The sequence below is a fragment of the Varanus komodoensis genome, unplaced genomic scaffold, assembly GCF_004798865.1.
Source record: "Varanus komodoensis strain SLA01 unplaced genomic scaffold, ASM479886v1 scaffold40, whole genome shotgun sequence".
In the NCBI taxonomy this organism is placed as follows: Eukaryota; Metazoa; Chordata; class Lepidosauria; order Squamata; family Varanidae; genus Varanus; species Varanus komodoensis.
Window position 1 is genome coordinate 7,951,913 of NW_025335942.1, and position 132,413 is coordinate 8,084,325.

Consider the following 132,413-nt stretch of genomic DNA (forward strand, 5'->3'; position numbering starts at 1 on the left):
GCGCCCCGCGCCGCCGCCCCTGGAGCCGTCGAGGGGCGCAGGGCCGTCCCTGCGCGGCCGGCGAGCGGGCCGGGAGCGCCCTCGGTGCGCGCGCGCGCGCGCGTGCCTGCGCGCCGGGTCGCCGCGTTGTTTTCCCAGCCCCGCGCCTCGTCTGAGCAGCTCGATCGATTCCCATTGATTGTCCCTGACGAGCTGCTCCACTTTCCAGCCAATGTCAGCCTGTCTGCGTTCGGGAAGGAGAAATTAAGCAAGATCTCGCTGCCGCCCTGGCGGTGTCATTTCCACACACTTGGGCTGGCAGCCTGCCAGGCGCGGGCGGCGCGCAAGAGCCGGCCTGGACTCCCGGGCCCGGATCGGAGTCGCCAGCGGAGCCGCCGGGGCGGCTGGGGACGAGCAGGCAGCGCCGCCGCCGACGCGCGCTCGCTTCTCAGGGGCAGGGTGTTGCCGCCCCCTTGCAGAGCCCCCCAGGACCTGCGTGATCGGAGGGCGGCCGGTTGCGCGACACAGAACGGGAGTGCGTGGGATGCTCCCCGTTCTTTGAAAAGTGAGGCGCGATCCACCTCGGGGCGATCCCCACTCACCTGCCCCCTCCCAGGGGAGCAGCCCTGCGCGATCCTGCGGGTCCCGCGGCTCCCTCAGGCCTCCCGGGGATGCTCCCGGGCCCGCCACCCCATTGCCAGCACCCTCGGGAGCAGGCGAGATAGCTCTACGTGGAGGCTGGGCCGCGGTCTCGCCAAGCCAAGCCAACTTCCCGCAGTTCTCCACGATCTCCAGCAGCGGTGGGTGGCGGTGGTGTTATTTTAGGCACGAGGGAAGGCGAGGGAGCACTCTTGTGCCTTTCTAATTATGCAGAGCAAGTGTGATGATTTGAATTAACACCGCGCAGTGAAAAACCAAGCTCCGGCCCGGAGCGCCACTGGGAAGGGCCCCAGATCTGTGCAGGAACGGCGCCTGCCGCGGTCCTACGGCGTCTGCGCTTGCAGGACCCCTTCGCCTCGCGCCCGGGAGAGCCGCGGAGGTGCCGCAGGCGAGGGCCGGACGGGCTTGTGCGGGGGGCGCAGCAGCCGAGCGGGCTTCAGACAAAGAGCAGCCGGCGGGCGGGCGGGCGGGCGGGCGAGGGAAGCAGGTTACCCTAATTGGATTGCAAGCCGTCTGGCCCTGCGGGAAGATCAGGTTACGCTTCCCCCAGCGTGGCGTGGCCGTCGGCATCCGAGCAGAAAAAGTAAAGGGGAGGTGCAGCAAAAGTAGAAACGCAAAATGCAAGCGCGTCGCCTGCACAGAGAACGGCCCGCTTACTCGGAGAAGTGCCCTTGAACGCCGGGGGACTTCGGGCTAAAGCTGTCCAAGAGGGCCTTTTTCTTTACGAGCGAGGTTTTATTTCTGCACTCAGGATGACTCGAAAACCAGGACTGGCGCCTCGGGGTTGGAGAGCTGATCGCCGGCGCCAACCCCTCGCAGCCAGCGTGGAGAGCGCTAGCGAGTCGGCGGCTCTGAGGCTGGAACATCAACCTCGGAGAGGGGGAAGGGGGTGTCCTGGTGGGAAAGGAGCCTGGAGGGGCCAGGAGAGGCCTTACGTCCAGGTTCTCTTCCGACTTCTCCTAGCGACTCCTGGAAAATAGACTGGAAGACGTCTTTCTGTTGGTCTGGTTTCTCCCCAACTCGGCACAGCAGCTGTGGAAGCCTCCGAATCCGGCGCTTCTGGGCACGGAGGTCAGAGCCCCTTTGGCCTGGACTGTGGAAGCCTTTGCTGTGGGAAGCCGGTTTGGCCCCTTCCTTATCTCCCACCGACACATTTTAATTCTGGCGTGGACTTGATGAGTTGGGCTGCAGAACTGGGGGGAGGGCACCTTGATTCGAAGCACCCGCCTGCTGTAACTCACTCATTCTTGTGTTTGCCTGCCAGGGCATTGTGCTTTCTAATGGTTTGTTTTATGGCCTTTACCTTCCTTGTTAGCCCTCCTGAGCACTGTTCCTTCGGATACTGCACACTTCACAACATGGATCAATTCTTGGACGGGTGTGGAGGCTGCCCACTTTGGCCTCTTCTTAATTATCATGGTAATTTAAAAAATGGCAACAAGTTCGCTTTTTCAGAGTCCAGCGGTACTTGTAGGCAAAGCATCCTCTAGGAAGGGCTTTGCCTGCCAAATGTCAGAAATAATACGTGCAGGAATCTTTGTGCAGAACTGAGTCTGAAAACTACTTTATTTCTTGACAGAACTGGATAAAAATTGCTGGGGTAGTTGCTCCTTATGACAGGATAAAACCTGCCAAATTTCAGAATAATAGCTGCAGACTTGTCTTTGTTTCTTTTTGCACAAGACTAGGCGGACATTTTGAACATATCCAAAACAAGATCAAAATGATGGAGGAAAACCAACAAAAACGTTCTTTTAAAATTCAACAGGGGCTAAACAATGAAAACGTGAAGAACTTAATGCCCCATGAAAAAGCAAAAATGAGGTTTATTACATGCCTAAAAAGCTTCAGGACAACAGCGCCTCAATCAGGGGCCTCTGCCTCAGTGGCCCCAAGGAAGGCACCTGCATGTTTATTATTTGTCCTTTAACTATAAGAACTTGAGTTCATGTGTATCTATAGCAATGACTGTAGACAAAATGCATATAGCTTGCAATTATGCAGGTGCATCAACAAAAGTGGACCAAATATCCACAAAAACTAAATCCATTTGGAGGTGAAGCTAGTAGAAAGGAAGAACCCATGTGGCTAAAAGCAGCTGAAAGTGTCTTGTGAAAGAGCGGAAAGAAGGCTTTATCAAACTCTGCTGTGACGGAGAAGGCAGCGCTTCAGTACCGCCACTGCTTCTGTGCAGTGCTCTCCAGCAGAACTTTTCCGATTTGGTTGGCTCGTTTCAATCTTGCCGCTTTGGAGAATTCCACGGAGGTTGGCTGTGATGCATTTGCCGGGCATTTCAAGAATGAAAATCGCCTGCGTTCCCCTTTCAACCTCTGCTCCATTGCTACGGTTATGGCCACATTCAAACCACCAGCCTAGCTCGGTTTTGTCGGACCTGTTGCAGTGGGAACGTAGCTGTGGTACGGTGCAGTATTCACATACACAAAACAAGACAAAACAGGCTAGGTGACCTGTACCTTCCCACCTGTATTCTTGACCTTTGACTCGTAAGATGGGGCAGGAAAGAATAATGACCTGGATTCAAGCGAGAGGACGTGTATACTGGAGGAAAGGCTTGGCTTGGGCCCTGCTTTGGGCCTGGGAAATACGCTGCTTTCAGCCTGTCATGGTGCTCACAAGGGTGGCACTGTGCAGCTCCTGGCATTCCTGGATGAGGCCACACTGATCGTGATAGACACACTATAAATCATGCTCTCTGATGGATGGTTGTTGGTCCAGTGATGGAGTTTATAAGCCGTGCTATGAAATAATTGCAGACATTCCCTCCAAAATTAAATCTGAATGTATAAATAAGAACTTCCAGTCTTTGCGGTCAAATGCCTTTTCAGCTCGAAAAAGTCAGAGTTTGTTCTCAAGGAGATTGATTATCTCCAGCACCTTCTGGTTTTAGCTGCCAGCAGCCCTCTGGCAGGGCTGAGAAACCGGACTAACTGGAGAAATGGAAACTTGACTAGATCTGAATCAACTAAGTATTTAGCTTCATGCCTTAACTTTGAAAAGAGTCATACCAAAATAATATTCTGTTGGAAATTGCCCCCTATAAACAGGACAGAGCTATGAAATGGTCGGTGTTGGTGCTGGCATTGTAAGAAGCCGAGCGTTGAGATTATGGGCATTTGGGGAAACCATCCCACGGTGATGACATTTTGGAAGAAAAGGGTACGCTGCTGCTTTTGTGACACACTCCATCCCCCCTCCCCGACAGAGGAAGCCAGCGAGTGTAGAAGAGCAGGTGTGTGGCAGGTGAACTGCCACATCCAACACGCTACTGGGTGAGCGCTCACGGGGCTCTGTAGTTCTTCTCTGGTTCGGTGACAGTTTGAGACCAGGAGCAGTTTGGATCTGCAGAGGGTGGTGAGGTAGATGAACTAGGTCCGTGCCAGGCCTCTCCCAACTCTCCTGGCAGCAGAGGCCTGAAGCTGGGGAGGGGAGGCTGAAGCTGGGGAGCGCTCCTCAACCCAGGTGTGTCCCTGTTGTCTCAGGTAGCAGCAGTGGTGAGGAGCACTTTCCTCCAGGTTTGAGCCCTCAACGGCGCCCTTACCTGGATAGCAGTGGCTTGCAACAGTGGCCCATGCCCTGGTAACTACCCGACTGGATTATTGTGATGCACTCTGTGTGGGGCTGCCCTTGAAGATGGTCTGGATACTGCAGTTGGTTCAGAACAGAGCTGCCAGGATCCTAATGGGGACTGGCAGGAATTCGCATATAACACTGGTCCTCGAGAGCTTACCCTGGCTGTCAATTGAACTCCGGGCCCAATTCAAGGTGCTGGTGAGGACCTATAAAGCCCTAAACGGCTTGGGTCCAGGATACCTGAAGGAGCGCCTTCTCCCCTATGTGCGCTCCCACCCCTTGAGATCTGGGGCGGAGACCCTCCTCTGGGAACCATCCTTGAAAGAGATTAGGAGGGTGGCTACCCAGAGGAGGGCCTTCTCTGCAGTGGCGCCCTGACTGTGGATCACGCTCCCCAGAGAGGTTCGCCTGGCACTGACACTTTATTCCTTTCAGGATCAGGTGAAAACCTTATTTCTCCATTATTTTCATCTTTAGTTGCTTTTAACCTGGGCTTTTATCTCGACGTGCTGGATGCTGTGTCTGTTTTGCTTATTATTTGTTCCTAATTGCGAGCCACTCAGATACGTCAGCGGTGGAGGCAACAGAGAAGTTTTAAACAAAGAAGGAAAGGAATCTCCTTGTGGGTTGGGAGGAAGCACGGAAGGTCAGAGGTCTCCACAGAGGGCAGATCCTGCTGCCTGGCGGGGGGGGGGCTTCAGGTGTGAGCCCCTCCCTGCAGGAGCCCCGGAGCCTGTCCCGGAGTGGGGCCGCTGAACCCCCAGGCTCTGGAGAGGGCTGCTGCCCGAAGGGAGGGAGGAAGGGCCTTCTCGCGAGCAGGACAGGACGCTTCTTCTCAGCACGGGGGCCTTTACCGCGCGGGTGCCAAGCGCTCACAGCTGGGGATGGCATAGAAATGGCCGGCCAGGCAAGGCCGAGTGTGAGCCTTCCCGGGCGAGGCCGGCCTGGCTGCAGCGGCGCTTTGGGGCTGATTGCGCCTGGCCCTTGGGGCCGCGCTGGGGTGGCCTGGCGGGCAGCTCCTGCCTTTCCCCGGTTGCTGCTCGTGCCGAACTCCTGGATCCTTGGATCCGCAGCGGCTTGGCTCAGACTTGGGTAAGGTCACCTGGGCATTGTAGCCTGAATGCCATAAACCCTGGCTGGCCATGTGAATGGTTTAGCAATGAAAAAAAGCTAGACTTGCATCTGGCGCCTGGTAAATGCATCAGAGCTGGAGGACCTACGCCTGATTCCTTAGACTTGGTACTAAAGTAAGAATTGCAGGCAGTCCATTCCAAAGAAAGAGAGCTTTGCTTTGGGGAGGGTTCATCGTGTCCCCGAATTTTACTTCCCCAGATCAGGTGGCTCCTTCAGAGCCATCGGTCCGCTTCTCAAAGTAGCAGCCATCCTGATGGGTTTCTCGGAACTCTTGCCCCCCCCCCCCCCCCGCCTGGGGAGCCTGTTTAACTAGCTCTGATTGTCCCCAGCCATCAGGCCTAATAGCTGCAGGCAGGTTTCTTATCTTCCTTGACTGTGCCTGATCCCCTGTAAAGACTCTGGAGGTTATCAGTGGGTCTGGTGGCATTAAGTCCCATATGCTCAGCATCGAAGTCCGTCCTTTTTGTCCACCCCTAAAGCCTTGCCAATCCGGTTCCAGCAACGGGGCAGAAAAAAAGAATCTTCCGCCAGTTGCTGCACAAGAAAACATCTGACTTGGTCCCTTTTAAAAATGGCTAAGCAAAAATAAATGCGTCTTAGTCTTTCCTGCTCGTGAAGGCACTCGGACCTGTAACTATTTCTGAACCTGCTCCGGGTGGAGCAGGAGGTTGGGCTGCTGCTCCTTCCTGAAGCAGGACCAGCAAAATTGTGCACAAGCCTCCAAAGGCAGGCATGCTCTACCAGTGTGCGGTGCTTGCCTCTTTTCTGCAGGCGCCCAGTGCACTGATTGCTCCACTGAGCGCTCCATCCACCCCGTCCCGGTCCTTGGCTGGTCCTCAGGAATTCAGCTTCCACCAGCTGGCTCTTTCCCCACTTTGTATCACGTCACACGTGGTTCCATCGAGCAGCAGCAGCAGCAGCAGCAGCTCTGTTCCATTGAACATCCTTTGCCATTCTGTGTCCTGCGCATCCGATTTGGAGGGTCCTGTTGACGCTTTTGCAGTTTGCTTGCGTTTTCTCGGGCATTTCCTTTCAGCAGCTCCTCCTCTGCACATTCCGTTTCTCGATGCCGTGCCACGTGCCACAAATGCACGCGCTTGGCCAGCTCGCGAGCTCAGGGGCAGATCAGACACATGGGCCTGGTGGGGCCGCTCTGGGCCGCACCGAGGGGCACGCGTCTGGCAGCTTGCACGCTTGGCCTTTGCAGGATTGGAGCAGGTGTGAAGTCGGAACGGTGGTTCGAGTTCTCCTTTGGGGATGTTTAATGGGCTCACGCCACCACGCTGCAGTCCCGTTGCCCCCAGGCGGGAGGTGGATTTATGACGCTCTCCTCCGTTGCTGCGAGTGGAGGTGATGGAGCCGTTTCTGTGTCGCCACCCTCCTTGCCGTGGCCTCCCACACAAGGTGGCCTGGCAGCGTCTTCCTGGGGGGAGCAGGCCAGGCTGCTGGTCTCCCCGCTGGTGCTTTCGCCCCTCGTTCCTCCCCTTGGCTGGACTGGAGGACCCTCGACCCAGCCCAGTGTCGCTCTTCTGAGTTTCCCTCGCGTGAGCCCGGCTGATCAGCAGAGTCCGTGCTCAGCCGCACAGACCATGTTTTGGGTCGAGTGCCAGCGAAGACGGTCCTCGTTTGTGCATCTCTGTGACCCGCCGCTTGCCCGGTCTTGCCCTGCCCTGCCCTGCCCTGCGTAGACCAGCCCCTTGCCCTGGACTGGGGCAGCACGAGCCTGGAGGAGGTGTGGAGCCAGGAAGCAGGCGCCGCAGGAGTGGCGCTGCGCTGTGGGGCCCCCTCGCCAGGCAGGAGAGCCTGCTGCTGCGAGAGCCGCCCCTGGACCTGCCCCGCGCAATCAGCTTAGCCCGGCTTAGTTCCCCCGATGGTTACATAAGGCAGACACTGGACATCTGCTCCGTGCCTCCTTTGGTGCCGGTCTGATGTTCGCCTCTGATCGCGCTCCGGCAGCCTGGATGCCCTTTTGGCCGCCATCCAGTCCTCGGAGGGCTGTGCCATGCCGGCTGGGCTTCGCGCGGCTACCCCGGGCCAGGCCCTCTTGTGGGCCGGGGGCCGGGTGTGCTCCGGTTTAACCCAGGAGGGAAGGAGGCTGACAGCCACTCCTGCGTCCGTCTCACCCCCGTGCACAGAGATGCTGCTGGATCTTGGGAAGGCCACCTTCCCTTCCGCTCCTGCAAGGAAACAACTGGTGGAGCGAGCAAACAAGCCTGGAGTTCTTGGCCTGCGAGGCGCCTCCCTGCAGCGGGATCGCCGGCCCCTTCCGTCTGGCCCCTTCCGTCTGACTCGTGCTGTCACGCCTGTGGGGTTTGTTTTCCTGCCCTTGGTGTGAGCGCGCTCACATCCTCTGCCAGAGTTGTGCTTGGCTGATATAAAGCACGGAAGCAGCATACTGGGGAGAGCCGATTCCTGTTCTTGTGGATTTGCCCTCCCTGGGGGAAAAAATCAACACTAGCCGGTTTCTTTCTGGTGCTTTGGCTTCCAGCTGACTAGGAGGAGAGCTGTTGGAAGCTCAGGTTGGGGGAAAGTGGACTGGGCCCCCGGGGTTTGCTCTCAGCTGTCCCCTCTCCACACGAAAGAGCACCCTGCCCCCACCCTGCTTTATGGGGTCCCCATGGCCTGACCTGCAATCTGATGCCACTGCCGCTTGGAGGTGCATAGAAATCCTCTGTCCCGGGTCTTCTGTGCCACAAAATCCACGTTAGTTAAGAAGGCGCATTTATGTTATTCACCGGATGGCACATTCCCATCACGGCACAGGCATAAAAGCACGACATGCGAAATGCACGATCCAAATCTTTATAAATGTATATCAAAATTACAGATAGAATATTTTTATTTGCAGCAGGTATGCGTGGCCTGTACTGTTGCTCCAGGTTTCGCTTGCCTCTTGACTTCAGTTCCTTTCTCTGGGAGCAGCTTCTCCTTGCCGCCCAGCTCCATCCCCTTCCTCAATTTCCACTTCGTTCGCGAGTGCGCCAGCGAACGCGCCTTCCTTCTGTCTTGTGTGAGCACTCTTCTGCTCTTCTGAACTGCTCTGACGGTGACGACTTAGCCATCATTTCAAAATGGGACACGTTTGAAATCTCCTGGCTCGGTATCATCTTCAGTTCTGGAAGAGGGGCCTGCGAACCTCATGGCCTCTCTATTGCGGGTGATAACTGATGTGTGCATGAGCACACATTTGCACAGAGAAGAGATCTTGCCGGGCAGACCTTGGTGTCGACACCGTAGGGCACATCCCTTCCTCCTGAGCCGCACCTATGGAGTCTTTTTGCACCTTGACTTGGGGAGTGGAGCCCAGCAAAGCTCAGCCCAAGCTCCCGTAGAGTCTGTTTTTGCACAGCTAGATGAGAAGCTTTGCACTTGTGCTTATGCATGGAAGTCGTCAGCCCTTGGCACTTATGTTTTATTCCTCTGCTTCTGATTTCCTTTTTCGGGGGAAGACATAACAGAGTAGCTTTGGTGCTATTTGAAGATCACAAAACTCGCTAGAACATTCCAATCCACTTCAGGTTGCAGAAATAGCATTGACTTGGGTGATGGATGGACCTTGGATAATGGGGGGCAGACAGTTTTCTGTGCTGGAAAGATTAGATCTATCAGCCCTTCCAATAACATTGATCACAAGCACCGCTGATTCAGCTGCTTGTGATTTGGACGTGTGTGTGAGTCGGCCTCGGCCGGGCTCAGTGTGTTTTGGAGGAAGCTGGCTGCATGTCACTGAGCCTGAAACGGGGGAAGCTGATGGATGCAGACCTGTGGGAGTTGGTAGGAGCAAACTCTCTCTTCGTTTCTTGCCCCTTGAAGATCTAAAGGTAGGCAAACGCCACCTCTCCAAATTCCATCAGAAGCGAGCCGGCCACTTTAGCATTTAATTCATTAATGGGTTAATTATTCCACCCAAAAGCCAAGGATCTCTGGGCAGTTAAGAAAAGTTAAGCATGTTAACACACATTAATTTAAAAGAGCAAAACCATTGCAATTACTATTATTAATTTAAAACAATGTATCAATTTAAAAGAACAACATCATTGCAGTTGCTATTATTCAGCACAAAAGCATGGCAGTGGTACAGAATAAAATGGAATTAATGTTAAAAAGAATAAAATGGAAGTTGGAAAGTTAGGCTGTTAAAATGTTGGGGAAAATAAAAAGGTCTATACCTGAAAATAATGCAAAGTAGGTGCCAGGTGCTCCTCTTTGGTGAGCTTATTCCACAATTGGAGTGCCACTACCAAAAAGGCCCGTCTCCAGGTAGGCACCCACCTCAGTTCCTTTGGAAGGGGCTCTTGGGGAAGGGCCCATGCAGATGACCTTAGGGTCTGGGTAGGTACATTCAAATGCTGGGAACAATAGATGGCAAAAGAAGAAGAGACGGCAGAGGATGAGGTGGCTGGATGGAGTCACGGAAGCAGTCGGTGTGAGCTTGGGTGGACTCCGGGGGAAGGTGGAGGACAGGAAGGCCTGGAGGAGTGTTGTCCATGGGGTCGCGATGGGTCGGATGCGACTTCGCAACTAGCATAGCATAGCATAGCATAGGTACATACAGGATGAGGCAATCCTTCAGATAAGCTGGTCCCAAGCTGTTAGGGCTTTGAATGTTAGTGCTAGTGCTGGCACGACACAGAAATTGAAGCAGGGACTTGGCTCCACAGATAGAAGCCACTTTTGCTCCCACTGGCTGGCTTACTGGGGTCAAGAAGAATCTTCAGCTCCCCATCCCAAAGGCATCCACCTAAGTGTTTCTGTACTGTCCTCCCATGTAAGTGAGGGACCGCCAAATCCCACCATCACGTTTTGAGCTGACCCATGGAATCGAAAATGACAGAAGCCATCCAGCAATTCTGGAGGGCTTGTATCGCTCCTTCTACTGACGATTGTCCACCAGGAAGTGTTACTTGAGTTGCCTCCATCCTAAAACCAGGCCAGGATGCAGTGGGGTCAAGAAATCCACCTCCTTAGGGAGCGTTGCTCTGAAATCAATTGGAACAAATGAAGCACCCGGAATACGTAGGATACCAACAGGACTATTCCAAGCTGCAGCGACAGTAGCACCTAACAAGAATGTGCTGAGAAATATGGAAAACAAAGCGGTGACCCTCAGACTTGTTGTTGTTGTTAGTCGCAAAGTCATGTCTGACCCATTGTGACCACATAGACAACATTCCTCCAGGTCCTCCTGTCCTCCGCCATCCCCCAGAGTCCACCCAAGCCCACACCCACTGCCCCAGTGATTCCATTCAGCCACCTCATCCTCTGTCGTCCCCTCCTTCTTTTGCCATCTATTGTTCCCAGCATTAGGCTCTTCTCCAGGGAGTCCTTCCTTCTCATTAGGTGGCCAAAGTATTTGAATTTCATCTTCAGTGTCTGGCCTTCTAAAGAGCAGTCGGGGTTGATCTCCTCTAGGACAGACCGGTTTGATCACCTTGCGGTCCAAGGGACTCGCAGGAGTCTCGTCCAGCACCACAATTCAAAGGCCTCAGTCCTTTGGCGCTCAGCCTTCCTTATGGTCCAGCTTTCACAGCCATGCATTGCAACTGGGAAAACCATAGCCTTGACTATACGCGCTTTTGTTGGCAGGGTGATGTCTCTGCTTTTTAGTATGCTGTCTAGATTTGCCATAGCTTTCCTCCCCAGGAGCAAGCGTCTTTTAATTTCTTGGCTGCAGTTCCCGTCTGTGGTGATCTTGGAGCCCAGGAAAATAAAATCTGTCACTACCTCCATTTCTTCCCCATCTATTTGCCAGGAAGTGATAGGACCAGATGCCATGATCTTAGTTTTCTTAATGTTGAGTTTCAAGCCAACTTTTGCGCTCTCCTCCTTCACCCGCATCAAGAGGCTCTTTAGTTCCTCTTGACTTTCTGCCAGGAGAGAGGTATCATCTGCATATCTGAGGTTGTTGATATTTCTCCCAGCAATCTTAATTCCAACTTGTGGTTCATCTAGCCCCGCCTTTCTCATGATGTGCTCTGCATATAAGTTAAATAGGCAGGGCGACAGCATACAGCCTTGCCGAACTTCTTTCTCAATTTTGAACCAATCCGTGGTTCCGGGTCCAGTTCTCACTGTTGCTTCTTGACCCGCATACAGGTTTCTCAAGAGACAAATAAGATGGTCTGGGACTCCCATTTCTTTAAGAACTTGCCACAATTTGTTGTGATCCGCACAATCAAAGGCTTTAGCATAGTCAGTAAGACCCTCAGACTAGAAATGCTGAATATACATTTGCAAGGAGATGCAAAAGAGCGTAGCAACCACCGCTGAACTAATTTCCCATGCAAGCCAAGTGGTGCTCAAAATGTCGCAGTGAAGAATTTTGTCTTGTATGGAGGAAGAAATATCTGATGCTCAAGCTGGAATCTGAAAAGGAAGAGGCAGCAGAGAGCATGTTGCAAATGGACATAGAATTTCAGAAGAAGGTCAGTCTACACTTTGCAGACTACAGCAAAGCCTTTGATTGTGTGGATGGCTCTGAAAGTAGTGGGGCTGCCTCCACACTTGACTGTCTCCGATGTGTAACCTGTATCGTGGAGAAGATGCTACTATTAGGAAAAAATACGAACAAACCAAGTGGTTTCCCATAGGCAAGAGCATCAGACAAAGGTGTATTTTATCTCCCTGGTCTATTTTGGCCACATGCAAGAAAGCAAAACTTCCTGGAGAAGACAAACATGCTAGCGAAAGTAGAAGGCAGGAGAAGAAAAGGACGAAGCGTGAGATGGATGAACACCATGAAGGGGGTTTAGGAGCGCTGCCATACCTAGGGTTACATAGGGTTGGGGATAAATACTCGAACAAGCATTCAGTCACCAGTTCACCCCAAGTGGTTGGTGTCATCTCTCTGGATGCAGCTACTGCAAGACGTTGAGTCAGTGCTGCCACAGCTCTGGGACCATCACCAACCTGGTGTGGGGGCTGTGGAAGGGACCTTGCGCACCTTGAGTTCGTTCACTTCTTCACAGTATTGGTACGCTGTCCATATCTGGGCAGGTTCGGGAGCGAAATCTTTCCTGTTGTGATAACATCCTTTGGTTGCTTGGCAAGTTTCGTGATCCGCTTGTAGCCAACATCAACCTTTTGAGATTTGGTCCTTTGAGGCGCCAACAGCTTTGCAAGTTTTCTACCCGCACAGCTTGCTTTGTACCAGCAGAGCTGATATTTTGTACCCCGAAAACTCCTTTGGAAAAGGTTCGGTTTCGTGTTTTTATTTATTTGTACTATTCTATATTGCTAAATATTAAGAAAAATCCCTAAGCAGGTTGTGCAATTTTGGTCTGATAAGAACTCTTTCTGTGCAAAACTCCCAGAATATATATTGATGTTTTGGTGCTTTGGGGATTGTTCAGTATTTAAATCATTTTGCCGTTTGTTCTTTTCTTTTTTCATTTGCTTATTTGGTGAAAGTCTAACCGTCTTCATAAATCCATGACTGCTTAGTTCAAGGTGCAGGATAAAATGGGGCCATATCGAACGTTAAGGGGATGCAAAATACGGATTAATAAGGCAGCAAAGTATCATTGTTGTGCCAAGACCTGGCAAGTTAATGATGCCCGGGACCGCTCAGTCTGATTCCATTTTCCTTCTGCGGAAGGAGGAGACTGTGTCTGACTCAGGGCCCACCTGAGCTTGGCCTCCCGCTGAGCAGGTAGGAAGTGGGGAGCCGAGCCAGCAGCCCAGGGCCTGCTCCCCCTTCCTTCAGTGGGGACCCGGAGCAGGATGCCTCTGGAGAACTGGAGCCTCTCTCCTGAAGCGATGGATCAAAAGGGAGCAAAAAGTCACACACACACACACACACACACTTAACAACACGCCATACTTGTCTTGCACCGTCAGTGCTTTTGTTAGCAACAGAAGAACGGCTGTAGGCACCTGTCCAGTGTTGATGATGGAAAATTCAGCCCATCGTGTCTTCGGCATACAAATACGTTCAGCGGAACGATGAATTTATGGGAGAGCCGTGTCCTAGCCTCGTTCCTCCTCCCTCCCATGATTTACAGGAAAGGAGGGTTGTTTGCAGGGAAGCCGTCCGTCGCTTGACCTTTGTGTGTAGGCAGCCAGCCTTGCCCAAGCATGCTGCAGCTGCAGTTTCTGCTCACCCACGGAGACAGACAGCTAGGGTTAAAAATTAACACTGTGTTATGCACAGCTCTCACAGGGTGGAAAAATATCAAGCTGTGTATGTAGAGCTAATTTAATCTGGACCAGATTCAGACGTCAACGATGTACCGTGTGGAGACTCGGTTTCAGAATTAGGCCGTCCATGTTACTGGTGTTGCTTTCAGATATATACACGTGGGGTATGTGCCCCCCCCCCCACACACAGTGAAATCATTCCCATGTGCAAACGGAGCAATGGCGTCGTTTAGACCAGCTTCCGCATGGGCCTGATCCTGCTTCATCCTGGAAGCGAAGCAGAGTTGGGCCTGGTTGGAATCTGGATGGGGGACTTAAATTGCCCAGAGAGCTTTGGCTGTGGGTGGTACGGAAATGTAATGTAGTAATATTAATAATTATTAATATCTGCTACATTGGGTGAATCTAGAGTAAGTCCAGACTCTTGTACTCCAATTCGGCTGTGTCACGAGGGTTCCTCTGGGTCACATCCATCTTGGCTGGGAAATGCTTGGCTGGGAAAACAAGGTGTTTTTCTGCCTGAACCCTGCTCAGGACTGTGCTCCAAGCAAGGTCCCCTCTTTCCGTGAGCCTCATCCCCCACTTCTCTCCTGTTCAGACAGGGCTTCCTACAGCGTGTGCATTCATACACTCTGTTCCTCAGCGCGTAACCGTCGCAAGGTGTTGCCACACAGCCTTTTGGCCTTAATGCTCAAGAATTAACGGTTGAAAAGTTATGTCCTGTAAGAGCAGGAGCCGTCCTTCTTCAAACATGACCAGAACGGTCATCTTGTTCCCCCTTCCACCACACAGTAGCTATCCCTGCACAAACAGCTAAAGTGACGTCGAAAATGCAGATTACGTACATCGGCGTAAAATGAGCACCGACAAGACAGGAGCAGGAGGAGTCCGAAGTGGGTGCCCAGTGCCTTCTCCCCCTAAAGATTCCTCCGTCCAAATCCCCTCGCCAGCTGTGCTGCTCTCCTTCCAAATTCCACACACCCGTTTGGTGACACGTGCATTTATTGAAGGCATTTTGACCGCTTATGAACGGTCAGTAAGCACAAACCGTGCCTCCGGAAGACTGCGGCGAAAGCAGTGTCTGGGCAGTCTGGAGCGGAGAAGCGGGGTGTGAGCCGGCTGGCTGTGCTCCTGGAATGCCCTCCAAGGACAGCTTTTCCTTAGGAGAAACCACTGCCAGTTGTTGCGGCTGTTTGCGATACTCCTTGCCTGTTATCCATCCTTCGACGGCTACTTCCAGTGTTTTGCTAACTTAACCTGGATCAACAGGTTCATTTCAAATTATTCACCTTCTTATCTTTTTTTTAAACCTTGTAGATCTTTTCCTAAAATGTATACTCTTCTTATACTTTTCAAAAACATATTTTCTATAGGTGGAACTAGAGTTAATTTGATTCAGGATCCATTTTCATGTGATTTGTTCAATTCAGAAGTCACCTCAACATACCTAATAAAAGCAAAACAAGAAAACTAATTAAGAAAGCACATTGAAAACATTGTTTTTAAAACCCACACAAATCCCACTTTTGAAAGATAAGTATCCGAGCAGCTAAAACATAGAGAAGGTTAGTTTATAATGCAGCACTAAACACAATCAAATAAATCACAAATGATTAGATTCGGATTGATTGGATTCATGATTTAACATGGAAAAGAGAGGCCAAGTCAGCCCCTTGATTTCAGTCAGCCTTCCTATTTTGAAATTCATATATTTCCTGAAGAAGCAGGAATGCTAACAGGGCACGACAACAATTAAAACATAATGACTTTAAGTGTTTTGAGTGGGGGTTGGGGCCCCAGAAGTCTGAGTTTTGCTCTTACTTGGCCACAAAGCTCACTCTTTTTTATTATTTATTTATTTAAAACATTTCTATGCCGCCCCCATCGCAACAAAGCCTCGGGGAGGCTCACAAAGAATACATAAAAACACACATAAATAACAACCATATAACAATAAAAAAAACACACATTTTTTGTGGCTAACTTGGTGAGGATAGCCTTGCTAGCTACGTACCTCGGGGTTTTTGCTGCAGGAAAAAGGCAGCATAAAAGAGTTATGTTGCTGTGGCTGTTACGTGCAAATAGACAGAGCCTTCATGCAGCCAAGCAGCACAATGCAAAATATCTGCCCTTGCAGCCCACTTGCCTTTTCTACTGTGCAGCTCAAACTTGCTTAGTGATAAGGCACAGAAGAGTTTTGGCTGCCTCTGGACTTCTTGCAGGAGGCTTGGGAAGAGCCTCTTTCTGCTGGTTAAGGCTGCAATATCACGCGAACCGCCCAGCGGAGAAGCAGAACGTCTGAGTCCTCATGCATCGCACCGGCCTCTGGTGTGTGTCCAGACGTTCCCAGAAGCAGGAGAAAAAACATGCACCCCCATGTGGTGGGAAGTAAATATCTGTGCTGCTTTATTGGGAAAGGAAGAAATATTCACTGTTTAGAACTGGGCCGATGGCGGGGGCCAGCTAGTTGGACAGGATAGCAAGGGGGTGCCCAGCTGCCCTAATCTCAGTTGCCGCCAAGCTGATCTTGGCTTCAGCATCGCTCCTTCAGTCAAATTAGGAGCCCAACGTGGCCACCTGAAATTTAAAAAACACCGCTGAAAATCCTGATCTTGGGTCTCTGCTCCAAATCATGTTTTTCTTTCTTTTAACTATCTGACCAACTTTCTCTTGTCAGTGGCTCTATTCAGAATGAGTCGCACTTTCTTAAAAATGCTTGCCTATTGGCTGTGAAAGCTGGACCATAAGGAAGGCTGAGCGCTGAAGGATTGTGGTGCTGGAGGAGACTCCTGCGAGTCCCTAGGACCGCAAGGCGATCAAACCGGTCAGTCCTAGAGGAGATCAACCCTGGCTGCTCTTTACAAGGCCAGATACTGAAGATGAAGCTCAAATACCTAATGAGAAGGAAGGACGCCCTGGAGAAGAGCCTAATGCTGGGAACAATAGATGGCAAAAGAAGAAGGGGATGGCAGAGGATGAGGTGGCTGGATGGAGTGTTGGAAGCCGTCGGGCGTGAGCTTGAGTGGACTCCAGGGATGGTGGAGGACAGGAGGGTCTGGAGGAGTGTTGTCCATGGGGTCGCAGTGGGTTGGATGTGATTTCATGCCTAACAACAACAACAATGGCCTGTACAATATATGTTAGAAAATGGAGCGTAAGGAAAGCCTGGCTGGGTCAGACCAAAGATCCACCTAGTCCAGCGCTCGGTACGCACGGTGGCAGCCCAGCTGCCCGCAGGATCCCTCCAGCAGGACGGGGGCCAGGCCTCCTGCTGCCCAGCTCCTCAGCAACGGGTGCACGCAGGCAGGCCGCCCCTGGCGAAGGAGGCAGCCCACGGCCAGCAGGGCTGGGCGCCTCCGACAGCCTCCTCCACCACGGATCTCTCCAACTGCCCTTTAAAGCCATCCAGATTGACGGCCTTCTCCACCTCCCAGGGCAGCAAATTCCCTAGATTAACTGGATTCCTTCTTAACAGTTGGCATCACTTTGGCCATTCTCCAGTCCTCTGGTGCAAGACCTGATTTTGGGGACATATAAATATTTTGGTGAGAAGGTCAGTGCTTTCATGCTTGAGTTCTTTGAGAACTCTAGGATGGACTGGGGGCCTTGCTGACATTCAGTTGGTCAATAAGGCTGAAATTCCATCTTTTTATCACCACTCGGACTCGCTTCCAGAATATGCCAGTTCAGGGCCAGGTGCCTGCACTGCTGAGAAGACGGTCAAATTTTTCATTCAGCTTCTGTGCAGTCTCTTCATCCTCCCCGCAGTGCTCCTTTCATTCTGTTATCGTCCAGTGGTCCAACTGCTTTTTAGCTGCTTTCTTCTGATATATTTAAAAGATAAATTATTGTTATCCTTGATGTTGCTGGCAATATGCTCCTCAAACTATTTCCTCACCTCCGAGATTTCCTGCTCGCATCTCCCTTGTGCAAGCTGGTGGCCCCTTTGGTTTTCTTGTTTCCACTGGGACAAGCTTTCCATTTTTGAAGGACGCTTCCTTCTCCCCAATAGCTTCCTTGATGAAAGTGCTTTCCTGGGCTTTGTGCTACCTTTCCTCACCTGTGGCATACTTATTACCTGTGCCTCTAGTATTAGTTTTCTGAGAAATCTCCAAGTGCTTTCACATGGTTTAGATTTGTGATTCCCCTCTTCAGCATCTTGTTCACCAGTTCCCCCATTTTGAGAAGGCTCCTCTTTTGAAGTCAGAAACAGCTGTGTTAGACCTCTTTGCAAGTCTTCCACTTAACTGTGCATTACATTTGATACTGGCCTGGTCACTCAGCCACTTTCTCGGCCACTAATGGCTCAGCACTTGCATTCCGTACTATTCCGTGGCAAACACACCTAGAGCTGGGTCCAGGAGTACCTACCCTCTGGTTGGCTCCACAAGCAACCGCTCAAGGGGCACCGTCTTTTAGCACTTAACGTTCTTCTTCCCTTGGAAGCAAAAATGATGGAAGAGCAGCTGTTGTACTTCAGGTACCTCCTGAGCAGGTAAGACATTTTAATTTTTCTGCTACCCTTTCTCGGCAACGTCAGCAGTTAAAAGAACGATCGGCTGGCCGTTGACTTCACTCCCCTTTGGACAGGGGCAGTGTGGCCGCTTTGGAAATTCTGTCTGGTGTTGAGAGGCCACTCCAGAGGGCTCCAGGGAGACCCCCTGGCCTTGAAGAATGCCGCCAAAGGGAGCCAGGGTCCCTCGCAACACGGGGCTTCTGCGCAGGCCACGGCTCCATGGCGCTCCCTCCGCAAGGGGGAGGCCTGCTGAAGGCGGCCAGTGCACGGCCGTCGGTAGCCCTCGGGAAATAGGTGTTCTGCTTTTGCCAAAACAACGCAAGAAGGCTAGAAGGTCTAAATATCTGCAGCTAGTGAATTTACAAGGCAGGATGAAAGGAGCACGGAGGAGCGGTACCAGGGCTGGTTTGTCGGGGAATGAAAGGAATGCCAGGGGGCAGTTAAAAAAAAAAAAAAAAAGGAGTCTGGAAGGACGACCGAGTGAAGACTTCTGAAAACCTGAAAGAGGAATCTCACTCCGTGGGGACTGGGAGCGAGTGAAGGCAATGAGAAGAGCAGGGAGAGGATCAAAGGATGTGTCGCGAAGAGACAGCCAATGGAGTATTATTTGCACAGAGAATGAAATGGGTTTTGGATAGTTCCAAACTGGAGAAATGTAGGCATTGGCCTCGGCCAGCTATCAGTAGTTCTGGGCCGTAAAGCCATCAGGTTCCGTGTTGCTTGCCCCTTAGAAATATCCAGTAAGAAACAGTCATCCAACGAGTTTCTCAAGGCCAGAAGATTAGGAACCAAATCCGGAAGAAGCAGGTCCATGAAACTCGAATCATTCCAAGATGGAAGGATCCCACCACCTGGCACGTCATCCGTCCTCCATGATTTCCTGGGGATAATAGACGGTGGTTCTGGGAATTCTTCTGCCAATTCTTTTATTAATCTAAGACGCAGCTCATCAGGCCCTGGAGAACTGGACTCATTCAAAGAAATTAGTTTTTCATTGAACATTTGTTTATTCATTTCAAGCTTCAGTCCTGGCACTTCGTTTGTACCTCGTTTCCGCCAGGCGGCTCAGCTCGGCATCTCTGCTTCAGCCTGCCGTTGGTCCTCCGTCTCTGGTTCTCCTTGCTGTTCTTGCAATTCCACCGTTCTGCCCAAGAGCTCTTCCCCGTCTCGGGGGGTGGACACCCACCGCTCGGGAACCCTCACTCGCTCTTCTGATGGCTCGACCAGCTTGCACTTATTGCCGGTACTCACCCTGTGCGTCTCATGGAGGGAAGCGAATCTTGCACACCTCTTGCAGGCCACCACGACCAGGGAATCTTTTTGATCCATTGTGTGCTACGCCAGAGGGGGAAGACAACGTGGAGCCGGCCAGGCAGAGGCCGACTTGCAGCGATCTCCCCTCACCTCCTGGAATCCTTCAGGCATAGGTGGATTCTGCCCACCGCCTCAGCTCCCTCACGTGAGAAGCATATTCCTCTTTGAAGTGAAATGGGATTGCACGGGCTTCCCATTTCCCACGTGCACCCGCATTAACGTTGCCAGCACCTGGCCGGCCGCTATTCCCAGCCGGTTTGGCCACGCTTGCGTCTCTCGCAGTGCCGCTTGGGGCCAGACGCACGTCCGCTTCCCAGCTGGTTCGCTGGCTCCGCGACGTGTGCTGTGGCACAGGGGTGTGGAACACGGGGGAATTGCACGTCCTTGTCCTGCCTGCAAGATGCGTTTCCCAGTCAGGTGGGAGAATGGAAACCACCCCGAGGATCTTCAGGAGAACTGAAACACCTCCTTCACGTGCCTCCCTGGTTCCATCTTTATTTATTATTTGTATTCTATTTACTGGATGTTTCTCCTGCTACGTTCACCAATAGGCTCCCTGAGTGGATCCCAAGATAACTCCGACTATTCTGTAGTGCACGCCCTTTCTCACGGGCAGAGTGACCTGTCTCGCACGGCGCTGCCCTGCCCTTCCCCCAGGAGTGGCTTTTCCTGCTTCGCCAGGTTTGCACGAGGCCTACAGGTAGGCCCTGCTTCGGAAGTAGGTGCCCCAGTGCTCCCGTCTTGGCTCAGAGGCTTTCGGAACCGGCACAGAAGCACCAGCCCGGACGTCTCCAGCAAGTGGACGTTCTGCAGTGCTCCTCAGCTTCACTGTGTGCTCATGGCCTGTTCCCTCCCTGTTCCCCTGTGGGCGACTGGGAACACTCTGTCTTTATCCTCCAGGGACGGTCACCGTGCAGCAGGGGCTTCCCGGCTCCAGTCGGGGTTTCCACAGGGTTTAGGTTCCAAGGGGCTCTGCCACCGTTTCTCTTGCGTGCCAGCAGTCTGGTTCCATTCTGGTTCTGGTGGAGCCAGTTCCTCCTGGGCCGGTCCAGCTCCCCAGTGCTTCACAGATCCGAACTCCCCCTCCCCACGCACAATTTCATGAACAGACGGAGACCCATCGGCTTTGCTTCTCCATCTGGCCCTGAGCACAGGACAGGTAGTGTCTCGGAGGAAGCCACCTTGATGCACCTGGATCTCATCTTTCGGCCTCGTACCTAAATTTATTTTTCAGTACCTCTCAGCGACATATCTGCACGTTCTTGGCACCAACATGAACCATGGCTGTGGACTCACCAGCACTGCCTCTGGGACTCTATCCCAGTTACACATTTCTCATTGGGCAGGCAGTTTCTCAGATCTTCTCCCCACCCTTCACAAGCACAGGCACCCAGACGCCAAACGGCCAAACCTGCCCTGACCAGGCAGGAGTCCCCATCCCACAGAGGAGCTCTCTTGGAGTGAGAGGACTTGTCCCTCCTGAGGAACGAGTCTCCTCCAAGGGAACATTTTCCTCTTACGTAGAATGACGTCCTCCTTCCCTGAGCCCTGAAGAGTCGGCGTCCCAGTCGCTGGGACACCAGAATGAGTTCCCCATATGCCTCCTCCAGCTTTTCCTCTGCCTGTCACAGAAGCACCAGGTCATCCGCCTTGGCTTCAAGGGAGCAAACTTGTTCCCGGAAGGCTGGGAACACCTTTAGACGAAGCAGAGGACCTTGTCTGCCCTCCACCTGGTCTCTCTCGTCATGCTTCGTTCAGTACCCTGGATAACTCTCACATCCCTGCTGGCCATCTTCATAACTGCTTTCAAATTGTTATTAGGCTTATATTCCTGGCAGACTAAGTTGTTATTAGAAGGCAGGAAATACATTCATAGTTAATTACTGGAAGAAAGTGAGGAAGTGTTGATCGCTTGCTCTTTCTTGCCCTGTTGCTCAGCTCACCTGGGTGCTTAACTCACTCGCGTGCCTACGTTTTTGCTTTTACCTTAGCGCTTGATGAACTGGGTTTCCTTGCAAGCCTGTATCTTTATAAGCTTGAGTACCTTGTCCTGACCATTGTTGTTGCCAATGAGATTAGAGGGCATTGTTCAAAAGGCAAGGAAGGAGTTGACTCAAGCGCAGGAGTGTCTCGTAAGTGGAATTCTGGAGCAGTTGAGTCCTCTGGGAATGGAGATTTTGTGTGCAGGATAAAGGTCTGTTGCAGCGCATGCGTCACCGGAGGGGACGATAGATAATAGGTGGGTGATTAATGGCAGGATGTTGTTTGGACTCCTCTTGAAACGCTCCTCACGGTGCCGCGTTCACTGTATATTTTTATTTTGGCTGTTTAGCTTTTCTGTTTAAACTAGATGAAATGCTGAACTCTCCGTTTGGAATGCCTGTTTCTGAACTTTATGACCTCTGTGCAAGACCCAAGCCCTGAGTATACATTGAGTCTGAACTGAAAATGCATACTTTAAAAAAAAAAAAAAGCAGACCAGTGGCCCTTGTTAATATAAAGTGTGCATTACCTTTCCCAGCCTTGGGTTCCTTTAAGTATGTGGTTGGGACTCTCGTTTGCCACTCAGGATTCTCTGTTAGAAAAGGACTTCAGGAATAAGTCACTGCTTGATTTCTCTGCTGTGACTTTGCTCTTAACCACAAGTGTGCCAAGTGCTACACTTCGAGGATTCAGCTCCCTTTCCCGTGCCTTCATCCTGACATCAGCGGAGGGTTTTATGCCTTTAAATTGTGCTCAGGTGCTTATTTGAGAGAAAGCAGCGAATGAGGAAGTGCACAGCCTTCTCCTGCCGTGGCTCGTATGCCCAGGGAGCTCTTTACATGGACGCCTGTTGCCTTGGCGAAGGTGCTTCCTCATTCCGTTCGCTGGTCACTTGACTCTGGCCCAGCCGGACGCTGCAGGCGTGCTCGCCTGCCAGACGTGGCGGAGGCTGCGTGCCGTGGGGGTTCCTTAGGCGGGTTTCAGGCTTTGGATCGCTCTAACACGGCAAGCAGATTGCCCAAGCCTTTGTGGTGGGGATGCACGTCCGAGCTGGCCAGACAGTCCTTGCTATGTGTCCCATTCCTTCTTTCTTATCAATCAGTTCTCATGTTTTACCTGTTCTCACCCCTCCTTGACACAGAGCATGGGTCCTCAAACTATGGCCCGGGGGCCGGGGCCGGCCCGCCAGGCCCATTTATCCGGCCCGCCAGGCCCATTTGGACCCGCTGGGCGCACGCCCGTGCACGCAGCTGCTGCCACCCACCTCGCCCGGCGCCTGGGAGGCAGCGGTTGGCTCGCTCGGGGAAAACGATCTCCAAGCAAGCAAGCCACGGCCTCGTGCGCCCGCCTCGTGCCGCGTGCGCGCCCCGCCTCCCCTTGCTGCATGCGCCCGCCCCCGCCTGAGTGCGCGCACGCGCTGCCCCCCTCGTTGGCCCGCACCCGGCACCGGCATCTTGCAACTGGCCCCCTGGTGGAAAAGTTGAGGACCCCGACCTAGAGGGCCAGACATATCCCTTAAAGGGAAGCATCGCTCATTCATGGGTTCCCCCCAAGATGGCCACCGCAGGCCCATGAAGCATCAGTGCCGCTTCCGCGCTCTCGTCCCTTTCTATGGCCTTGTCGTCCTAATGGGCACAGGGCCCCGCTTCCCAAAGTCTGGCCAACTCGCACCAACACTTCCTTAGATCTTACGCCTTTTATGCAGCCGGGGCCCACGCATGTCTTTGCGCAGCCTGGGCCCAAATGGAGGGAGACCCCCAGTGGCTGCGCTGGTGTTTGCCTTTGCTCGGGCGGCTCTTTCGCTCCTCCTCCATGGAGTCCTTTCCGTGCTGGCACAGCAGAGCTTCCTGGAGAGCTTGTGTCTCTTCCGTGCTGGCCCTGAGGAAGGTGCAGGTTTACCAGTAGGACATCTGTGCAAGGCTCTTGCAGAACAAAAAGCCTCGCACCTACCAGGACATGACTCCGGTGTTACGGCGGGCGAATCAGGTGAGGTGTCCGAAGCACAGCCCAGTTCGGTTTTCTTGGATGAGTTGCGGCTGGTTCAACTCTGGGGTGTAGACAAGGTGCTTGAACGGATCCAGGGACCACTTCCACACTGGATCGTCATTCCTCTTGCAGATGAAGAGCTGGCTGGGCGATAGGGAGGGATTGAGAGCTTTGTTTATTTGGCTTATATACTGCCCGATGGCCAGCGCGTAGACCCTTGTGAGATGGGGCACCCCATCTTTTGCATCATGGTGACTCCACTCTGTTGCAGGAGGCTGAAGCTTGGCAGTCTTGCTTGACTTCTGGGTTATTCGGTACCGGTTGATCTGCGGAGGTTGGCTTAGTCTTCCATGCTATTCAACATCTACATGAAACCATTGAGTGGGCTCGTCAGCTGCTCTGGAGTGCATCTATTTCATTCATTCATTCATTTTATTGAAAATATTTATATGCCGTCCTAATCGCAAGAAAGCCTCAGGACGGCTTACAATGTAGTAACATAAATAAAATTCCCAGTCACCAGTATGCCGACGACGTGCAGACCTGTCCCTCGTCTCTCCTTTTCTAACTTCACTGGGTGAGCTGAGCCAGTGCTGGTAAACCAAAGCTCCATCCAGACAAGACTGAGATGCTGCGAGTGATGCTTCAGCTGGTCCAGAACAGAGCTGCCCGGGTGTTAAAAAGGGCCGGCAGGTATGAACACAATACCAGTCCTTCTCCACCCGCACTGGCTTCCAGTTGGAGTCTGGGCCCAATTTAAGGTGCTGGTGATGACCTATAGCGGTTTAAAGCACCTATAAAGCCCTAAATGGCTCAGGGCCTGGTTACTTGAAGGAGCATCTCCCTCCCTACGTGCCTGCCCGCCACTTAAGATCTGGGGCAGAGGCCCTTCTCCGGGAGCCCTCCCTGAAGATTAGGAGGGTGACTACCTAGAGAAGGGCCTTCTCTGTGGTGGCTCCCCAATCATGGAATTCGCTCCCCAAAGAGGTTTGCTTGGTGCCACCACTTCATTCTTTTCGGCGCCAGGCCAAAACCATTTTATTTTCTCAATGCTTTAAGACCTGACTGTTTTAATTGGGGTTTTATTGTTGGTTGGAAATGTTATTAGGATGCTGTGTTTTGTTGTTTGGTTTTGTTTTATATTGTCTTATTTTCAAACCATCCCAAGACCACAGTAAGGGACAGTCTAGAAAAGTTTTACATAAGTAATAAATAAATAGTGAGCAAGTCATCCCATCCTCTTCAGGATTGCACCCCTTCTGAAGGCGCAGGTGTAGCTTGGGAGTTCTCCGGAAGTTGTGCGGCCCACAAGAGGCTCAGGCGGCCTGTCGAAGGTGTTCCAGCAGCTGCTGGTGGCCCAGCCATCCAGACGGGGATAATCTGCCCAGCAACTTTGCGGGTGAGGTTACCCAGTGTGCTGCATGTGGGGCACTTCTGAAGGCAGCTTGGAGACTGCAGTGTTTGGAAAACCTGGGGGCAGGATGATGGGGGGGCTGCTTCTGGCTCTCCTGCACTGCAGAGGGCCTCTCCTCCGCCCGGAGCGTCAATCCTCATCCAAGGCTCTCTTCAGAAGGAGCTTCTCCGGAGGCCACCGGGGAGGAGACCTTCTCGGAGGCTGCCCCAGCTGTGGAAAGCAGCAAGGCCTCCAGCAGGGCCTCCTCCCACGGCCACGATTTTCCCCGACTCCGTGGCATCGATCAGCACAGGCCAGACTTTTTTTCACACATGCCAGGATTTTCCTTGTGGATTAAAAATCCGATTCATATTTTTGCAAAGCTTAATCATAGAAGAGCAGAGTGGGAAGGGGCCAGGGAGGCCATCGGGTCTGCCCCCCATACAGTATGATGCTGTAGGCCATTCTCTGTTTTGCACGGCTTAATAGCATAGTGAGATTCCAGGGCTTCGTACTGTATTTCATCCCCCGGGAGGCCTCGGCTGTTGGGCATTATAGCAATGCAATGAAGGAATGGTTTAAACAATTTGAAAATCCCTTCCAGAACGTGTGCCCCCCCCCTCCATTTGAGCAAGGCACCCACCCCGGCAGGTTGCGCTGCTCCAAGAGGACTGTCCAGAGGCTGGACCCGGAGCGAGGTGCGTTCTTGCACGGCGCTCGTGGCAGGGCCTGCTGCGCACGGTCTCACGACCAGCCGGAAGCGCCTCTCCTTGTCCACGGCGAAAGACACTGTGCTCACCCCGTAAGAGGCAGCAGTGCGGTCGAGGGAGGCTCGTATGACCCTGAAAAAGAATTTCACCCATTTGCTTTTTTAGCCAGTCAATAACTTCTGGCACCAGTAATTATTGACCGGCTGCACGTTTGCTTGGAGGAGGTCACATGACCTTTTGACCCTAAAAGACAGAAGCGGGAGGCTAAAATGCAGCACTTCAAACAACATTAAAGGATGGCAGGACTAGGTAAAACCTTCATACCAGGAGAACTCAGGATCATCCGATGAATTTAGCTGGCATCGGGTTTAGAGCAGACCAAAGAAAGAACTACATGCATAATGCATAGAATTCACTGCCCTCGGATCTGAGGACGGATGGTTCTTTTCCAGGGTTTTTAAAAAGAGTGGCCTGTCAGCAGCTGTTAATCATGACAGCTAAGTAGAGCTTCAGTGTGCAGGAACAGTGTACCTCTGAATGCCACATGCCCTTACTGCCCTTGGCTGGTGACTACGGAATATCTGAAAGGCCAAGCTGCCCACATGAGCCAGTCTCCACGCCGAGAACCCGGGACGGCCGTTCTTGTGCCTCGCCGCTGTTCCGAACGGTTCGATGGCAGGACCTTTTCAGTAAAGGCACCCAGGTTTTGGAATCATAGAATAGTAGAGTCGAACGGGGCCGTAAAGCCACTGAGCTCCACCCACTGCTGTGCTGACAAGACACAGATGTTCGCGGGACATTTTAGACCTGTGGAGTAGCCAGGTAATTAATCATCTCGGTCCATTGCTGTCTATTGCTATTTTTTTCATTCTTACTGATTGTCCTGCTTTATGTTGGTCTTGCTGGGGTGTTAGTAAGTGCTTCTTGCTTAGTGTGACATCACCCCCCCCCCCCCATCGTGTTGTTTGGAAGCTTCCTGGTGGGATTCCAAAAGACAGGATAAAAGTATTTGACTATTAAAACTAAAGACTTCTTAGAGACTCACATTTGGTCGTACGTACAGGAGATGCACTGAAATTAATGGCAACTGAGCCAGGCGTGACCAATGTAGGTCTGATTCCAGTGGAACTAGTTGAAGCCTGGATTTAATCTATTGGTTATGAGCAGTAACTTTTTTTAAAAGTTTAAAAGTGCAATTTCCAAAGGGTTGCAGGAAAAGCAGCAGAGATTTTCCACAAGGAAACACTTCCTGTAAGGGGCATATGCCAGCCCAAGGGCCCCAGAGTTGCACGTGGCATCATTCAACCAGATGGAGTGGGCAACCGGTAGCCCAAAACCCGGGGCAGTGTTGATTGTGCCGGCCGGGGCCGGGCGTGGGGAGGGCCGCATCCTGCTCTAAGTTTATTTGGTGCTGCTTGCCTTTTGCACAGCGGCTTCCCCTTACTAACCCTAAGAAAACACAGGAAGCACTTCCTGACAGTCAGGACCCCGAGGGTGTGGAATGGGCTTCCCGGGAGGGCGCTGAGGCCCCATCGGGGAGGGTGTTCAAAGATAGGCTGGACGTCCACATGGCGGGCATGTTGTGAGCGAAGCTGGGGTCAGACTAGATGGCCCGGGAAATCCCTTCTGACTCGCTTTGTTTCTCTGTTTCTACTCTCTCGGTGGCCAGACAGGAGACAGAGAATCAAGAGGATCTCAACCTTATTCTCTTTTCCTGCCACACTTAGTGACATTAAAAAAAACAACAAAATCAGTGCTCATGCAATACAAACTCTGTAATGTTCTGATAATATATACAAACTTCAAAAATGAATACAATAGCATTAAATGTCCCGCTTTGGCAGCCAGAGCTGTTTCCTGGCATCGCCCGCACGCGGCCACAGGATCGCGGCGCCGTCGGAAGCCCCCTCTGGGGAAAGTTTGCTCGCCGCCCCAAGCGCCCCTCCCGCGCCCGGGGCCGAGGCCGACTCTGGCGAGGGGGCGCCGGGCCCTGGGGCCCCCCGCGCTCCCTCCGCCTGCCTCGCCTGCCTCGGCGGAGCGGCCCGCGCGTGAGAACCCGGCGCGCTCGGGCGCTGGGAGGCGCGCCGCGGAGTGCCTCCCGCAGCCCGCGGCGCTCCAAAGTTTTGCATCACTTCGGGTTGTTTGTGTGTGTGTGTGCGTGTGCGCGCGCGTGTGCGTGTGCTTAAAGGGGCCGGATTGCGGCAGGCCACGCTGCCGCCGGGGAGCCGCAGGTCCGTGCCGCGGAGCGCGCGGGCGGCGCGCGGAGCGCCACAAAGGGAGGGCAGCAGCGCCGAGCCGGTAAGGGGGCGCAGGGCCCGGGGCGCGCCCGCCGGCGAGCCGGCGCAGGCGGGGGCGGCGCGCCCTCGGGGACCCGCCGGCGCCTCCAGCAGCCCCCGCTTGTGGGGGCCCGGGGCGAGCCGCGATGGGCGCGCCGGGGGAGGACGGCGCGAGCGCGAGGGAGGAGGGGGAGGGGAGGGGAGGGGGGAGGAGCGGGGGGCGCGGGCGGCCGGGAGGGTGCCCGCGCCTGCAGTCCGGTCCGGGATTTGCCTGCAGCCCCGGCATCAGCCACAGCGGCGGCGGCGGCGGCGGCCAGAGCGAGCGAGCGAGCGGCAGGCGATGCGCTGCGCTCCGCCCGTCTCCGTCCTCGCGGAACGGCCGTGCAGAGGTGGGTCCGCCGAGAAGCAGCCGCCGGGCAGGGGTCGCGCCCGCCGCCCTCGCCGGCCAACTTGCCTGCCGGCCCGGTCGCCCTCGCTGGCTCGCTCGCTCACGCGCCGCGGCCGCCCGATGCGCTCGGCGGGGAGCCCGGGGCCCCTTTCCGGGCGGGGACGCCCCCGGGGCAGGTGCTAGGCGCGGGCAGTCCGGCGGGCGCTGCAGCGGAGGGAGCGGGCGGCATTCCGGGCACGCTCCGGATTTGGATCTGTAATCCGGCTGGCTACAGCGCGCGCGCGGCACGGCACGGCACGGCTCGGCTCGGCGCACACGGACTGCCCGGAGCGGCGTAGGCGGCGCGGCTCGCTGCTCTTCGCCCCGGATCGCTCTGCCCGCGGTAGGTGCGCGCGTCCGCAAGGGCCCGCGGCGGCCGAGGGCGCGGAGGCGGGGAGGGAGCGGGGGGGGAGGGAAGTCTCGCGGAAAAGTTTGCGGCGGGGACGCGGCTTCCTCTCCCCGCGGGGCTGCGGGGGCTGGCGCGGCTCCTCCGGCGCCCCTCCGCCTTCCGCGGCGCTCGCGCGGCCCTCCCTGCCTTCCTTCCGGGGAGGTGTTGCCGCCGCCGCCGCCGCAGCCACGCCGGTCTCAGATCAGTGGCTCCAGACAAAAAGCGAGGGGGGACTCGGGCCGCGCCGCGTGCCGTTCTCGCCGGCGAGGGCGCAGCCCCGGCAGGCCCCGGAGCAGGCGGGCGCTCCCCGCGCCGCGAGGACGACCGGCCCGGCCGGGGCAGAGACCTGGCCGCCGCCGGCCAGCGCGAGAAGAGCGGCGGAGGCGGGCGCTCGGGAAGGCTCGCCGAGCCCGGGGAACCGGGTAGGGCTTCGGGGCGACCGCGCGGGCGGGGGCTCGCGGCGCCCGGCAAAGTTTTCTTTGGCGGCCCCCGCGCGCCGAGGCTCCGTCTCCGGGGCGCGGGCCCCTCCGTCCGCCCCCCTCGCCGGCCGCGGCGGCGGGGAGGGAGCGCCCCCGCCCGCGCGCCCCCCGGGCCGCCTCCGCGGTGTTCCGTTTCCCAGGTTACAGCCGCGGTGTCTGCGGGCAGGCGTGGGAGGCTGCCGGGCTGGCTGACCCGCCGACGTGCCTCTGGCTGGCGCGGATTAGCGCGGCGCCCGGCCGCGAGCGGAGCCGCCGCGGCGGACGTCAGCTGCCGCGCTCGGCCCTTCCCGCGAGGGGCCGCCGGCAGTGGGCGAGCCCGGCTGGCTGGCTGGCGGGCGGGCTGGCGCGCCCGGAGGGGGTGGGGAGCGGCAGGACGGCCGCCCCGCCGCGCTGACCTTCCGGAGCCGCGGCGGCCGGCGGCGCGGGCGTGGGCTGCGGGCGCCGGCCTCGCCCCGCGCCGCCAGCCAAAAGTTCTCCGCCGCGACCACCGGCGCGACTCGCACTTTCCGAGCGCCTCGCCCGCGGCGGGTGCCGGAGCTCGCCTCCCTGCCTCCGCCGGCCCGCCCGGACGCCCATGTGGCGGCGCAGCGGCTCCGCGTGCGCCGCTCCGCCGGTGCGCAGCGCGCCTCCGGGCTCCCCGGGGCTCGCGGGGGCTCCCCGGGCCGGGGACGGCGGAGTTGCTGCGCCCCTGCGCGCTCTACCGGCCTCGCTCGCCTCCCGCCCCAGGGCCGGCAGGGTCCACTCCGGCCGCGGCTAGCCAGGTCTTTCTCCAAGATGGCAGTGGGCACGCCGGTGCGGCGCGGAGCCGCGTCCTGCTCGCCCGCCCGCCCTCGCGAGGAGCCGAGCTCGGCCGCCTGGGTGCGCGGCCCCTCGGGTGGCGGGCCCTCGCCCGGAAGCCCGCGCGGGGGGCGCCCGTCCCTTCCCGGGACGGCCGGGAAGCCGAGCGACGCCCCGCAGCCTGCGCCGTGCCAGGGAGCCGCCCCCGCTGCGCCCCGCCGCAGTGGCAAGCCGCGGAGGACGGCCCGGAGCGCCACCATGTTTCCTGGTCCCGGAGGGCTGCTCGGGAGGGCGGGGGCTGGGCACCGCGTGTCGCAGGCGGCGCAAGCCCCCCCCCCCCCCGCTCCCTGCCTCCCAGCACCTTCCTTCCCCCGGTGGAGAGCAGCAGAGCCCAGATCTGCTCCTGGGGATTCTGGCAGAGCGGAATCGGGGGCCGCGCGTTCCGGCGTGGCTCCTTCCCAAGCTGTGCGGGGGGGGGGGGGGGGGGGGGGGGCTGCCAGATAGTCCCTAATGACATCACGGCCCCCCAGCGGCAGGCTCAGCCCTGGGAAAGAGTCTACGCTCCCCCCCGCGCCCCCCTCGAGCAATGCTGCTTGGAAAAAAGTTTTAGCAGACTGTGCCAGGCGTGGGCCCGCGGGGCCGTGGGAGTGGGCTTTGCCTGGGTCTGGGGGTTGGACCCGTTTGGTCTAGACTCCCGCGATAGGTAGACCGGTGCACGCCCCCATCTCCAGCCTTAGGCCGGTCTGGCCAGAGTTTGAAAGGCCTGAGCTGGCCCACGATGATGTTTTTCCTTTGCGCAGATGATCCATTCTTTAAAACGGGGTTCTCTGCTCTGAACATAAGTGTGAACAGAGGTGTGTGCATAGGTGTTTTCCAAGCGCAGCCTCCTTGGATTGCGCCTGAAGTGGTTTTTTCATGGCAGGGGATCTTAGTCCGTGAAAATCCACCCTAGTTAGGAGAGCAAAGCATGGTAAGATCCAGGTGGTTGAGTCCCTGCAGATTTGGGACACTATTAGGGGAAATCTGTTAAATCCTGCAAGTGTCTAGTCCTCAGTAATGGCAGATCTGCACCAAAGTGAGTCTACCTACCTGTTGCTAAGAAATGGATTGTATGCTCAGATTTCTTGGAGGTTTTGCTAGTTACTCTCTGTAGTATCTGGGGCGAGTTTGGAAGGACCTGCTGAAGCTTGGCCTGTAAGATTTCTGTGGGATGCCTTTTCTGGATCCCTCCATCTTCGAGGTGACACAGTAGCTGGAAACATACTTGTTGCAATATTGGCTGTCACACTGGGGTCATCGCCATCCGCCATCTCAAAATGGGGAACTTTGGCTCTGCATTGGCTTAGTGCCTTCAGAGTGAGGGCTGATACTTCTTCACTGCTTTAGCAGCCTGATCATGTAGCTTCTTTATTGTCTGCAAAGCTTTCAGGGGTTTTTTGGGGGGAGTAATGAGAAGGAGGTACAGGTCAGTGGGGAATCTTGGTTCCCCTGCTTTGCATTCTCAGAGTCCCAGGTAGCCACGCGTGATACTTAGCATCTAGTTTCTCCGGCCATTGTAAGTGCGCACCAACAAGGACAGCCACTGGGGAAAGCAGAAGCTGGCTGGGGATGATGGATGCTGCAGCCCAACACAGCTGGAGGGCATCTGGTTGGGGAGGGCTTAGATAAGGGAGCACAAAATGTATTCCAGTGACCATGATGTGGAGGGTCAGAAAGAGCATCCTTGGCTGATGACTGGGCCTTGCACAGTGCGATGGTCGGCCCCTCTTTGGCAGAGCAGGTGCCTCATATTCCAGAGGAAATGCTGGCCTTGGGCTGCAGTGCTGGACTGGGAACACTGGGCAGGGAATGCTGCTGTCTGGGTGGATCCTTGGAGCCTTGCAGGTGCTGAGGTCAGAGGAGCTTCCCACCTGTCACACCTGTAAGACGCACCTGCAGGTTTGAGTGCATTTTCATGACTGTTCAGTTCTCCAGAGTACAAAGCGCAATGCACAAAATGCTTCTGCACAGCATTGGATGCTCATGTGACTAAATTACAACCGTCCCCTCCAAGTTATGACTATGAGAATGTTTTTGTATTCAAGGCAGTTCTTTTCCTACTCAACGGATGCTACCTTCGGTTAACTGCAAAAACACAAGGATAACATTTAGCGGTTTCTTCTGATTGCTTCTGTTTGAATATTTTTTGGATCCCAAGCTGGAAACCTGGCTTTTAGGTAGCAAAAGGTAACTAGGAATAGCATTTTAAGGCCTGACTTAAAGCTTCCCAAGCCAAGAAATCAGAATCTGGAGTCTGTTTCTTGCTGTTCTTTTCCTGTGCACTTGAATAAGTCTTCAAGCACTAGTAGACACTCTGGGTTCAAATTTGAGTTTTGAAACATTAAGAGCTGCTAAACAGGGAAGAGAATCAGAAGAGGGACAACTTCCCTGCCACTGAGTGTTGAACTGTGTTTAAGACGACCGCAGGAAACAGCCTTGCTTTTGCCTTAATAAGCTGAGATATGAGTGAACCTCAGAACTGCTTCCATTCTGCCCCCATGTGAAGAGGGAGTCAAGCTAGGAAGGCACCATGAATAATTACTGCCCAGTAGGGAAACCATGGTTAAGGCTTCCAAACAAGCCAGGATATTAAGCCCAACTTCATGACTTCCTGTCCTGGTTTGTTTGGAACCTGTTGTTATGCCACTTGGATGTAGTGAAATTGGACCATTCAGACATGGCCAGTGAGTGAACATATCTCAGAGGAAGCAATTTTCTGTAAAAACAAAATATTTCAGCATTAGAGGACCTCTTGTCTTCCACTCCTACTTTTTTCAGGGGGATTTCTGGAACTAAAATAATAAATATGAAAGTAAAAAAGATTGCGGGTGCTCTCTCAAAATGGAAAATGTGAACGAAACCTGATTGCGTGGGGCATCTCAGCAGGACCAAATCAGACCTCAAGCTCTCGCTATCCTCTCTGGTTCCAGAGGCCAAGGGTACAATTTTGGACGGTTTGGGCCATAGTGAAGAAGGGTGAACAGTATGTCCTTTCCTCCCCAGTATTTTCAGTCAAAATATGAATTAATATGTGTTTCCTTGCAAGGTGTGAAAGAAGTCGAAGCAGCTAGCATCCTTGCTATAGAATACTGGTTGTTTGCTGTCGAATCCAAGAAGATAATCTCCCGGGCCTTTAGGAGGATGGATAGGTTTAACTCCACAATCTGCAAACATTTTGCAGGAAACCCCCTCTGAAGATCCTTTGTCAGGAAAAACTAGAGCGGAGCCCCTCTCTCTCTGCATTTCAGTTTCTAAGCAATATGCATCTTCTGGCACAGTACATTATGAGGAAATGACAGTTCAGAGCACTGGATGAATGGAATCAATGTAGTAAATGGAAGGAATGATTTAAACGTAGCTACTGGTTATGTGAATGAAAGCAGTTCTTTGAATGAATGAGCCCACGGAGTGTTGTTGACGTACAGCAAATGCAAAGTGCGATATGGCGAGATTCAAACATTTAAATTGGTCAGATGGCAAAGTTTTGTCTGCATTGAGGTAAATGGCACATTTTATGGTCGCGGACAATGCTTGTGAATGGGATGCTTTTCGCTAGATAGAATGTCTCATCGATGAATGTTCTCTCTGGCTAAAGATGTTTCTGAAAGAACGCTCGTTGCGGAGTTTGCTCCTGCTTCGCTGGGCCTGAACGGCAGCGAATCCTGGGCGCCTGCGCCGTCCCTTTCTTCTCTGGGGCAGGAGAGTGGAGGCTTCCCCTTCCGTGTTTGACAAACCACAGTTCAGTTGGTGTTTTGGGCAAACCCTGAAAAACGTTACTTACTCTCGTTTGTCCGTTCTGCATCGTCTGTCAGGTTTGGGTGAAGCTAGTTGTGCTCAGTAGAAGCGGAAGGCTAAAACATCAAGGACCAGCAGCAGTAAGAACAAGGCCCTCTGAACGCCTTGCGGATGTGACCGAGGAGGACTGGGGAGTCTGCCAGCCGAAACGTCGCATTGGTTGCTGCTGCCTCGTAGACATCTCTATCGTGTGCTTCTTACACATTTTGGAAGTGGCCCGGTCCCACCGGCCTGGTATTGTCCAGTCAGTTGCCATTGGCTTTCCGAAGTCATCAGGGGTCTCCTGGACGTGATGGTCCATGCGCTGCAGATGTGGGGTGTGGAGCATAAGCTCTTGGCACGGCATATGCCTTGCTGTGGGACAGTGTGGCGCATTGCTTTCCGGCTGGCCTGTTCCACTACGTGGGGAAGCATCTTACTCCGCACCTTTAGTCCTGCTGCCCTGGATGATGGACTTTTCCTTCCCACCTTCTGTGGTGCTATCTGGGCAAGCACTGAGGGATTTTTCTGGTGTTGTGACTTTTCTCTTCTATCGATATTTCACAATTTTGAAAGCAGGGCATCTGATGGCATGCCGATTTCCAGAGGATGAAATGCGATTCTTTGCTGCCCCCTCCCCCGGCACCAGCTGCATTTCTGACCCCAGGCTTCCCCCTCCCCCCCCCGGTGGTTTTGCACACTCCAGCAGTGATTGGCGTGTGTGTGCACACGTGCACATCCAGACGGGTGCACAGCTGTCTGTGGGCATATCCCACATTGTCATCTTTTAAAGAGATCATCTTGCAATCCAGAGATTAGAGGCAGGAGATATGTGAAGCTCCGCAGAGGAAAACGGGGCAAACCCAGTCGGAGCGACCTGGGAAGGCTGGTGGGGAGGAGGAGTGAGGCAGGCCGTGGTGCGGAGCGTGGCCAGAAGGTGCCAGCGGAGCCCCGGCGCTGGCCTGGCGTCCTGCAGGATCAACCTTCAGGCGGCCTGTGGAAGGTCACACGGCCAGCAAGGCGCTGCAGCCGCCTGGGAAAGGCCGAGGCCTCGCCTGCAGCGGCTTAGCAGCCAAACCTGTGAGATTCAGTGACGGGGGGGCAGGGGGCGGCGGGAGGGGATGGCTTCCAAAATTTTGCTGGCGCAGTCTTGGCAAGAGGACACGGCTGCCATGGGTATGGCGGAGGGGCAGCGGCAGGAAGGACGAAAGCCATCTGGGCTGTTTTTTTCCTTGTTTTGGTCCCCAGTCCTGAATCCAAGTCCGTTCGTCTGTGCTTGCTTTGGAAGAGCAGGAAGCCTCCCTGTTCTGGAAGACCTGCCCTTTTGCAAAATAGAAATGTTGGTAGTGGCCGAGAGCTGGTGAATCCGGCTAATCTGCAGCAGATCAGAAAGGATTGCTAATGCCCTCGAGCGGCCAAGCACTCCTGCCCACAAAAACCCTAATTTATATTGCTGAAGGGGGGGAATACGGGGGCAACCAGGAATGTGTTTCGTGTCTGGAAGGAGCATCAGCTCTGATCAGTTCTGATCCCCAGAACACATCTGGGGCACGGGGCTTTTCGAATGCGAAACATGTTCTCCTTCCAGTGCATCCTGGGACAAACCAAAATGCTTATTTCAGGAAGTGGGTTTCCATTGGCCTGCCCTGCTCCCAAAATGCGTTTTTCCCAGAAGCGCTAAATTGCTGCTTTGCAAGCATTTTGCAAGGATTGAGCGAGGTGCTGGTAATATTTAGATCCTACAAGCCTGACCTTGATCTGCTCCCAACAGGTAGCACGGAATTTCAGCTGCTTGGTTTGGTTTGTTTGTTTATTAACTACTATTTAAAAAAAGATTTGATTTGAGCGCAGATTCTGGAGGGCCAAATAAATGCGTTTCCCCAAAATTTTAGCACTGATCAATTATACCTGAGACTTTGGGGTTCTGTTTAGCCCCAAATATTACAGAACATCCAATAAACCACTGAAACAGCCCACTGTTGTTCTGCCGTATTTAAAAAAAAATGCCTCGGATGCTGTTCAGTGGGAAAAGCTCCCCCCTTCTTGAAACAGTTTTGTAATGCAACTTTACCCCAGATGTTAGGTAGAGTTAACATCTGGGGCTAGCTTGCAGGTTAGTTCTTCCAAACCATAGTATGGATTTCCTATTTGTTGTGTGGTTTAAATAACAGAAAACATTTTCACTTTGATAGGCTTTGCAGAATATGCCAGTTTGGATGGAGGAATATCTAGGGTGTGGAGGCCTTCTGAAATACCTGCTGTATTAAAAAGGTTGGGCCTGTAAGTCATAATATCTTAAGGAGTGAAGTTTAGAGTGTTAGTTTATTTACTTAGGCTAAACAAAGCAAAAAAGCAGTTTGAAAACACCATAGAAACTATGTAGCTTTGACACACAGAGAACGCTCTTTTAGCCATTTAGTTGTAGGATAGCTGGGAAAACTGAAGTAGACTGTTCTAAACTACAGATATCGTCTTTTGGGATGTTTATAGGAGTCTCCCTTTAGGTATCACAACACTCGGTTATAGCAAAAATTAAGACTTGCACTTTTGTAGTTTGGGGACAGTCGGTGACAGAAAATTGTCCTGTGAGCGTCATAATCTTGCTATGCTTCTTAAAAGTATATGCCATGAAACGGGCTTTCAAATGAAAGCATTTTTTGGATTGGTTCCTTTAATTTTTGGAGTTCAGCCGAAGCAGAGGGTGGCGCGTGTCTTTCTGTGCGGAGGCTCCGTGTTCGTGAACTGTGCTTTGGTCGGGTCTCTAGGACTGGTGATGCGGCATGTTAAAAAAAGCCTCATGTCGCAGGGTCATTTTTGGGCCTCTTTTATTCCCAGTCCGTCCTGCGTCCCTAGCCTAGGAGCCTACGGAGCAGGGAAAAGCAAAGTTTAGCCTTGTGGCATGTACAGTGGCACCTCGGCTCACGAACTTCATCCGTTCCAGGACTCTGGTGGTGGCCCAAATTGGTCGTGAGCCGAGTTAAATTCCCCCACAAGGTTCAAGGTAAATAAGGTTAATCCGTTCTGTAACCATTTTTTTTAAATCAGAAAAATGTGAAGAAGCAAAGTGGCAAAGAACAACAAAGACCGTGGCCATCCCCCCCCCCACCCCACCCCAAGCACGAGCCCGGCCTTCTCCCTGCCCACCCCCAGCACAACCGTCATCCCTGCAGGTGCCCGTCATCCCGGTGCACCTGGGCGGGAGGTGGGGGGAGACAGGCGCCAGTGCAGGCTCGCTCGGTGCGGGGAGATGGCCGAGATCGCGGTTGCGCTCCTGCAGGAACGACGGGTGCAATCACGGGCGCACTCCTGCAGGAAAGATGGGCACGCTCTTTACCATCTCCCCCCCCCCCCCAGCACTATCATGGCCACCTCCCCACTTGGGGGGTGGGGGGGGAGATGGCGGCCATCGCGGTTGCTACCCAATGCAAAGTTCGCGACCTGATTCTAATTTTTATGAAATTTCTGATTGCGACCCGATTTGGTTGTGAACTGAGGCGGTCGTGAGCCGAGGTGCCACTGTACTTTGCTTGTCTTTCTAGGACTGTGAGCTGTACTGCCTTTTTACAAAATGCTGAAAATCAGAATGAAAGATCCCTGAGCTCAGAATTTTGCTTGGTGTCCCTGAACTGGGAGGGTCTCGGGGTCCTTCGTGCAGACCCTTCACTGCTCCCAACTTTTCTTCATTTTGGGTGCGTAACGCAGGGTGAAGCTCCGACCTGTGCACAAGGCATGGCAAGCCATGAGCTGGTTGCCCAGTGGGCGTGAGTTGGGACCTTATGGGGGGAGTTGGGACCACAAGGGAGTGAATGAGCTGTCTGCTCACCGTCCAAGGCTTCTGCTTGCTGGCTTGCTTGGGGTCGGACCTCCAGGTTGGTTCTTCCTCAGGTTCAGACGTCTCAAGAATCCCAGGTTGTTTACAAATCATCTACATACATCTATTCGATGTTGTAAGCCGCCCCGAGGCCTTGGCAAGGGGCGGCATAGAAATGTTTTAATAAATAAATAAAAATAAAATACAGTTCTATCAGTAGATTCCAGTTTACCTTCTGTGCAGGCTGGAGAAAGCTGCTGTGAACCATTTTGACTAGGCTGATGAAACTAAAATCGAAATAGCCAGAGCATTTCAAGAATTTCAAGGGGAACATCGGGTTTGTTTTATCCTTTTACGTGAGCCATGCTTTTAGTACAGCAGTAGAAAATTAGGGGGCAGATAAATATGTTGTATACATGACACAAAGAGTCATTTCAGCGTATCTCTCAAAATCTCTTCTGTATGCAGTATTTTCAGATACGGAAGCATCTTGTGAGGTGTTTTGGGAGGAAAAGAGTCTGGGCCATGCATAGCTTTTTGTCTGAGGCAAGAATGCCGAGCAATTTCCAAAGCTACCATGTTAAAGAGAGCACTTTAGAATTAATGCTATTTACAGAAGAGTGTGCAGGAAAAAGAGCCAGACCTTTCTGCTCATTTATCGTGAGCCACATTTCTTGTACTAACAGATGTCCTTGACTTTGGGGTGTTGGCAGGGAAGTTCATCAGTATCCAGATAGACTTGGATTCTCAGCGGGTGTTCCAGAAGATGGACGGACTGTGGACACGTGGAAACTTTCTGCTTAGTTACTGATACTAAACCTGAGCTGAGGTCCAGGAATCTCAGTGTTTGTGCTCCCGTTGACTGTCATGGGAAATAAGAAAGCCTGTAACCTTTTCTCTTAGCAGCTTTGGGCAATATTTGTTTGCATGGTAGGAGTGGATCATGTGTCCAATGACAGAAAAATAGGTGCGGGTATTTTGTAGCATGTGCTTTCACCGTCTGAGCTTTGGCCCAGTCGGGACAGCGGTGCTCATGGAAGCACCGCCTTGTCATCTCGCGGGTCTCCAGAGAAGGCATGTCTGACCTCTGAGCTGCCCTGCGGACCCTTATTCTGAAAAGAGCAGGCCACCGAGAGGGGTCCCTCAGTCAGATGCTGCACAGGTTGGGGCGGAGAGGTGCAGCTGTTCAGGTGGGAAAGGAGTCCTCAGACTTGGCTTCCGTTTCACTTTCCCCCTCCTGTTCTTGACAATTTGTAGGGGAGTCACATGCACCGTACAGGCTGGCAAAGCGGTAAAGGCGGGTGTGGCGGCTTGGAGGCGAAGGTTCCCCCAAAACCCTGGACTGGGGCCTGTCTCACAGCGAAGCCGGGTGGTGCTGGGAGAGTGGCCCAGTCCCCTCCTTGCCTTCTCCCACCTGAGCTCCGGGGAAAATCGGCTTTCCGTGGCTTGGTCCCCCCTCCAGCCCTTCTGCTGCTCGCCAGGCACTGTGCGAGCACGACTCCTGTGTTTCCCCGTCCGCAGGGCAGCACCATTTCTGCAATTTTTCTGCTGGGTTGCTGGCTACTGAGGGACGCTGTCCGTGAAATGGAATTTTCTGAGCTCTTGCGAACGTGATGATGTGCCCACAAGTTTAATTTTGGGGGCTTTGGACTCTGAGGCACGATCGCCTGCCCTCCATTTAGGCCAGGGCATCTTGCCCGTGCGCCGGTCAGATGCCGCCTTCTGCCTCTTGGCTTGCAAGCAAGCACTGTCCTTCCGTCCATCCGTCCTTCCATCTCTCCTTTCCTCTTCTGTCCGTCCGTCCTTCCATCTGTCCTTTCCTCTTCCATCTGTCCTTCCGTCCTTCCATCCGTCCGTCCTTCCGGTTGCTTTACATACGTAGTGTCACGAGCCAGGTGTTCCCTGCCCAGCAAAACCGTCGCTCTGGCATTTCTTGCAAGCATCTTTATCCTACATGGAAGTCGCTAAGCATACCCAGGTCTCTGAGCACAAGGAGAGCTGTCCGCCCCTCTCTGGCCACTTCCACCCGAGGCCTTGCTCATGAGCCCTTCAGGGTGTGGGAGTCCAAAATATGTCCAGATTTCATGGCAGGGCCGTAACATGGAGGGAAAACGATGCCCGTTTCGTTGCCATGTATTCAAATGAGTTTATTGCTGTTGGCAGTAGGTAGATGGATGGGAACAAACTTGGTTGGTTTTGTATTTTTTTTAAAATAAGTTTTATTTGAAATTATAATCCTAAAAAAACAAAAACAAAAAAGAAACCTAAAAAACAACATCCATCATCAAAAACATCGGGCCCGCTGGGTCAGCCCCCACACCCTTCTTTTTCCATTTATGATAACTTAAAAACATATTTAAATCTATGCAAAGTCCCATTTCTCTAGCCAATAATAAAAAGAGTCCCAAGTTTGATAGAAGTTGGTTGGTTTTGTATTGCTGACTTCTATATTCTGTGAATTGTTTGGCTGTTTTATCCCTGTAGTTTGTCCCGCGTTCTTTTAAAAATAGGCAATAACGATAAAATAATAGGCAAGCAGTAGTGTTTTAAAAGCAGGAGACAAAACATTGCTTGCCCGTTGTGGATATTTTCAGTGATTTCTAGATACTGAAGTGGCTTTTGTGTTAAAAACAAAACCACTCTATAACTTTCTCATGCTGCGGAGTCAGAGGGATGAAACCTGGTGAATGTTTATGTTCGTGTAAGAATGTGCACCGTCCCAGTGAACTTTGGAAATGTGATTGTTGCCGTTCTCCTGTGTGTTTAAAAAATGCAGAAAACTCCATCTCTGAGCACAATTAATCTGGAATCATGTGCAAACAGATGCAAACATAAACATTCAGCAAATGTCAGGCACCCATTGTAAAATTATAACAGTTTGAGGTGTCCTTCCTAGATACTGGAAACATTAAAAAGAAAATGTGTCCATGCAATGGGCTGTAGGAATTGTAAAAGACGGAAGGGGTGTGTGGCGGGAATTCATGAAAAAAAGAGGACACGGCTTAGAATTAGACATTTGATATGCTAGAAAGTCCCATTTAATCAGCACGTATGGCTTTGTTCGACAATTGGGCACATGCTAATGGTGGCTCAGGTCAGAAACTACGGAGCGTTCAGAGGGGGTCTGTGATAGTGCAGGGCTTGGCGTTGCTTTTAGGTCCGCTGTCGGGTTTCACAGGATGCTGGGCAAACCAGGAGCAACGTGAGAGTCCAGACTTGGGTGCTGATTCCAGCAAAGCTGTGAGCTGGAAGTGCTCCCCGGATTCTTTGGGGGCCCCATGGAAGGTTCTGGGGTGCCGTCTTGGCCTTTGCTCATTTCCAGCTTGTGTTGGCCAGTGACTCAGCTGGGTTCAAGCGAGAGGTCAGCACAGGGCGGGAGCTGGGACCGCCACTTGGTTTGCGGTGTCCCTGGGCCTGGGCAGGATGCGTGAGGCCACAGCACACCGCCATCCGTGCTGCGGGCAGTGCTGGGGCGTCTTGCGTTCCTGAGATGCTGGCCTGGTCGCATCTGCCCGGGGAGAGGCCTCCCTTTCCTTCAAAATCTGCATGCGGTCTGGCACTTGGCGTGGCGTTTGCGCTTCCCACCACAACCTTTCCACGGTCACACTTCCCGGGAAGCAGCTTTGGCGGTGTGACGAGCACCGTTGGAGAGGAGATGGGCGGGCCCTGGGGTCCTGGGCAGCAGCGGTGCTGGGAGTCTCTCAGCCTGCCGCCTGCCATTCCCAGCTTCACATGCATTTCTGATACTGACGGGTGTCGAAGGATGACTGTGCTAACCCAGGGGAGGTTTGGTTTTGCTTCCCAAGAGCACGTGCTGCAGCAAGAAGGTTTAGTGGTCAGCGCAAGGCTGGCACCCCAGACTGCAAAAAGTGTGTGATGGTTTTGTGTAAGAGAACGGGCAGCGGAAGGGAGCTACCTGTCTCCCCGCCCCCTCCCGGTTTCCTTTGCAGCTTGTTTGCTGGGGCTGCGTTTCCCCCTTGCTCTAGCTGGGCGCTGTGGGGAGATTTCCCAGCTAATCCTGGAAAGGCAGTTGGAAAGCTGGGAGGGATGGAGATACCTTGGAGAAAGGATGAAGTGCCCACCTTTTTCCTGGTGTCTTGAAGATGCTCTCTCCCTGCCAGACATGTGGGAGCTTTGCGGGGGGAAGGCCCCAAAAATATTCAAGAGAAAAACAGGCTTCCGAGCAAAGGTTAAAAGACTCCTCGGAAGAGGCTGCTTTGTGCTCGCGTTGCCCCCACTTTCACTGTTCCCACTTAAATCTTGCGTGTGCTTCCCATGACAAGCTCTTCTTTTAGAGGACGCCTTTCTGGCCTGCATCTACAGAGCGGTGCTTCACAGACGCCAGCTTTCTTGGCTCAGCTGCTCCTTCTGTACCTTGCTGAACTCCCAGCAGCGAAGAGTCCCAACTGCTTTGTAAGCTTAGGACCATCTGAGTTCACAGGTCAGTGCTAGGAGTCCACGTTTTTTCCTGCATTCTCTCTTGCTTGCTGACTCCTTTGCCATCATTTATATTTGAAACAAAACAAAGCAAACAAAAATAAAAACAGCGCCCATCCCTTTGGATCCTCTTGCCCCCCTCGTATATTTCTACCAGTTTTCCTAGTTTTTGTGTGAGGGGGACTGGAGGGGAGCCAAAACCACCTTCAGCTCAGCAGACCTGAGCTGCAAAATGCAGATTTGTAGGACTTCTGCCCACGTCCTCGCTGTGCCTTGGGGGGCTCCTTTTCTTCGCCAACTTTGCAGCCAGGGAAAAACCCCGCCCTGGCAAGAACCCCGAAGGGGAAGGGACGTCTGGAACATGCAGTCGCTCTGCAACCCGAAACTGGTGTGGGGGAGGAGGGGCCTGGCGCTCCCCCTTGACAGCCGCGTGGTCGACCGAGCAGACCTGCTTGCCCTTCTAAGCCTCTGGCTTTCTCGGGGCTTGCTATTCAAATGCTTTCTGTGCCGAGAAGAATCCGAATTTCCTGTCAGTTCGGCAGCAGGTTTCCATGCTTTGTCTGGCTGCCACTTCGTCACACGCTGCAGTTGGCACATCCAGACCTGCCGTGGGTAAGCCGAGACCGGCCGGCGGCTCCCTCCCAGTCCTGCACCTCTGCCAGCCTCGGCTCCCCCAGGTCAGTTGACCTCCTTTGTTCCCCAGCAGATGCTCCAAGCTGCCCGGCCTCTCCTTTGGAGCCTGCCTGCCTGCCTGCCTTTCCCCCCAGCTTGGAGGGAGAAGCAGCTCCAGGCTGTGTGGGCCACTCCCCTGCTCAGCTGGCCCCATTCCTCCCCAGGGGAAACTGGTTTGGGGGCTGGCAGGCGAAGTTTGCCTTGGGGCGTGTGGATCCGGATGCCGCAGCTACGTCTGTAGTCCCGGAGTATTTTTAAGCAACTGAAGGGGCTTGGAAAGGACCAGCAAGGAACAAACCGTTTCAGTGCATAAATGTGTGCAAGCAACTGGCATCCCACCTGGAAGGGAAGAACCACATTGGAATGGTTGCTATTTCTGTCTGCCATAAATACAGCGAAGGTGGGAATAAGCCACGCTTACCTGATGGGAGGAAAAACCGTGCAAATGCTCTTTTGGTGGACGCTCGTGCACACCCAGAGCCCATTAATAGTTAAACTTTCAGCTCATAGCTTAAACTCACCAGACCACGAAAAGCTTCTATTAGTTACTCATGCTCCGCTGCTCAACTAGAATATAGCGCTGAAGGTTTCCTCCCGCCGCCCACCTCTGCTCCAACTTCAGAGGTATTTGTGGGGACTTAACTCCCGAGCAGGCATGGCCCATCCTGCTGCGGAAGCCCCTTCCTTCCTGCAAAGGACGGCCCTGCCTCCCATGTGCAGGAATTCGACTCCTCCCCGGCTGAGGAGGTGTTAAATGCTGTTATGATCCCAGCGCTGAAAACTTCTACCCTGACCTCAGGGAGATTATACAAAATAGATGTTTCCATGCCATTGGCAGCCAGGAATATGGAGTATGTGTGATGGGAAATCTGGCAAAATCCAGGAGACGCTGCAGAGAGAGAGAAGGCTTTGTGCTGTTTCATTAGCAGCCGTGTGTTTATCGACTTATCAAGTCTGGCCCTGTGGCGCGGGCAGTTTTCACATGGGCTGGCTTGGGAGATCTCGGGATATTCTGAGACACAGCCCGGGTGTATCTGGCTTGCAAACTGCGATTTGTCAAGAATCGGCTCCCGTTTTCTCCCCCGCCCCAAAACGAAACTGGCGTGCAACTGGGGAGAGGTGATGTGATCTTTTCTTTTAGTCACCTGATGGGACCAAAATAAATTACTTAGGGAGAAGTCTTCTGATTGGTCTTCTGACAGGTCTTCTGATTGGAAAGGGGGGAAGGACAAAGCAGAGAAAATAAAAGCACTTTAATTGAAAAAGCCAGGCAAGGAGCCTCCGGCACAATGTGTTTTTACAACACCTGTACCTGAGGGCAATATCAAGAAGGGCACAAGCAGAGCAACAAGGTGGAGCTGTTCCGGGACACCGCCTTTGTCATGGAACACACGTGTGTGTGTGTGTGTGTGTGTGTGTGTGTGTGTGCACGCATGTGTGCGTGCGCCTGTTTTAGGTTCTGCCCATGTGAGCAGTGTTGTTTTTCTGGTTGGGCCAGAAGCTGGGCCCCGTCGTTTGAATGGCACTTACTGTCTTCTCGTACCTTCCGGCTCCCAGGTGAGTCCCCTGGGCCGGGGTTTGTGGATGCCAGATTGAAGCCTAAAGTTTAATTGATTCACTCCAAATCAAGCCCCTCCAACTTTCTTGCTCTGTAATCCACAAGGCTTTAAGCTACCCAGTTGGTGAAGGGGCACGTGTGAATGGGACGAAAGATGCACGCCGAATTCGAAGTGATTCATCAGGGATGAATGCCAAGCTGTACACCTAAGAATGGGGTTGCAAGGTGGGCTTCCTTGGCTCAGCAGTACTGCCAACAAGAACGATCTGGGAAGTGCTGTGGATCACAAGCTGAACATGAGTCAACAGGTGTCTTCCAGGGTATCGCCTATCCCGTTTGTGTCTTCTCCAAATCCGATCCGCATTCCCTGCGCCTCTTCATCCAAGCCATTAATGAAAATGCTGAAGAGCGCTGGGCCCAGGACTGAGCCGTGCGGTGCCCATCTTCCCTCCCCCAGTCTGGGGAGGCGCCGTTGATGAGCACTCTTTGGGTCTGATTCTGTAGCCAACTGTGGATCCACCCGATTGTTGTTCCATCCAGCCTGCTTCCAGCTAGTTTGGGGATCAGAATGTCACGGGACACTTAGTCAAAATCTTTGCTGAAATCAGGCTATATTATGTCCACATCATTTCCACAGCCCACCAGGGAGGTGACCGAATCAGAAAAATGAGAGCAGGGTGGTCTGGAAAGACTCGATCCTGAGACATCCATGCTGCCTTCTAGGAATCACTGAATTGTCTTCAAGGTCCTTCCAGACTGATTCATGATTTACTCCAGAATTTGCCCAGGGATGGACCTCGGAGGATCCAAGATGGGGACAGCGTTAGCCCTGCTTTAGTCACCTGGCAGTCTCCCCCTCCCTCCGGGGATTTCTTGAAGATCACAGACGGTTCTGGGAAATTCTTCTGCCAGTTCCTTTATTAGGCCAGAATGCAGCTCATCGGGCCCTGGAGAACTGGATTTGTTCAAGGGAATTAGGTGCTCCTTGCGCATTTGTTTATTAATTTCGTGCTCCAGTCCTGGCCCTCCAGTTTGTGCCTCCACTCTGCCGCAGGACTCCCAGATCTGCTTTTGCGGAAAGACGGTGCCAAGAAGGAACTGAGCACCTTCGGCCTTCCCTTTGTCCTCCATTATCAGTTCGCTCTCCTCACCATTTCTTTTCTCTGCCTCTAATGTGAACGTACCTGGGAAAAAAGCCTTTTTGTTGCTTTTAACAGCCCTTGTGAACCCCAGCTCGTTCGGCTTGTTTCCCACACTCGGTGTCGGCGGAGGGACACTGAAACTCTCGTGCTTTACGCTCCAGCTTCTTTCCTGCATTATTGAGAAGCCTATTTTGGGGCACTGGTACAACTTTCTTTTCTCTGCCTCCTCCGTTGGCTCCAGCCTGCGTCCCTTCCCGGCAGGCTCGGTTTAAGGCCCTCCATCTCGGCACCGTGTCTCCGGCGCTCTGCAGTGTTTGTTCAGTGCCCCGTTCTGTCCAAGAGCCCTTTGCTTTCTCTCAGCCCCCGGAGGGGGACACCCACCACTTCAGCCCCGCAAAGTTTGCAGCATATACTTCTTGCAGACTGACAACATGTTGTGCTCAGGGGGGCACACAGACTTTGCACGCCTTTGCTGGGCGCTCCCTGGGGGAGCTGCTCGCACATTGTGTAGCGCACAATAAGGAGGAGGCAGTCTGGTTTGGTTGACTTTGCACATGGTCCGTTGAGGCCTTTCCTTTGTCCTGCTTGCGTGTGGCTGCCTCTCACTTCCCGGAATTCCCCAGGCATCTGCCTCGGCTTGGCGTCGCCCATGGGACCTCTGTCCCATTTTGAAGCCTATCAGGTGGTTCAGGCTGAGAGAAGGTGGCCGGATGGAGGTCTGAACCCCGTTTCCCTCGCAGTCCTTCAAATGCAGCTTGGCCTGCATGGGGCTGGGAAGAGGCATTTTGGGGGCAATTTGGAACAGTAACCCAAGCAAAAACTTTCCGTGCAGCTTCCCCCCCACCCTGCTTTCAGCCCCAGACTTGACAACACAGGGTAACTGAGCAGCCTGCAGATTTTTTTGGGGGGGTGTGTTCCCTCCCCCAGTTATTCCTTGAGGATCCCCCACTGGCTCCTTCTAATAGGGGCTCTTTAGTTTTCCTGTTCATATCAATTAGGCATTGAAATTGAGTTGCTGACAGACAAGAAGGGGGTTTTACGCTTTTCTGGAATGCCATTGTCATGCAGAAAAAGATTCATTAGTAAATTAAAAGAGAAAGGAGGACTCTCGGAGATGCTTGATGAGGTCTCCAGGTGCTCCTGGTCTTCCAGGAAGTATGGAAAGGAGGTGGCAGGTGAGTGGCAGGAGGCCAAAGGGGGCAGGTTTGAGCTCGCGGTACTCTGGGGGCAGGAATTAAGGGAGGGGAGGCTTCCTTCCTAAGGGAGACCTTTCCTGACACAGCCTCCCTCCTGGCCAGGGGGCTGCGAGCTTGTGGCCCCGTGTGGGGGGGGGGGCTTCTCAAGGTGTCCCCGCAGGTGGAGACAGGCAGGAGGCCACGTGAGAAAGGAGTCCCCCCCCCCCGGCCCGCTGCTGCCATGCAGCGAACTCTTGCAGGATTTAAAATGTGGACACCTTGGCCTTAAACATCTTATTTTCTGGCATGTTTAGCTTGTAATTACCTGTGGCTTGGTACAGTTTTTAGCTTATTTCTGTTTTAGAGTGACTTGCTGAATCCTGTTTATAGAATTATACATTTGTATTTTTTTAACCTTTGAAGTTGCATTTATTATGTTCCGTTCATTGCCCAGAGATCGCCTTCGCTGGTCGTTGCCCGCCGCTTTTGCAGTCATTCGTTCCACCTCCTGTGATTCCTTCTGGGCTCCAAACTTCTTAAAATGTAGAGCGATATTATTCATGTGGGGGCCACTGGTGTGCTTTTGAGGAGGGAAAAAGTGGATTTGGATCAGCTGGTGGATCCCCGTAGGAGTCACTGTAAGTTGACAAGGTTTTTGGACTCAGACATTTCCCCATCAGAGGAACAAAATTATTACTCTCTGCAAATTATTTTGCCCAAATGCTTGTGGTTCACAGCAATATGGAATGAGGTTTTGATGTGAAAGGCGTGTGCGCTCCACGCACTCGGAGCAAATTATTTTCTGCTTGAAGGAGCAATCCTACGACCTTTGGACAGCATCTAGGAGGCCGAAGGGGGTTTGGGATTCCCAGATCCAAGGTCAGGACTGGGCAGCCCCTGGCTCCACTCACCGCTGCGCCCGGCTTTCACTCTGCCTTTTGCACCGAGCTCCTGGTGGAGCACCAGGTTCTGGCCAAAACCAGATTGCATCCTGCAAGTCTGAAGCCAGCCTGCTCCTGGTGTATGTGCCGCGGTGCAGGATTTTGCAGGAACAGCTTCCACCGGCCTTGTTCGCACGGACCTTTCAGTGCGACTTAGATGAAGCCACAGAGGGCAGGAACCATGGCCAGAGAAACGGGGCAACGCCCGCTCACGCTTGTCCGGGCTGACCTGGAAAATGATTTTTCCTTTTCTGGCCTCGTTCCAGCCCCTGGAAGCATTAATGGGGGCAGTGCAGGATGAATGCCTGTTTAAACCTAGAAGGGACGGCCAGCGGCTGTATTGCAAAGCTGGGTTTTGTGGGTGGATTTGAGGGCAGAGGTGCTCCAAGCATCCCAGTGTGGCCAGCGAAGAGCTTGTTTGAGTAAAGAATATCTGGTTTATTTTATCTGTGACATTCTCCTTTTTCAAGTGGAGTTTGGATACTTCAGTTTCTGATGCATTATTTACATTTTAACAGCTAGTTGCTCCCCTGCCTCTCCCCCTCTCACCCTGGTGTAACAAGGTTTTTAAAACACCTCTTTTTTGAAGGTGGAATTGCAGAAAGCCCGCAGTTGCCTTTTGCAAATGAGAAGAATTATGGCCTCTCCGGTGGGGGGGGCTTTTTCTGTCATGCGCATGGACAGTTGTTATGCAGATGGCAGGTTTTCCGGCCAGAAGTGAGTTGAAGCGAGTTTGGCGTCGCTTGTCTGAAAAGAACTAGCTGATGGTCCAGTAATTTTAAGAGAAATCTAACAGAATTGACTCTGGTCCATGGGGTGGAACTGACCTCTTTCTGGTTACTTTTTGAGGAACAACTTCTGAAAGTCTGGTGAACATTTCAGTGTGCGGTTGGCTGCAGAGATGGGCATTCAGGGTCAGCCGATCACTCAAGCAAAGGGCTAGTATAAAAGCACCTATTTGCCACCCATGTTGGTGGTAAATAAACCACTGGGGAATGTGGGAATGTGGACTGCAGACTCCTGTTGAACAGGTGGGGATAAAATCTCAGTTTGAAATGATGCTGTGTAAGCATTACCTTTATCTGACCAGCACATTGCTGTTACCAAACAACCAGAAACTAGTTTAATCAACAGAGTTGATAAATAATGCCAAGTACAAAAACAGATTTCCTAACTTAACTGTAAAAAAAAAAAAAAGAATTTGACTGACAAAATGAGATGAGCATAACTTTTCTAGGAATGTGAATGTTTCAATGGACTTTCTTTGGCTTTTCTTGCCAAGCACCCGGATCGGTCTACAATTAGAAAACGGGAAAAGGAAAGCAAAATAAGAGCGCTCCTGCAGGCAGCTTGACTCTGCACAGCTTCCGTGTCAACACAGAGGGGTTGTCCTGTTTTTTGCAACTGTGCAAGCAATTATCTTGGCCCTTAGTGGCTCCTGGTGGACTATTTGGAGGTGCCTGCGACTAAAGCCAGTACATTTTTATGCAACTATTTGACGCACAGAAGTCCAGGTCAAGGGGGACCAGAAATCTTCTGCTCTTGCTAACAAATGGCACAGAATGAGTAAGATAAGATGAGCCGTACACCTACATCGTGGCTTCATGTGGCTGCAGTCAAAGAGCTGACAATACTTGAGTAGATAATTGACGGGGCTGCCAGCCCTGGCCAGGTACGCGGTTCCTCTGGCAAAGAGCATCCGCCGGCCATTCCGAACTGGGGCCGGGCCGGGCCGGGCCGGGCCGGGCCAGGCGAACGGCAGGTCTAGCCAGTCGGGCCGGTTTCGCACTGCCGCCAGCAACGGTCCTACCATTCCCACCCCGGCCAGCAATTTAGTCCCCGAACAGTGCCGTTCCTCATGATTTCTGACCAGTCTCCGGTTTCCATTCTTCGACGAGCTGCTGAGAGACGTAGTGTTGCAGTTCCAGGGTTTCTGTACGAGCTCAGTTATCCCGCTCGTTCCATCCTGGCTCCCGTCTGGTTGTGGAACGCCCTGCCCGGCTTGCTGGCAGATAGGTTGCACGTGCCCCTGTTGGTTCTTCTGGTTGATGGCTCTCGGAACCGTCAGCCACGGGGTTTTTCCAGGCTGGTTGGCTGGGAGGAACCTTGGCAGCTATTTGGATCTCGCCTCGTCCAAATGTGGAATGATCTCTGGGGCAGTGGGAGCAAATGGCACTAGGAAAGGGAGCAGAGAAGCAACTGTGTCCCCTTTAGAAATGAGCCTTTGGATTAGCGGCCAGGCTTGTTGTGGGAACCACTGGTTTTACTGGGCTGGTGGTCCATTTGGCCAGCGCAACGGAGATGCCTGCCAATTCATGGTGGACCTGATGCGGTGGGCTTTGACCTGGGTGGGCCTCAAATGGCCGTCCGATTCTTCCAACACCTGCCCGTCAAGACAGATCGGAAGCTGCTGGGTGAGGTGACTGCATGTTCGGTTCAACGCCACCGTCCTGCTGGGGACACCCAGCTCTGCGGTCCCTTTCCATCGAAGCCTAAAAAAACTGCCCAAGGCAGAAGTGGAGGGGCCAGCTGAGAGCCGGCCCGGGGACCGGGAGAGGAGGACTCTAGTCGCTGGAAGCTCCCGGGCCGGAGCAGCGGGTTGCTGGCAGGCACACTAGTCATCTCGGCGGTCCCTGCCCAGAGAAGCCTGAGAAGAGGTGGAGGGGAGTCACTTTGAGTCCTTCAGAGCAAAACGGCAGGATGGCAACCTAAAAAATGCACAGTGCCCCCCCAAAGACTTGGTCTTGCAGCCTCGTTGCACACCTGCCCAAGCTGCATCTCCCTCGGACTACCTGGACCGCCTGCTCCTTAGGTGTGGCTTTGAAACTGCTAGGGTTTTTTAAAGATACAGAATGCTTTACTGACTGACTGAGTAGATGGATAACGTTCTTCCAGAATGCTACACACGGACATCTTGGCGGCCAGCTTTTCCTGCCCTGGAGGCACCGCTCCATCTTTGATCATGGAAGCCTGGAGCTCGAAGGGGCTTTGGAGATCACACGTCCCAACCCTCTGCCGGGGTCTCTTCTCCGGGCTGAACATATTTATTCCTCTATCAGCTCTTTCGACTGCTCCTCACAGGACTGGCTTCTGCTTGCAGTGTGCCGCCCAGCACAGGCCGTGTGGGTCTGGATGCAGGCCTGGCCGGTGGAGAGTGGTTGTGATTGTGATTTCGTGTCACTGTAGGTGAAGACGCTGCTCCCCCCACGCACCCAAGAGCGGGCCTGCCAGTTGCTGGTCTGCTGTGGCCGCGATGGGCGCCATTTAGGTCTCTCTCGAGCTGATCTGCTCCGCGGTCTTGATTGGAGAACCGTGCATTACTTTGCTGCTCATCACCTCAAGCATCTGTCACGGCCAAAGTGTGGGATCTAAATTTGATAAATGGATGTTTCAAAAATACCCAGTGCATCAGGCACAAGCTAAATGGAGTTAATTGCTTTTAATTTCCATTGATTTCAGTTAGAGAAAAATAAACGTGCTCTTTATTTTCACACTGAAATCAAATGGCCTTGAAAGAGGTTTGTGCCCATCATGTATCAAGAGGCCGCAAGCTGCCTGCAACCTGATGCTTTCCGGATGTGTTGAATTACAACTCCCACCATCCCCAGCCACCATCCTGTGCTGGCTGCGGGGATGGAAAGTGTAGCCCAACATCTTTGGCACGCACCAGTTTGTGGAAAGTTGGCACATACAGTAATGCTAGTTGGTACAATGTTAAAAGAACATGATTTCATAAACTTTTCACACAATAATTACACAGATATCTGGTAGTGGAGATGAACTGAAAGCTGTCGCATCTTGAGGAGCTTGACCATATTTTTCAGTTAGCAAATAGGAAGAAACACATAAAAGTTGCAGAAGCCGTCAGCAGCAATAACATGCGACATTGCTTGCACGAGCAGAAAAAACTGTTTCTGGAGGAAAGAGCGCCTCTCAGAGATAGGTTATCTGCATTAAAATAGCATATTAAATAGAAAAGAAAATATTTGCATTTCATTTTAAATTAAAGGTAAAGGTTTCCCCTTGACATTAAATCCAGTCATGCCTGACTCTAGGGGGCGGTGCGCATCTCCGTTTTAAATTGCGTTCTCCTAAAGTGATTCCTTTTTCATTTTGGGGCTCAGAGGAAAAAGTGGAAGAAACTGTTTTCCCCCGGTAAAATCTGGGTTCATTCCCTGCCCTCTTGCCTTTCATGCCTCTTTATGTAGGCAGGATTAAGATTGAGATGATTTTGCAACTGACACATTTCATATCTCAGCTGAATTTGGCTGAATTTGTGGTGGTTCTGCAACAGGACCCTCCCATGCCCACGTGGTGAAATGCCAGCAGCCTGAATGTGGCCCTTGCTCAAAAGCTCCTGAAAGGTTTGCCTGTGGCTGGCAGAGTTTTTGCACAACTGTTGTAAATCCAGGCGTGCTGGAAGCAAGGCGGTGATATTTTAACATCAGGCAAGAGAAACTTTTTCTTAAAAAGAGGAGTATATTAGAGCGTGGCCAGCCAGCTAAGGAATGAGAATTTACTCACCTCTGTATAAATTATGACGTATAGATGGGGAGAAAAAAGCGTACTTCAAGCACTGCCTTATTCGGGGTTCTGCAGTGCCCAGAAATCTAGGCAACAATGCCAGAAGTCCAGGAATTGCGTGTGGGGCTTGTGCAAAAGCATAATTTATCCTGGGTTCTAAGGAGACTCCTGGATCTGACTCGGCAGGATGGGGGGCGCGCGCTCCCCCTGGAAGCCCTGCCCTTTGGCTGCACCAGCTGAAGCTGTGGGACTTGGCTCCCCACCTTCCCCAGTCCTGAACTGGAGGCCTGGGTTGGCCAGGGATTTGCGCGTACCTCCAACGCGGTTTTAATGTTTATGTCTTAATATTTATATGTCGCTGCTCATTTGAGTCCAGTTGTAAAGGCTTTTCCTGGCAGTTGCCCAGGTGCTGCTCCCTCCCTTTGGATGATAGAAGGACACACCGATTGCTTTAGCACAAAGGCTTTGTTCCAAGCCACCCTCTCCATCCGGCAGGCCTTCGGAAATGCGGGGTTCAGGAATATTTGGCTGTGATTAAGTCGGGGCAGCTGCAAGCTTTCATCTGCAGTGCGCCCGTTTTGTGGTGGTGCCCAGGGCAGCTTGTCAGCTTCCTGCCTCCCCCCCATGGGAGAAGTCCCTTCTCTTTTGTGTTAGCAGGATGCTCACCTCTGGAATTCCGTGCCCCAATGGTCAAACTCGGACCATTCCCTCCAAGCTCTCACTTTGCTTAGTTTTTTGTGGGGAAACATTGCGCAGCTCCGGTGCTCCCACACAGCCCCCCTTTCTTGTGTTGTGCAACTTCTGCAGAGAACCTGGATAGACACATGGTAACATAGAAGCAGAGCGAGTCAGAAGGGGCCTCCCGGGCCATCTAGTCTGACCCCCGGCTCCAGCCGGCTCCACTCATGGCACGCCCACCATGTGCATGTCCAGCCTTTCCTTGAACACCCGCACCAATGGGGCCTCAACGACCTCCCGGGGAAGCCCATTCCACACCCTCGGGGTCCCGACTCTCAGGAAGTGCTTCCTGGCATCCAAACTGAACCTTGGCTCCCTGAGCTTGGCTCCGTTGGAGCGCGTCCTGCCTTCCTCTGCAGGGGAGAACAGGTCTCTACCCACCTCCGTGTGACATCCCCTCATATACCTGCATGTCACCAACAGATCCCCTCTGAGTCTCCCCTTCTCCAGGCTGAAGAGACCCCGTTCCCTCAGTCTCTCCTCATATGGCTTCCCCTGCAAACTGGCCACCATCCTAGTGGCCCTTCGCTGCACTGACTCCAACCTGGCTAGATCCTTCCTGTAATGAGGGGCCCAAAACTGAGCACAATACTCCAGTTGCGGGCGCACCAGAGTCACATAGAGTGGCAGTAACACCTCTCTTGATCTAGAAGCCACGCTTCTGGCTATGCAACCAAGGGTGGCGTTCGCCCTCTTGCCCACCGCATCACACTGCTGGCTCATGTTCAGCCTGCAGTCAACCAGCACCCCAAGGTCCCTTTCCGAAGTGCTGCTCTCCAGCCCTGTGTCCCCTATCCTGTGCTCATGACACCCATCCCTGTGCCCCAAGTGCAAGACTTTGCACTCGTCCGCATCGAACTGATAGCTTGCACCCTTCAACTTACAGCGGGGAGGACGCAGCAGAGCAACCTTTGCTGACGGCTGTGACAATGATGGACATGCAGAAAAAATTACTGAGAAAAGCAGGAAAGGATAATCTGTGATAGAAAGAAGAAACGCTGGATCTCCTTCCTACTCAGATCTGGCCAAAAAGTTATATATCTGCTAATTCGCTGATACCAAGTCACGTTCCCTCCTGCTTGCAGAGCTGGTGCCAAAAAGCACACTGCTCATGGACGAGAAGGAGGAAGACTCACTCAGGAAAAAGCTGAGGTTTGCAGAGGTGCAGAACTCCTGCAAGAAGGAATCCGGCAAGGTCGCGCTCTCCCGCAGTGATATGGAATATCGGCCGGCTGAATGGGGGGAGGCCAGATAAGTTGGTGGGAGGAGAGACTGGCGTGTGTGTGGGGACACCCAGAATTGCAAAGAGCCGTGTCGTTCTTAATAGGTCCGTTCTTGGTTTACCTTTGCTTGTAAACGTCCCAAGTGATGGATGAGGAATCGGCCTGTGGAAAGTCAAGCATTCAGCATACCTTGGATCAGAAATAGGCATGTCCCGGCTGCCTCCCCTTGCAGTAGCAGCAAAGGGAGGCCCTCTGTCTCTCCGTTCTTGCTGCATGGCCTCATCTGCATGATCGCTGAGGACTAGAGGCTTATTGAAGCCATGATGAGTTGCAGCATGTGCTAGTGGCCATTTTGAATATTTAAGCTGTGGCAGTGTGGTTGGTATGGTTTATTACAGTTTGTCCTGTCCAGGGTGGTTTGTCACTGTGATTAAGAAACTATCCACAGAACTTTCCACAGAGTGGAGGGTGCCCCTGTGTGAAAGTTAGGAAAATAATTTTTTTAAAGAAAGGTACTGCCTGGGCCCACACCAACAATAAACTGCTAAATGTTGTCGCAAGGCCAGGCTTAGTTCTTCTGCCCTTGGATGCCCAAGTATGTATGCGTTGAGATAATCTAAACCAAAGGGGGTTGTTTCTACATACTTGGTGTAGAAACCTTTGTGTACGTAAGCTAGGAGAGAGGCAGTTTGTAAAACTACGAGCCAGCAAGAGCTCTCAACTCTTCAGAATGTTAAGCGTCAAAATCTGTATCATCATATTCCAAGTTTGCAAAAAATGTGCAAACATTCAAGATTTCCAGTTCACTTCATCAGGCAAGATGTTACAAAAAGCAAGCTTGGGCAAGAGGTATAGGGATGGAATAAAAAATGTCGCTTCCCTGCATGATGCTGGGATGTTTCTTGAAAAAAGGAAAGGTGAGGGGGCATTTTCCCCCAATCCACCCTGCAGGGTTTACCCATCCAGTCCATGGAAGCTGGGATTCTCTCCAAAGGTGTGTTCTCTTCCATTTTCTGAATCCTGCCCTCAGAAGGCTACTGGGGTTCATGGAGAAGACCAGGAGAAGAATTCCCTCTGTTACCTCTGGTCTGTGATGGGGGAACAGCCGGGATTCCCTGCACTCTGGATGTCCTCCTAATTGGGAGAATTAAACAAGCTAAAACACTGGAGTGCCTTGGTTGGTTTCATAAATACATTAATGCAGTAATTTCTGTCTTGGTAACATTCCATGTTGCCTTGACAAGCTGCCAGGTTGTCTCTGATTTATGGTGGCCCTCCAAAGTGCCCTTGACAGTCCTGCTCCGCTCAGTCGATTCAAGGCTTCCTTGATGGAGTCCACCCATCCCTCTCTCGGTCTCCTCCTCATCTTCCGCCTTCAGCTTTCCAGAACACGATTGTCTTCTCCAGGGAGCCTCGCCTTCTCATGATGGGTCCAAAATGTGACAGCTTCAGGTTTGCCATTTTTCCTTCCAGGACAAGTTCTGCCCTGAATTGATCCAGGACCTCCTTGCTTGTGTTTCTGTTGGTCCAAGGTATTATTTGCAAGCTCTCCTCTAGCACCGTGTTTCTAGACTCGTCCATTTTCTTCTCCTCTGCTTTCTTGGACACCCATACCTAGTGATGGGGAGCCCGCAAGTGTGGATGCTTTTGGCTTTGCTCTCCAGGGAAGTGTCCAGGGATGCGCCACAGTGAGAAGGCTTGGGAGCGCTGGAGAAGCCAAGAGCTATATTGCCAGGAGGCCAATCTTGGCCACTAGTCCCATCTTCTAGCGGGATCATCCAAGGAGACTCGTGGCTCAAACGCACCCGCCCTGTTTAGGAGCCAAGCAGAAAGGAGTGGCGATCTTAAACGGTGATGAGTGAGGAGAAACTCCTGAGGGCAGCACTGGTGGAAGGTCTTTCCGAGACTTGGCAGTGATGCTCAAGCTAGCTGGCTGCTGTTATGCAGAAGGCAGCAATGGTAAACTTATTCTGGATCTTGCTTAACCTGAAAATCTTAGAATGGTACATACCATCCTAGGCAATATTATGCTTTATAAGTGCCTCAACAGGGCAACCCTTGATGCTGTTTTATGGGCTGACGTCTAATGGGAGAATAGCAAGCTCTTTCCCACTGGAGGTGAGAAGAATCTTGACCGTTTGAGTCTGGGGCCCAAATCTATCTAGAGAGAAAGGTCTCGGTGGCTTGGTAGCATCATAAAAGCAAAATTCTCCTGGGCTGAGTAACTGGAGGAGGACCGTGCATGGGAGATGCACACAAGATCATGAATGGCTGGCGCTGTTGGGTGTTGCATCATGGGGTTCTGCAGCATACTTGGCCATCTGGCAGTGCCGGGGGGGGGGGGTTTAAACAGCCCACACACCAGTGGCTTGAGATGCTTATGGTCGCGTGCGCAACGGGGTTCTCTTCATGTCCGCTGGTGAGTGCGCAGGTGCCTCGTCCATCCACCCCTCCGGCCAACAGTCCACACAAGCCGGTCGCATTCCCATCGTTGCGCGCGGTCCGTGTGCGAAGCAGTGCCGCAGGCTGGCTCCGGGGAGGTTGACTCCCTCGGGTGAAGGGAGCCGGCGAAGCAGGGGAGCCCGCGGCCAGTCGGGTGCTGCTCCTCGGAGGGGGGGGAGCCCCCGACGCAGTTCTGTGGAGCGGCTGCGTCTGCTTTGGCTGGGAAGTGCAGCAGGGAGACGAGGGCTTCCTTTGGCTTGCTCTTCCTCTCTCACCGGTCATTTGATTCTGACCGGTCGCATTTTCATTTCCGCTTCCTCCTCCTGCATGCCCTCCGTGGTCTCCATTCCGATTGTCTTCTCCAGCAACCTCCTCCTAAAGTAGGTGCCAGGCGAGGTCCGCGTTGTTCCTCCAGTCGGCCCCACAGTATTGATGGGGGCGCCTGCGCAACTCCGTCCGTCCTGTTGCAGCCGCAAGGTACGGCTGTGTGGGAAGAAATGGGGTCCGGAGTGGGCCGGACTTGTCGCCGCTGCCGCCGGCCTGCGCCTTTTGGAAACCTTTGGCCTACTTAGCGCAGCATTTGTGAATGACTGCAGCGGCTGGCTGGCTCCCGGCATCGGCTCTGCCCTCCGGTTTCCCTTCTGCAGCTATAATCTGATGAAGAGAAGTATGCGGAGCATTTCGACTGCAGGCGTACAAGCCGACTCCTCCGGAAAGGTTTCCTTCGGTGTTGCTGTTTATATCCCCCCCCCCCCATCATGCTGGGCCTGTTGCAAAGGCAGGCAGAAGGAAGTGGTGTCGTCTCTGGCGCTTGTCTCCAATGTGCGCATTCAGCAACTTTGACTGGGTGCGCAGTTCAGGCAGATCATTTGCCCCAAAGCATCTTTCTTGCCAGCCAAGCCATCTTTCTGTCTCGCTCTCTCTCTCTCGCTAGTTTTAGAGTGACCTGGAAAAACAAGGACTGGAAAAAAGAGGACTGTCACGCTGGTCACTTCTGCACGTAAGGATCCCCTACATGTGGTTAGGCAGAAGCCCTCTGTCAAGTTAGTTCCTAGACCCGCCTAAGCGACAAATTACTTAGACGGGTCGGTCTGGGCAGATGAGCTAATGCAGGGTGTTATGGGCTATTGAGTTTGGTTAAATCTGTTTAGCTCTGCATCTTTTGGCACATCACAAGGCAGTTGCGGAGGGGAGCAACTACACAGGACTGCATGTGGCATCCTGCAGATGTGGAGCAGAACGAGGTGAGCAACACACACACACACACACAGGAACGCCTTGAAATGGCAGAGTCCTCCTGCACCAAGAAACTCCCTTGGCTTTTCCTGGCGTTGGGGGTGGGGAAGTTTCCCTCCTCGTCTCTTCCCGTTCTGTGGGATCGCTCTGGGTCGCTCGCCCCACTTCCCACAGGAAGCCTGAGGAGCACACAAGTTGGCTGCCGCTTTCCTTTGCCTCGCGTGCCGCTGCTTTTGCAATTGCGTCTTTTCCCGAGCGCAGAGTCAGCCGGCCTCCTGACTTGCTTCTTGTGCTGAGCTGCTTGGAAATGGCACCAACCCATCTGTGTGGTCAACAAACAACACACTTGCCTGACCACGCTTTCTGTTATAGTATCACACTCAGAGAGACGCTACCGGGACCTCTCTGGTATCCGGTCTTCCACTCCCTCCTTCTGAAATCTTGAGCACCGCAAGGGATGGGCGGCTTAGATTTCGGGTTTGCGCTCTGACAACACAAGGGCGCGTGCAGCGTGGAAGTTGGTCTCCTTGCGTTCCTCTTGCCTTACTCCTCGCTTACCTTTTATATTGTAAGGTAAGTGTAAGAGGCAGTGTGGTGTAGTGGTTAAGAGCCTGGGACTGGGACTCAGACGACCTGGGTTCGAGTCCCCGCTCGGCCATGGAACCAGCTGGGTGACTTTGGGCCAGTCACAGACTCTCAGCCCAACCTACCTCACAGGGTTGTTGTTGTGGGGATAAGATGGAGGAGGAGATGGAAGCTGCCTTGAGCCCTTTGTAGGAAAAAGGCAGGATATAAATCCATAAATAAATAAATAAATAAAAATTGTTAATTTGTTTTATATTTTTAATGTATTATATTTTAATTTATGTTGTGAGCCGCCCCGAGGCTTCGGCGAATGGGGCGGCATAGAAATGTTTTAAATAAATAACAAATAAATAAATACCTCTAGGCGAGTACGTGTGACATCGCAGGCTTTTACACTGTTCTTCCAGTGCAGGGCTGAGGTTAAGCACTTCCCCCGTGCCGTCTGCGTCGGACGTGTTGTGCTGGTGCTTTCTGCCTTTCTGAGTAGCCTTTTTCCAAGTCACCTAATTCAAGTATTACTTTTGCCTAGATTCTTGACTGTGCTGATCAGTGAGGGAGAATATACCGAGAGTCTTTGAGTACTTTTGTTAAAATGGGGGTGGTATGGCCGATATTTAGAATGCAGCTCATTGCTTTTTTGTTTTTTTAAAGTTTGGGGGAACAGAATCATAGCAGAGTTGAAGAGCCACCATTTGCTTAGACTTGCTTGTTCTTTTCGATCAATATTTATTTATTTATTTGGGTATTTTTATCCCATGCAATTATGTTGTGCGTCTCAGGACAATTTATATTTATTAACAGTATCCATACATTGTTTTTCTACTTTGCAATGTAGAACAATATAAGAAAAATGAAACAATATATTACTAGAATGAAACAATGTAGAATAATATGTTATTCTTTCTTGTAGCATAGACTAATACAAGAAAGACAAAATAATGAAGGAACTATTGAGGTTCATCAAAGGATTCACAAAACGGCATAATTCCAAATGACAGCTACAAAATGGGCTTTGCTGGTTGTCTAAAACTCGGTAGGGATCGAGCCAACCTGACCTTCCCTGGCAGATGTTGCCTGTGAAAGGGTCCTTCTCCGGTACCCACCAAGTTAACAGCTCTTGGCCACACTTTTATTTAATTGTTAATTGCATTTCTACCCCACCCGTCAGCCCCAAAGATCTCAAATTACAGTTAGACTCATTTGCACTCAAGTCCTCATGTCTCCTGAAGCTGTTCAGGGCTTTTTCGGCCAAAAATCAGGACTTGGGAACAAAATGGCAGGCACTTGAGCTGGCTTCAGGTGGCTGATCCATGGCCTCCGACGTGCAAGCCGACACATTTAGCATTGTGGTCCTTCCCACATGCTTTGCGAGGGAGCTGTGCATAACAGTGTGTTGCAGAGGTCCAGATACAAGATAAACAAGGCATAGATCACGGTGCTCAGATGTGCCCTTCTCCAGAACTCGGACCTGCCGAAGCAGAACTTGAGGAAGAATTCTGAGTCCACGGCACCGTGACGCTGCCGGCCTTCAGGGTGCTGTTCAGAACAGGCGGTACCCAGCTTGCATTTTGGATGAAGAAGACCTCCGGTTTATTTGGACTGAGCCTGAAGTCGTCCACTCGTATCCAGTCCTGCACCGCTTCCCCAAAACATCTCCGGATTTTTTGCTCTGGGACTCGGAACCCTTTCCGAAGCGCTTTTCTGGCGAAGAAATCCCTGGCTCTTGAGGATTTCCCAGCGGTTTTTGTTGCAGGGGAAGCTGAGGGCCAACTCCCATGGTCAGCCTACCAAGTTCACACAACTCGCTGGCCAGCTCTCTCTCCCTTCTCTCCCATAGACCAATGGCTGCTTTATGAGCTGCTGTCCCTCCCAGGCGATCCTTGAAGGAACCTGTTTATGATCACTCGGGTATCCCAAAGCGCCGACTGCGATGCAGCGGCCCCCTCTAACAACTATGCTGGCTTTCTGTTGCCTGTCGCTTTGGCAGATGCCAAGTACATCCTTCTAAGCCATTGATGTGTTCACAGCGGTCCCACGAGCCACGAGAAATGCTCTGGGATGGTTCCCACGCCGGAAAGAGAATTGCTCTTCCCTTCCCATTTTTCCATATGGGCAACAAAGCTCCTGTCTAAGTGGAAAAAGGAGATGTCATACCCTTGGAGAAAGATAAATAAGCTGATCATATTTGTGGCCACAACCGACTCTGTGAAAATTCGCTCAGGGACTGTTTCGTTTATAGCGTTTCGGTTGTAGCTTATTGCAACGGAAACGGCAATCCCACATATAACACTTTGCAGTAATCCAACCAAGTGTGACATGAACTGTTTCAAACGACAAATAAATATTTCAATATTACTTATATTGAGGATAATCCTTCACTGGATATTAAAGAGAAGGGCAAATAATTTACATTTTCTGTCCGATGCCATCTTTCCGTGGCGAAACTGTTTGCATAGGTGGGAAGGCAGTTGTGAGCGCTTGGTGGCTGGGGTGTATGAAGCTGCTCACTTTGGACTAGCCACCCAGATGGCTTGGGAGCGGGTGCAGGGCGCAGAGCCCACCTCAAGACCGCTTGCAACTTGGGGCCCTTCTGGGAAACCGTGGGGCATGGTGGACCCCTGGCAACATCGCGGGCACGTGGCCGCAGGCTTCCCCCTCCCGGCCCGCGGCGTGCAGGGCCCTCTTCCCCTGCGCCGGCCGCCCTGGCCGGGAATCTTCCCTGCGGCAGCCATGGAAAGGCCGCGGGCTCCCCAGAACGGGGCTGGCGGCAGCTGGGCTGCCAGGGGGTGGCAGGGGGGCTCTGCAGTTGCCCCTTTCTGTGGAACACGCTGCTTCTGCCTCTTGGGGGCCAACGAATGGTTTGCCAGGACACTTTGCAAAACTGCAGGCTGGGGAGAGGCGCCGGTTGCAGCCGTCGCCGCCTGAGACGCTTGCCGGGGACGTGTCTTCGTGTCCCTGGTTGCGGGAGTGGAGGGGAGCTTTTTGCCTGGCGGGGATGTCTGGGGTTGCTGAGCTGTGGGCCCTGGGAAGCTTCGGAGATGCCAAGGAATGCCGGATTCCGCCACCCCCTCCTTGTGCACGCGCCCTTTCACACATGCCTCCCGGACTTGCCCTCGGCATCTGAGGTCTCAGTCCTGAGCTCCCTTTGCTTTTCTGGGCTGGGGTCCGGGCTCTGCCGGCCGTGTGCTGTGCTGTGATTTCCGGGAGAGCTTTTCTGAATCGTATGTGTCGCTATCTCTGGGTAGAAAAAAGGGGGCAGGTTTTTTTGTGGCCCCCGAGGACGCTGGATTTGCACGGCTCTTGCTGGCACCCTGCAATGCTATTGCCAGGGGCCAAAATAGTGGTACCCCTAAATTATCTTATTACTTATTTCTCCAGGGTGTATCCCACCTTTAAAGAGCTCAGAGTGACTTACATCATTCTCCTCCTGCTACCAATCTCATCCCCACAACAACACCCCTGCGAGGTAGGCTGGGCTGAGAGTCTATGGCTGGCCCAAAGTCACCCAGCTGCCTCCATGGCTGAGCGGGGACTCGAACCCAGGTCGCCTGAGTCCCATATCTGCACTCTTCACCACTGCACCAAGTTCTGTACGTGCTAACAGAGTCACTGGCACAATTCCAGTGGTATATTGGCATAGATTCCCGATAGCAGCATATTTTCAAGCGCTGGTAGCACAAAAGATTTAATTAGTATCTTATATCCCTCCCTGCTGATGTATATGGACTATGGGATTGTGCTATAAATACTTGTATTGATTAAATGTTTGTGAAACTACATTTCCATTCATTTAGGTTTTCATTTTGGTCTTTGCACCCTGATCCTGGGAGCTTCTTACCTGGCTGCTTGGTTGATCTTGGGTTGCAGCTTGATTCTCGGGAGATTTTCCGCCCGCGGCTGCCATCCAAGGCTAGGGAGGGGGGCTTAGAAAGGAGCCTGGCTTTGGCAAGTGGACGCAACTCTGTTCCATAAACCAGTGCTGAGGACCCTGTCCTTGTGGCGCGGTTGCAGCCTGGCTATTTACCGTGCAGCCGTCCGACTCTTCTGCTTGGCAGCAATGAAGAATGGCTTTGAAAAACAACAACCAGTTCTAGATATTTAACCTTCTTTGGGAGAGATGGCCGGTCCGTTTACGTTCTTCCGCCAGCACCCGGTGGCACTGGGCGTTTCTCAGTCACAACATGGGGCTCTCCAGATGCTTTGGATTAGATTTCCCAGCCCAGTGCCCTATTGGCCATGCTGTGGCTGAGGTTGATGGGAAGTGTAGTCCAAAACACTTGGAGGGTGCCATGTCGGGAAGCACCATGGAAGAGATGGTTACTGCCATCACGGAGCAACATATCCCATGGCTCCTCCATCCTGGAATTGTTAAAAAATGAACTTGGGTTGCCATGCAATTGAGTGTCGCACGAGGAATCCCTTCCAAGACAGAAAATACGTGGCGCAGGTTAAGCCACTCCAAGTGTGGTAAAAGAACACACGTCGTCCTGACGTTCTGCAAATGTTCCTGTTTTGTTTGCGTTGCTTTCAGGTATTTCGGGAGGTTCTGGATATTTGCTTTCCTGATCGCTGCAGGTCCTGTCTTCTACAATGCAGGATGTCTCTACGCCCTCAAGGCTTTTGTGCATGATGGGCATTCAGATTTTGTTGAGGGTTGACTGCATCTTGTTTGTCAAGTCTTGAGGGGGGAGGGGGCTATCCTGGAACGTACAGCAAAAGCTGAGTTAATATAACCTCTGGTTAAGATTAAAGCTAATCAGCTCCGTTTTCTTTCTTTACTCCGAGGCATGGGGAAGGCTGGAGAGGAGGGGATGAGTTTGCACAACTGGCAAATAAAGTTGTTTTGCAGCGTTGGGAAGGTGACGTGAGTGCAAGATAGGAGGAGAAGGACCCTGCAGGAAAAGAGGCTCAGGAGCTAAAGAAATAAGCGGGGGCCACACGGAATTCATGGGCGGCCGAGGGGGAGGCGACGCAGGGTGCAGAAAAGGAGGAGGTTTTCCTCGCCAGCATCGCTGTACATCCATATGCCACTCAACTGTCTTTCTCTCTGCCCTGTGGATTCCCTCTGGCAGGAAGTGCCCACATGCTTCCAATCTTGCACGTTCATGGGCATCTCCTGGTTGGTCCTGCCCTTCTCCATCTTCCTCTCCATCCTTCCCGTGATCTTTGCCTCTTCCCTCCCCTTCTTGGATGGGGCTGGTCGTCGCTGCCTTCCCTGCACTGCCCCCTCTCAGGACCACCCATCATTTCCTTGGAGTCCCCCCACTCCGCCTCTCCACTCTGCCTAACCTCTTCCCTCCATGATGCCTCCTGAGATGCCACCTGGAGGACTGAGAGGGAAGGAGATGGGGGGAGGAGAAGAGTTGCCACCACACGCCTGACCATCTGACTGGTACATCAAAGAAAAGCAGTGCAAACTGTGGCCATCACACACGGTGTGAACGCATCCATCTTCCCCCGATGTTTGTCCTCTTCTGCAGGACTTACCCTTGGGACGCTTGATGGCTTCCTCATTCTTTGCTGGTTAAGCAGACACCTGCTGTAGACCATCGAGATGGGGGAAAGCGTGTTTCTCATGAAGTTGAAAGGAAACTGAGTGTGGTACTGAGTGTTTGTGGGCAGCAATGCTGCTTCTGAAGACTGGTCTTCTGTGGTGGTGTTGAGGAAGCGGATTCGTCCAGCCGGGCCTCAGCTGCCCTGCGACGGCGACCAAAAGGAACAACGGGGGCATTCAGCTTTGTGTAGCCCTAAATTGTAACAGGGAGCTTGAGCAGTGGAAATGGCAGAAATATGCACAGTCATGTGAGGAGTGAAGAAGAGCCCAGTGGAGGAGGTAAAGGTGGAACGGCTCTCCAGAGGTGCCCTGTCAGCGAAGCTGCAGGGGCGTTTAGCACCTGGGAAGAGCCCTGCTCTTTATCACGTCCCGCAAGAGCGTCTTCCATAAATTAATCATGTGTTTTGTGCCCTGTTTTGGCAGTCTCTCTTCCTGGCTGACCTGAGCTCTAGAAGACGTCTCGCTGCTCCTTTCTTCCTCCTCCTCCCCTCCCCCAGGCACAATTTTATAAGCCGCTTCCTTATTTCCTAGCAGTCTTTTCTGAGTTAAATGCCCCCAGTGGAAGTTGTCGCTCCTTATAACGGTGCCTCCCCTGCTGATAATTTTGCCTTCCATTTTTGGTATTTTCACCAGGGCTGTCATTGGCTGTTGAATAAATTTGCAACGATCGACATCTTTTTACAACTGCATTTTGAAAAAAGTACTCGGTATCGATACAAGCTGGATATATTGGCTGAAATTGGTAGGAACGGGCAGGATGATTAATCCTGCGATGCCTGGAATGTGTGATGGCCGCTTGCGCTCTCATCCTTCTCCCAAATTGGAGGTTTTATAGGTCTCGATCTGGATGCGATGTGCAGCAGGGCCCTTTCAGAGTTTCTGCCCATTAATCTCCTTAACCTCGCCATCTGTTGCCATCGGTGTGGGATGATAATAGGACTGATGGAGCGCTTACACAGTTGCCATTGCTCTGCACCGGCCTGGCAAAACGTGCAGCCCTCACACCACAGTTGGAGCTGGCAGGCCGTCGGGTGCTTTGGCCTGCAGTTCCCATGGTCCTTCATCATTGGCCGCGTGGGCCAGGGCTGATGGAACTGGTGGGCCACAGAGTTGGGAGCTCCACGGGTTCCCACTGCATGCTGCACTTCCAGTGCCATAAAACAAGACGGGTCCAACCTGCTGCGAGTCGGGACTCGCGTTCACCCACAAACAATAGCGTTTGAAGGAAAGCAATGGTAGATCTTGGAGGAACACGCTCAAGCCCGGCAGTAGGGGTTGGACTTGCAGGCTGGCTTCTGGCTTGTGTGGGGTGGAAGGCTAGCGATGAGGTTCTGTGGGAGCAAAGGCCATTTCTGGCCACTCGTGGGGCTGACCAACTGCATCGCTTCAGTCAAGGCCGTTTCCTGCGTCGAGGAGTGACCTCAAGATGGTTTTCCATGTCCGCATCACATGGACTAACCCTGTAAGCCCCATGGTCACCTTTCTTACTTGACTGTTTTATAACCTGGGGATGGGCTCCTAGCCTCATTTTATTCCCCGTCTGCTCCTAGACCTCATGAACGCAGGGCACACCTGTCCCAGTCCAGTTTATCCATACTGTGGATTTAAGACCTGTTTTGAGTGTCACTTTGTATTCTCCTTTCTGGTTTTTTTTTAGATGATTTTAATGGCTTATTTGTTAGGCTATTAAAAATACTGTCCATTTCGTTTGGGGAGCTTTTCTCTGAAAGGTCAGGGAATAAATGTAACAGGTGAACCATATGCTATTTTTGGGATACGATTTGTGGAAAATTATTGTCGCTTTGGGAGCTCTTCCGGAATGGGTTGCACAGGGTGTACCTGCAAGACTCAAATGGAGCCTCTTTTGGCTGTGAGACATTCCCTCGCCTCAGCAGAGCGGGGAGCAAGTTTATCGGGAATGAACGAAGTGGGCTGATGTTCTTTCCTGTGGAGAGCACCCTTGGATGTCCGCAGCCTCAAGGAAGGTGCCACATTAATGGGAGATGTGTACACAAGTGTAATGCTTGTGATACTTATAAACTGTCAGTAGGGGGCGATGTTGTGCTGTTTACCTAACTACATTGTGGTCTTGCATCCATGGGGAAATAAACCTGCATGGAAAACGGACATGTCTTCTTTCATTCACTGTGATAAAGAGGAAGAAAATGTTTCATTTCTTGGGCACCAGAGTCTTAGCACAGAATTTCCCACAGGAATTGAAATGTATATTTAATCATGAGTTTAAATGTGGTTTAAGTTCCCCTCCCAGCCCTGCCAGCCATGGGTACTTTGGACTCAAGCGTCTTGGAAGGAGCAGCTCATCAAAGTGATACCTGCTGCCTATCACCTTGATTTTTAAAGCACCTTTCAAGCCACCATTTTAGCATTCTAAATAGTTTACATTCTGAAATTTCTGTATTTCAAATATTTGTGTTATTTTCTTTCAGCTCTGCCTTGCACAAACAAGCAAGTACAGGGGAAAGGCCGAACAGACGTCTGCATAAGAAGACCGTCATTTCAGAAATACTTTTACGAAGTGTGGTAGGCATTTTTTAAGTCATGTTGGCTGTTGGGATGCAGACGATGCAAGTTGCAAATCAGGGGAGTGGCCCTTCCAGGCGGCGTGATGGCAGACGCTTACCCTCGCTCTCGACACCTTGCTCGAAGCCCGGGAATGCTTGCTGAGATGCTAAATTTCGTTAGCCTACCTAAGGGACAATTGGTCAGGAAATCTGATTGCCATCTGTCAACCTAGAGCTGGAGCATTTTCACTCCGCCTGATTATTGGTTTAGAAACCACGAAGTGGCTGCCTTCCATTCTCAGTTGCCCCACATTGGGAGCTGGCCCTGGGGGTTGCCTGGAGGGGGGTCAAAAGGGTCCAGAGTTTGCCCCCCAGACTTCCAATTTGTCAGCTCTGCTGCATTTCTGTCATTCAGAGACAAAGCTGACGTTCTCCTTCCCCAAATTCCGTGATGTTTTCTGTTTGCATCCATTCCATGTTTTCCGAGTATCTTCCATCTTTCGCTTTGGTTAATGGGGAAGAGCGGGATTAGTTGCACGCTGCCTTTTGAGGAGCAGCACTAGGAGCCCTTCTGTCTGGAAGCACCATCGATTCTCATGGCTCTTTATTTTTGTTCCTCCCAAAATCTGAGGACACGGGCAAAACATGCTGCGCTCTACTTTCAACCCTCAGGATTTCCCAACGAGTTTTCCTGTGTCTCAGATGCTGTTTTGCTCAGCATTAATGGCTTGCTTGTGACAGGAACAGCAACACTCCTGCATTTGTAAACAGCTCGTGCCCTGGGCTGCTTTTGGCACTGGATGAGCCGCCCTGTCTCTTTAGATGAGGGACAAACCTGGCATTTTCATGCTTTGTAACTTTTCAAACTTTCAACTTTGTCACCTGTTCCGGGAGCATTACTCAAATATTGGCAGGACAAAAAGCCAACAAACAAACGAACACAACAACAAACCATGGCTTCATATTTTAGGTTGTCTGTTTCTTCAATAACTTCAAGTTCTGGGTTCGCATTTCACATAAACAAGCCAGGGCCTGAGTCTCATCTCGTTCTGCAGCAGATGCAAAGCAGAGGCCTGGAGAGCATTGAAGGCCAGGCGCTCCATCGCTCGCTGCCGCAAAGTCTTAACTAGCCATGGGTTAATTCGCCAGAGGTGGTCCTTATGTGTGAGCCAGGCCAAAGCCTGGTAAAAGGACAGGTTTCTCTCCTCCCTGCGGGACTGAGAATGTGCCTTCTTTATATTCGGCCACTCACAGAATAAATTGTCTCCACGCTTATGGAGCCTCTGTGTCTACGCTTTCAAATAAGAGGGACTCAGCTGAGAAGCCAAGGGGGTTGGCGCTAATATGCACAGATGTTCGAGTCCATGGAGAACCTTGGAGAGCAGAGTGGTGTCCAGGGGAGCGTTTGGCGAGCAAAACAAACAGAGCCATTGCTCTCGGAGGCCGCGTCCTGTCCTAGCAGAGGGGCTTTCTGTCTCCCCTCTGTAATATATGGGCATTTCTATTCCGAACTCCTGTGATCCCTCTGGTATACGTTTCTGTGCAGTGGTGCAGCTGAGGAATTTTAAGAATTAGCGGGGTGCCTGGAGCTGCTGCTGAATATTCATAGGATAAGGCCTTTTCTAACTCCTTTTCCAGCCCCTGCAGGAGCTGAATTGCACCTCTTTCTTCAGCTGAGTGAGAGTCACGGCAGCAGGCTAGGAAACGGGCCAAGTCGGCATCCCTCGGCAGCACCGGGGGCGTCCAGAGCCTTGGATGCATAAGTCTGGCCCTGGGAACTTTGTCCTGGCCCTGCTTGGTATTGGAGAAGTGTAAACGCAGAGTAATCTGCTGGGGAAAGCCAAGGTGGTGTCAGGCGAGGAGTAAGGGGGAAGTAGCGAGAGAGGCAGCGCGTGTTTTGCAGCATGCCAGGAAGCAGAAGCGGTGGCAGATGCCACGGGTGGTGCGGCTGAGTCGTGTGCGCGCATCGCGTCTGCCAGCAGACGTGGTTTTCCAAAACCCTCCAGCGTGCCACCAGATCGGACGTGTTTGTTCCAGCCAGCCCTGCCTGGTCCCCTTGTGGGGCGCATGGAGAATTTCGGCGTGAAGATGGAGGCGGCGAGATGTGCCGAAGCAGAGAAGCGTGCGGGGGCCGTCTGCCGTCTTCGTGGGTCGGGAGGGGATGAGAGGCGAGCCGGAGCTCGGAGGCCTGAGCTGCCGCAGACGAGATCGGTGCGGCACGCGTGACGGTTCAGAGGAGGGCGCCTACTCCTAGGAATTGGTTCGTGACTGCTGCTTGTGCTTTCAGAAGAGGCCGGAGGAAGGCAAGGTGTCTGATTCTCTGGAAGTCCGTCTAGCACATCTCATTTTTTGTAAGCCATCCCGAGATGCTCGCAGTGGATGGGTTAGAAGAGCTTTCGATAATTAGAGACGATAAATAAAATTCCTTCCCAGCCATTTCTGTGGGTGCATCCCGTGACTCCCCCTCACTTGGTGACTCACTGCGTGGCCAGAAGACAGAACAAAATGGCAGGAACGGTAATTAATCAGCTGACCCCACTGCAGAACGGAACACCCAGACTGTCGGTGCAGACATCAGCCCGTGGCCCTCTGGAAGCAGGTTTTCTGAAAAGAGGCTGCCTGGGCCAGCCAAAGCCGTGGCCTGCGGGCTCTTGGTGCCTGATGCCGGGGCCTCTTCCTTTCTGATTTTTTTAATTAATTGGCATCACAGGGACCCCGTACTTTTATTGCCAGGCAGGGTCATTTAGGAGAAAGGAGGTGGGCGCGGTGGCAGGGTTGCATCCCGTTTCCACATGGGTCCTTGCAAAGGGAAGAGAGAAATATGTCTCTTGCGCGGTCACATGGACTCGGGCAGAACCTCCCCGTCAGTCTGATAGTTTATATCGATCTGAATGAGTGTCTCCAGTGCAAACGTTCAGTTTTAGGGTTCTGCGATTACTCTAGCTTCAGTTGTGGGTTGCGTGTCACTCGTGCCAAGAGCATTTGCTGTGCGAGTCGGCAGCAAAATGGAAGAACAGTGGTGTGTCCTACCTGGTGTTGGTGGGCAATGGCCATGCGTGGCATGTAGGTATATTAGACGCAGTTGCGCCGGTTGGATGCACTCGCTTCGTTCGTCGGCTTGTTTTTACTTGGAAGGAACGCTCAGCTTTTTTCTAGAGGGGAAAAACAGCAGCTGTGCCATTTCTGTTCTTCGTCTTGGCCAAATCAATTTAAATTCTTTAAAAATCTTTCCCTATTTTCATCCGTAATACCTTTCTGAAAACGGTGGTTATGCCGATCCTCCTAGTTAGCAGAAGGGCTCTCTGATCATCTATCGTAGCTGCTGCTCTGGGACTCGGGCACTGAAAATAATCTTATTTATTTCGGCTTGGAAAGTGGAGGGGCTGTTTCAGGTAGCCTTGAAAGAGCATTATGGGGTTGTGTGTGTTGCGGTAGGATGGAACCCAGGAGAGCGTGGCTTGGCTTGAGTCCCTGCTCAGCCGTGGGACTCCCTGGAGCCGGATCCCGCCTGTCAGGCTCCCTCGCAAGGCTCTTTTGTTGGGAGCACAAGATTGCCAGGAGAAGCAGAATTGTGCATTCAGTTATCCCTGAAAGGGAAAAGGGGGATATCAGTATAATAACTTGGTCTATAAAATGCAATGAAATAGATGTGTGTAACCCAGGGGGTCCTCTCCAGTCACACCAGATGCTCGTACTGACGAGAAAGCAGCGTGTCTCCATGAGAGACACCCCTGGGCCACCCCACTTCTCTTGGCTTCTCCCCCAGAATCCCTCCTTGGTTCTTCCCCATCTTTCTTTCCTTTATCGTGTCCCGGCTTTGGAGCCGGCCTCGAGTCAGCCGTCCTCTAGGGGCTGAGTCGGTCTGCAGTGCCAGGCCTTCTTTCTATGCAGCAAAGCCCCCAACGGGGCGGGGAAAGCGCCGGACTTGGGGAGGAAGACCTGGCTGAGGCTCAGGATGGTGGGGAAGCAGAGGAGGAGGTGGACAAAGGTGGCCTCCGCCGGGTTTTTGTGGCTGTGGGTCAAGGCATGTTGGGGGACGGAGTTACTTGCCTCTTCCTCCCAGCGATGGGTTGAGCGGCCACACCGGGCGTCCTGCAGGTGCCACGGAGTCGCCAGAAAAGGAACGGGAGGGAAGGCGCTCACGAGCTGGTGCTTCTGGAAATGTATGGCAGTGTCACCAGCACAGGGGAGTAAGGACCATCATCCCCAGCACAACACTTCTGTAAAACGGGCATCGGAGGACCAAGAGTTCCTTTCTTGGCTTTCTTGTGCTGCCTCCGCCTGCTCGCATGGGCGGCAAAGACCAAGGAAATGCTCGTGGATAAGTGCCACTTGTCCCTAATGAAGCTGCAGTGGCTAATTCACCCAAGCAGCAAAAGCACTCATATTTTGGCAGTTGTTGAAATAAGGGTAATGTCGCATAATTGGTTTCCTCCTCTGTTCAGCATAATTCAGCATCCCTGCAAGGTGGGGGGTGGACATCCAGGGGTCAGGAAGCCAGGAAAGGGCCTCTGATGCCGGCACTTGGGGGGCCGCAGCCCACCTCTGCACAGTGGGTCAAGCGAGTGCCTGCTGGAATCCAGGGCTCGGGTTACGGAGCACCCCGACGTGTGGAAGCTGTTCCTCGCCTTCCACCCGTGGCCCCGGTCCCGCTTCTCGGAGCTCCTCTCGTAGCAGCCCACCGACTCCCAAACGAGACGGGGTGTGGGTGGCCCGGTGGCAGGCAGAGTCTGCGGGGCGACTCCTCTCCCTCTCCGGCACGAACGGGAGCATTTGAGGAAGGAAGGGGAGCGTGTCCACCCCTCCTCCCTCCCTCATCTGTTGCTTCCAGAAGGTTCCGTTGATCATGCTTGGAACGGGACCAGGATGGAAGCCCTGGAGCAGAGTGAGGTGAGAGGTGGGAGGGGCTGGGGCTGTGCTTTGCACCCCCCCCCCTGCTTTACATGGAAATGGGCCGGACCTGTGGATAACACACATGTCGCTGCCCTGTCTTGTACGCAGCAAGTCGCAGACTGAATACTGACAGCCGGGGAGAAGAAAGTCGGGGGCGTGTGAACGAGGCAGGGGTCGCTGATCTGGGCGGGGAGAGCGATGGAGATCTTGGTGTGCTTGCGCTTGCGGCCCTGCCCGGGGGTCTGTGGTTGCGGCAGCACGGCAGCTTGGTCCACACCCCGGGGAGCTCTCGTCCGCCGCCTCTGCCTCCTACGAAACTTTGCACTCTGCGGCACCCCGCTTGCGATTCGGGGCAGCCGCATCTGCCTCGCCACACCTGGGGGCAGCAACATGCGCGCAGAGTGCCTCGAGGCCGTGGCCTTCCCCTGGGAACGCCCCCCCCCCCCGGTGGAGTGAGGAGCACTGCTGGGTAAACACCCTCAGCAGGGCCCTGTGCGGTTGCCGCCCTGGGGCCTGCTAGATGCATTCCCAAAATAGGCAGGGGAAACGGTCGCATCGGCTTTTGGGGTGCATTGTTCCTCATCATTCCCCCGCTGCACTTGGGGGAATTCGCAAGAATCCCAGGCGACGGTGAAGATTTTACGTTGGGAAGGAGAGGGAAATCTCTGGAAGCTACGAGTGTTTGCAGCAGCGTGCCCGGCTGGTCCTGCATTCGGGCTGCCTCGCCTTGGTTCCGCACGGGCTTCTTTCGCAAAGTGCTCGGTGGCGACCTCGCGCTGCAGGCGGTCCCGGTGGGGCTTCTTCCCATGTGCATTTCCCATCGGGGAGTCTTGGCTACACTCTACCTGACAAGATAGTCCTACGTATTATGAAAAAAGGGGAACCGGCGCTTCTTTGGCAGCGGTTCAGGCACCCTGCTCCAGCCCGTCGCTCTTCCCCATCCTCCCCAGCAGCTGCTTCCACTCCGTCTTCCTTCTGCGCTCCGCTCTCTGTCCCATCCCAGCCACCTTTGCCACCTCCCGGCTCCGTTCCCCAGTCTCCCCCTCCTCTGGCTCCTTGCACACACACACACTGCTGCAGGTGGTGACAACTTGAGAAGTAGGCAAAATTCCCGGGGGCAGGGAGGCGACTGCCGGTTTTAGTTTGACTCACATCTTTGCCCGTTTCCTAGAATCATGGAATCCTAGAATAGTGGAGTCGGAAGGGGCCATGAAGGCCATCGAGTCCACCCCCTGCTGCTGCAGGGCACCAGGTTACACCACCCCACTCAGATGGCTGTCCAGTTTCTTCTTGAATGTCTTTGACGTGGGAGAGCCCCCACCTCTCCAGGCAGCTGGTCCCGCTGTCGCATTGCTCTGACAGTGAGGAAGCTCTTCCTGGTGTCCAGCCTGAATCTGGGTTGCTGCAGCTTGAAATGATTATTCTGTGTCCCACACTCTGGCAAGAAGGGATCTCGACCTTCCTCTTTGTTTGTTGAGGTTCCTTTGCCTCCCACTAGCAATACTGTTCATGCTGCAAATCTACATTTTCATGCCTCACCCAGCTTGCTTGCTTGCTTGCTTGCTTGCTTGCGGCCACTGTGTGTTCTCTAACCTGGCACTCATAGTAGATTTTTCCTGAATTTGGGATTCTGATACTCCTTTGAAAGAAAAGCGTGTGGAACAGAACAACAGTGCAAACCATTGTCTTTATAGTTCTGAAATTTCATGGCAAGGGAGGGATGAGGTTCCCCGTTGGCTGGGGCGAGAACCCAACTGGATCTGTAAGCGAGGTGCTGGCCTGCAGACATCGGCAGGTGAAGCTTTGGGAAGGGCTGGCTTGGGTGTCAGGTTGCTGTCGGAAGCCAGCTCTGGCGGTCCTTGAATGGGAGGCCTTAGCAAATCTTGCAAGCTGGGACTCAGCCAATTGCGTATCACAGGGGAGTTGCGACCATTGTTGCCCTAATGACCCTTTCCTCCTGTCTTCCCACCTCCAGGGAAGGAACCGGGGATTTGTGGATGGCCTTCCACATGTATTTCCGTCTAGCCTGCGGTGGCCAGTAGAAGGACAGTTGGCCTGCGTTTCTGCTGCTTTTCTGCTCGAGCTTGAATCCCAAGGTAGATCATCTCTATAACCCATTACTTGGTGGACTGATTAACTCTACGGATTTTAGCCGTGCCTTTGCCTTGCTCCCGAGCATGGGGGTTCCCTTGTGGGGTGTCCACAGGGCTTGGCTTATACGGGCTTAAACCTTGAGCCCAAGATTCAGAAGTTCGGAAGAACCAATAACTTGGGAAATCCAGTTCTTTTACTTTCATCCTGAGATCAGAGGCAGACAATTGTGCTCCTCCAGATCCTTCGGCTGGCAACTCCCATTATCCCCAACCACAAGCTGTGCTAGCTGTGGCTGATGGGAGTTGCGGGCCTGCTGGAGAGCCGCAGTGCTGACTCCTGGACTGAGTAATACCACACGTGTGGTCTCCTTGGTCCTCGCTGCCTGGCTCGGTGCTCAGCCTCACGAGGAATGCAGTGTCCCGCAGAAGGTCCCCGTCACCAGGGGAATGTGGCCACACAGCTCTGGGGTTTCCCATCCATGTAGGCGCTCGTCTTTGAGTCGGTACCAGGACGTCTCAGTTATTTGCACTGGGGCAGCTTATCTTCAAGGACATGCCCATTGTGCGGTTCGCAACAAAATCTTCTAGCTCGTACCTGTGGACTCGAAAGTTCAGTTTTCCTGTTGCCCACATCAGCGCCCTCTCTGCAAAACATCCGTAGCATCCTTGAAGCAAGAAGAAGCCAGCAAAACTGGAGGCGGAAGTCCTCTAAGAAAGTTTGTAAGGATGTTGACAGACGTTCCCATTCCTGCTTGTGGGGTGGCGTTCAGGGAAATTGGATCAAAAGGAAAAAGCGGCTGCGATTTTATTTATTGGGGGGAAACTCATTTTAAGGAATGGTAAGCAATTAAATTTAGTTTGAGATTCTTCAACAGTTCCAACCTATCATTGGAAGGGCTACCCTGTCTTTTCTTTTGTAAGTAATTTCTCTTAATGAACATTTTGTTTTCTGTTTAGGAGAAAAGGCCATTTCTTGTGGTGGTGTCAGCTCCATGCCTTTGCATTAAGAACCAGGCTGATGAGAATCTTTTTGGTAGAAAGGGCTTTTTCTAGTGACAGTAGCTTAAAATTTTCACAGCCGAGACAGCATTTCCCAGTGGTGAGCTCTAAGTGAGAACTTAATTAAAAACCATGAATAAGCTTGGTAAATATAAGCCTCAAACTTTAAAAAAAGCATAGGTAGGACAACCTATATATTGTTCCATCGTCTTTGAGATGACTAGGGTTTTTCCCTGTGTGGGTTTTAGATTAGAACTGCATCAGTTGACTAATCAAAACAAGCCTCTACTTCTGCTTGGACCACAAAAACCAATGCTCATTTTCTTCCATATTACCATGTGATGACTCAACACACACTTTGGGAAAATAAGCGTGACTTGGAGCATCGGTAAATGTCTGTCAATAAACGGTACATTAGATCAATGATTTTTAGTAAGGAATAGAAGAAATAATCATACAGGGATTTCTCCAGAGAGGATTTTAAAAAATCCATGCATGACTTCATTATTTCCAGGCATTTATATTCCTAGCCTTTCCATGAAAATGTTCTTATTCCATAGTCTTTAGAAAACATTTTGGCAGGAGGAAAGGCTGGGAAAGAAATTATAAACCTCTCTTAACTTCTGAAAGAAAATAATTCATAATTCCAAGCCGTCCAGAGCTTCTAGTTCCTCAGCAAAAAACAAAACATTCTTGGAAAAGGGTTTCCCCCAAATTTTCCAGCTTGTTTCCGCTTTGACTACCACAACTCTAAGATGAGGAGGAGACCAGGTATTCTGAAGACACTTCAGCTGTGTCAACCTGATAGGATTGTACCCAAAAGCAGGAAAACAAGTTCCTGACTCAATAAAGTAAAACGTGCAAATATTCCAGCGTTTCCCCAAAAAGTTTGGCCTGTCCCCAGACCATCTTTTTCCTCTGGCTTCAAAGTGTTTTTGCACCTCTTACGCAGGAGACGTTTGGTGGGACGACAGAGCCCAGCAAAGCTGCCGTCAGGGTTGGCAGCCGAAGAGCCGAAGTTCAGTTTTAGCTGGGGTCAGTGAAGGCGGGGGGAGCACAAGATCCCTTTGGCCATGGAAGGCAAGCGAGACAGTTAGACCTCTCCACCCATTGATGCAAATAGAGACGGTTTACAGGGGGATTTCTAGAAGGTTCCTTTGTGCCAAGATTCTGCAGTGTATCGGTCGTTTTGTGATGCTTGCTGCTGCAGAAATCTTGCAGAAAGCATCACAGGCCCATGTTTTTGTCTTTGTGGCGGAAACTGTATGTCGATTTGGATAACATTTTTGGTGACTCAACTGAAGTTTAGCAAGTTAGTACCAGGGAAATCCCTTCCCGCGGCCAGTTTATGGTGCTAAACTGTGCTCAGCTGGCGGGACAGAGGGGATTCTTGGAAATTATCTTTCAGCATTGAAAGACCTGCGTTTTGGGTTTGGAGAAGCAATGGAAGACTTGTCTTGCCGCTCTCTTTCGGTCACCGGGGCTTCCCCGGCTCATGGTGGGTGTCGTCTGGTAAGCTGGTGCGAATGGCCCAAGCCGAGCACTGCTTCCGTCTTCTCTGACGGGTCGCATGTTTCTCTCGGCAGGTGGCGTGTGGCCAGTTTAAAGTTCGGTCCCGTCTGATGTGCAGAGGGACACAGCGAAGGCCTTCTCAGGGCTCCTTCATCGGGGCAGGAAGAAAGGCCGTTGTGGTCTTTGCTTCCCTTTCTGCCACCTGACTCAAGCGAAGCAGCTCGGGTGGATCCACTGGGAAAGGCTCTGGGTGCTCTTTGGCCTCCACAGCTCGAGGTCACCACGCTGCTCCCACAACGCTTGGTGGAGTTGGCCCAATTTCAGGTGCTGGTGATGACCTATAAGGCCCTAAAAAGTGTGGGTCCTGAAGGAGCACCTCCTTCCCCATGTGCCTGCCTGCCCCTTGAGCGCAGAGGCAGAGGCCCTGCTCTGGGAGCCCTCCCTGAAGGAGATGAGGAGGGTGGCTACCCGGAGGGGGGCCTTTTCGGTGGTGGTGCCCCGACTTTGGAACACACTCCCCAGGAAGGTTCACCTGGCGCTGTCACTTTATTCTTCTGGGCGTCAGGCAAGACCCTTTTTCTTTTCCCAACATTTTACTATTTAATGGATTTTATCTTTTCGTTTTATCATTAATGGTTGTATGCAGTGTGTGGTTTGTTGGTATGTTGTTGTTTTCTGTTTTTTCTTCGTAAGCCATCCAGAGACTCTGGTATTGGACGGCCTATAAAAACTTTAAACAAGCCAACCTCAGAGGGGTGGCTTTGCGGTGCTCATCTCCTCTGTCTGTCGGGGCGTGGAGCGAAGCCGAGGTTTGTTGTCGAACCTTTGCAAGAAGGAAGGATTCTTCTAGCTTTCTGGCTGCTGCGCTACAAAATAACGCCGGTCACAAAAACGGTAGTGTTGTGCAGTCCCACCCAAGGGAGACGTTTGGTGTATAATGAGAGGTTGTGAAAAGGTGGGCATACAGCGAAATGGAGCATCTTTTCCTTCTCATGCCCCAGTGCCATAAATTATGGTAGGATCCCGCCGGTGATTCTGTGCCTGCGTTTGGTGGGTTCCCGGCAACGGCGAGGAAGCCTCTTCCTCTGCCCAGCCCATCATGCAAGCCGGAGGAGAGTCTCTGATCTCCTCTTGGGATTTGGAGCTGGCAGGAGAGAGTCTGTTGCGTTTCTGGCTCTGGGGTTCGGCTGCCTGTCAGCAGCACCCTGGCTGGAAGTGTGCGGGGCGCCTTGGTCTCGGCGCATGGGATTTGGAGTGGGTCGGAACGCTTCCTCCGTTCTCCTTCGCAGAGCGGATGTGTTTGTGGGCACCTGGGCCCCGCTTCCCCCACTGGTCTAAGCCCGCGGCATCTCCCCGTGCGCCTGCAGCCCTTCCCTTCCCAAGGGGTCATGCTCTGCATGAACGGGGAGGAGCACCATCCCGGGGAACGGCGGAGCGCAGTGCTGTGGGAATGTGCTGCTCCGCCGTGGCTCTGGCTCGCTCCCCAGGCCTGCGCGGCACATCCTGAGCAAGGCGCCAGGAGGCGGCAGCACGAGCAGCGGGCGGAGCGAGCCGTGTGGCGAGAGCACCTGCGCCAGCCTGCGCCCCCACTGCCCACCACCTGTCTCATCGCAGAAGCCCCGGAGGTGCCAGCCCGCCTTGGCGCTTGGCTTCCCCTGCGCCCTCCCCTTCACGCCATCTTCTCTGCTCTCCCGGGGCTTGCGTGGGCAGGAGGCGCGGTGGGGGGAGGCCCCCGCATGCATCTGCAAGGCACGGGGCAGATCCGGAACTGGCGTTTCACGCGGCAGGATCTGGCTAGCCCCTCGGGCTTGGTCGCCGGCTTTCCCAGTGGCCAGAGGGATGACTGAACTGGAGCAGAGCGTCTGTGTAGCACGGCCCTTCTTGCCTCCATGAGGTGCTCGCTTCGCATGATGCGATCAGGCCAGATCGGCACCCCGTGGGGTCAGTCCTCGCTTTGGCGTGGCAGCCCGGCTGGACCAGAAGTGCCACCCGAGGTGGTCGCCCTGTGCCCTCTCTCCCAGACCCGGTCCTCAGAGGGCGCTGCTCTCCGTCGGCTGAGTGGCACACTTGGTTCCCCATGCAAAGCCCCGTCGAAGCGGAGCAGAGTTGCCCCTGTGCCTCATTTTATGTCTCAGCTCCCACCCTCCCTGCTGGAGTAACTCAGTTGCTTTTGTTCTGAGATGGAAGAGTCTCCGATATTGGTGCTCTTCCTGTCTGGAGCCGGAAGGGTCCAGCTGGTTGGAAGGAGCTCGGCTTGCACACTCCTGCTCGAGGACAGTTTCAGTGCCACCAGGCCATGCTCTCGCTGGCCACGCGTCCTTGCTTCCGCCCGCTCCGCCTCTTGAAGCGGAATAGGCCTTCTTGCGCCGCAGCTCTGCAGGAACACGGGGTGCCGCTGGCTCAGACCACCTGCTGGCAGCAGCGCTGAACGCTTGTGGACGGATGTCTCCTCCAGTCCTGCGCTTCTGAGCTTCGCCGCCGAGCTTGTCCTGGGATAGAAGCCCTTCGTGACCTTAGTTAATCAAACAGGAATGAGGAGCACAGCCAGGGCTGTGCGATTCTCAGTTTTATCCAAGGGCAGCCCTCCCTCCGGTTGGAACGGAGCGTCTTCGTGACGTACAGAGAGGGATGCTGGAGGCGGAAGGCATGGCGCCTGAGCTGGCTACCTCTTTGGTGCGCCGGGCGTCGCTTCAGGATCAGACCGGCCCCGGTTGAGCTCCATGGGGTTCCGTTGCTTGGGGCTGGGGTGCAGGGGAGACCCTGATGCAGCAAGTGCCTTGTTTCTTCCCCATATAGATCTAGTATTTATTTATCTAATATTTCATATGCCGTTCAATACTAAAGTCTCTGGACAGCTTAAAAGCAAAAAACAAAGCAGCCGTATACAACCGACAACATACCACACACTGCATCCGATAAATAATACAATCAAAGATCAAACCAATGAACTGTTAAAATATTGGAAAAATAAAAAGGTCTTCACCCGAAACCAAAATGAATAAAGCACTGGTGCCAGGTGAACCTCTCTGGGAAGCATGTTCCACAGTCAGGGTGCCACCACCGAAAAGGCCCTTCCCCGGATAGCCTCCCTCCCCATTTCCTTCAAAGAGGGCTCCCAGGGAAGGGCCTCTGCCCCAGGTCTTGAGGGGCAGGAGGGCACCCAGGGAAGAAGGCTCGCAGTAGCGCTTGAGGTCAACCGTCTCTTGGTTGATGCAAGAGAAGGACGCCGCATTCAGACCTCTCTCTCCTCACAGTAGAGGCTTGAGAGGGAGGGCTGGGGACGATCCAGCGAGAACTGAGGCGCAGGCTGTTTGCTTTCACGGGTGTTGACTCTTGGCTAATTCTCCCCTCCTTTTCTTTCCCGCTGTCTCCTTTTGGGCTTCCAGAGCTGAGCGCGATCGCCAAAACCTGCTGGACGTGCTGCGATGACCCCGACGGTGCAGTGAAGAGCGGCGGCGCCCCTTCTGTCCTTCACTGCGGCACTGCCTTGGTCCTGTGGCTCTTGCCACGGTGAGCGGACGGCGGCCTCCTCTGCTCTCTCCCTGGCTAAGGAACAATGTCCGATCCCGGCGCTCGTCAAGACGCTGGTCTCAAGCCAGGCCTCCTGGAGAAGGGCGCCAGCCCGGACGACTCGCCGCCTTTGGTCAGTTCGGAAAGGAGGAACAAGAGCGGGATCATCAGCGAGCCCTTGAACAAAAGTCTTAAGAAGTCTCGGCCCCTCTCTCACTACTCGACCTTTGGGGGCAGCAGCTCGCTCAGCGAACCTTCGGAGAAGCTGGCTGCCCTGGCCAACGGCCACGAAGCCGCGCTGGAGAAAGGCAACGCTACCTCAAAGCACAAAGGCATCTCCGGCCTGCTGAGCAAATCGGACATTTCTCCCGAAGGACAAAGCATCTTGCAGCAGTTCGCCCAGTCCACGGAGCTGCTCAAGAGGGTCGTCCAGGAGCACATTCCTCTGCCCAGTGACCACGGGACGGGCCTCTCCGACATGGAGGCTGTCTCGGCGGCCGAGGCGATGAACGGCCCCTCCGACTTCCCTTACCTGGGGGCTTTCCCCATCAACCCAGGGCTGTTCATCATGACGCCCGCCGGGGTCTTTCTGGCCGAGAGCGCGCTCCACATGGCTGGCCTGGCAGAGTACCCCACGCAGAACGAGCTGGCCTCGGCCATCAGCTCAGGGAAAAAGAAGCGGAAACGCTGCGGCATGTGCCCTCCGTGCAGAAGACGGATAAACTGCGAGCAGTGCAGCAGTTGTAGGAACCGTAAAACTGGGCACCAGATTTGCAAATTCCGGAAATGTGAGGAACTTAAAAAGAAGCCTACGGCTGCACTGGAGGTAATGGGGTTTGGTCAGGCAGCCTCGTAGCTCTCCCGCCGCCGCCGCCGCCGCCGCCCTGTGTGGAGCCGTGGTCCCGCTCGGTGAGGCCCGGATGCGGGAGCGGCGGGGCTCGGCCCCTCCCAGCGGTCCTCCCTTTGATGTCCCCCTGGCTCAGGCTTCTCACACACGCCCGTTCCCGTGCCGTTCTCTGGAATCGGCAGAGAAACCGCTCCAAAGGGGCTGCTCCCCCCTAGTGTTAGGAGTCATTTTCTTGGTCCTCTGCCGTCTTTTCGCAAACAGCTCATAAAACGGACACGCTCTGTCTGGACCGACCTGCCTCAAACTGCATCCAGGGGCACGTTCCGGAATGCTTTTTCCACAGGGAAAACGTTCCTTGCCCACGCCAAATGGCGGGTCAGGGAGAAAGGCCTGCCCTGCTATGCCCGGTATTCCAAGACCGTGCGTGGCGTTTGGCTCTTCTGGGCTGCTTCTCAAGTTGCCTTTCTTGAGTCCCTGGAGCAGTGCTGGTACCCCCTCCGTATTGCAAACGCAGCTTGGCTGAGCCAGCCGGGAGGCGTTAGTGCCCGAGAACACTTTTTTGGACTGGAGAGGAGAGCACCTGGAACCTGGAAGTTCCCGGTTGGAGGTTCTCAGACTGAGGTCTTCCTCCCACTTTCTGGAGGTCCATCCTGCTCAGTAGGTCTGGGACTGGGCTATCCAGCACTGGTGAAGCTTGTCTTCAAGTCCAGCACCGGAGACAGGGCAGTCCAGACAGAAAATTACTGCCCGACATGCTGTTTGTGAGAAGCGAGCTTTTTTGAACACAGGAGTGGAGCACGACCTTCTTAACAGACGATCCGCCACCAGTTCCTATCATTTCCCCCCAGCCAGTGCGGTCTGCTTCTCTTCCAGTGCAATGCCAAGCCCCTCTGTGCAGTGACAGGCAGTGTGGTGTGGAGGCGGACCACAGGCCCCTCCAAAGGCCAGGCCCTGTGGCTGAACCGGGGGGTCTTGCTAGGGAAAGGCCCAGGGTCGTTTGTGCATGTCAGCATTTCAGGCGTCGTGTGTAAAACCGCGTGGGCTGAAGCAGCCTGAGGCTCCGGAGTGCTGGTAGCAGCCTGGCCCAACTCTCCAGGATCCTTTTAGCTCAGCGGCACCAGAAGTTGAGCCAGGGGTCGTCCACTTGTCTCCTCCGTGTCTTGGCCATGGGGTTGGTGTGACAGAAAGCGCATCCGTTGGTCATTCTGCCATTCAAGACTCAAGATGCTCTGGAGTCCTTCTTAAGTATCTTCTTGCTGGGGTGTGAGCTTGTGGAAGATCAGTGCCGTTGTTCAGGGAATCCCCATGATAATTGGCTTTTAGGAATGGGGCCTGTATTGTATGGTGCAAGACCTTTTATGGCCTGGAAGCTTCCTCGGGACGGCGATGTGCTTTTCCTCATGGATGTTGACCTGTCTTGACTCTGCTGAGCAGCTCATGGGCCATAGTCTGCATTGTGGCAAACTTTCCAATGGGATTTGATTTGTAAATGCCACCTAAGTCTGCCTAAACCTTGAGCAGCCCCGAGTCTTCCTTGTCATGCACAGCTTGTTGCTAAATGCAATGAAGGAATACGGGGAAGACCTCAAACGAAAGCGCAAACAGGGGTAGATGCTTTCAAAAGCCCAGCGAGCCAAGGTAAGGATGTGCAGTCAGCAAATCCAGGGATGTTTGGTGCCTTTAAGATGCCGCTCAGGCCGTGTCCCAGATGAGGGGAGGTTTGGGGCTATGGATGTGGCCTCCGGAGGGGTTTATGTGGCGGATGGCCATTCTGGCAGCAGTTCCCCCCTTTCCACCGCTGGATCCGAACAGCCCATTGAAAGCCTCCTTCCAGAGGCAATGGGGAGGGCTCTAATATGGACATCCTCTCCGAAATGCCTGCAAAGAGGCACACGACATAGGCGTATTCATGCATAATTGTGCTGTGTGTGCCCACTGGACTTGCGACGGCAGCTGGTTCTGTGAGAAAAGCAGCTGCTATTTGAAGGTTGGAGATTCAGAAGGAAGGAGCAGGAGAGGGTGTGGGAGGGGACCCCACGTGGGGGCATCTCGGCACATCCCAGCTCCGAATGCCCCCTCCGTGCTGCTTTCCCACAGAAGACGCAGCTGCGTGCATCCACCTGCCCCGGGTTCTTTTCGTTACCTTTCAGCCTTCGTTTGGGAGTGCTGAACAGATAATGACAGATGAGCTGAACTCGCAAGGGGTGCTGTGCGGTTTCTGGAGAGGCAGGGTGGCCCGGTTGCGGCCGAAGGACAGCCTTGCTGCTCTTGCAGGGAGGTGTCCTCTAATTCACACCCCACCCCAGGGGTGACCAAGAGGAAAAGGGGCCTCCCAAGGAGGTGGAGAGCTTGGCTGCCTTGAGCCCCGAACACGGGCCTGTGGTGCGGACATCTGGACCCAGAGGGGGTGCTTGCGCCGGATGAAGGCAGGGCTCCCTGGCCAGTCGGCCTCCCCCGGATTGGGACCCCCAGAGCCGCTCTGAGGCTGGTCTCTGTCCAGCACAGACCCTTCTCCACCTCAGGTGTGCTTTCTCTGCACGTCGGGCAAAGGGCTGATTTTTCCAGGGGCCGCCATCCTGCTTCGTGGGCCAGTAGGAGCTCTGCCGCATCTGTGGAGCCTCCTTGGTAAGGCTTGCATTGCATCAGCAGCAGCGGGAGCCTGGAGGAGCGAAGGGCTGGCCTTGGAGGCTGCCTCCGTGGAGGGTGCCCGTGGAGGGCGCTTTCCCGGGGACCCTTACGGATGCCATGCGGCAGGAGCGGAAAGCCAAAAGCCTGGAGGGCGAGCGTCCCCGTTCCAGCATCCCTGCCCAGGAGGGAACGCTCAACGCCGGCTGACAAGGAGGACCACTGTCTGGATGCAGTGGGGAGGCGCTGCTATCCTTGGCCCCAGAATGACCAATTACTGTGCAGCCATGGCCAGACGTCTCCGTGGGAGAAGTTCAGCCCCCTCCCGAGGGAGCAAAGGGGACCTGGATGCTCGGATGAGCACACGAAGAACAGCCGCTGCAGGTAAGCCAGCCGACACGGCGAGCGCATGCCACTCCCTGACTCCTGGACAAGTAGGTCAAAGGAAGCGGCTCCAGCCGGCCCGGGGACGTGGCTGCAGGCAGCAAAGGCCCAGAGCAAGCAGAGCAAGCCGCACCTCCAGGAGACTGGCGGCAGAGTGCAGGGGGAAGTCCATGACTTGCTTCTGTTTTCCTCTTCGTTCTCTCCCTCCCCTTTGTTTTCTTCTGTGTAACAGACTCTCACTTACTGGTAGGACCCTCTTGCACGCTTTCAGGGAAGACAGGAGAAAGTTACAACGGGACCAGCAAGGGAAAACCAAAAAGGCAGATGAATGCATGGCCCAAGGAGGGGCTCCAGTGGGTGCAAGCCATGTTGGTTTCTTCTCTTGCTTGAGGTCTGCATGACCTACATGAGCAACCCCGTTGGAAGAAAAGGCGAGAGAACGTCTTCCAGGAACACAGGCAGAAAGCTGGATGACAGAGCTCGTGGTCTTCACTGCCTATATACTACTGCCCAGAGGGACAAACGGCAAATCCTGCACCTAAGAAAAAGAAACCAAATGCATCGTTCCAAGATGGGAATCCTTGGCTCAACCATACTGCCAGTGAGAAGGGTCTTGGAACTGTGGTGGATCCCAGGCTGAAGATGTGATGTGGCTGCAAAGAGGCCAAACGCTCTTTTCGGCAGCATTAACAGAAGTAGCACTTCCAAAACAGCATGAAGCACTGCCTCGGCCTCATTTGGAGTCCTGCGTCCTCTTCCGGACACCACACTTCAAGAAAGACACAAGCAAGCTGGAAGGGGTTCGGAGGAGGGCAACAGCGATGATCCAGGGAGTGGAGAAAAAGCCCAGGAGGAGAGATGGGAAGGACTGGGCATGTTTAGCTCTGATAAGAGACGATTGAAGGTTCACACTGAGGAAGACCGGGATCTTTTCTCGGTCGTCCCGGAGCGCAGGACACGGAATGACAGGCTGATGTTACAGGAAGCCAGGGTCCAGCAGGGCATCGGGAAAACCTCCTGCCTTCCAGGGTTGTGTGGCAGTTGACTCGGTGCCCACACTGAAGGTGCCTGTAAGGTCGTTGGGTCCTGCGCTGAGCAAGGAGTTGGACCCAGTGGCCTGACAGGCACCTGCCAGCTCTGCTCTCCCCCGATCATGTACTCCGATGGGTTGTCTATAAAGAACAATGTCTGATAATTATGGCGATGCCTTTCCAGGGTGTCTCAGGCCCATTGAATTGAATGAGTGCAAGCTGTTGCGGAGAGCAAATTGCCAAAGTGCGACCTGCCTTTCTCACTGCCGATCAGGATTTGCGTTCGCGGGCTAGTGCGAGCCTTGTAGACAAGCGGCCTGTGTGCCAACGGCGGTGGAAACAACTGCTTCAGTGGGGTGCCAGACCCACAGTTCTGTCTGCATTGATTCTGCTCTGAGAAATTCTGGGTTCAGGGAAATTCTGTGCCGGGGAAATGCTGAATCCAAAACCTGTATAAATTGCACCAGTAATCAAAGATCCTTTCATTGGACTGCTTTGCATAATTTATTCCTCAGGTTGAAAGGTGAAGTAGGACACTGGAACTAGAGTTTTGTTGCAATTCCTGGAATTGTGTGGAACGAAAGGCTGGCCACGTATTTTAGTGCCTGACAATGACACCATTTTTATGGGCTTAAGCAGAGTTGTCAGATAAACTGCCATGCACAACTCGTTGTAGCTCAGAGGACTGGGTTCCGTCTCAAATTTTGGCATCTGCAGAACAGTTTTTAAGAGAAATCCTGGCGACTTTTTAAAAGGGCTTTTTTGCCAGCACGGTTTGGTGTAAAGCACAAAAGCGGCCCAAGAAGCAGGCGGCGTCAAGCCCTGGCGTTTTTCAGTGACCTTTTAGCAGCCAGCAATGCCAAGAAAGTCGTCAGTGCTCATACCCTGATGAGGCACGTAAAGCCCATGAAGGTGCTTTCGGGCTTCTCTGTAATTTCAACTGCAAATTCTAGGAAATGCAGGGAGACGACATACTTTTTCTGACAAACAGATCCAGGAGGCCCACGAATCCTTAAAAGCAACCAGTTGCTTTATGGTAGAAATGCTTCCCATTCTGTCCAGTATCCAGACCCCACTCTGTTGGAAACAGGTCTGAAAATGGATTAGAAACTGGCAAATGCAATGAGACAAAGAGCCACAAAATTCTCCGAACCTCCAAAGTAAAAGAAATCCAAGGAAGTCAAAATGTGGAGTGTATGAATTCTAGGCCTCCCTTGACACTTTCCGTACAGAAAACCTGCGTTTGGCTGATGGATCAGAGATTATTAACAAAATGGGTGTGACAAGCCTCTTCCTCTCAGCCCAGGACCGTGTCTGTGAAGCAAGGGAAGTGCTGCGTGCGGTTGTTGGAGGGGATTCATGGAACGGGGAGGCGACGTTGCAAAGGAAGTCCGCTGCATATTATTTAAAGCCTGCTGAGGGATGTGTTCTGTGTTACGTACTTCATGAAGCCTGCTGACCAGGGTGTTCCGGAGTTGTCATTCCACACATCTGGAGAATACCAGTTCGGGGAAGGAGCTGATCAGGCTTCACAAGCTTCCCCGTCCTCACAGATTACAGAGTTGTCCATGTCCCCCCCGGCGGAGTAATTTGCTCTGGAATAATCCAAAATGATGTCAGCAGAAGCTACTCTGGATTTTGATGGTGACAGTTCCACTGTTGCATTTCTGGAGGATGAAAAGGGGCATCGATGCTTTGCTTCAAAGATACTGTGGGAAAAAATGGGAAGAACAGATCTGAATCGCAGCATCTGAGACGGATAGTGTTCAAGGATGAGGGTTAAGACACTGGCGTTCCTTATTATGTGATCTCTCCCTTTCTCCCTTGCTGGCTCAGGCCAAGTTCTACCTAATCTCGCCTGGTTTTAACAAGAGCCATCCAGGTGCTTCTGGAATATCACAGGCTGGACATGAAAGGATGCTCAGGGCAGCTGTTACTCAGAAGAATCCCGCCTCTCAACATGAAGCTGATTCTGCAGCTCTCTCCATGCCTGTTTGATAGCGTAAATGTTTCCCAAGTAAACATCCTTTTTTAAAGCCATCGTTGAGGGGCAGTGGCTGTTCTTTGCCGTCGTCTGTGACTCCCACTGAGCGGTTTTATGTGCTTGGGCAGAACCCAGTTCTGCATGCTAAGCAGAGCTTGTTGGCAGGGAGCTCCCCCTCCTCCGCAGGCTTCGGAGGCCTGGTGTCTCGGGCCTTGCATTCCCATCGCAGGGACAGCAGCGGCCTCAAGTGCTCGGCCTCAAGGCAGGGTTAATGCTCCTCTCCTTCCTCCTCACTTCCACTGCGGCACTTCGCACGGCTCCTTGTTTTCCGCTCTGTTTCTCTTTGGCTCCTTGGCTTCTCCTCTCAGGGCACGTGGCCCCCAAAGCCATCTTCACAAAGCCTGCAGGAAAATTCCCTCGGTAGACGGACGTTTCTGGCATCCTTTGGAGAAGCTCGCAGGGCAGACTCCCGTGCCCCTTCCACAGTGAAGGCCAAGCCTCAGCTGGAGGACGCCACAAGTGAGCGCCCTCACCCTGCATCCCGCAGCTCACACGTTGCCCAACACCTTCTGGGACGTGCGTGCCCAGCTGCCAGCCTGGTGGCCTGCCTTCGCGCTGAGGGTCTTCCAGTTCTTCAGCCCAGCCGAGTTCTGGAGAAGCTCCCCTTCGACTGCCTGCCTTCTAGCACTGCGAGGCTTTCTCTCAGCTGTGGACCTCTTCGCCTCCTGTGAGGTTCTTTCTTCTGCACCCCCAACACACACTAACCCTCATGGCCACAACAGACTGTGCGCTCCAGTGGGCCGGGGAGCACACTGCCCATTCCTCCCGGCCTCTGGTCCCACCAAGAACACCAGCTGCGCTCAGCCCTCTGGGCCTCCAGACCCGTCAGCGCTGGGCAGGCGTGGGACGGCTTGCCAGGGGCAGCAGCATCGTGGTCTTTGGCGAAACGAGCAACGGGGCTTAAGGTCCCTTTCCTCCTCGGTCTCTCTGCGCCGCTGAGACTGCTGCCCTCGCTGCTCATCACACGGGTGTCTTCCGCCATCCCGTGCGCCCCGGAGCAGGTCGGGAGCGCCTGGTAGGAGCCCCACGAGGGAGTGGCCTAAGCAAGAGCCGCAGCATGGGGGCCGCAGGGAGGGGCCGCTCGGCTGTGCTGCGGGTGCCAGAGCGCCAGCTCCTTCACAAGCAGGTCCGGTGAAAACTCCGCGTCACTCGTCTGTTCCCGCTCCTCACAGGGCTGGCAAACATTCGCAGCAGGTTTGGTGCGCTGTATTCTGATCACCGTATTCAACATTTGCAGGGCATCCTGCTTTTGAAGGACCGCCTGGACCCAGAAGGGGGCCCTCTGTGCCCGTATGTGTGAGTCACGGAGACCACGAGGAAGGGCAGACGGCTCCCGGCAAGCGTTGCTGTTGGAGCGGTCACCTCTGATCCAAAACAGCCCACCCTCCTTCCCTCTTCGGTGTCCTGCATCTCTTCACCCCTCTGGCAGGTTGCCTGGAGCAGTGGGTGGCTCTCCCATCGGAAGGCTTTGCTGAGCTCTAGAAGGTTCCAAAATCTCTTCTGTGCAGGTGCACGGAACAACACTTGCGTAGGTGAGAGGGGACACGATCTCCCTCTAGAGTTGCCTCCAAGGCTGCCACAAAGAGGAAGGTCAAGGTCTCTTCTGGCTGATGCCAGAGGGCAGGAGACGGAATACTCAATTCAAGCTGTGACAGCCCAGATTCAGGCTGGACATCAGGAAGAGCTTCCTCACGGTCACAGCAATATGAGAGTGGAACCAGCTGCCCAGAGAGGTGGTGGGCTCTCCCACACTGGAGACATTCAGGAAGAAACTGGACAGCCCTCTGAGTGGGGTGGTGTGAATTAGTGACCTGCAACAGCAGGGGTTGGACTCAATGGCCTGAGTCTGTGATTCTAGGTAGGCATCTTGTCCTTGCTTGAGAGACAGCAGAATTCGCTTTCCCTAAGCTGGGTTCTTCCAAACGGTGTGTTTCCCCCATCATTCCTGACCATCGTCCTTGCTGACTGAGGCTGATGCAGTCAAAAATGTCTGGCGCAACCAAGGTTGAAGATGACCGAACTACACATTAGTTGATGTATCAAACACAACACGATCCAATTTAAAACACTGGATTCATACATGATTCATGGCAAAGGAGCCTAGTGGATTTCTAGGAAACGCTGCTATTTCTTTCCATCTTGACAGTGTTCTGATTTCCACAGCATGCTAGCATGGGGTTTTCAATCTGTTAAAATGCTGGGTTGGTTTGGCGCTGGCTTACATGCAATGGGGAGCTTGTGGGATGCTCGTCAAAAGAAATCGGCTGCCACGAGGAAGCCTGCATGGCCATTTCTGTACTTGGCTCAGTGGTTGTCAGGCAGTGGATCCTTCCCCAGGTACTGCTTGAAAAGGCAGGGATGGAGCTGTGTTTGTGTCAGGGAGAGGGTAAAGAACAAATGCCACGTAACCTCCGACATCCCATTTTAAACATCCTTCTAGGGATGGGCCTTCTCAAAGGCCCGCTTTGCCTTTTCTCCCCATGAACTCGCCAACTCTCAGGGTGAGCCCTTGAAAGTCATCAAGTCATTCTTTTTAGTACCAAAAAGACAAAGCCTTGACAAGCCACGCTGGCTCCAGGAGGGAGAAGGAAACCAGAAGGTCCTGTCTCATGGTCCACAGGTGCTATTGTTCTTTCTCCAGTCTAAGCCAAGAGGTTCTCAAGCAGACATCTTCCAAAGAGCGACTACCACCAGCTCTTCTCAGTGGAAAGAAAGTCATTTTCTTCTCCTCGGGTTGATTAGCAGGTGGCTAACAGTGCGAAAATTCTAATAGCAACGTTTAGGTCCTAAGGACCTTTTTTTAGGAATAAACCCCACTGAATCCACTGGAAGTGACTTCCAGGTTCCGTGCATCAGATCGGGCCTCGCCTTCACCAGGCCAGCGGTGGTGGCTGGGAACCTCTGCATTTCCGCTCCTGGCGCTTTGCGCATTTGCTTTTCAGACAGCCAAGGTTCAAGCCCCGGTTGGCACTTCTAACATGCTAGCCTCTCTTGTCTCCTGTTTTCACCCTTGTTTTTTGAAATGGCCCACAAAAAAGCACCCACTGCCCCTTGCGTGGCAACCCCTGAACACACCATGGCATGCAATATCTCATACCGTTTCAGGAACATCAATTAAACACATATTCAAAAAGTGTTATAAACACTTGCTGTTTCCCATGGAAACAAGTGAACATGCAAAATTTGACCGTACTAGCCTCTGTCTTAACAATAGTTCAACTGGAGTGACCAAGCTCCCTTTCGAATCATACTTTAAAAATGTTACATACTAATTTAAGGGTGTTCTTTGAGGTGGCATTTTATTCATTCTTTTGCTTTAATTATTTCAAAAGATACGGATGCTTTTACAGAAGGAAGTGGAAAAGCGAGGAAAAGAGTTTGGGATATACTTGGGCATGGAATATGCATAATTTCGTGAGCAATTTTGTACAACCTATTATCTTGTTCCAAGCTGCTAAAAGTTAAGTCATATTCTGAGCTATGTTGACTTTGATCGTGGAAGGAAATTCTAAACTTCACGAGGCCACTGCTTGTGGGAACTTGGTTGGCAGGCAGATTGTTTTGGAACAACAGGGATGTGAGACCATCGTGTTTGAACATTTCCCCCTTTGAGAAACAAAACGAGGCCCTTCAGAATTCAGACATGGACCCCCGGCTTCCAGAGGTGCTCAGCCTTCAAGCCCACCCACTTTGCATGGTTGGCTGTACACGTTGCTGGCAATTTTGTAGGCAGTGTTGTATCTGAACAGTTAAGAGTTGAAATATGCCGAAGGTCATCTTGCCATTGTGCATTTCTCTCCTGATGCTGAACCTCAGACTTCAGGCCGTAAGTCCAGCTCTTGCCTCCGCACATGCGGCTCAAAGTCCAGCTGAAATCTGTCTCACTGAAAGGAAGCCTTAGCATGGTACCGCTCCGACTTGGTCTTGGGACTTGGAATGAAAAAGCTTTTCATTTTCCTTTAACTGTATTTCTAGTGCTTGGATGGTTTCTCTGGCTGCTTGGACCTTGTTTGGTTTATGTAGATGGGAAAATTGCCCATGACCGCATGTGAAAATGAGTTCTGGAAGCTAAGAACTCTTATCCTGCATCACCCCCCCTCCCCGCTCCGATCGTAGCGCTGCAACATGTTGCTCTCTCACACCGCTCAAACCCTTGGAAGAGCTCGCTGGCCCCCGCCAAAGCTCGCCTTCCTTGTCTGGCAGGGGTTCACGGACCCGTCTTGTCCAATCTGAAGCCCCTCCTGAGCTTGTCCCTGCTGCCCTTGCAGCATGAGGCATCGCGCTGATTTTGCGTCCCTCTTCAAATGTGGTCTTGCGCCTGGGCGACTCTGGTCTGGCCAAGCAGCCCTCCTTTGAACAGGGAGCCATCCCACGAAGAGCGGCCCGCGCTTTCTAGGTGGAAGACAGGCTCGCCCATGGAGTCCTGTCTTCTACGGTACTCAGAAGTACCTTGAAGGAGGAGTTCTTGCATTCCTAAAGCAGGAACTCGGGCCTCTCCCCCTCAGTGCCTGCTTAACGCACAGGAAACGGGGGTGGAGGAACACTAGCCGGATGGCCGGGGAGTGGTTGCGAGGGGCAGGTTGCCAGGAGAGAGGACGTGCATGTGGTGAGGCGCTGTGTAAAGGCCTGAGCTGGGGCATGACCAGTAGGCACGGGCGCCAACCCAGTCCTGCAGGGGGCTGCGCAGCGGAAGACGGCCGCCCGCCTGCCCGCTGGAACACGTTCCTCTGGCCGTTCCTCGGAGGAAGTAAGTGGCTGGGCTCTTCCCGGGCTTGTTGCTCCTGCTCATCACCTGTCCGTGTTCTTGTTCTCTCCTGTCTCTGCAGAAAGTGATGCTTCCTTCAGGCGCGGCATTCCGGTGGTTTCAGTAGGAACGAGAATCCCAAAGCTCCGTCAGCCAGTGCATTGCCACTGCTTGCTTGTGTTGTTTCAGGCAAGGATTTTTTTGGCGGAAATGAATGGATGCGCCCGTGTCTCCTTTAGAACCAAAAATATTTTCTCGCAGATTTCATTCCTGGTTTTTATATATATAAATATATATATATAATTTTTGGCATATGTTTAACATCTTCAAGTGCTAGTAAAGCAAACATTAACTGCTTCTCAAATGTTTTTTTAAAAGGATCCATAAAGTATCAAGAGGTCATAGAGTACGGACAATCAATCAATTTATTTTCCTGTGTTTTGGTGTTGATGTTGTTTATTTGTGGAAAATGGCAGTTCTTGTGTAGAGAATGTAAATTGACAGTAACCTTTTAAATCTAGTTACTAATAAGCACTACTGTAATTAGCACAGCTGTTTACTCATTCATTTTTTGTTTGATTCTTTTCCATCATTAAAGAAAAAATAGTGGCTAGTTTCTAGAATGCCTCAACTCCATGTTTATAAATGAGAATATGTTTAATATGAAGTAGTTCCCTTTTCCTTAACCATACACATAAGATAAGGTTTAATCAGCAAGATGTTTGGTATTAAAAAGTGAATCTGTACTGAAAAACCGGCAGGTCTTTAAAGCAAAAACACAGTAATAAATAAGTGTAGAGCAAGATAAACTGCACATAGAATAAATCCAGAACTAACTGAAATGATTCTCCTTTAGAAACCATTTGAAAATGTTACTGGGATTCAGATATAAGTGACTACAGAACTTTGTGCTGAAAACATAGATGAGTCTTTTTCTTCTGTTCAAAGCCCTCGTCTCCTGCTTTCTCACACTACCACTAACGGAAAGGCTGTTTGTAATGTTCTAGCAATTCGGGCTGTTTTGTGAATAAAAATCAAAGCATGGTTTGCGTCATGGTTTGTATCTTCATTCTGGCCATCTTGGTTGTGTGCAGGCGCTTTCTGGTTGGTTTATTTCGGGCGGGGCACCAGATAATCCCGTCTCCTCCTGCCATTTCACAACATCTCCCAATGGTTGTCTTTCTTTGTTCAAGGAGGTTTAAACTGAGGGTGTTCAGCAACAGCAGGTTTTCTGAGTTTTTTTTAAAATAAGAGAAGCGCGCAAGCTGAATCAGACATTCTTCTGCCATGCATGTGCCACTGGCTAGCCAACATGTTCGGCTCGGATGCAGTGAGCCAAATCTGCAGCATTTTTGTCCAGTCGAAGTAAAGGCAGACACTCAACATTTGGCCACCAGGGCATTTGCCCCAATGGGGAGGGTTAGCACTCTTAGCAGGGGAAACCAACGCATGCAGCGTGAGCCGCGGCTCTGGCCGGACGAGGTGCCCCTGGCGGTGGAGCACACGGGCACCGGCGTGGCAGGACCCTTCCCGACAGCGACAGACGCACAGTCCAAGAGTACAGACCTCGCGTGGCGTTCCCACCCGAGCTGCTGAGACTCCTGACTCTTCTCCATCCCGCTTTGTCCTTCCCAGCAAGTTCTTGTAATAGTTACTCCAGTTTTGGCACGTGAAACCAGGTGTGCTCAGCTGATCCTGCTGCTGTAGGGAAGGGGCAGCTTTGTTGAAAACTTCAGTTTAAAACACCGAGTGGCAGTGATCACTGTAGCCGTTACCTCTGCTTTTTGCATATGGCGCGGCAGTCCCCTTAGTCTGCAACAAATAATCCTATTTAAACTTGTATTGCCAATAAAACATTAGGTGAATGCTCAGAGATAGAAAATATATCTATTTAAAGTGGACACATCAAGGCTGCAAAGAAGCAAGAATGGCACATTTGCATTGAGATTGTCGTTGAGTTATTACAAAACCATGAACTCGGCATTCAGAATCCGGTTGGATCCGCCAACTAAGGATGGAGGAAAGCTAATACTTCCCAGGGCATCCGAGGATCAGTTCCGGTGTTACTCCAGGTTTTCTCTTGACCTGTGGTCCTCGTGCCGGGGGTGGATATCTGTGCCCCGCAGCACTTCTTGCCCCTGCCTAGTAAAGGCAGGCTCGATTCTGGAGCAGAGCAGGGTGCAGAACTCACATTTCCTTGACGCGTGATTTGGGGTACCTGGGGCAGGATTCCACATTCACATTGTTGAACGAGGTGCTTGCAGCTCTTGGTGAGCGCTGAGCTGCCTCCTAGCATCCCTGATCCTGAAGGATTATTCCCGGTTAGAGCTCCTGCGTCTTCAGGGACTCTGCCACGGCTTGGGTCGCCGCTCCCTTTTCCAGGGCGTGTCTCCCAGGGCAGGTCACAGGCATCCTGGGAGGAGGAGGTCTTCAGTGGGGCACAGGGCTGGGGGGAGAGGGGAGCTGCGTGTGGAAGCCCCACCAGCCCCATCGTCACCTCCCCCTCTTCCCCCACCCCACTTGCCCAGTGGGGCTGGAGAGGAATTCAGTGCTGCTTCCCCCCTCCCTTCCCCTCCATGGTGCAGATCAGTGACATGCTTGCACAGGAGTAAACCGCATCGACTCAAGAGCACCACAGCCTCCCCCTCTTCCTTCCCCACCCCGTGACTTTTGCCAGGGGCAGGAGGAACATCCAGCCCCCCCCCCCCCCCCACTTTAAAGAAAGAGGAATCTCTGCCCAGCGGTTCCTTTGCGCTTGTGCGTAACAAACAGGAAAAAATCCTCCCCTTACTTGTCCTTTAAAGGGGGGATTCTGCACACATACACACACACACACACACACAACCCCACTTTCCAGCCCCCCCCCCCACAGTTGCATTTGTGTGTAGTGCAAGATCGCTGTTCCAACAGGGTGGGAACCTTGCTGGCTTTGCCCACATGTCCCCGGGAGCGACTCATGTGCTTTGCGCAAAGCCCGGCCTGATGCTCCCGGAAGGCAGAAGGGGCTCCAGGCCACATCTCCCCAGTGGACTTTCCCCAGCGCTCCCTTTCATCATGAGCTGCTCTCCAGGAGGACGGCCAGGTGTCTTTCCAGCACAGAGGCTGCCTGGATTCCTGCGAGGTAAGTCCCCAGCGCTTCCTCTGCTGCATTTCCGCTTGCAGATCCAAGCGGAAGGGAAGTTCGGGAGCTTCGAGGGTGCAGCGCCGACTGGAACGCGATGAGGACAGCAAAAGCACTGAAGAGGCTCCGGGTGCCCTTCTGGCAGGCACTGTGATTATGGGCCACTTCACCGGAGGCGCCAACTATTATTCTGGACTGGTTTTGGGGAGGGCGACAGGAGGGGAAGACGGAGGGAGAGGAAATGCCGAAGGCACAGAGTGTGACTGGTGCGTTATTCATAGTGGCCATTCACCAAATGGCTGTTGCTGATAACCACACTTTCTGCCATTAGAGAGCGATTTAGCATGTGTTGCTCTGCGAATGAATGGCAAGAGCCGCAGCATCCAAATTCAGATGGAAAGAGCTGCATTTGGACCTCTGGATGGCTCCTCTGGCCCTCCCTCCCTCCCTCCACTGTCCCTTTGCCCGAGAGCGGCCCTGTGAAGGTCACTCAAAAAGCAGTGAGGTTCGGCCACCCACTGGAGCTCAGGGGAGACCCCCATCCCCAGAAAGCGCCTTCGATGAGCTAGTGAAAAGCGGCCAAATCTTGCACAAGCTTTAGTTCCCCCGAAGTCCCACTCGGGGCAGAGTGTGAAGGGGAAGGGAGGGAAACCGCTGTGGCATCTGCACTGAGTTACCGTCTGGAGGTGGAAGGTGGGAGACAAGGCCGTGACTAGACAAGCCAGGGCGTGCTGTGGACGCTGGGCATCGGTGCGCTGCGGGTCCCGAGGCAGGGCCCCCGGCCGAGTGGTCTGAGCAGCCAGCAGGGAGTGTGCGCACGGTGCGGGTTTTGGGCAGCCCTTCAGCCATGCTGAAGCTCAGGCACAGGGGAGGACGGGTGAGGAGCGAAGCCGGGCGATGACGGCAGCGCAGGACACCTCCGCCGCTGGCGCAGCCATGTCAAGTCTGGACACACTGGCCATCGGGTGCCGGAGGCAGCACTTGTGGAACTGAATGCAGCCCACGCAGGCCCATCCACCACGCAGAAGCCCCGCAGTGAGGAGCTGCGTCAGCCCTTTGGGCTTGGGAAGCCGCAGCAGCCCTGGTCTCGGAAGGCTCTTCCTTCCAGGGAAGAGCCTTCTGCAGGAGTGATTATTTTCCCTTCTCCTTCCCTTCCCTCCCGCCTCTTCCTTCGTTCCAGTCTTTGGGAAGAGCAGTCAGCCGGCAGATTCAGATAGATGTCTAACTAGAAAGCAGGACCTGCCTCGCAGCTCCTAGGAGGTCTTTCTCCGTTCTGTCTGGCTTATTTTTCTTTTCCTCCCCCGTTTTTCTAAAGGGGTAAAGCTGTTTGCTCTTAATCCCGTGTCCTTGCTGATGGTGTGAAAAAAGACTGGGGGGAAATGGGCAGACGATGCAAAGGAAGGCACCCCAGGCTCCCCACAAGGGGAATTTTCAGTGTCATTGGTGAGCCATGGAGAAAACTGTTCAGAAGTGCCCAAATAGACCCAAGGCCAACATGCGGCAGAAAACGTTTCTTTCTTTCCTGGGGAGAAACTGGCAGCCTGCTGAGGGGAGCGCTTTGTCTCTTGTGCCTGGGTCACAGTTTGCATGCTGGGGCTGGGGTTCAGGTGGGTGGCCAGCAACCCGGTGGCCCCTTCGACTGAATTCCGGATTCCCCCACAAACTCCGGTTCTGCAGACACCGTTCAGGGTACCTCACGGCTGGGCCTGCACATCAAGCTGTCCCACCTGGAAATGGGAACCCTGCACCGCGCCGAGACCTCCCCTGAGCCGAGCAAGACGCTCAGGCACAGCAGGGCTCGTGTGCTCCCATCCCCTCCGCCTCCACACTCCTCGCCCCCTCCCAGGGAATGCCACGGGGGCCCCCAAAGGCCCCCCCGAGCGAGCGCGTCAAGCCATCGAGCACAGGCTGTGGCTTGATGACGCTTGTTCTCAAAGACCCTCTGCACTATTCACGCTTGGAAAGTGAGAGTAGCCCAGAGCCCCGCGAAAAACCCTCAAAACCCCAAGGGTCCTGCTGGGATGGGTGCGTTAAAAAGTCTGAAGAAATAGCCCGCAGTGGGATGCGCCCTTGCGATCGGGCGTGGATGCTCGTCAGCATGGCAGAAACTGCGCACGCAGAATTGCAAGGACGAAGCCCACTCCATGACGAAACTGTGGTGGGAGGCGTTCCCCATTGGTGGGCTCCTCTCTTGCATTGCCCCCCCCCATCAAAAAGAATCTGGGTAGACTGCATGCTTTCGGCTATTGGGTTGGGGGAGGGGGGAGTGTCCTAAATCCCTCTGACAGGGGCTCCTCCATTAATCCCAGTTCTATCAATATTAACGTTAAGGAGCTTCTGCGTTCAGCTCCCATTAATTAAAGTACGTTTGTGCACATTTAAAGCGTGGTTCTCAGATGTTTGCACACGGTTGTGCACAATTCTGTTGCTCCAGGAACCCTACTTGAAGCACGCAAGCTTCAACCGCAGATTTTGTGCAAGCCCGTGCTCTCTTTGGGATGTGCCAAGGTGGCACAGCCTGATGCGGACAGAGAGTCTCTTGTCCATCCCGCTCCCAGGAAAAGCGCCCCGCCTGGTGCGCGTTCCAGCACTGCTGGCTCTTTCCATGCTCTGCGTCGGCTCTGCCCCCCGGACTCTGCACAGGTGAAGAAACAAAGTCCAGGCTGGCGGCCATGGCAGCAAGGGCTTTTGAAGGCAGGGGAGCCTAGAGGGTTCAGCCAAATTGGCCAGGCTTCTGCCTTGCCCCATGCCGGGGGATGCAGGTAGGAGATGCCTGGCTGACGAGCCAGGCAAGGAACTAGGACCAGTAAGCAGGGGAAAGGAATTGCCCAGTGGCCCGTGCGAGTGCTGCGGCCGGAACAGGCACCGAGCTCTCATTGCACGCGACTTGCTACTGAATTTTCCTGCGCAAACCCGCACAGCTACGGCTGGGCTGCCCCCAAAGAGCAGCGGGCCTGTTCAAGCGGGACTGGAGCTGAGCTGCTGATTTGCTGAGCAATCTTTATCCAGTGACTTGCACGGATTAGGTCTGTGCAAATCCAGATGGAAGCATCCTTTTAATTTGCTTGGCTTACAACACACAAGGCTGCCCTCAAATTTTCCTTATGGCCCTCAAGATGGCAGGTCTGCTGTCCACTTCCTGCCAGGCTCTGGCCCCGTGGATTCTTCTACTGCCGCTTGAGCACATAAATCCCTTGTCAGTCTTTCTGGTGGACAAGCAACCAGGCCGTGGAGAAACCCCAGGAACTCCATTTCGGACCTTCAGTCCAGCCTGGCAGAAGGACGGGGGCTTCCTAGCAGAACAGGTCACATGGAGGAGGTGCTAGGAAGGCATCAAAAATGCCGGTGCTTCCAGATGACGGCTCAGTGCCCGTCACATGACTTCAGGGCGGTCCAGGTGGTATCTTCCTCCATTGGTTGCCATCCTGTGTTTTGGTACTGCCTCTCTGATGTTTTTTTTTTCTTGCTGCAGAGAATCTGTTAAGGAAAGAAAGACAATCTGCATGGTGGGGCATTTTTCTGTTTGCTTTTTGGGGATCAGTGGTGTGGAAAGCCCTCCCTCTGGAAGGCAGATCAAGAGAGATGGTGGAATAGAGAGGAGACACGAAGGGACATTCCTGGAGAAAACATTGGCACTAGAATGCTTTCCCCTCCCGTATCACATTCCTTGTCTCTCACCTCAACAGTCTTATGGGGCAGGAGAGCTTCAGGCAGCCACTCACATCACTGGAGAAGAGCAGCGCCCAGATAGACTTTTTCTCCTCACAGCCCCTCCGTGCTTTGCAAATGACATTTTACCTTCCTGATATGCTGGCACCAAGACCAAGCAAATGCAAAGTTAACCAACCCTGATTCCTAATGACAATAGTCACCATATGAGGATATTAAGCTCCGTTTTAAATGTGGAGTTTGTCCCTGTTGCCTCTGATGCTCAGTACTTTTGCTCGAGAATAAGAACCGTTTCTGTTGCAGGAAATGGTACGTCAGTTTGTAAAGTGAAAATATGAACCTGGCTTTCTGTAGCCCCGTGCAGGCCCACTTCTTGCTCTACAAATATAAAAAGGAAGGAGAAAGAAAGGGCAGACCCTGGACCTGCTCTCCATTTCTGGTTTCACCTGCCGCAGTCCCCCCAGTGGGCTTTGGGGTCCAACCTCAACTGCAGCCCAAGGCCCTGGCCTGGCCCGCCTGCACCAGTGAGGGCATCTGTGGGTTTCCCCATCCCACAGCCTCCCCTCCTCCCTCTGATCCCCACTGTGAGCAGGAGTCCCAACTAAACAGGATACGGAGAGGGCGACTTTAGAAAATGTTTAGCAGCTGCAGGAAGCTGAAATTTGCTCCGCAGAGCCCGAGAGGGGGAGGGATCCAGCCCTTCACCGCAAGCTTTCCTTCTAGTCTTGCTCGCCCACCCAGGGGCCCCTTCGATCTTTGGGAAGGCCACCTCTTTCTTCCTTTCTATAGGCAAGAGGTGCATTGGAGGGCGTGTCGTGGGGAAAAGTGGAAGGCCGGTCCCGGCCCGCCTGGCCTCCACCCCATGGAGGTTCCCACAGCAGCTCTCCAGCGGAAGAGCAGAGCACGCGGGGACGTGGGCCTCCTGCGCCACGTGTGCTTTGGTGCCGGCCGAGGGAGCGCTCTCTGAATGCAAAACGGCAGAGGAGGGATGGCTCCCTGTTGCTGCCCTGGCGAGACAGCCGGAGGGTACGATTTGTCTTCGGAGCTGTACCAAGCTCTCCGAAGGCACAACTCGGAGGGCTTGTCGCTTCAGGAAGCAGCCGAGTGGCCAAAGTATAGGAGGGAAAGGTGGGGAACGTGCTGGGGGGGCGGGGGGCAGGACACACCTGGGCCGTTCGGGGGGAAGCCTCCTCTTGGTCCAAGCCCACGGCAGAGAGCCCTCCTTGCGAGAGGTCCTTGTGCTCGTGTCCTTGAAGCGGACGGCCGCGCTTATCGGTGGGTCCACGAGTCAGTCGGCCGGCCAACACGCCGCTTCGAGAGGCAAAATCTCCTCGTCCCTTCCCCGCCCCAGCCCCTTCCTCTCGCGTGGAGAGCAGCACGGCATCCGTGCGGGCGCATCACAAACAAGCGCGCTGCCTGCATCTCGGCTGGCCAGTGGCAAGTTGGGGCAGAGGCATGGCCACGGGCGGTTGGCAGCGCAGGCTTGTGCTGGGGGGCCCTCTCGTTGCCTCGTGGGGAACGGCCCGGCTGGGTCCTCGCTGGGCGGCTTGTGGGGAGGATGGGCACCATCAATCCGCAGCGCTGGGCTGGCAGGGCAGCCAAGAGCCATTTCTTTGAGTGCAGCTGGGACCGCGGGCTGAGTCGGCCGCGAGATGCGTCCAGAGCGCCTGGCTTGCAGAGACTCCCCACGGCACACGCCGGCACTCAGGAAAGCTCTCAAAGCGGCGGAGATGTGGGTGACCATGGGGAAGACCAGGGCTCCGTCTCGGGAGGAGAAAGGGGCTTGCAAAGACACACATGGCGCAAACACGTTGAAAGGACGGATGGCAGCAGCGCAGGTTGAGCCTTGCAGCTGGGCTGCACCAGCCGGGCAGGGCATTCAGGAGGAGCCTCAAGAAACCGTGTGAGGAGGGCTAGAGACCAGGCGTGCCGCTTCCAGCCTCGCTCCATCCCTGAACCTTGTGCTGAGCCCAGCTGCCGATGAGCAGGGCCTCTTGGATCCATGAGGACCCTCTGTGGAAACCCCAGAAAATCAGCACCGGCACATTTGTGTGTGTGCTTTCTCATCGTGCGTCATTGCGAGACCCTTTTGAACCTGCACCTCACTAGAATATATACGGTCTGCATTCCTTTCTTGGACATTTGCCTCTGTCTTAGGAGCAAAACAGTCCCGTGTACAAAACAAGCGCATATTTGCATCACACACAGCAGACACACGTGAAAAAGACGTGGTGGTTCTGCGTGGGGAACACGCAGTGGGGGCTTGATTGGGAATTTTCGGAAGAAGAGTGCAGAGTAATTCATTCCTCCGTTCACTTGAGCTCTGAAGCAGCTGATTCTGAACATGAAGTTAGTGACAGACTATCAAAACACTGATCCAGTTTTGGATGAATGTGTTGGACCAACTGCAGTTTCTGGACAATTTTCAAAGGCAGTTCCACAAATCACGCTAGTCTATTTTGGAGGCTGCAGAAGCAGGAGGAATGGTGCTGAAGAGTGGGCATGAACGAGTCACCAGCTTTGGCTTTAGCTGGTGAAAAGGGATCCATGCATTTATGCTACAATCCTCGAGGAAGAAAACGATGTGAATCAGAAGCCGCGGACTAGAACCCTGATCCTGCAGAGGGCCTGCCACTCCGCCCAGAATAAACTGACTGACTGGCAGATGAACCGTTGGCCAATAGTACCTCCACCATGAGATTCAATTTGTCTGACTCAGATGCAGTTCACTGACTCTTATCCAACCATTATCGATCCTAGACTGCGATTCATGGAGGACAAGTTGTAGCTTCATGGGACCACACAACTGAAGTGCTGTGCTCTTGAACAAGCTTCCAGTACCACCTTCTGGAATCAGTAGTCCAGGTAGGAACAGAACCACTGAAGCACCCAGAGCCCCAACATGGAGCGCCTATCCATTGGCCTCAGAAGCGGTCAAGTGTTGAGAAGAATTGGCTGGGTTGCTCTCCCACCATCCTTCTCCCAGGCAACCAAGGCCATCCACCATGGCATCCGAGACAGTTTTGGGGCCACAGCCAGGCCTGACAACAGTCTGCCACAGATGCTCGATTCATGGGTTCATAAATGATCAGGGGTTGGACCGAGCAGTGAAGTGGCCACGTGTGTGGAAGTCCTTCTTCACGCGGCACAAAATGGAACTGCGGAATTGGCCACCTCACCTGGAGTGGTGGCCACAAACTTGGGTGGCTTGAGAAGGCGATTGGACAGATTAGTGGAGAATGAGGGTATCGATCGCTACCAATAATGGCGGCCACATATTGCCCTGCGAGGGCAGCACTGTGCTCTGGACACCGGTTCTGGGGAACATGGGCAGGACCCTGTGGCTGGGCTCATGCCCTGTTGAGGCATCTGGTTTTCCACCGCATGGACAGAAGGCTGGACTGGATCACCCTCGGGTCTGATCCAGCAGCGCTCTTCTAGTGCTCTTACTTTCATGAGTCAATATTATAATATTGAGGCAAATATTTTCTTTTTGGTAGAATTGTACAGCAAGCTGGGGTACCCAGGATGTTGGGTGTTTTACTCAGTCTTAGTTCAGTTCCTCAAAACGTGAAACCTGAGGTCTGAAGACCCTTCCTTCCTTCCTTCCTTCCTTCCTTCCTTCCTTCCTTCCTTCCTTCCTTCCTTCCTTCCTTCCGGCTTATTTGCTAGGCTTAGTTCTGAGCCTTTACAGCTCCCAGCAAGCATCTTAGCAGTCAGTCGTCTTCCAGCCCACGCACAAAGTTGGAAGCAGAGAATCTCATTTTCGTTAAACCCGGTGATGCACATCTGTCCGAGCCGCCAGGGCCCGCTGGGGCCTGCATGGAGCACCGCAGCCTGGCACGCCAAGGAGACCGGGCGCCAGCAGGGAGCGGAACGGCCGTGCGGTGCAGCTGCGCCGGTTGCCTAGGCAACCGGCCCCAGGCAGCGACGTGAAGAGGGTCTGGCCAGGAGGAGAGCAGCGGCCTGGTTGCCAGGGGAACAAGGACACGGCCTCTCCAGGAGCGAGCCCCGGGAGCCTATCTGCCACACTCGGATTCTGAGGGGCGAGTGGATGATGCGCCCAGATCCCTCCCACGCTGGTTCAGAAAGCCCTCCGCCCTCGTGGGGCTTCTGCCAGCTCGTCCGGGACGCAGGGCAGTCCTGAATCCTGGATGCTTTACTGCAGAAAGCCAGCTGGGGGGAACTGGCCCCGCGGGCCTGAAAGGCCGGTGTGGATGGGACTTTCCTCCTTTACAAATGGCTGGTGGTCCTCTGTGTTCAACCTGCAGCTCAGGAGAAAGGATGGAGACTGGACCGGGCTTCGTCCCCTGGCGACGGGGAGGGCACAGCTGTGCTGAGCAGATAAGCGTGTAGGGCTGTGAATGCTTTTTGGAATGTGTCCTTCCTGAGTTTTGCCTCTCAGGACACATTTGCAATCCTCTTTCCCCTGCTTTGCTCTGCAGCTGGGACAAGCCCCCTCATGGAGCAGGTGGGAGTTCTTCCTGAACTGACCTGCTTGGAGGTGGTGGAAGCAGCTGCCTGGAGAGGTGGGGGGCTCTCCCACCCTGGAGGCACTCAAAAGGAAACTGGACAGCCACCTGGGTGGGATGGTGTGACTTGGTGCCCTGCAACAGCCGGGGGTGGACTCGATGGCCTTCACGGCCCCTGCCAACTCTACTATTCCATGATCCCTTTGACTCTTTCCCATGAGATGGGACTTGAACTCCCAAACACATTCTAAAAGCCAGTTGTGGGAGCTGTTCCAAGCTTGCTCCTGTCTGGGCCTGAAATATTGAGTGATGGATCATGCCAAAACAGCTCCGTGCAGGAGACACGGTAAGGCGAGTCACAGCAGGCAAATCCAGGGCCTGAACGCAGATCTTGGCCAGCGGTGGTGACGCGAAGTTGAGGCCAAATTCTCCTAAGCTCCAAAGAGGGTGAACCCCATGCAAGAGCAAGGCAGAGGCGTGCTCTCAAGAGCAGTGACCCCGTGGCACCCTCTCCCACCCCCTTCCGATCATCCCCTGTGCCCTGTGGAATTATTGGCCATGGTTGTAGGGCCATGTAATGCTGGAACGGAACGAATGGGGGAGGGCTTCGCCTCCACGGCTGTTCGGGCTGCAGGAGAGGCCGATCGGGCTGCTGCAGTCACGATCGTCACAGATAAGATACCGGTTCCTGTCCTGACGGCCGCCAGAGATGGAAGCGCTGCTCTGTGAAGCCATGGAAACGGCAAAGCTGGGCACCGCGCGGTAATTGGGCCACTTCTTCACACATCGCGCTGCTGTGGGAGGGATGCCTCCTTCGCGCCGTTCTAAAATAGGCAGCTGGGGGCCAGCGCGCGGGGACTGCTTGGCGGAGCACCGGCAGCAGCGCTTCAGGAGAAGGGCGCTGCTCCTGGCCGGGGGAAAGGCTGGGAGTTGCTAGACTTCCTGCTGGCTGAGCAGGCAAAGGCTGGTGCAGTTAGGTGCAGTTTGGAGAGGTCTCCACCAGAGTTTCTCCACCGGCTCCCGGAGCCTTTGGACGGGCATGCGAAGAAGGTGACCTGGCCCTGGGAACCAGTCGCTACCTGTGACTGTGCCCAACCTTGCCTGTGCCCGGCACTGGGGGAGTTTTTCATAATGATGCACCCCAAAACCCAGAAAAGTCCATGCTAGCTCTGCAGGGTGTGAGCAGTACCAGTGTAATAGACGAGGGAGCGTTTGAGTGACACAGGCATGCGCTGGGAAGCTCTTCGGTATGCAGGGAAGTTTAGGAACTGTTTTGCAAGCTTTTAATGCAAGAAGGTACCCTTTTCCTTGATCCCAGAAACAGGTTGGGATGCCCACTCCATGGCCACATCTGCGCAGCGCAGGATAAAATGGCTGTCCCAGGCTGGTCACAGCATTTAGAGGCGCTGAACTGGGGGCAGACAGCTCAGTTCCGCTGCTTTTAAAAGTGTTGCTTCCCAAGTGCCAAAATTCTGGTCACTGGTACCAGTCTTCCGTCCTGGCGCCCCTTCTAGCATCTTCCCCAAACCACCCCCAGCCCTGGGCTTCTCTCCCTCCGTTTGGTGTCAGGATTTTGCCACACAGTGTCCCCCTCCCCCACCTGCCTCTGTCTGGGGGAAAACCGAAAGGCAAGGAAGCTGGCTCTTGTTTCAGATCCACTTAGTGGCGCTTTCTACTCCATCGAAGTGTAAGCGCCCAGAAGAGGTTTCCGCCGTCGAGAACCAGAAGCAGCTTCTCTCAGCCCCCCAACGAACCAGTGCAGGCCTGGCACAAGGGCAGACCTAGCGCTAAGGCGGGACATCACTGGGAGCATCACTGCCTGCGCACAGAGCCTCGGGTGCAACCCTATCCGGAGCGTGGGGCGTTTCGTCCACCCTGGGGCCGCGCCCAGAGTGCTCCGACCAGGGTGAATTAAGCCCAGAAAACCCAAAACCACCACGCACCACTTTCTGGTTTGTGTGTGTTTACTCTTAAATATAATGAGTGAATATCACACTTTCAAGAACTGGGTGTAGATGGCTTGGCGTGAGGGAACGAGATGCCTGCTTGAATGGCAGGCAGCAGTCGGAAAACAGTATTTAGGAAAGCACCCGCCCGCCTGCTCCTGAGAAGAAACGGGTTTAAATACTGTGCTAATGCGCACATGAAAGCACAAGGCCATGGAATTCTCCGGATATGTCCAGCTTCCTTAGTCAGTTCCTTGCCATTCAAGCATTTAGCATATTTTATGATCTGCTGTTTGGGGTGGCAGTTTTATTTGTGTCTCCGGCTGGCATTTTTCAAGCTTGCAGCCTCGAAAAAATAAACCCAAAGCATGAAGACGGGGACAGGGGCCCACTCGGGAGTCTCTGGGGGACAAGCCTGTCCGGCAAGGAGATTTTACTCCTATAAATAAGTTTGCATTATTTATTGCAAACATTTGGATAAATCATAATGGGGAGACATCTGCTGTTAAAAAGCGCAAACTGCATTACACGAGCAGCCTCTGTGTGAGAAAGATAACTGAGAAAAGCCTTCCCACTTAAGGAGCTGTTGCAGGTATTAAGGGAAATCTTTTCAGGAAGACGAGAGGAATTATTTGCGAACAGTCAGCCTCTGAGTTGCGGAGGCACTTCGTGCGTGCCATCTCTCCGCCTGCCGCTGAGATGCTCCGAGTGTCACTTTCGTGATCCAAAGCGCTTGCATTCCCGTTCAGAATCTCTTTGCTCGCGTTCCCAAGGAAGGCACCAACCCCGGGCTCACCTGGCAGGCCCAGAAGCTTTTCCGGCAGGCGAAGAAGCTGTTGTCGGTGTGCGTGCGCATATTCCCCAAACGTGGCCTCCTTCATTTGTTCCTCCTCAGAATTAATATCTTTCTAAGCCTGATGGCATTTGAAAGCTCCCAAAGCTGAGATTAAGTCCTTGGAGCCGGAGCCGGGCTGCGTCTCCGTGCCAGCGAGTGGGCCGTGACTCTGGGTTCCCCCGGCACCCAGCACAAGATTAATTGCCAGGCGATTTGAGAAGTTTTATCATTGTCACCCTCGGCTTCACCGATTTCACCTTTCCCTGGTGCTCTCCTTGCGAAGTGCCCTGTGAGAACCTCCGCGGCTGGTGCATAATCACCTCCCAGCCAACGCGGAAGGCTGTGCGGAGCGTGACATTTCTCCAGCCATCTGTGCGGCGCACGGGGCCTCCGTGAGTGTCGGCTGGCTGCTGTGGGGGTAAACAACACCGCCTAGAACAGCTCATTAGGAGAAGGGAAGACGCCAGGCCAGCTGGAGGTTGGCGGAAGCCGCTCCAAAGCAAATCAGCTCGGAAGACGCTGCTGTTCCGGCCGGCGAGCCGAGCTACCGGCTGCGCGAAAGGCACCTTTGCCTTGCGGGCTTGTGAGGTGGAGCTGGGGGGAGCTGGCACGGCCTGCCCCAACCCGTCCCGGCCCCAACACGGCCCTCGTCTTTGCTCTCCAGAGGAAGCTGCAGCTTCTCTCCGTCCGGGGAGAGAGACTTTGGCTGGCAACAGGGTGTGGGAAACCCCTTCCCACCCTTGTCTGGGTCCTAATCCCAATCTGGACTGGGTTAGGATTAATCCCCCCAGTCCTAATCCTAATCTGGGCTGGGGGGACCTTCAGCGCAAACATGAATAGGGTTTTAATATGAAATCTGGTTTGATCCTGGGAGAAGTGACTTAGTTCTCGATAGGTGAGGGGCCCTCCCCTCCGCAGTGCATAAACCAACCTCTGTTGGTTGCTGCTGTTCCACCATAGATTGGGGTACCATGGCTGGTCTATCTTGTCAGATCATTGCAGGGTTACTGAAAGTCCCCTGCATCACTGTTCCATGATCAAGAAGGCTTCTTTTTCACTGAAAGAACGGACCTGCCTCTAAAACAAGAGAGTGGTGGATAACTCAAGAACCTCCCATGTTCTGTAACTTTCGAGCAAAGTGTGGGAATCCACCCCGATTAATCAAGGCTTTTAGTTACACTGGAAAACATGCTTATTCGCCATATTTAAAGAAGGCCTTTCTGCCAAAACAGGAGGTTTACAATAAAAACCAATTCCAGAACCAAACAATTAAAGTCTAAGAACAAATGTAGACTGCAATCCTATATACAATTAGCCCTCTGACTTCCGTGGGATCTAAGTAGCCACCCCCATTCCGTGGGATTTAAGTAGTCACCCCCATTAATCAGTTAAAGCTGATAGCCTTAAAAAAAGTCAGGAAAATGTCTCAAATTAGTCCACTCTCTCACTCTGTAGCAATCAATATTTTCCAGCTTTATATGGTAGAAACCACAAGAGTAGGTTATTTGTGCCAATAACTGTGAGGAATTGACAATGAAATCATTCTGAATTACACTATATATTAATATAATTTGAAAAATTAGACACATTTATCCCTGACCCCACAATACTTTGGATGGCCAACTCTGAGAACGCACAGACAAAGCCACATTCATGAGGCACAGGAGAACTAAAAGTGCATGTAAAATGGAGGGCAGACCTAAAAGTCAGTTAGTCAGTTATGAAGGGCCACCAATTTCAGTAAAGGAATCGCTTCACCCGCTTCCCTCCAGCCATCTTCGTCACTAAAAATGCCATCTCTGTCCACTGCTCTTCCGGTCTGAAGGTCTCAGCTGCAAGGGTGGTTTTTTGGGTCCGGTTTCACAGCATGGTCCCAGAAATTAGTGCTGGAGAACGCAAATCCATGGAGTTGTGCCATAGGGCATGGAATGGTGCCTCCCCTAGTTTGGAGACACCTTTTTGAGTCGAGGGGAAAGGGAGGCAAAAATGGGCTTGCTGAAGACCCCCTCCCCTGTGGCTGGATGATTTCTCTTCCAAATGCCCCTCAGAGTAAGGATGTGTCATTATGTTGTGAGCTTTGGATATTGAGCAGGAGAGGAATAAAACTATCAACACTGTTGACTATCCAAGGGGCTTTGGGAGGTCCAGCTGGTGACCTCTGGAAGGAGCACTCCCAAGGATGCAAAACAAGTGGAAACAGTGAAAGAAGGTCAACTTTGGGAGCTGCCTGAGCTTTGCCTCTATGACCTGCAATTGAACATTTTCTTGGAGGATCATTAGACTCCGCCCCAAGTTCATGGTCCTTCTTCACGGGGATGACCTCACAGGATCCCAGAAGGAGCTCTTCCATCGGCCACATGTTCTTCATTCCAACCCGAAAGTGATCCAAGAAGTCGTCCATGGAGTCACAACTTCTGAAGTGCCACCAACATGCTGGGAACACCCAGCTATATTTTCCCTTTCCACTGAATTGTGGAGAAGGCTTTGAACAATTCTCTGAGGGAGGAACGGACTGCATGAGGGGGCAGAAACTGGACAGTCCAGAAAGGTCCTAAAGTAGTTTTACAGTAAGTGACCCAGGATCTTTCCATGTCTTGAGTGAAGGTGCAGTCTTATACAGGAAGCAATCATTTGAAGAAGGAAGGACGAAGGACAGACGGACGGAGGGAAGGATGGAGGGACAGAAGGACGGAAGGAAGGAGATGTTGTGAGCGTCTTTGAAGTGCATTAACACACCGGATACTGGGCAAAGCTACACTGCTCTGGATACCGAGCGTTCTGCTCCACGTGGGCTTCCCGTTCCCTTGCAGCCCTGTGAGCTCCTGCGAGGGACGGTGAGGAGCGCAGAGCAAAAGTCTGCACCCTGGGGCCATGCCAGTGGAATCGGCTGAATTTAGCACTCAGCGTAGCGAGCGGAAGCAACGCCCATTTGCTTGTGGGTTCTTTGTAGCCTTGAAAATAAGCCAGGGAAGCTTTCAACATACAAATTAACAAAGAGACCTTTAAAAATCTATTAATTTAACCAATTAGGAGTCCAGAGAATATTTTATGCAACATGTAATGAAGAGAAACGGTTCACTTTACAACAAACTTGTCCAGTGGGTATCATTTTAGATGAGCTGGTTTTATTGTGGGTTTAATGTTGTTAACTAGTCTGTGCTTATGGAAAGGCAGGTATAAATATTTAAAATAAAGAAACAGTTTTCTGCATCAAAATATCCAAATGGGCAGGAAAACACAAATTTCTTAAATTAACAGTTAACCCAGTTAACCAGTGAACACAAAACCTATTGTAGACATGCTGAGCTGTTTCATTAAGAAAGCTGCAAAGTTTAGGTGACTGCTTTTGGATTATATTGTGCTGGTCGTGCTTTTGTCAGGCTGAATGATGCCTATCGCTGGTGGATTTCCTAATGATTTGGTTGAATTATCTCTTAATTGTGGCACGCCACCGCTATTTGCCACGTATTGCATTAGGTTTGCGGTCTGCCTTGGCCTACACCAACCACCGCCAAGTCAAAGCTAATGGGGAGGGGAGGAAGGAAAGCCATGGCAGCTGAGCAATCGTCCGAAAAGCCAGCTGGGAGCAACGTGGGGTTGTTAGAACGTGGGGTTCCGTGCACGTGCATGGAGACAGTTTTTTGGGGGATCCAGAGCAGAGAAATTTGGAGAGATCTCCACATTTGGGGTGAGGTAAGGTAAGAAGGGGGGATTGTGCTTCTTATTTGCCCTCCCGCCCCTTGAGATCGGCAGCAGAGGCCCTCCTCCAGGAGCCCTCCATGAGAGACATCAGGAGACAAAGTACCGGGAGGAGGGCCTTCTCTGTGGTGGCGCCCCATCTGTGGAATGCGCTCCCCAGAGAGGTCCGCTTGGCGCCATTGTTATTTGTTTTTCGGCGCCAGGCTAAGACCTTTTTATTTAAACAATATTTTAACAACGCTTAATATCTATAGGTTTTAATTGTGCAGTCAGGGTGTTTCCGGGTTTTAATTGTAATTGTATTTGTATCTTGTTTATTTATTTATGTGAGCCGTCCTGAGGCTATAAGCGATGGAATGGCATGCAAAAATTCTAAATAAATAAATAATGCATAATTGCGCATGGGAGACGTGAGGTGCTTGCTTGTGGGGTGTTAGTGCAAATGTGCATGCATGAGATAGAACACGAGCCCAAGAAGAGCCATTCTGGGTAAGAGGAAAGGCCTTCTTCACCCAGCCTTCTGTTCAGCCACTGTGGAAAACCGCATGTGGAAAGTAGAACATTCATGCAATAGCATCCTCAAACTCATGGGGCACATTTCCTTTGAGACCAAAGCAATGCATAGGAATACCAAATTAAGGCGCATGTGGGAGGTGGACAGCGAAGGAAGCCTACAGGAAGAAGACAGATGTGTCAAAACATGGTGCTGGTGGGGACTTGCAAATGCCCTGGATGGACAGAAAGATGAGCCAGTGGGTCCTGGATCAAATCAAGGCAGAACTTTGGCTGCAAGCAAACATGAAGAAATTGAGGTTGCCCCTGCTACAGGCAAGACACCCTGGAGAAGACCATCATGGTATGGAAAGTCAAAGAGGGGAGGAGGAAGAGGAGGAGGAAACAACGTATGAGATGGGTCAATTCTAAGAAGGAAGCCACAGTTTTGAGTTGACAAGAGCTGAGCAGGGCTGTGAAAGACAGGAGATTTTCGAGGGCCCTCCCTCATACGGTTCCCCAAACTGGGGACAACTTGACAACACATAATGACAACACCAAGTATTGCAAATAAATAGTGATCACCATCAGGACTAGTCCCTATTGGCAGCCTTATCCTCCATAAATAAGGAGCTGCGGCTGCAGACATTTCTCAGATTCTAGGCCTGGCCCTGCTGCTTCCACAGCGTCAGGGCTCCTTCTAAGTAAAGCTACTGGAAACGCTTTTTGAGGCTGATCAGGCCATGATCCATGCTTAGACTTATTATCCTTTAATAATTTTAATACCCAGTGTCTTATGAAGGAATGGAACAGGCAACTGGACGGGGACCCCCTTCTCTGGCCCATGGGAGACAACCTGTCCCGGTGCCTCCGTGTCCAAGGGCTGCGATGCCTGCAGGGAACTTCCGCTTCATCCCAGTGTAGCTCACACGGCTCTCTCTGCATTCCTTCTTACGACCGTTATGAACACCACGCACTGGGGCTTCGGCATTTCCCCACATTTTCCCCACATGCGCCATTTTGTTCGCATCCATTCTGAAGGAGAATTCCAGGGAACCAAGCTGGTTCGCAGCATTAGGACATTTTGGCTGCTCCTCCCAATGCAGGTTTTGTTTTGCGGCTTTCTCCTCTCCATTCAGAGACACTTGTCCGGCAGAACTGGCCGTCCGTGTGCTGGAATCACATCGTCCTCCCACCCACTCCCCTCCCCACGTGCCTTCTTTGATGCTTGTCAAAGAGGAGGAAAATCTGGGAGAAGCCCCGTTAAACCTGTTTTTGTACCCTCTTTGGCTACATGCAAAGCCAAGTGAAATGTTTCTCGTGACCCTCTTGGGTATGAAATTCCCATTAAAACCTCTCTGCCAGTGCACCAAACTCTCCTGGCGCAAGAGGATTGTTTGAAGAAAAAGATACCAAGAGAATCAAAGGGTTAGCTCAGCGAAAGACGCACCCTCCTGCTGCACTGGGGAAAATTAGCAGCAGAGGCAGGGTTTGGAGGCTGGAAGAAATCGATTGCATTCTCTGGAGATGCTCATCAAGGAGCTCGTAATGCAGGGGCACGGGAACAACATCTGCACAAGGCCTGGGAAATGTACGGAGGGGAGCATCTCTGGATTGAGCTGGCAGGAGGGAAAGGGCGGCCGTCTCGTTCTGTCGCCACACACAACAGCAACCCCACACCCAAGTGAACGAAATTTTCGGTGCCCCGCAGCACCTTAATGACTCGAAGGTTTTCTAGAGAAGGGCTCATTTCCTCAGATGCAGAAAAGAGACTACACCGGTGGTGGGTACACGTCACGGAAAGACACTGTGGAGTCAAAAGGGAGAGATGTGAATGCAGGAGGGAAAAATCCAGGCTGAATTCAACGTTGGAGCAGAGCTTATTCTATACGCTCGACGACAAGAGGAATCGGTGACCCCTACCTAGTGCCCACTCCTCATCATAAATCTGCATAGAAGGAAGTCAGTTTTTCCCCTCGAGTGAAAAATCTGCTTCTGCCCCAGTTCTTGTTAATTAATTAACTTGTGGCACGCCTGCCTGCACCAGTTGTGGAGGGGCCGGGAAGGAGGAGGTCTTAAACCCATCCTGCTTGAGGCGGCTGGTTTGCTACCGTGGGCACGGAGCGCTGGACCGAATGCACCTTCGGCTGGATGCTGCAGGCCCCTTCTTACGTTCTTAGTCTGCAGGCCCATTCCCTCAGCATCCATGGCTTCGCAGCCTGGGAGTCGGAAGTAGTCCCGGTTCCCAGCCAAATGGAACACTTTTGCGGTTCATCCAGGTTGAGGTGCACAGCGTTCTGAAAAGCAGAGACATCGCGCTGCCAACAAAAGTTCGTATTGCCGAAGCTATGGATTCCCCAGTTGTAATGTATGGCTGTGGGAGTTGGACCATCAGGAAGGCTGAGCGCTGAAGAACTGAGGCCTTTGCATTGTGGTGCTGGAGGAGACTCCTGCGAGTCCCTTGGCCTGCAAGATCAAATCAGTCAATCCTAAAGGAAATCAACCCTGACTGCTCTTTAGAAGGTCAGGTACTGAAGATGAAACTCAAATACTTTGATGAGAAGGAAGGACTCGCTGGAGAAGACCCTGATGCTGGGAACAATTGAGGGCGAAAGGAGAAGGGGACGGCAGAGGATGAGGTGGCTGGATGGAGTCACTGGGGTGGTGGGTGTGGGGTTCGGTGGACTCTGGGGGAGATTGGAGGACAGGAGAGCCGTGGTCCATGGGGTCATGGAGAGTTGGGCATGACTTTGTGACCGAGCAAGAAAAAGAAGGTGCACACCTGAAAATATGAAGCACAAAGAAGCCCTGATTTTGGCATAATCCAATTAAGTTCTCATCAGGCAACAGGCAGCTGCAGGCTCTGATTGCAAGTGTGTCAGGAGGAGTTTGGAGGGACATATTCTGCCCTGGAAACAGAGCTCATGATAGAGCAAATGTGTGAGTAACCCACACCTATCACACTTTGAAATAACCAAAGTCTTCTTTACATCTAGACCATCATAAGACAATGGAATCATCTCTGATCCCAGTTGTGATGTGAATTCTGATCATGCACCTTGTGTCGGTGATGGATCTGTTTCCCAAACAAACGTGGCAGGGTGTGCATTTGTGTGCAAGGGCACACACACCACAGCCACCACTGCAGTTTGTTACATGGCTTGTTTGTGGGTCCATATCCTTGTTGGGATTTCCTGGTGGTCATTCCAGGTTGACAAGGAGGGCTGTGAGCTTGAGGTGCTTCTACAGAAGGGTTTTAACTCCATGACCCTGCGTCATTCACAGGTTGTTATGGGGGTTCCTCAGTTCCTACAAGACCTTTTCATATGCTCTCCTATTTCCCCATTGCTTCTGTAGTCTCTTCTCACCAGAAAAAATATGCCAAGGAGGGAAAGATGGAAATGGTGTCCAAGAGGGTGAGGCCACTGTGGGGAAGGACCAAGGGGTTGAGTTGGTGGGGCAGATGCTGCAGCTTGTCTGGAGTTCCCATCTCTGCTCTGACAGGCCTCAGGGGTGAGCCAAGTGGCTATGGGGAGTCAAGTGGCTTGGCCAGGTAGAGCAACCTACAAATGGAACCCTCTTACCCCATGTTGTTCTGAGGAATGAGTGTGCAAATACCATTTGCTTGTCCCTGTTTTAAGCATGGCTCCTCAGACGATCACCAAGGACAGTCCACATTGCTCATTGGAAGGGAAAGTGTTCCTCTGGCAGAAGGTCCGTTCCTCCCATCTCCTGATAAAATATCTCAGTTACCAAGAAAGAGATAACCATTCACCTGAGATCACACAGAGCAAAATATCCAGCCAAGTAGAGCCGCTAGCTTGGTGGACCGAGGACCTGGACAAGTACAAGGTAATTTCACACACACAGATGTTCCAAGTATTTTACTTGGTCTAGCAAGTCCATATTCCAGCAGGAAGCATAATATTGGGCCACCAGAAGCACTGTGGGCATCTTAGCCATCCAACCAGGGACGGAGCCACCCATACCTCACAAGCGCCCACTGTTAGGTCACTCTTACGGAAAGTCTGTCCACTGGGACATCTGCAAGCTGTTATAGCTGCTGGGACTTGACTAACCGCCAAGATGTTGCTAGCACTAGAAACCTCCTCAAAATTTGAAGATATGAAAAGTGAGCCCGCTTCTTCACTTTCCCTGAATAGGTTCCAACATGCAAGCAGCTTGCTTAACTCCCACTTTTCCATTTCCCATCGTTTGCCAAAAAAGTTGAGCATATTCTATGAAGAACGGGATTATAATTCCTGTTTAACTCTCCTTTGGATCTGTATGAGAAACCCAAAGAGATTTTTATCATACTATTTCAGTTGTCATTGCCTCCCCCTAGGAATCCTAGGAACTGTACTTTTCTAGGGCACCAAGAAACTTCTGCTTCTCACATCCTTCAACAAGAAGGAATCGTTTAACCCGTTTCGGTTTGCCATGTGGAAACGTTCTGGGCATCTTTGCGACCATTAGTGGCGAGAACACACATTAAGACAGCACCGAGAGGATGGGCCTTTTCACTCACAGAAAGCTAGTTGTCCTCTTTGCTATTCTTTTCCATGGCAAATTCAAAATGAATGAGTTTTCATGGGGATGTTTTTGTTTCAAGATGGGGATCTTACATTTATAAAATAAAATGCATCACGAGACCACAGTTTCTGGATGCTGATTTTTATCCAGGTACAAAACTTGAGAAAGAAAAACATTTGTTTCAGATATAACAGTAGTCCAGTTTCAAATATGATAGTAGTCTGGGCTTACAGAGCATCTCTGGATTGGGCATTACTCAGTTGAGATGCAATCCTAGGCAAGCTTCTTTCGGTCTGGATTGCACCCTTAATCGCTGCAGCCCAGAGCTCCCCAAAATTCTCTCCCCCTCCTTTCCTATCATTTTATTTTTGTTCCGCTTCTAAAAATAAGTGTACGCGGAAATGTATGGAATGCATCCATGGAGGGAATGCTTTTGCTGAATAAGATGCAGCTCAAGATCTGGCGATACAATGAGGAGGGGACAGAGCTGTGATCCCCCCTTAAGCAATTTGGTGGCTGCTGCCACAGTCGGCACCCACGGATCCAGCATGTTTGGGGACTGCTGCTCTGGCCACACGCCCCTTTGAGAAAAAGAAGGCACGAGCTTGCAGTGCATATTTACCCAGGCTGCTAAGAGCAGAAGACGCCCTGCCGGCAGCAGGGGAGTGAAGACGCAGCCCCTCACCCTGCCGGATGCCAATGAGCAGGACGGATGCAAGCGGCTGGAGAGAAGAAGCGGAGTCTGGAGAGACACAGCGGGGTTCGCAGGAGAGGCAGTCAAGGGGGCTTGGAGGGAGAATGAGTGGCTGGCCTGGATTTTGGACCTCCTTCGAGCCTCTTCACTGGCAAGGTGACTTGCAAACCCTGGCATGCAGCTTGCCTGCTTTTGCGCTGCTGGTTTCCTCCCCCCTGAGCAGGCTGATGGGGAGCTGAGCCGACGGGCAGGGGGTTCCTGCCCTGGGGAATGGGACGTATAAGGCAGCCTTCCCAGGAATAGCTATTTACAGCCGTGTGGGGCCTGACTGTCCCTCCTAGAGCCTACTGAGACAAGGTCATGAATAGCCAACTCCTCTGGGAAGAGCGTGGCCCTTCGAACAACTCAGGGGACAAACAAGAGACACGCAGGGGGCCGAGCCATCTGACCGCACCCCAGCAAAGTGGGAAGTGGCAACGCGCCTGCTCTCAAACAGGAATCCCCCCTCCCACCCCCCTCTCGGTCCAAGGCCTGCCTAATTTTTACTTTATGTGTGTGTGTATTCTTGCCCCACAAGATGGTTTTGATTCTGCCAGTCTATCTTTTGTGCATATGGAACAGAAGGGAAAACTTAGAATTTGGTTTTCGATCGCCCTGACCTCGTAAAGCAACTCAAGTGACTCACTCCCGTTTGTTTACCGGGAAAAGGGGTAAGTCAACAGCCTCCATTCCCTGGCACGGGGTTGTTTTTGTTCCCAAAGCAGACCTAAACTGGATTAGGCTATTTCCGCATCATCTGTATTCCCAAAGGCCACTTAGATGTGAATGGGCACCACCTCCTCCAGAACTTTGCTCGGCTGATAATTGCCAAAGACAATTACGTTTGCTTGATTAATTAATTATTAAGCTTGGCTCTTTCAAAGGATCCCGGTTTGTACCTTCTCAAGGGCAGCAGGAGCAGCGAAGGGACGGAAGTATTTCTTTCCTCCGCAAAAGAAGAGAGCAGGAAACGGGTGTGAAAAGCCGCGGAAAAGCCTTTGTGTTGTTTAAGGAACAGTTTGTCCCCCTCAAAAGAGCACATTTGCCCCAAACACCAGAATATCTTCGGCACCCCCCTGATGAATGCACCATCTTCCCGGAGCACCTCCATTTAAGACTGCATCACTGGCTTTAAAATTGGGAGATGAACTATGAAATAAGCTCGTGAGAATGCCTCGACCCTTCCCTTTCTACACCAGCAGACTGCAAAGAAAAAAAGAAAAAGAAAGGCACAGTCGCACGTTTCCCCAAAGTGGGTCTCATCCCGACGGAAACTTTAATCCTGAGCAGGGAATATCTGCACTGCAACCGTCCGGCTCGGGATCGCGGATCGCACACGCCCGCCATTGTGGGCCATGTCCAGCATGCTGGCTGCGCAAAGGCACGACTGATGCCGCATGGCGCCAGCTTCCCCGGCCCCCAAAAGTCGCACGCATGCGCAAAGCCTCTCGCACCCTGGGGAATTCCTCCTCCTCGCTTCCACTGAATCCGTATGACCTTGAGAAGCCTCTGACCCCGACTGACGGCCACGTTTTCGCCCAGGATCTGGGCTGGCCGCAGGGGACTCGAAGCAGAGTACCTGGAGGTGCTGCGTGACTGTCACCCAGGAAGGCGAAGGGAGTGCCCTGCAAGGCAGCCGGGGATGATAGGCTTTTTGGAAAAGCCTTCCCGAGTGGCAGCGCGTGTCCACGCTTTGTGAAGTCTGCATTTCTCTAGGCTCAGGCGGACTGAGGCCGCTCGGCTTGGTCAGCTCCAGATGCCCTTTTGTTGGAAAAGGAAGCTGCCTGTGGCACAGGCAATTTTCTCTGGGGAATGCTGCACCCCACAGAGGCATGACCCCGCCATCCTGAGCGCATCCGTGCATCATGCGTGTCAACTGGGGAACCGCTGAAAGAGCGAGGATAAAGTTTTGCAAGGCCGCAGTGGCTGCAAAATGGCCGAGAGGCACTGGAAGCTTCCCCCCCCCCACCAACTCCCACACACACACCCGGAGGCAGCCTGCTGAACCCCCCCACCCCTCGCCGCAGCTGTTTCCGCAGCAAATTTGCCCAGGTCAAGGTCAGAGTGATGCGCGAGGCAAGATTTCTGCAGCAGCCACAGAGAGAAGGTGAGAAATCCCACCCGAGCCGGCGGGAGGAGGGCTTTCTCGGCCGTTGTTAACGGAGTGTAGCCGATGTGTCATCCCTTAATGGATGCCACTTCTCATGCACACAGGGGCACACGCATCGCAACAGGAACAAAAAGGAGGAAAGGCTCTCTCCCCGCACTGGCGCAGGATGAATGGGCACTTGTTCGCAGGCTCCCCTGGCGTTTACACCCAGCCTGAACCATGTGCAGCCGAATAGGAAACAAACAAGTCTACATCTGAACAGATAACCATTCCAAGGCACTCACGCAGCCTGCCAGAGCGCCTGGGTCCGGCTGCCCGTTATCCTGGGACCGGAGAGCCGAGGAGGAGCACTCCCCAGTATCCACCAGTATGCTTGATTCCTTCTGAGGCTGGGCTCGTACTGGGTGCTGGCCATGGCTGAGGAGGGCCCTCACCTGGGGCTCAGCCTGGGCGGGAACAAGATGCTGGTGTGGCGGCGTGGTGAAGAGCGTGGGACTGGGACTCAGGCGATCCGGGTTCGAGTCCCCGCTCGGCCACAGAGCCAACTGGGTGACCTTGGGCCAGTCGCAGACTCTCAGCCCAACCTGCCCCACAGGGTTGTTGTTGTGGGGAGAAGGTGGAGGAGGAGAATGATGTAAGCCGCCTTGAGCCCTTTGTAGGAAAAAGGCAGGATATACATCGATAAATAAATAAATAAATAAATAAATGCTGCTAGGGGCTGGTTCCTCCGAAGGGGCGAAGGGGGCTCAGGATGGGTCGCCCACTCTGTAAAGGAGCAAGTCTGCAGCATGGAGTTTCTTCCCGGAGCTCTCTTTCTCACCTGGGGCCCAGGTGGCCTCAGAGGTACACCTTTCCCCAACTTCACACGGCAGCCAAACTGCACCCTCATTTGGGCAGGACTAGCCCCGCTTGGGCAGCTTCTGTTCTGGGAAACGCTGCATGAGACGCCTTCAACATCTGCTGTCTTCAAAGGACGTTCAGACGTTGCAGCTAGCGCACGATGGAGCAGCTGGGGACCCCAGCCAGGCAGACTATCCTGCATGGCTCAGCTGGACCGGTTGCAGGGCTCCTGGCATGTTTCCGGACCCGATTCACACCGCTGGTTTTAACTGATAAAGCCTGGCATGGTCTGGGTCCTCAGTACCTGGCCCAGAGCTTCTCCTACCAAACTGGGCTTCACCTGAGCCCAGCCTCTTCTGCGGCAGCAATGGGAAGGACTTCTTCGTAGTGGCTCCCCACCCTGGACTGACCCCCCCCCCCCCATTGGAGGACCATCAGTGTTATCATTTGAGCATCAGGTTAAGACCTGGGTTCTCCTGGAGGGGAGAGGCTTCTTACTGTCGGTTTTTTTAAAAAACCCTTTTCGATGGAGCTTGCTATCTGCATGCAACTAGGTATTTTTAAGGTTTTGCTCTTTGTAAATTGCCCAGGGAGCGTCAGTTATTGAGATGTGATAAATGAAATTAAATCCATTGTCCAGGGAGCCCTGTTTGGTATTTGCTTTGTTTTTTATTATTGCCATATATTGCAAGACACGTCAGGAATAATCTGACTGAAAAAGTGGGACATATATTTTCCAAAACAAATACATGAAATATATTTTTGGGACTACCTGTGCTTGCGTAGCACCTTTTTTAACAACCAGGGTTGGCTTAAAGCGACTATCTCACACTGCTCCAGTTCCCCATAGGAATTGTCTGTCAGTGCCTTTACCGGACCGGTCCCCTTCTGACTGGAAGACGCTGGGACTTGGTGCTTTGCAAAACCTGCTGGTTTGCATCGAGAATGGTGCCGCTGAGAGGGGGGACCCCAAACCAGCGACCACTTCTGGAGCCCTTCCTGCCATCCAACTGCACGGCCACCATCCAGCTCTCACTTTCTCAGGATGCCAACTGATTGCTGCTGCCTCCGTGCAAGGAAGCAGGATCATGTCCTGTAGCCTTCACATACTCGCAGCATTTTCATCCAGCTTGCAGGATTCATTCAAACCCCAACCACAGTCCTGTTGGAATTTCTCTTTTTATTCTGCTGCTTTTGCAGGCCTTGTGATCGCTCCAGCAACACTGGGCGCAAAAAGGAAAACTGAGTCATGGGAAAGACTCAAGAGGATAAATACCAGAATTGCTCGTCGATCGGGAAGCGTCTTCCCAGGCATCTCAACAATGCAAGGAGCACCATTTCAGTCCGAAATTCAGATTCACCCACCGATCTGAATTCGCCACCAATCCTTCTGCAACTCTTATGACCAAGAAAAATAAGCTACCAAATGGCCTACCAATTATGCGCCCCGAGATGAAATGTACTTTCAATTAATCAAAATGGGGATACATTAATGGTGAGTTCTTGCAAAACTAGGCCAGAGCAGTGACCCATTCAGCCCCGATTGTCCTGCCCTAATTGGGCCTGGTCCTTAACAAGGCGAATGCCGGGAAAAATACAGTTGGGTCACCCATTGAGCAGGCAAATGGTCAAGCGCGGCTTCACCAGGCGAGCAGGGGCTTTCCGGAGCGAGTCCTGCAGCACAGGCGAGGTCACGGTCCTGGTATCAGTCTAGCAGAAACACCATCAGAGCAGGGCCCGGCAGGGGACCAGGGGGCAGTGGTGCAGTGGTGCAGGGGTCAAGCGTGAAGCCGAGAAGGAGACCTGATAATTATTTCCAGAAGCTCTCGGGTTGCTGCTGTTCTTACACTGCATTTGTAGCCCACCATTTTCCCCTCGCAAGGAAAACAAGGCCGTCTCCACACTCCCTTAAATCCTCACAACGACACCCCTGTGGGGCAGGTGAGGCTGAGAGCAGCTGGTTCCCGGTCACCCAGCGAGGGGCATGACCACGAGGGAAGGAGAACTTGGACCTCCCGGCTCCCTGGTCCAGCGCTCTCCCGGCCACGGCACGCTCCACAAGGACTGCCCAAGGGCTCAGTGGCAGCGCCTTAGAAGCCGGGCTTGGCTCTCCTCCGCACAGGAGCGGCCCTCTTAGGAGGAGCTCTTCGCCCAGCATCCCCCTCCACCTCCAAAGCCCAGCCCCCTGGTCTCGAGGGGGCACTCCCTCGGAGCGCTCGGGCCGTCCTGGGGCACGCCAGGCTGTCCTTCTCCCGGGGATGTCCGGGCTCCCTTGCTGATGGGGCCCAGCAGCGGCATGGCCTGGGCCCCTGTTGCAGGTGCCTTTACTGATTCCTAGAAAGAGCCCCTCATGAAGGAAGGGCCGGGCGTAGCAGGGACCACGTGCTTCCTCTACGCCGTCTCCTGCTCTGCAAGAGAAAGCCAAGCGACACACGAAGGCATTAGACAAAGTCGTTCACGTACGTATTCACAGAACTGATTTGTACGCCGTCTTTCCACCAGAGATGGTGCTCAGAGTGGCCATCATTCATGCACTCAAGATGAAAACCGTAATAAAAACCACGAATTAAGAACGCCACACTAAAAGAGATGAAGAGCAACGGGTCGGCTTACGGATCAGAACCATCTGCCCCGCGCCAGGCTGTGGCTCAGAGCACTTCCCATCAGCGGACACCTCGGAGCTGAGCCCTCCTCCATCTTGGTTCGCATGCTCGATCGCGTCAGGCTTATCCTTAAACTGGGCTGACATCTGAACAACAAACCCAGCCACCCCCTGCGGAGCAGAGTTTGGCCAAAACAGAGCTCCCCCAAGCAACTCACAGCCATCTGGGGCCAAGGTGGGCCATGCGGTTGAAGATGTGGACCTGCCCATTTCGAGCCAAAGCACCCTTTCGTCTGGCGTGGGAGCCGTTCCCCCGATTCAGATCTCTACCACTCCTGTGCTAATTCTCTGCTTCTGCTTTCTGGCCTCAGCTGTGCTCTTCACAGGGCCGACGGCCCTCAGCTCAGTCCTGCGGTGCTAAGATGAAAGACCGCAGAGCACAAACAAACCACCTTTCTGGACCCACATTTCGCTGATATGCGCTAATGAACTTGGGTGCGGATCAATAGACCGATTGGAAATGCTGCTGGCAGCGCTGCAGAACCTCCCTTATCGCTGCTAATCCGTTTCCGAAGCATCCTCTGGAAAACATTACCTGGCCCTGTGTGGCACGGGCAGCTTTCTCGACAGCAGAATCCTATTTTTAACATGTTTGTGCAGGTTTTTTCTCTGTGTGATCACATACAACATGGTGTGAAATGTATTCACCCAGAAGCTCACAAAAAGTGGCAGATTCCAAAGAACACTGGGCAAAATGCAACATAACTCCTCCTTAGAGTAGAGAAATGATCAGGATATAAGTAAGTCATCACTTGGAGCCCATTCATTTGAATGTGTTTACTTTGAGTAGGACCTATATTAGAATCATAGAAGAGTAGAGTTGGAAGGAGCCATGAAGGCCATCAGGTCTAACCCCCTGCTGTTGCAGGACACCACGTTACACCATCCCACTCAGGTGGCTGCCCAGTTTCACCCTGAATGTCCCCAGTGGGGGAGAGCCCCCCACCTCTCCAGGCAGCTGGTTTCTCTGTCCTATTGCTCTGACCGTGAGGAAGCTTTTCCTGATGTCCAGCCTGAATCTGGGTTGTTGCAACTTGAGTCGCTTCTTCCATGTCCTACACTCTGGTATGAACAAGAAGAGACCTTGACCTTCCTCTTTGTAACAGCCTTTGAGGTCCTTATAGAGGGATATCATGCCCCCCCCCCCACCACAGTCATCCCTTCTCAAGGCTGAACACCCCGTTCTCTCAGCCTCAGTGTTGTTTTTTATCACATCCCTGCCAGATCTATATGGATGACAGAACTTCGGCTTGTATAACTGAAAGAGCCGCTTCAGGTTTTGCCATGGCTTGCCATGCTTAACACAGTCTGGATTTTGGGGGATTTGGAGCAGGATGGCTTGCTGTGATCCCAAAAAAGCTTCAGCCATTGGGCATTACAAAAAATGAAGTAAATGAAGATCCGTGTGAGTGAGAGAGCGAGACAGAGAGAGATCTTGTATTTGTATGTTCCGAGTGACCCATTGATAGAATGCTTGATTTGGAGGCTGAATAGCAAAAATTTTATATGCATAAATATACAGTAGAATTCTTAACCTATTCATATAAGAATTCAAAAATGGCCTGTTTTTGTGGGATCCATTTATGTCCACCTTTACTTCTGTTTTATTTCTGGGTCCTGGCTGTCCTGAGCAGAGAAGCTACAATGGTTTCTCACCCAAATCCATCACAGTTATGAAAAGAAACATTTCAAAATGCAAAATCAGTGCTTATTTCTCTCTCTCTCCATTTTTCAAGCCAGCCTGCTCAGCATTTCATGGTTCAGATGTTCTCACCTTGGATGTCTACAGGTCCTGCTGTGGGAAGGGGGCAAGAGAGCTTGTCCCCACAGCCACTGGGACAGGCTTCTTGATAGAATGAGCAGTCAGATAGTGAAACTAGCATTCTTCTCTTGCTGGAGGTCTGGAAACGAAGCTGGATAGCCATCAGTTGGGGGTGCTATAGCAGGGGCTGGAGTAGATGTTCCACACGCTTTATCTGGAAGGAAGTGGTCCTTAGGCCACGGAAGGCCACTTCTGGAAAATCCTATTCGCATTTGTTAGAGTAGATTAGCATAGCCTAAACTCACATTTTCTCTTTCTCCACCAGCTGGTGACACAGATGGTGCTTGTGCAGATCCAGGTCCTTTTGGATGAAGATGTGCCATTCTTGCCAGCAATGCAGGCATGATATTTCGACTCCCTGTGAACCTGGGAGGCAGGTACTGTCCAGCAGGGCAAAAAGCAGATTCCAGCACAAAGGGACTGAGATGGCAGGACGGCGATCTAATCAGGCGGGGGCAGAGACAAGCGGTGTTCAACCAGAAAGCTGGTTCTGAAGCTCCAGGGCTTCCTGGTGCTCTCTTGGGACCAAGCCAAGGGCCTTTTCTCAGGATCTGTGACAGCCTTCGAAGTACTTCCTTCCCCATCTAAAGGCAGTGCTGAGGGATTTCTGACCCACCCCATCTTAGGGGGTGCTGTGAGTGGCTACCACTCCTTCCATCCCAGAGGTGCAGCGGAATCCCCAGAAAATAGTCTGGGAACACCTACTGTTTCGACATGAAGAAACAGCCAAACTTTCTGGCCAGCTTTGCTGGAATGCGCGGAAACCCAGAGACTGACTTGTGACCTAAACACGGGCACTAAAGGTGGTGGGTGTGAGAGTGGTGTTAAATGTGCTCTTTCTGCCAGTGCTTCTCAAAGAACTTCACCAGATTCATAAGACCCAGCGGAGGAACTAGCCAGCCCAGATTTCAGTGTGTCTGAACAGGCCGTGCTTAGTCCGTAAAAGCCCAGACAGAACTTCACAGACCAGGGACCCTCCTCCAGAAACTTGGCTGGAGGTACCACTTGGATCCTCACCATGGCCTTCCTGGGATATTGTGAGCCGGCAATGCTGCTCCCACATGCCATGAAATCCACGCACGGCTCCCTCTGTTGATCACGTCTGGCTCAGTGCAGGGGGAAGTGCTGCGATCCAATTTCTGTCCCTCTTGAAGGGTGCACAGGATGGTCGCTGGGTTTTAACACTGCCTGCCAGCCGCTTGGCTCCTGGGCTTTGCTGGAGCGCTCCAAGCTGCCACCACCTTCCGCTTGCACCTCCGATTCCAGGGTCTCTCTAGGTCACATGGTCAGCTGATTCTTCCAGCCCAGGAGTCTTACGCCTGCCAAGAGAAGCTGAAGTGTCTGAAGCTGCATGGCCTGCGGACAAAATCGCAGGCCTCTGATTAACCCTTCTCTGGCTGCATAAAGTGCTCGGCAGCAGCCGGAGGCGCTTTCCCTGGCCCTCAACCACAGGCAAGCGCATGGATGCGCCAGTTAACCATCCTAGCAGTCAACACTTGTCCGCTTTGGCAACGCTAGCAAGGAATCAGAGTGAGCAGGTCTTGAAGCGCTCAGCTCTGTTTGCACTGGCCTCTCCTCCGAGAACAGCTTCCGATCTTCTCGGAAGCAAGATGGCAGAAAGAGAGGGAAGGGTGGTTCCAGAATGCAGTGGCGGAGAGATGTTGGTGAGGCCTGGAAGGCTGTATTTTTGCTTTGGAAACCTTTGGCTTGTACACCTTCCAGCCACAGGCCCAACTTCAATTAGATTCAGATTGGGCAGCTGCTTAATTTCGAAGCCTCCTGTTTGTATGGCATAATAATAAAAAAGGAAGGAAGGACGGAGGAACAGGAAGCACTGACAGAGGGTGTTTTGCTGGCCAACTCAACAAGGATATAAGCACAGACGGGCCTTCTCCATGAGGCTGCGTTGAACGTGACACGGGTTGCAAAGATTTCGGGTTGCTGCGTGGCTGGCTGAGGGTGCGCAAGGGCTTTCTGGGTGATCCTCCGGCAGTGCGAGCCGAGGCCCCGTGCTTGGACTGCTGAAGCAAAGCAAAGCATCCGCTCTCCTGTCTGTCCAGCTAGGAACCTACTGCAAAAGCACCAGACTTTATGCATCACCAAGAGAAGTTCTGGAAGTGTGGACTGTGGCAAGGGTTGCTGAAGTGTGCGCGCGTGTGTGTGTGTGTGACTGAGAGAAAGAGTGCGGGGGAGGGAAGGAGGATTGGGGGGCACATGGTATGGGCTGGGGTTAGTTCCTAGGGGGCGCTTCTTTGCCAAAGGTGCCACTTTCCGGTTGAGAAGAAAAACTCAGATCTTCCTGCCCCCTTGTGGTTCTTCAAGAGTTTGCAACTTTGATACTACAAGATCATATATATATATATATATATATATATATATATATATATATAAAATAAAATAAAATAAAATAAAATAAAATAAAATAAAAAATTCTAGCCAAGCAAAATGCAGGTAACAGTATCACTGAACGACGTTTGTGTGTTTCGCTTACATATTTTCAACCTGATGTGTCTTGACATGATGCCGGTACAAGATTATTTGTTTATTTCATTTTTCTACCTCCCAGTAGCTCAAGGCTCTCTGAACAGTTAATGAAAGTTAAAGATATATAAGCAAGCAGAATAACATATAGAACAATAAACACTAAAACCATAAAACCAATAAAACCACAACAGTTGCAATTAAGCCGGAACAGAGGAACGGCATTAGTACAAAAATGCAGTATAAAAGCAAAGTCTGGAAATGATGAAGGTGGGAGAATTCTTTGGACCCCGGTCACGGTGCAACCCAGCAGCCTCCATGCAGGCGAGATGGAGGTAGGAACTCAGCACCGTGTGTTCAGCCGGATTAGCTGACAAGCCAGCGCTTTGTGGGAAAAGACTCTTTGTGTGGTATAAACTACGGAGTGCTTGTGCGGGGAAAAATGAACTCTGCTCTGTATTTCGCATCCCCCCAAGAGTGGAAACACCATTGTCTGCATGTGAAGAACGGCCACGGTTTATTGATTCAGGGCTTACTGCCTTCATGCCTGGTTTCCCTTAACTGGACTGCAGTGGGAGCAGGGAACCGGCTTCGGTCTGGTTCAGCTTAAGAGGCCAGCCCTCCTCCGCGGGCTCCGTCTTTCTGGCCCCTGGGCAGCTCTGGGAGGCAGCCTGGGGGCTGTTCACTCTCCCGGGAAGGCCCAAGGCTGGTTGCTTCAGGATGAGCAACGTGAAAATCCCACACTCCTGAGGTCGGCTTACCCTTACCTTGGGCTGGCCTTACATACTTGGAGATGGGGACCAGGTGGGAAGTGTTCTACTCACTGGACTCTCTCGTCCCCACCTGAAAATGCCCTCTTTCACAAAACCCATGGTGTGATACACACATAGGGCAAAGTCCAGTGGATGTATATCCCGCCACTAAGAGGAAAAGGGCCTTCAGGGGGGGACCCACAACCGCAAAAGTCCTCCCGCAAAGGGACGAGATTGACTCATCCTTGCTCACTGTTTGGTGGGCAGTGAAAAGATGTGGCTCTGTTTCCCTTTAAATTCTGCCGCCTAAAGTTTTAGTGCAAGTTGCATTCTTATTTGGGTTAGCGTTTTGAACGTGCTTCACGTTCTTTTTCTCTTTGTGTATGCCTTGTGCAGCTGGCTTGGGCCAAAGGGCAGCTTATAAATACTGGAATTAATAAATCATACTGTTAATAAATATTCTTTTGTAAGGGACCTTGGAAAGCAGACAGGAATTAGATGCTCACAACCACCTTTCTACATGGGGGGGTGGGGGGCTAGATGACGGGGGGCATTGTGATGGGAGCAAGAGCAGGGAAAACCCGGCCTGGAATAGGCTTCCAGCCCCCTGGCTTGCTACCCAGTTTGTACCCTCCTAGAAATCAATAGGGGTTGGATACTTCAGAGCTGGCCCATCGAAGGCCGAGTGACAAATTTGCCGGATGGCAGAATGTGAACTATATGCTGAGCTTTTGTTGTATGCATTTTCAGAAATGTTGCTAAATTAATCGTGTCCTGCTTTGGAACCTTGCATAGAGGCTGTAATTTGGTGCTGGCCATACTCTGCCCCTCTATGCACTTATTTTAGCTATTGCCGGGTCCGATTAAGTGTTTAATCTCGGGTAAAAATGCAAATCCTTTTCCTTTCCATTCCATGCATTCACTGCCCAAGCAGCCATGCTCAGATTCTCCTGCTCAGCACAGCAACGGCATTCTCAATCGGTCTGCACCTCTTCTTAAAAGAAACGGATCCCCTTGCCGCACAACACAATCTGAAGTTCATGGTGTCCTGGACGCACTGCTTCACTCCTTCACTGGGGCTGGGCTGCTCTGCATTTCTTTTATCCAGAAGAGGAGCAGACTTTCCTAAGGGAACACATGCTGGCATTTGGGGTAATGTGCCCTCGTTCTAGAAGGGACACCCCAAAGCCCGTCCTCCCAGATTTCTTTGTTCAAACGTGGCTGTTGCCTTGACGCAACTAGCCTTGCTGTTTGGGGACCACAACATCCCTTATTACCAAACAGCACCATGCATTGACTGGGGACCATGGGAGCGGCAGTCCAGAGCATCTGAAGGGTGGCAGGTTGGAGCAGATTGGATTATATTTCATGGCTTCAGGATGCCATAGGAAGAATTCTGTCAGAGAAGTGGCCGCCTTTTGTTGAGCCCAGCGCGAATGCATGGTGTTGTTATTTATTTCTTTAGTCTGTTTCAAGAGCTGGCCGGAAATATCTGTTTGGGTTTCCGTCCACTTCCCCAATTCAGCATCCTTTTTCCATTGCATGCCGAAATGGCTACTCTTTGTTTTGAAAGATTCTGCAAAATTTCCCTTTCTTAGAAACCTGAGTGACCTGCCTAGACTGCCGTGGACACACATTCCTTGGTGCACCCTTGAATATCTCATGAAATGACAGGCTAGAAACGCTTGGAGGTTGCTGCTTGGACCAAAGCAGATATTGCTGCCGTTAAGCTGTTCAGCGGTTGCATCATGCCCTGGTACCTCCTGCTTTTTCCTGTTCTCCAAAGGAGCAGACATTCTTTTTCTTCTCCTGCTCCTCAAAACTATTGATTTGCAAGGCCGTGGTTTGCCCCAAGCTCTTAGCTTTCTGCTTAGTTGCTGGATTTCATTCTCCAGCTGCTGAATTCTGCTTTCATTTTCATATTTAATTTTGCTTCTGGTTCTACACCCTTGTTACAGACCAACTCAAATTTCTTCTAAACTAGCTAGTTGTTGTCTTCTTCAGCAGATCTTTCTGCACGGCTTGTGTTACCTCTATTTTCCTTTTCTTTTTCCTTCCCTTCTCTGTTTCTTTTCTTTCTTTTTCCTTTTCTCTTTCTTCTTCTCTTTCTTTTCTGGCATTTTTCTTTTTTTGCTGTGAGCAGGTAAGGATGTCACAAAAATCATGTTTTTGCTCAAATATCTTTTGAATAATGGCACTTGAACTTTCCCTCGGTCTGGACCAGCCTTTGAATTCTGTTTGATCTGGTCTGTCAGGAAAAATAATCATTACAAAAATCATTTCCCAGTAGTGAATTTCGTGCCCTACTTCTTTACGGGAATAGTTACTCCCCTGGAATGAGCCCATGGCAAATGCAACCCCCATGGCCCTGAGGAGCATGTCCCCAAATCTGCAAGGTTTGTATACTACCATGGGGTATATTTGCTATCAGTGGACTCCAGCAAAGAAAATCCGCTTCTGTCTGTGTGCCCACCCAATGGGACATGTGCCATGAGGGAAAGGTGCATGCTGAAAAATGGCATATAAAGACCAACAGCTTCTTGCAGAATTGGGCTACTGAACCCTAATCCATTCAAAATAACATGAAGCCTCCTGCACCCATGCAGCATTTACTAGAATCCTTCTCTGCAGCACAGGGAGAGTGCTCAGGAATGCAGGAGCTCAAGGAGAGCACTTGGTAAATGATAGGGACTGTCACAAGGTGACTCTGGGCTGCTGCCGCAGCATGAAAGCAACAGCTCCCCAGAAAGAGCCGTGAACGCAAGCAGCAGCAGCAGCTCCCTTCCTCCACCAGCTGCCTAAAAATGCCCTCCTTTCACTATGGCATCCAGCCTTCGATGAATTGGCAGGTGCAGATGGCAGGCCGGGATGGCCAGTCTGTGAGATGCAAAGTAGGAGAAGAAGGGGAAGCAAGAAGATGCTTCAGCAAAGCAATCTTTTATTGGCTTCATGGGAAGATTCAAATGGCCCTGCATTTCCTGAGCTATTAGAGCGTTCCTGAACATTTCTTTCACATCGTCACAGGAATTACAGAGTCACTGATCAAAATCTGCTGCTGCCCCTCTGCTCTGGCAAAGAACCCGGAGAAGGATGCCACTGGTCTTCCTTCAAGCAAGCAAGAGGAATGCACCACCTCTTATGTCTCTGCCTTAATTTCGAGAATGATCCACATTTCAGACAAACACAGAATCCTGAACTTTCGAGTAAAGCCAAACCGAAGAGGAAAACAAACAGAAAATCCTGAATCCTTGAGCGACACTGGGCAACCTCACCTTGCCTAGCCATTTCAGGGAAATAAAGACATCCCAGTGCTTCTCTCTTCCTCTGCTGTTCACAACATCAGTCCTCACCTTCAAACAAGCATACATGCACCTGCTTATACTGGCATACTCCAGGAATGATGGGAGCTGTAATTGGACTCCATGATTCCCTGTGGAAGCACTTGTAGTCCAGAAATGTTGCTAGCATCTCCTCTGGGTCCCGAAAGAGCACCTGGGTGGAGGCAGGGAAGTCCTAGGTGAGCCTCACCTCTCCAAGGAGGAAGAATGCCTCATCTGTGTTTTCACTCTTCTTTCTTTAGGTTCTGGGATGGGTTGGCGTGCTGGTGGAAGGGAAGAATCGGTCCTTCTCGAAGGGCCCAACCAACGTACAAGCTCCCCAGTTTGATGGGGCAATTCCTTTTGGGAATGAGAAGGCTTTCATCCATCCTGGCTAAACCTCCACAAAAAACAATCTTTGGTGCATGGAATTCCCTGTTTGCCTTGCTCAGGTATCCCTGTTTGCATTGATAAAGCAAAGCAAAACAAATCTTCCAGAGATTTGATGCTGGGCTATTCAGGATTGCTTTTGTTTGCATTGTTTACTATTGCACAATGATGCATATGCAAATTGATAAACACTTCAAAGGGAACCGAAGCATTGTGCAATCACATCAGGCTTGCTTTTGCTTTTGCCCACAAGGGCTTGTGCCTCTGGCGTGCAGAGGTTCAGGAAGAGGTAAACAACACAGCTCCTGGGAAAGCCAAAAGTTCCCAGCAGAGGCGCTTGACTGGGAGTCATGTGCAACTTTGAGGAATCGAACTGCTTCTGATTCAACCCGGCTCCAGGCGGCGGCGGCCTCAGGACTGGTCAGAGAGTAAGGAGAGGGAGGCCGGTGGGCAGCCGGTCCAGCAAGGAGTTGGCCAAACAGGAGTTGTGTATTGCTCCGTGAAATTGCTCTGTGAATGTGGACAGGAACCTCATTAGTGGCAAGACCTCCCACACGCTCCCTCTCACACACAGAGTATTTAAAAAGTGATGTTTAAATTAAAAACTGTATTTTGCAGGGTGATGGCTTCTCAGGACCACTGGCAGTGCCCCGCACTGAAACCGTTGTCCAAGGTCTCCTGATACCACCAGCCAGCACTCCAGCAGGGGAGCACTCCAGAGGAGCAGAAAATGCTGTCCCTCGTTTTGAACACACAACACACACACGTGTGTGTGTGCGCACAGGGCAAAACAGGGATTGGGTGTCCCACTGAAAGCATGGGGTGTGCAATCTTTCAAGGGTACAAAATTTTACAAGATGTCCCATCCCAGCAAGTCACAAGCATAAAGAACTGTGTGGGAGATGTTAGGTTTTAAAAAAAGCATCATTAACATGTCCCACAGAAGTCTGTTCCCCAAACTGCTCCTGAAATAATCAAATGCCAAGAAAGGGAGGGGCAATTCAGTGATGCCCCCAAGAGGGCAACGAGCAATGCTTATTCAAGAGGGCGCTTGGCCTCCTATCATGGACGGCAGTTTAGGACATCTGGAGGTAGGAGAAGATCCACTTTTCATGGCTTGGGTTCCCCATATCTTTCAAAGGCAGAGAAAACCCAATTGAATTCCTTTTCATTCCCTTTGAGCACCCAGTAGACGTTACATGAAATTCCACGGTTGGCTTCAAATCGCATGTAAGGCAACTTTATATGATTCAACATGACCGAGCAGGTAACATGTTGGTAATCTTACTCATACCCATACCGAGGTTCCACCACAAGGAGAAGGCAGTGGGTTTGGCCATTCAGGCGTTGGCCAAAAGGGTACGAGTTAGCAGTATTTCAACTCCCCATGAAATTATAAGTAATAAGCCCCATAATCCACCATTTCCCATCTGCAGTACAGTGTTGCTGAACTGACAGCCTCCCGGCCTCAATGAGATGGATCGCTGCAGCAGTAAAGTCCATCAGATCCTGCCTTTTGGAATTTGGTTCTGTGGCTCCCAGGTTCCCGAGTATGGTTCTGGGCCTATCTTAGACGGACCACATAACTTTTCGATGACATGGTCCTCAGAATGATGGACTTCCACATTGAGAAGATCAACTCACATAGTCAAGGTCAAAATCATTTGGTGTGTTTCTTTTTAGCTTGTCATTGTGGGGTTTTAGCAGTGAAATATATCTGTCATTATATATGCTGAATAAAAGGCCGTCAGCATTCAGCTCTCCGTAGGGTCTCCAACCAAAAAGGTGCTTGACTGGTTTTGATAAACCTTGGAACACTTTTTGGTCTTTCTTTCTTTGTTTAAAAGTTAATAACCCACATTAATTTCAATTAAGAACTCTCGAGGCAGTTCTTAATTGAAGGGAAACCGGTAAAGATGACCTTAATACTTGAGTAACTTAATGTGGGAGCAAAGTAGTTCTTAAAGTACTTTGATCCTAAGCCCTTTGAGACAAGCATCTGAAAGTCAACGCTGTAGAACATGCCCAGAAATGCTTAAGAACTGGTGTGATGTGCTGAAGCAGTCAATGGTTCCACAACTGGGCTATGGATGGATGGAGGCTCCCGAGTCCTCTTCAAGCCATGGGGGCAACTCTGCGAGTGCAACAGCCTAGCAGGCCATGGCCATCAAATGGCCTAGCCTATCTCAGTCCAGGAAGCATTTCTGCTGGTGGAAGGTGATTGGTGTCACTCTGGCAACCAGAGTAGAAAGCTAACAACATCCCAAGATACGAAGCTGATCGTTTCATGAGAGTGCAACCACATTGGAAATAGGTTGAGCACAACTTTGCAGTCTAGCTCCACCATCTATCTTCTCTTGACTTCTGTTTTTTGGGCTTCCTTCCAGCTCTGCTGGAAACGATGCAAGAAAAGATCACAAGTACCACCGATGAATACTTCATCAAATACGCCCACATACTGAGCTGCATTTTCCATTTTTTTATCCTCTCAATCCCCTTCTTTCCCTGAGACAGGTTTTATGTAAAGAAAAATGGGATCTGCAAAGGAAACGAATGGAAATGCATGCAGAATAAATGGAAGTTAGTGGTGTTTGGAGAAGCGGTCATACTCCAACTTTCCCTAGTTCAGGATGTGCCGTTAAGAGTTAACATGGCACTCTTGTGGATTAGTGAAACATTAATGAACTAGTAGTGAGTGGAGCTGGGAAAACGGCAACGTTATGGTCACACTGTGAATCTGCTGGTGTCAGGTGTGACATGATGTGGCTCTCCCACACTAGAGGCATTCAGAAAGAAACTGGACAGCCACCTGGGTGGGATGGTGTGACTTGGTGTCCTGCAACAGCCGGGGGCGGACCCGGTGGCCTTCATGGCCCCTTCCAACTCTACTGTTCCATGATTCCATGAAGCACCATCAGCACTGTCTTCCTGTACAACAACTTGAAAATTGCTGGTAGATGAAGAGACTCACTTAACAAACCTGCTTTTGCTCCAACTCATATTTTAATCATCGCAGTCTTGCCTTCTTCATGCGACACGTGGGCCAGTTCCGTAAGGACGTCATGTGAAGTCAGCATCAGCACTAAGGAGGCAAATCGGATTCAGCGCCGTGCAGATGTGCAACCTTGCCACAGACCACCTGGATGAGACCTGTGGTGCGCCCGCCACCCGAAGACCACCGTTCGAGACGGAATCGGAGGCAACTATCGCACAAACATCATGAGGAAAATACCGCGGAAGCGTGTGTGGGCAGCAGGAGCAGCGGGGAAACTTGGCCTTCCGCGTATTTACCCGAGGCTCTGCTCTCTGGGGCCTGTGGAAAGAATTCTCCTCATTTTAAGTTCTCGGAGGAGATTTACGAGCGAAAAGCAAAGGTCCGTGGTGGCCGGGCTGGGGGGGCCGCTTGCGAGGCGAAGGCGCGGAATCCACTTTCTTCCATGGCCGCCTGCCACCGCGAAACCATAATTCCCCAGGCAGGGTGAGACGGACGCCTAGCTACCATGACCTCCTCGGTAGGTTTCCATGGATACCGAGCACTATAAATAAAAAAAGGGAATTTCAGACCACTTTCCAGCCCTGCTTAGTGACAACAAGGAAGCCTCTTTGAATTCAGTTTCCTATTTCACCTTCCAGGGGCTGTTTTGAAGACAAATAATTACCTCCTCAGCCAGGAAATTGCCACCAGTCGTGCCGACCCGCTCCCGCGCCGCGCGCCCACGAGCGTTTGGCGGG

At 52.7% G+C, this 132,413-nt stretch overlaps 1 protein-coding gene across 4 annotated transcripts; it reads left to right on the forward strand.

The window, feature by feature from the left end:
- The first annotated feature begins 27,976 nt into the window (after positions 1 to 27,976).
- On the forward strand, positions 27,977 to 91,861 carry CXXC5 (CXXC finger protein 5). 4 transcript variants are annotated; one of them, XM_044442874.1, is made up of 5 exons: positions 27,977 to 28,070; positions 66,051 to 66,144; positions 72,994 to 73,114; positions 79,009 to 79,958; positions 90,890 to 91,861. In XM_044442874.1, the coding sequence occupies exons 4-5, from the start codon at positions 79,179 to 79,181 to the stop codon at positions 90,932 to 90,934; spliced, it is 825 nt and encodes a 274-aa protein (XP_044298809.1). In that variant the 5' UTR covers positions 27,977 to 28,070; positions 66,051 to 66,144; positions 72,994 to 73,114; positions 79,009 to 79,178; the 3' UTR covers positions 90,935 to 91,861. The 4 variants fall into 4 exon arrangements, with proteins under 4 accessions (XP_044298809.1, XP_044298808.1, XP_044298810.1 ...); XM_044442873.1 differs by lacking the exon at positions 27,977 to 28,070 and adding an exon at positions 28,299 to 28,451; XM_044442875.1 differs by lacking the exons at positions 27,977 to 28,070; positions 66,051 to 66,144 and adding an exon at positions 28,299 to 28,455.
- Positions 91,862 to 132,413: the final 40,552 nt, after the last annotated feature.

Bases quoted from the DNA above. Each gene is read 5' to 3' on its own strand.
- CXXC5 (XM_044442874.1), top strand. From the start codon at position 79,179: ATGTCCGATCCCGGCGCTCGTCAAGACGCTGGTCTCAAGCCAGGCCTC. The intron at 79,959-90,889 runs GTAATGGGGTTT...CTGTCTCTGCAG, and splicing joins AGCCTACGGCTGCACTGGAG to AAAGTGATGCTTCCTTCAGG.